General features: G+C 35.6%; 3 pseudogenes; 1 reads left to right on the forward strand and 2 right to left on the reverse strand.

Moving 5' to 3' along the window:
- Window positions 1-3,268: 3,268 nt before the first annotated feature.
- Window positions 3,269-110,551, reverse strand: LOC150020730 (BRISC and BRCA1-A complex member 1-like; annotated as a pseudogene).
- Window positions 110,550-113,265, forward strand: LOC150020731 (solute carrier family 38 member 8 pseudogene; annotated as a pseudogene).
- An 8,807-nt stretch (window positions 113,266-122,072) lies between these two features.
- LOC150020732 (small ribosomal subunit protein eS6 pseudogene) lies at window positions 122,073-122,852 on the reverse strand (annotated as a pseudogene).
- Window positions 122,853-144,179: the final 21,327 nt, after the last annotated feature.

The raw sequence follows: 144,179 nt of genomic DNA on the forward strand, positions 1-144,179 counted from the left end.
TATTTGCAAATATTTCCATCCTTTTGATAATACAACTTCCTGTTTTAATTAGATATCACTATAGTGCATGAGGATGAGATCTTTTGATCTCTAAACTTTTAAGAATACTTCCAAAAGAAATGACATTTGGTGAATGGAAGTAGAATTACAGCCCTTGGATTGTACAAAGCTACACCCGTTCCTCCTGGCAAGAAAACTGTTTTTAGCAACAAGCAAAAACATACAGAAAAGTGACAGCATTAGACAACTTAAGATAGATTGATTATAGGAAGGGAGAGAAAGGTAAGAACTTAAAATAATTTCCATGTTCTCGACTTTAGCAACATAGAGGAAAGATTTGCTTTTACTTATGGGAAGGAAAAATAAAGAAGAAAACGATGTAAGGGAAGAAGAAAAAGAAGAGTCAGTTTTGGACTTGTACATTTTAAATAGTTGGTACATCCAAATAGAGACATCAAGTAGGGAGATGGATATATGAGTTTGGATCTCAGAAGAAAGTTCAGGGTTAGATCTATAAATTTAGAAGACTTAATAAAGCTAATGGAATGAATGAGATCACTCATGGAAAGAGTTTAGGGAGAGACCGTAATGAGACTTTAAGCTGAGCCTTAAGAAATAATTTGACATAAACTCACAGAAGGCCAAGTATTTGTAGTTAAGACACTGACATACTCAAAGGAATTCTATAAGAGATGAGAAATATGTACTAGGATCAGCCAAGAATGATTATATGTATTACACAACAACAACAACAACAACAAAAAACAAAACAAAACCAGAAACAATTTACCTCTCCAAGTTGGAAAATAATTGAGTAAATTATGAAATCATTATGATATGTTTTGATAGAGTGTAAAAATCTTATTTTAGTAAAATTTCTTGGCATGGAAAATTGTTAATAACATCAATAAGAGGGATAGGCAGGCTACAAAATCTTTATGTATAATAAAATACTATATAAAAATAAATAAAAACATAAAACAAGAAAGTGGAGGTACACATCAAAGTAAAAAAAATTGTTGTTCTTTAGAAGTTTGAATATAGATATTTCTGTGCTATTTTTTCCTTGCTTGTGGTAAAGGTTTAATTGGTGAACATAATCATACTTGGAAAAAGTTATATGATGATTTAAAACAGAAAATAATAATAACATTGATAACAATACACCAAGCAAATCCAACACAGCAGATGTAAGAGGAAATTTCTGAGCAAATGGCAATTTAATTGTTGAATGCTTAATTGTTTTCTAAGTACTATGCTATGCTAAGTGCTTTATGTGGATTACCTCATGAAATTCTTATGATAATTATATGAGATTAGAGTTTAAAATTTTTTTCTTTTAAATTGAAAAAATTTAGTTAAGGTTTTATTTTTAGAGCAATTTTAGGTTCATAGAACAATTAAAGGGAAGGTACAGAGATTTCCTATATACACCCTGCCTGCACACCTGCAGGGCCACCCCCATTATCAACATCCCCAACCAGAGTGATATATTTGCTACAATTGATGAGCCTACTTAGTCTTCATAACCACCCATAATCTGCTGTTTACATTATAGTTCGCTCTTCATGTTGTATATTCTATGGGCTGGATAAATGTATAATGATGTTTATCTACCATTATGGTATCACGGAGAGTATTTTCACTGCCCTCCAAATCCTGTGTGCTTCACCTATTCATCCCTTGTTGCTCCCAACCCCCAGCTACCTCTGATTTTTCTACAGTCTCAAGAGTTTTGCCTTTTCCAGAGTGTCATATAGTTGGAATCATATGGTATGTAGCCTTTTTTTCCATTTCACTTAGTAATATGCATTTATAGTTCTTCTGTGTCTTTTCAAGTCTTCATAGATTATTTATTTTTAGCACTGAATACTCTTTCATTGTCTGAATGTAGCAGTTTGTTTATCCATTTATCTACTGAAAAACATCTTGGTTGCTCTCAAGTTTTGGCAATTATGACTAAAACTGCTATAAACATTTGTGTGCAGGTTTTTGTGTGGACCTAGATTTTCAACTGCCAAGGAATGTAATTATTAGATCATACGGTAAGAGTACATTCAGTTTCATAAGATACTGCCTGCAAAACTGGCTTCCAAAGTGGCTGTACCCTTTTGCATTCCCACCAGCTATACTTAACCTTTAAACAGTTGAAGAACACATAGATCAAAGAGCTTATGTTACTTGACCAATATCACACAACTACTAAATAGGAGAACAGGACACAAGTATAGGGGAATGAGTCATCCACTTCCTGAGGGCTTGGAGGAGGTAGGGATTAGCCATTTGTCTTCACTTTCCCAACAAAAAACTGTACCTACATTAGAGTCCAAAGAAGCATCTACATAGTGATAACGACTGGTATCATATCGGTATTTACTTATAAACTTCACTTTCACCTTAATCATAATTATAATCTCATATACTAAATATATATTTGTAGGTATGGATTAACATGATGATAAAAACAGTTTTTGAGGACACCGAGAGCATAGAAGTAACCTCAGAAATGATCTGATCTAATACTTTCATTTTGCAAGCAAGGATGTTCATCCCTGAGTGAAAAATATAGTCGACGATAGCACCAGAAAGAAACAAGGTTTGCAACATCCTAGTCTGGGCTCTGTTCTTTAGCTGTTTTCAAAATATGAGCTGGAGGTCCGTGAGACCTTTGCAAGGACGCACAAGGTCAAAGTTCTTTTCATGCTATTTGCCTTTTCCTCTCTCATCCTCTCACAAATTTACAGTAGTTTTCCAGAGTTTACATTGTATATAACTTCATAAAATATTGACTGCAAAAGCAGATATGCAAATATTGCCAATGAATTCAACCAATAAAGTTATTTATAAAAATGTAAACCAATGCCAGTCTTCTCAAAAATATATTTAGAAAATAGCCCATTTTTTCATTAAAATGCATTATTTACGTTGACATTGTTTATTATATTTATTTTAATAAATTAATAAACATTTCAAAATTTTCTCAGTTTTAATTTTCTTTTAGAGACGTCTCAGATTTTTATCAATGACAAAAAACACAGGGAAGAACAAATTACAACTGACAAACTGGGGAGGAAGGTGTGAGCTCGGAAACTTGGGGAATGGGTACCCAGGGTCCCTGAGATGCTTCCTGGAATCCTGGGTTTCCTTCCAGGGCTCCCAAGTACCTTCAGTGCTTCCCTGAAGCCCCATAGGTCCTATGAAGCGAGGTTTAAGAACCAGCATCCTAGGCCAAGGGTTTCATTGTAGAGGCTGGAAACCCAAGGATGGTTCAGACAGCGGCCTTAACCTCAGTGGCTCCATCCTCCTTCTCCAGGGGGGTACAGGACCATCGGCTCTGGCACGGCTGCTGCAGGGGGCCAGCCAGCCACTTGGCCATACAGTTGTGCAGCTCAAGGGCTGGCCGGGCCGGGGCTGGTGCCCGTGGTATCCAGGCTGCCCACGAAAGCAAGCATGTCTTTTCAGCTCATCTCCTCCTCCTTCTCCTTGGCGCTGTCGTGGATATAAACAACATCAGAGGAGAAATACGGGCCCTGGGACCTTTCCTTCACGGGCTCTGTCACAGAGGTTGGGGCTGGCCCCGTGAGCGTCTGTAGACAAGGATGGCACGGACCACATGCAGGGTTGGGGGTGGAGAGTGGGACCGCCTGCACGTCCTTCGGCACGGGCAGCTCAGTCTGCTGTTGGATGAGGCTGAAGAAGACCTTCCAGACAGAGGTGGCGCGGGAGGCCGTCTCCAGGTCGCTGAGACAGCCGCAGAGCTGCTGGGGTCAGTGGTCAGGCCAGACAATCAGGCAGTGTCGTCGCTCACCACCACCCACGCAAACTCGTGGCTTTTGTCACTTGTGTTTTGTCCGTATGAACATCTCCACCATCTTCCGGAAGACGTGGAAAGCAGCGGTTTTGGAACCGCTGAAGGACTCATTTTGGCAGTGACATTTCGTCCTACAGGTCCGGGCAGATGATCACCTTCTATGGACAGTTGGCCCTTGGCGTTCACAACTGGACCTCAGGGGCTGACGGGGGCACCTGCCAAGGGTTGGGGCCAGCTCCCAGAGAATTGGGGGCCCATAATCAGTACAGGAACCTCACCCTTTCCCTCACTGCAGCTACCCACACTGGCCTGGGCACCCAGTGCCTGGCCGTCAGCCCACTTAGGGTTGGAGCGCATTCTGGGCCTTAGCTCCACTGAGTGCTCCTTCTTCCCTCCATCCTTGGTGGGGCTGCTGGGCTCTGCCACTTCCACGACTCCTGAGTGGCTGAATGAGGCAAGGGTGGGGGAAGCCAGAATCTTGTCAGTAGTCTAAGCCTCCCTCTGACGCTGCTGCCAACTCATTAGGAAACTGCTGTCTTTGCAGCCAGAGGTGATGCAGTACTTACCTTTTAATTTCTAATATAGTAAATATCAATACATATCCATATAATGTTACTTTGGGGTCTTCAATAATTTTTAGTAATTTAAAGGGCTCTTAAGGTCAAAAGTTTGCATTAAAATATTTACTTAAAATATTTTAAAACTATGTGCCTATTAGGAAAACTATTAATTTAATAAATATTATTTCCCAATGTTCAAATTCTTTATATATTTTAAGATTTCTTTCTTAGTGTTTTTATATCTGACCAAGAAAAGATCCCATATTGTAGTGAAATTTATCTACAAATCCCGTATTTCAATGTTCAATTATACACCCCAATAATTAAATTAAACCTTACGTAAATGTATTCTTTTCTTATTTTCCACAGAATACATCAGCACAGAAAGGAATTTTTAAAAGTTAGATTGTTTCTCATCTTTATTACTAATTTAAGTCATATTTCTTGAAGTTAAAGAAGTGTATTATTTCAGGAAAATGAGATGCTTTCCCATTGGTATAATGGCATGCTTAAAATATATGCTAATATTGCAGTGAGAATCATTATTGGGTTTTTCTGTGTAGTGCTGAAAGGAAAAACAATTAAAACTGCTTTAGAGTATCCATAATTCATAAGGGAAAAGTCTACCCCTAGTATACTACGCCTTAAAAAAATCCTAGTGAGACAAGAGGGAGCCTTCTGAATCTTTCCCAGGAGAGAGGCCCTTCCCTCCACTTAATGAGGGAGTTCATTTCAAGCTGCCCTTGGGCTTCTAAAATAGCTATCTATATATCTTTCTATTATTAATCTGCCTTCTCCAGCAACTTAAAAGTAGAAATGTAGTTTTCACAAGAAGCCACTTGTAAAAGTAAGTAAATAAATAAATAAATGTCTAGGGACTATCTTTGGCATCTTTTTGATTAACCAGCACAGCACCTACCATGATGCCCTCCAAGTTGAAATAGCCAGGAGACAGTGGTTTAGACATTCCATCCCCACCTCCATTGTAGATATTCCACCCCTCCAGCTCTGCTTCTTAAATCTCCCACTTGCTCGAAACCTGGGGTCTCCTAAATGATTTCCAGGCCTGCTGCCATATCCGATTTTAATAGGAATCTCTAAAGTGAACTATAATTCGAAACTACGTAATCAAGGACACTGTGGGATTCTCAGCTTTAGGCAATATGTTCTGTCGGGGAAAAGAAAGCTCTGGCAAACAGCAGAGCCAGATCCTTTCACCAGCTGTGCGCCCGACTCGTTCTATAATTTCAATCAAGTCCCTCTAGCAGCCATTGTCTGTCTGTTTCACTAGTGGAATCTACGGAAGTCCTAGCCTGCCTGACTCCCTAACAATGATCATGTGAGGATTAAGGAGATAAAGGCTGTAGAAATATTTTATCCCCTTGGGGAAAGACACTCTGAAAATAAAGGTATTAGAGAAAATCTCTGGATATGACTTTCAAGAACTCTCCAAGTCTCATGAGGTATGAATGTTTTCTGGCAATTAGCTCATTATTGCTTCTTCTCCTACAATGAAAGCAATACAAAAAACAAAACAAAACAAAACAAAAACAAACAAAAAAAACAAACCACCAAACAAACCCCAAACTCCTTTGAAACAGAACAAAGAAAGCGCACTTTTCTTTAATTTCTGTTATGTACAATGTATTTACTGAGTATAAGCATATTGCATTATAGCACGAGTTGGCAGCTTTCCCCTCAAATACACTCACATCTGTTGACTGGACCTCAGTTTTACACACCCAATTGCACATTGTTTAATTGCCCGTCTCTACAGTAGCATAAATATATTACATTTTTATATTATTAAGCCCCTATATATGTTTGTATGTACACATAAGCATGTATCGACACTGCTTTTATTGAGCGCCTATGTGAAAATTTCAAAAACACAGGATTCTGTCTGTGCATTTTAACAGAAATAAGCCCTCTCAGGTTTCTGTTTAAAATCATGCCCACAGGCATAGACTGAGGGGGCATGCCTGCTATGATTTCACCTTCACATACTTCAAAAGGATGTGTGCACGTTTCTGTTTGGGGAATGTATAATGTAGGGGAAGGAAGGTTAGAAAGAAAATCCTTTGTGAATGTAAAATATTCCCTGTGTATGCTTCAGCATCTGAATATCAGAATTCAATGCTTTCATATGATTTTTCTACTTAAAATGCTGGCCTTCGACTCTATTTTATCATGGCCTAATTTGATATTATCCAAACACCAAAGCCCACAAACACTTTCTCTCATGCATGAAGCTATCGAAAATGGATAAATTGATCTTAACTCTACATTACAGCTAACGAAAGCTTTTGAAAAAGTTGCAAAGTATTGAAAAATGGGATTTAGCATGAAAATGGCTTCCAAATAAGCCACAAAAATGCCTTCTGTGATGGTCTGCGATTAGGGGATCTTGCTGGCTGTGTGGTACTGATGTGTGGAATTTCAAGACCTCCTTCTGAATTGGGGAAATAATTGCTTCAGTAGAGTTCATAAACTTGCAAGCTCAATCCATCCAGTAAAAAAATTTAAGTGAACGATACTGGAAACTAAAATCTCTATACATGGATCTGCTGCTTTGCAACATGGAAAACTTCTTCTCTGAAAACTGTCAGTTTTGAAATCTAAAGTAATATGTTACCCTGCAGGGCCCCGTCTATGCCAGCTAAAACAGCTGTAGCATATTTGTTTTGGGAGTGTGCTCTGCTGGGGAAAAATACCTGTTTTCTTGCCCCTTTCTCATTTAAAGATTGAAGGTTAAGAGAAATAAAAAAAACTTGCTTTTGGGTTGAGATTTATGTTACATTTTAATATTGAATAAATGTGTCCAGAAACAAGGTAGAGTATTAACACAGAAACATTGTCATGATTCATACCATACTCTTAGCATGTTCTACTATAACAAAGTTGCATTATTTTAACATGTGAGGATATTATGAAAGTGTAATAGGGAAGGATTAACTATATAGGGCTAATATTCAACTTAGCACTAATGGCCTAGCTGGAAAACAAACCCTAAATGTCAAAGTAACTATAAAATTCACATTTGTTCATCACCTATGAAGTGAAATCCATTGCTAATATTCTAAAGCTTTTAGAATTTTAAATACACTTCAAAACTGAGTAATGGTAACATCCTTTATGTAAATTCATATCACCCCCCCCCCACAAAAGAAAAACCTAGAGAAATCTAGGAATGCATCAATTAAATAACTTGTCTATCCCTCAAACCAAATAAAGACTAACACATGTATATTTTGTTAGAATTTCAATTCTCTAGAAATTTGCTATTTTATTAATAGGAAATATTAGATCTAAAAGATTACATAAGTTTGAAACTAATTTTTTATTCTTGTTAGAAATACTTTCTTTCAATAACTCATTTTACATGTAAAACAACTTTGTGATCTATCCTTTCTTGCCATGGTGATGGAAATAAAAATCAGCACTGAGAGGGAGGCCTTCTGGTGGAAACAATGTAAGAGGATCCAAAAATAATGTGATTTAACTCAAAGGAAATGAAAACCAGGGAAATTCTATTCTAGAAGCTTAAAAGGAAAATGATTCATATTCTCCCAGGGTTTACACTGGGCCATGGTGGTTAGACAGGCAACCTTGGAAGTGAGCAGCACTATAACACCACATAATCTCTTACTAGATAATGTGTTACAGTAAAATGAAGGGTAATCTTAGAATCAAAAAGGCTCTTTTTCCCCAAAGATGGATATCTATTTCTCCACTCTTCTTATTTTAAAAGAAAAACTTGAAGTTGCTCTCGGGGTTTCCCATTTTTTTTTCTGAAAGGCACTTTCTTAGCACAATATATACCCCTGATGAAATTGACTCTTGCTGAAGAAAAAGAAAACAATGTTTCAGAATTTATATATAATTGCATTTCAGGAAGAAAAAGGGAAGCACTCAACAGTTGGTACGTAAAGCTCTTTGTACCTTCTTTTGATTTTAATGCATATATTTTTATAAGGCAAGAGCACATCCTAAGACCACCCCCCAGATTGCCTTGTGATCAGCAGGAGGCGTAAGGGCTCATGACCCTGAGAAAATAGAGGGAAAGGTGAACTTTGTAATCATAAATTAGTAAAGATCAAGCAGACAATTTGTCCAGTCACATGAAGTGACAGACGGAGTTGTGTACAGTAATATTCTGTTATGAAGAGGCTAATTTATGGAAAGCTAGTTCTTAAGTTCAAGTGCTTTAAATATTCAGTGCATCAAAACACAATGTACTGTTGGGCCTCTTCTGGGTCTCTAGGAATCTCCTCTACGAGTTGCTTCACATGCTGCTGCTTTGGTCGTGGGTTATCAGGGTCACCTTGCCTCCCATCTTGGACATACAGGTGACTGTTGCAGTGTTACAAAAACTCTCCTCTATTACCTAAAAGGTGGGATACATCTGTGGTGCAGGTTATGTTCCTGAGCCTCCACAAGATCAGACTGTGGCGGGACCTCACCTCACCCACGTCACTATTAGTTTTTCCCCTTCCATTATCCTGCTTTCTTTATTGCCTTCCAACTGTCTCCTGGAAACAGTTTTCTTATTTTTAAAAAAGATTTTATTTATTTATTTCAGAGAGAGGGGACCACAGGGAGACATAGAGGGACAGAAACATCCATGTGAGAGAAGTATCTATCAGTTGCCTCTCCTGGGGGCCAGGCCTGCAACTCAGGCATGTGTCCTGTCTGGGAATCAAACTGATGACCGTTGGCTTTGCAGGACGATGCTCAACCTGCTGAGCCACCCAGGCCAGGGCCCCCCTGGAAACAGTCTAGTATGAAATCATGTGCACAAAAATTCTCATTATAGGTATTGCTTCCAGGGCACGCTCTCTAAGCCACAGAACTGCAACACTGGCAAAGTTCTCCTTGTACCAAATGAAAGGCAGAGTTTTCCAGCTTCAGTGTCCTGCACAGCCCAAACACGTGGTGTTAGAGCTGGCCATGACCATGTCATCTGTTTACTGATCAGGAGACTTAGGAAGCTAAGGCCCCCAAATCACTTGTACAAGGTTACTTACTTAGCAGTTTAGTGAAAGGGTCAGGATTAGCACCTCTAAACCCCCATTTCCAGTCTGGTGCTCACTGGAATATCGTGTGTATTTTTCAAATGTATGCTCTTTTCTTGACTTCCAATTCACAAAAGTATTTGCAGAATCATCACTATTTTCTCCTCTAGCTGTGAAAATTTTTGTCTAATGAAAGATTCTAGTATGTAATCTTAATAATCTCAAAATATTCCAACTGATGATAGAGACTACCTGGACCACTTTTGGAATAATAAAAATACTAAAAACAAAATAAAATATAATATTTGTTGAGGTCTTACTATGAACTTAGCCCTCTGGTAATTGGGTTACATGGATTACATGCAATGTTTAGACTAGGCGAACGTTGCAGGTGCTATGATAATCTCCACTTGAGCGGTGAGAAAATCAAGGCTCAGAGGTGAAAACAGATATGCAACTATTTTGTATTAAAGCTGGAGTCAAGGCCAGATCTGACATACTCATACTTGACTTTATAACTTCCAGATTGTACTGCTTCTCTGCATGCTCCTGGAAGCATGTTCTTGAAACAGAGGAGTCTTCGTGACCCACTAGATCACTTTCTTTGTTCCTGTCATCATAATGGGAACTCTGTGAAGAGATTAACCAAGGAAAGCGTGGCAGACAAATATGAGAGAAAAGGGTCTTTATTTGGATGTAAAGATTCAAGAGAACAATTTGAAGCATTTTAAAGATAAAACCAATGTCCATTATTTTTTCACCCATCTAGACGTAACTTATTCTTATTCCGTTATTCTTTTCTTTATCAGGGAAATAATCAGTTGATAACTATTTCAGAACTATATTATATTACACTGTGATGGGTAAATGTCAGCCTTATAATCCTTCCTGACTGACAGTGCAAACGTAATTCCCTATTATACAATATGACGTTATCTGAGTGATGGGTAAGGAGGATTGTGGGTTGCAAAGGCAGTCATTTACCATGGTTCCACCACAAGGAACTCATCTCAAAGTGACACTATCTTGGACAGTGAAAAAGTTTGATTAGTGGATTGGATTTGCTTTAATTAGGATATTAATACATGTTTTGTGACCCTTTCGTAAGAGGGATTCATTCTATGGGCAGCATGGCAATGTACAGATTGATTCTTTCTTTATTTTAAATGGACAATTAATAATTGCCATGAAACTGGTGTTTATACATTATGTAAAAACAAACCATGGATTTTAAAACTCTGATGGAAAATTCAAAACAAAAGGTTTATACTCCAGCGATTACATTTTTTGGTCCCAGTTTTAACTCAATAGGTTATGGTCTACTTCAATCTATTAGTATTTGCATTTATTTTTCTGCAAGTGGGTCTTAATAGTATATATTTTTTGACCATTCAATCATTTTTACATTTTTTTTCCCAGAGGAAAAGAACCAAAAATATCTTCTGCTATTATTTTTACAAACTAGCCACAGAAACTCCATCCTGCTACAAGTTGTTGCAGTTGACTGACATTTTGGCCTGTTTTTACAGTGTGGCCTCATATAGTCTGTAGGTGACCTCCACACTCACCCCAACAACCCAGTATGATTGCACTCACTTCTGTGCAGCTGGCCTCATACAAGAGAGAGGGATGTGTGGATGCCCAGTGGAGAACCCCTCGGATGATAATCTAGCAGAAATAAATAGATCAAAGGCCTTCGCTCATTTCTTGAGCATTAGAAAAATGACAAAATAAACAAAAGTAACATTATCATTCCCTATGGTCACCAAAAGTTAATTCATGGCAGCTAGTGTAGAAAGAAAAATTGGGAGAGTGAATTCTGAGGGAAAATATATCTAATATCTAACTCACGGCCTATCTACCAATCCCTGTCTGAGAATCAGTTGCCTCTAGAGAAACTATTATGTGATGGATCAAGACCACTTTTACGGCAATTATATTCCATGCTAAATTCACCTATGCTGGATGCCAATGCTAACCAGCCACCCAGGATAAACATTTACTACTAGAATATCAACATTCTGTCATATGTACCACCATATGTACTATTCAAGTTTGTCTTAGTCAAGTCTCTAATTTATCCACATCATTTGTTATAGAACTGGTTCACATTGTGCCAAATCTCCTACTTCAGTCTATCTAATTGTAGACCTTTTAAGAAATCTTCATTCTGGAAGGTTTAATTGGAGTATGCTAGAAAATATACTCATAATTAGGAGACCTGAATTTCATTCTTCATTCTTACACAGCTGGCAATCACTTTGTGGGAGGGTTGGGGGGAAGGGCGCAAATCACTTAAACTCTTTATGTTCTGCATCTGTTAAATGGGTGAACTGAAACACTTTAAAATTGACCATTCTGTGATGATGGGTATCTATTGGAGAGTTTTTGTTTCTATAGCAATTGGATCACAGTAGTCCTGGCCCTGTAAAGTCAAGAAAGAATGAAAGGAGCCTTAGTAAAAATTAGTGAGCTGAAATCTCATGAGATGTCTACCTTAAACAAAACATTAGCTTCTTTGGTGCCCTGGGCATATTCCTACTGATTTTTTTCATATCAGTTTATGACCATTTAGTTAGCAGTTTCTGAGCATTTTCCTAATTTACTGATACTTTAACTTCTTAGTCTTCTTTAAACATTATTCCCTACACCTTAAAAGATACAGACATTATAATGCTAAAGAAGATGTCCTTGAATGAAAATTAAGAAAAGCTAATTCATTAGATACTGTTATTCATTGAATGTTATTGAAATTAGGTCAGCATTCCTAATTTCAAATTAAATGAGCACCAAGAGAAAAAAAATTCTAGAAATACTGTGCTCTTATTTGATTTATATTTAATTGTTTTATCTTGTGAAGCAATATTTCTTATGTTTGTGTCAGGGTTGCCCTCATTATGTCCAATCACTTTTCAGCTGAGGATTATGCTAGAATAATGTAGTTCTGTTATCTGTTTGCATGTGATTCCTTCAGGAGGGATTCAAGGATACATTTATTGCATTTATATCAAAGACAATGCTATTTTTCCCCACAAACCTAAATATGTTTTTTTTTCTAAATACACCTTCAAAATTGATGCTTGCTTTTATACAAATAAACTATGGTTCTGTCTTTTTCAACCTAATATTATATTGGAAGAGAAGGCATTGTTTAGACACATGCTCATGCTACTACTGACTGTTGCTGTAAAAATGAAGGTTAATCTTTGCACTATTTCCATTGCTTTTCCTTTGAAATCTGGTGTTTATTGCAACAGAATTTCAGATTTTGCAACATGAGAGTCTGAAAGCCAGGCCAACACAGGCGGCTCTTTGGAAACAAGGGACCTGGAACTTCTAGCAACCCAAAATATGGCCAAACACCAAAAAGAGAGGAAAGACAGCTCAGGTAGGTTGTGTTGATTCCTTAGACGTCTTCTGATTCTTTTCTAGAGGACTTCTTTTGACAATGCATGGACACTTTTTTTGTAGGTCTGTGTTTCTGTTAACCATACCCTCCTGGAAGAGATCTTGACCATCTGGATGTGGTTTTTGTTTTTGTGAGAAGGAACTTGTGTGTCCTTGACATGCCACTAGTATAAATAAATGCTCCATGAGAAGAACATGGGTCAAGATGTTATACATTTCCAGATCAGATTAGGAAACTACTACAAGTTATTTGGTGTGTAACAATTAAACATGTGAGCTTAATGTACATATGTGCATGAAAAAATGCATTAATTTCAAATGTGTTTATGGGAGATTTCAGATAACATGTCAGCTAGTTTGGAATAGCCACAGGAAACATGGCCTTCTGCATACAACATGGTCCTCTGTAGGATAAAAGGTACTGAACATGAGTCTATGTATTATATGAACTGGTGAGAATTTTGGAACTTTATTTCAAGAGATCTTGATATACTTGTTTCATTATAAAAACAATTATGGATTTAAGGTATGTATTTAAAATTTGTAGCAAACTGTAGCAAAAAACAAACAAACAAAAAACACAAGCTAAAAGGATAAGTCAAACCAAAGATTAGTGTTTGTGGAGCATATAGCTCTTCTATTCTTCACTCTTGACTCCACTAGCAAGTCCCTTTGCCATAACTCATCCCCAAGGAGTGCTAGGTGCCATAACTAGGCAGTGAGAGATTTTGTTGTTGTTGTTCTTGAATTTGAAAATTGAACAACCAGTGAAGGAGATCTCTCAATTAAATCAAATTATCCATATTACCATGGACACCAAAAGAGTATAATTTTGCTTATTTTATACTTTGAATAAAGTAAAATATTTTACTTCAAAATTAGACGTTATTTTTATACCTTTATTCTAAGGAGCTAAGTAAAGCCCAACAGGGTAGCACAAAGTTCTGTTTTCTAAGTCTGTGCATAAAATGATCAAGTTTTCTGAAGCTATGAGTTTGGAGACAATGACCACCAGTCATCCCTGTCATTAAAGTTTGCATTTTCCTATGTGGAGTGGTAAGATATTGTGGCCCTTAACTCTGTTCTTGAGTTACATTGTTCCTTTCTTCTCTATTGGGTGTCAGGAGGCACGGAGATGGTATTAAAGCGACCTGTATCTTTGTCACGTTCTGTGAATCAGAGCCTCTTTTTCAAGGATTGTCACCAAAAGTCATAAGAACCTTTTCTAAATTTCACCAATTTAACTGGTAATTGTTAGTTAATTGGTGTAGTCCACATAGAGTATTATTTAAGTGATTTTTATTGTAAGGTGGAAATATTTTGGACCAAATAAAGTTATATAAAAACTGACAAGTGTGTACTAACAAATTTCTATAAAGGCGTTATTATAGTTCAGGATTCTGCTTATTTAGAGTTTGTTTATAATTCTGCAGCTCTTAATCACAGACACCTTCATTAGTTTTGTCCCCAAATACTAGATCTTTGTAAACATAGCAACAGACCCCTGAAATTAGCATGTAAACAGGGTGCACTGCACCTGAAGCAAATTCTGGCTAGCCAATGTGTTTGATCACCTGGTTTGGATAAACATTCAGGGTATATCTCATGCTAGAAAGGCTTTGGAAATGAGAACAAAGTTATAATTAGGTTTTACTTAAACGTCATACACTGTACAATTATAAAACAATGACTTAGATAAATGGGTTTATATGCCTAGTTTTATTATAAATATCAATATTAGGCATTTACCATCAGACCCCATGAAAGCTGCTTCTTTTAAAACAGACATGATGATGGATGACTTAAATCCAGACAATAGGAGATCCTAAAAGCAAAATAAACCACAAGGAATTACTACTTCCTTTCAGTTTAAAAAAGCTTGGCCCTCTTAACAAATCAGTAGATGATATAATATAATGATCTTTACATTTATATACTCCTTCTACTGTTTGATTTGGTTGCATTATCCATAAACTAAACAAATAAATAGATTTATCTAAAGACAGATTGTTCAATATCATCTTGCTAATGGAGAGTGAGCGAATCTTATGGTTATTTGGAATGTCAATGTGTAGCCCTGACCAGCTATGTGACACATAAATAGAATCATTTATGGAAAGACAATAAAATTAGGCTTAGTCTAAATTTAGGTCTTCATTACTCATAACCTATAACTTTGAATGTTTTCCTCTGCTTTAGTAAGCTTTGCTACAAATTAAGGGATTATTATATAACAGAAAGTTCTCTGATATTCTCATATTTTCCCTTCCACACAAGAGCTTAGGAATCGTACATGGTGGAAACTAACAAAGAAAATAAAAACCCAGAGTTGACAAATAAACAATATAAAACTCTGAGTATAGGGGTGCTTAACATTTAAGAACAGATTATTACAGTTAACATGGATATATTATATGGGTACGTCAATACTGATGTAGGCAGAGAAGCTGAACCCTACTTACCAGGTGATTTTTTTTCAGGTATTTCTATGTCAAAGGAGTTTTCCTGCCTGGACTTTGGGCTGCATCAGGACAGGAGTGATTGTGGTAGCAGACGGTTGTGCTAAGAGTAGCTACATGAAAGTGGGGTCGGGGCTAGCAAGTAGTTGAAGTCAAAAGGTAAGGAAAGGCAAAGGATAACTCCCATGAGCTGAGCCAAGAAGAGAAAGAGTTTTCCTGTTTTAAAGGTCTGAGCATGTAGGAAATTAACTCTATAAAATTTGAACCTTGAATCAGTAGTTGATGTATTATAAAGATTATATGTTAATATACTGTTTCTATCACATTAATCAAGAAACTAGACTAAGGAACTTATAAACAGAAGGGATGGAATTCAAGGCAAACTGACTGAGTATTAAAAAAAGAATACTTTAGTTTAGAGGCCCTAAGTAATAGGTGCATAATATCAACTGTGAAAGAAAACCTTTGAGATAATGGTACTCTTTATATTTCTTGTTTGGTATCAGACCTGTGCAAGGGGTAGACCATGCATTGTCCTCAATTTTTTTAATTGGTTTTCTAATTTGTTAATTTAGTTATCTACTGTTAGAAATTTTCTTCAGAGCACTGCTTTAAATCTATTTGTAGACTTTGATATATGATGTCTTCATTACTTTAATGGGGTAATAAATAGTAGATAACAAGTATGTCGACAAAATATTTGATAAATTTAATTTCCATTTCAGATAGAAACACTTAATAGAGTCTAATAAATGAATACTGTAAAGTGGCAAAATTTATTTACCTCAACCTGGAATTATTCCCAAATAAGTCAAAGAAAAGAAAATTTCAATATTATGCCTATCACTAAAACTTCACTAGCAATATGTGAAAGCATTTGTTTTTCTACATCCGTATTACAACTTTTGATCTTTGCCAAACTTCTTGGTTAAGGTAGTTTGAATTTGTAATTATGATGTGAAAGTGGTATTGAGTGTCTTTCTATGTTTAGAATCACTTTATTTTATTTTCTGTAACCATATCCTCATAACCTTTGCCCTTTTTTCTACATGGTTATTGGGATTCTTGGTTTGTAGGAGGAGCACTTTAATGAGTTGAAATATAAGTATATATATCTCCAATTTTTAACTTGTGATTTTCTTTATAATTTGTTTGCTATCTTGAATTTTTTTAGAAATAGACATTTATTAATTATATTTTTATGACTTCTGGGATCTTTTGTTTTCTTGTTAGCTTCTATATATTTTTTTCTCTTTTAATGGCTATCCATACCTCAGAACTACTAGTCAATGCAAGTAGAAATCATGAACATATTATAAATATAACATTTTTGAAGGGAATGTCAAATTATTCTATTTGCTGATTTTAATATTTTATACATGAAGAACATTGAAGAATTAACTGAAAAATCACAAGTGAGAGAATTCAGAAAAGTACTTGCATGTAAAATTAATATACAGAAATCAACAGCCATCATACATATGAACAATAAACTAGTTAGAAGCTATAACTGAAGAAAATTTCACACAGAAATTGACTACTAAATAAAATAAAACACTTAGGTATAATAAAAATATGCAAGACATATTTAAAGAAAAGTTGAAAATGGTATTCTGAGAATTCAAAATGTGTCTTGAACAAATCAAATGGTAGTGCATGTCATTGTAGAGAAAACCTCAACATTATAAAAAAATTATTGTGTTCCTAAATTAATCAATTTATAAAAATCTAAAGGAATCTCAATAAAATATTATACACTTAAAAATCTGATTATAAAGTTTACATGCCAAACACAAAAGAGAAATATATGTTGGAAATTTGAGAGAAAGAAGGCCGATGCGCTACAAACATTTCCGTCATACACTTGTGATTTAATATAAAGCTGTGATCATTGAAGTTGGCATTGACATAGAAACTGATAGAAAGGCATTTGAAGTTTAATAATAGGCCTGAATACATTTGGGAATTTAATCTATGACAAGTTGCCAATACTAGTAAGTGGAAAAAAGATTGGATTTTCAAAAATTGTGTTGGAATAACGAGGTAACAATCTTGAAAAAAAATAAAGTTGAGGCTAAGCCATAGTATCGTGCACCAAATAAACTACAAAAGGGTGAAATATTTAAATTTATTTAAGAAAACCATAGAATAATAGGAAAAATAGAAAAATAATTTTAAAAACATTGGAGTGTATATGGTGTCTGAAGGAAATAAATAAATAAATAAACACATATCTGTCACTTCCTATAAAAAATTTTACTTGGCAACAACTACTCAAAAAGAAAGTCAAGGAGAAATTAAAAACTGAGAAAGAATATTTTGAACTCATTAATGTGCTCTTGCAAATAAAGAAAAATGCCAACAACCAAGGAAAAACTGGGCAGAAAAGGGTGAGCAGATAAGAAATTATAAATGACTTGTAAGCATGAAAAAATGTTCAGTAACATTTATCATACAGTAATTATAAATTAGAACTCTTTTGTCTTGCCTCTAAAAGTTTGGCAAAGACCCAAAGTTTAATTATCCACTATGTTGGCAAAGAGGTGGAAAAACAAACACTTTTATATAATATTCGTGGAGGGTTAAATTGGTTTAATTCTTTAGAAGGGTAACTTGTTAACATCTACCATAGTTAACAATGTGTACACCTGTTGACCCAGCAATTCTATTTCTAGGTCTTTAGGATGTATCTAAGTGTATTTATAGTCAAAATTACATATATACCTAGCAATTCAGTGAGTAACTATTTTGCAAGGGTCAAAAGACTTAAAACACGTGAAGTTCACACACAGAAGATGAAGTAAATACATAACATATTCAAAAAGCCATTTAAATGCATAAGGGAAATTTTGTCACACTAATGCATATGAAGAACTCCAACATTTACTATTAAATACTAATCAGTCCAGTATAAGTAGAAATAGTAATGTATCATTTGTGTTAAGAGGCAAAGCTAAGACAGTCATCTTTTTTGAATTTTGAAACATGTGAATGTATTACCTATTCAAACAAATAATAAAATACAATTTTCAGAAAAATGTGAATATTAGATCTTACAGCCTTTTAAATTACTTCAGTTTTGCTTTTGAGACCCAATCTCCATTCCCTTCCTCTTCCAAACCCAGTTTTTACTGGCCAAGGGGGAGTGAGGTTAAAGATATGACAGAACACAACATTTACTTTCTTATGATAAGAGTTTGACTCTAAATCCCCATTACAGACTGGCCTGTGTCTCTAACTTTACGTAAACAAAACATTTACTAAGGTAATGTATTAAATTATATATAAACATTACTCCTTTTATCTCCCTTGGTAATATTTTTATAAAGAAAAGTTTTAAAAATTATAGTGCTTAAATTGGGGAGAATAAATACTTTTAAAGCATTTTTTATCCCATTTCACAGAAGGCCATTTAAAAAAATGTTTGTGTTATAATTCTTTTATTCCTGGATTCTACAACATTTCTCTGTAATCATAGAATACCATTAGGCTGATTTTAGGACATATTTTCTCCAACTGTACCCAACCTGTTTATTCTTTTCTTCATCAAATGCCTGGTCTTAGGAAAGCTGACCATCAGTGCTGTATTTAGGTGACCACTGTGGAGACCGAAGAAACTGTGTTGATTTTATCTTCTCTATTGACTCTTCTGCTTACTATCTGATGCCCAGGAGAAGTAAAAGAGAAGAAAGTTGAGGGTTTACAGCATAGCTCCAGTTCAGGCTTTCAAACACTGAAATCTTTAATTAGAGTCACCCAAGGATGGAAGAAAAGACACTCAAATTAGAAAACAGATTAAGAGTAGAGAGTATACATATTAGGCATATTTTAAGCAGAGAACAATGGGATCACTGAGCAACCTTTCAAATGATAAATTATCAGTTTGAAATGTTATGAATTGTGAGTATCTTCAAACATAAGTGTAAAAAGAAACCCACACTTCAAAGCTAAATACAAATCATTGTTATTATACACTTTAATTATCAATAGATAAACTACAGCAAACTATATATTATAAAATAATAGGCATATGAGTAGGTGTTTCTGAAAGCTTTTGTTAAGCTCTAATGTGATCTACAGGTGGTAATTATGTTTTTATCCTAATAATTAAAATATTGTTACAGCAGTCAGTTGTTCAGCAACATTGATGGAGCTTTTCTTCATATTGGAGCCCTGTTAGAGGGGATGTGGGTGATAAGGTATAAATAGTTTTCTGGTAAGTTCTCTGAGTAACCCGGATGTGAAGACATGAGTGTGTACATACACACACATGGAGAAACTTATTGACAATCACCTGTATAAGGCATGCATTGCAGAGTGGGAGGCAAAGTGAAAGGGTGTTCAATATCAGAAGACAGTAAGAAGAATATTCTCTGAGGTGCTAGGTTGTGAGCCATGTTTTGAGGAAGTAATATATGAGTCTGGTTCTGATGCTTGCTCATTCTTTGAAAATTGTAATGTTTGCCTTTTTTAGTATGTCTCGTAAATTTTTTTGGAAGTTGGACATAATGTACTCGGTAAAAGAAGCTCTGGTAAAAAGGCCTTCAGTGACGTGGTGACAAGGTGTGGGGAAGGGGGAGTATTTTATAGTCGTACGAGTGGGTCTCAGTCTTTTGGTAAGCATGTGTCTCTGGGCTGTGAACTTGTGTTTCTCGGTTTACCCCCACCCCCCATATCCCATTTTTTGGGACAGTTTGGCGCTGATAAAACTCCAACAGGTGTGGCTCTGGTAAAATAGTCTTTCTTGAGAGCAGTCCTTATTGAAAAGAACAGAAAGATTTTGTTTATTTCAAAATTGTTTCCTGTTTCCTGCCCCTGCCTGAAATATGAGGGATTTTTTTTCTCTGATATTTCATGTGAGAACCTGGTAGATCTTCTGGATGTAAAACTCACAAAAATGTGCTGGCTGCCCAGACTGAGCTCCCCTGGAGTTTTTAACTTTCAGACTTGTCCACATTGAGTCTCCGGCAATTCAATCACAGTTCAGGATTTTCTGCCCCAGTACTAGCTTCCATAAAAGTTTCTGCTGGTTAGTCCATTCTGGTAAGTCTTGATTCTCTGAGTCTGTATAGCTTTTCAATTTTGGGGACAGCAGTTTTCCCTGTGACCTCATGTCTCTGGTGGATCTGAGAAGAGTTGTTGATGTTTCTGTTTGTTCAGCTTATTTTTTTATTGGGCTGGAATACTGACTTCCAAGCTTCTTACATGCTAGACTGGAAACCAAAATTTATTTTATTCCTTAGATCTAATCACGATTCAATTTCCATTTTAGATCCATATTTAAAATGATCTAAACAAATTCTTTCATTGTTAAGTGAATAAGTTTGCACCCAGTTCTGTTGTTAATTAAAATGTCTACCCCATAGGAGAAAAATCAGGCCTAATCCTAAATGGGCAATATACTTATTTAATCAAAAAAGCATAAATGTCACATTTTATCTTTGCCTGACTGCTTACTTTAAAATATTTAGGAGGAGGTCAGAAAAGGAAAGAGGGACCCTTAAGTGTTTTATTAAAAGAAGTTTTATTATTTATTTACTTAAAAAAATGTTATTGTCTCTACTTGGAAGACGAACATTTTGAGGCTAAAGCTATGAACTCTCTCTAGAAACCAAGGTATGTAAACATAAATTTTTGTATAAAATTTTAGTGTCATTGCAATTGTAACAAAGTTGATGGAAATCCAGTTAAATGATTTATAACTTCTTTCTTTCTGGAGCTTACAGATAATCACAATTTCTAGTATTTATAACAGGTATTTTCTTCATAACATTTATTCAATTAAATGTTGCAAAGTGCTTATTAGAACTTTCTCATATATGATTTTAAAAGTTACTATTTTGTTTTAAGTATAACTCTTCTAATACTAAAAAAATTTCAATTGGATTATATCTAAATTCTTATTTTTAATAGTGAATGTGCAATTAATAAAATTTGGTTTATATCCACATATTTCAATCTAGATAAATTTTATTTAACAGCATTTGCACATAGGCTCAAATATTTCCTTTCTTCTTTACTATCTTTACAAACTTTGGGCAAATTATTTCTTCTTTCCTAGCCTTGATTAACCTTTAGTAATATAGAGATTAGAATGCCTACATCATAAAGTGGTTGTAAGAACTAAGTACTTAGCTTAAGGACTTCTTTTAGGGATTGTTTCAAAGAATGTTCACAGCGACTTCAAGCTTTTTATTCCATGTTCTTTACTTACAATTGGCTCATAACTCCAGGTTATGTTATCTGATATAAATATCTGGTGCCAGCATGTAGTAGTGGGTAGGGTTACAATCTTGTAGGATTTAATTGCAATTGATCCCACAGTGCCAAATAATGTTAAATTTTCCTCATAGCTGGCCTGTCTAAAATGCTTCTTAAATTGACATTGACATTTGTGAATAGTCCCAGGCTTAGAGCCATAAAGAGGTTGAGCTCTGTAACCTCCCTAAAGATCTTTAGAATATCTAAAACTGTTTCATGAAGTAGCAGAAAAACTCCACAGAATAGGTGAATAGGGAGCAATAGCTACCTTATAAATAAAGGATTTTTCCAACTCAAGTATGAGGAAGATGGTAAGACAGGAAAAAGACCAGAGAATTTCAGTGCTCTACTTTGTATTTAACAGAGGAAGAGGTGACGGTGCAGAAAAGAATTAGAAAATAATAGCACAAATTTCAAGTACTTTCACACATTATTTCATTTGAACCTCATAGACACATAGTAAAACAGTAGATATCCGTATCTCCTTCTACAGATGAAGAAAGAATTTCAGAGTGGCTAGTGACTCACTGAATATATATGACTCACTGATGGAACATTCTGTTACTCTGTTCTTCCTTGTACAATTTATGAGTTTCTATTATAACAACATAATTTCTCTATCCAATTTGTTTCTTGCCTTTACCAGTCACTTCTTAACTCTCAGTTGCTTCTTATTGGTGCTTTCCTGAGAGATAAAAAAAATGTTCTAGGTAACTTCTCTGTTTCCTTACTGAAAAATTTTCATCCTCCAAAAGAAGGTGACAATCAAAGAGGTCACACAGCTAATAGTGGCCAGATATAACCTAGAGTCCAGATTTTTCTGATCATTTCTGAATTTTAATCAAATAGTTATCTTACCTCGAAGTCCCAGTGTAGAATTTTGACATTTTAATGGTAATAGCTAAAATGTCTTCCCTTCCTTTCCTTTCCCTTCCCTCCATTCCTTTTCTTCCTTCCTTCAATCTCTAAGGAATAAGCTGAGCATTTCTCATTGCCTAATTTGTATTTGTACTTTAGAGTCCACAATTTGTACTACAAATTTATTCTTCACCAACCTCAGCCTGCCACACTACTTTTGATAAATGTCTACACCTTTACATAGGGTTGGCCTCGTCCTTCACTTGGTTCTACAGTGGGGACGGTGATGGAATTAGAAGATGAGTACCACTTGGAAAGAAACGTAACTGACTTTTGTCCTCATGCTTAGGCTTATTAGTAATGTAACACAAAGCGCAAAACAGGAGAATTTAAACTTGGAGTAGGGTTTGAGAACTGATGTCAGGGTCACTCTAGCAATTTATGTAGCTATGTACAAAGAGAAAGGAAATATGCAAGCCGAAAGAGTAGAAGGTATCTCTTTACATTATAGAATTTTTAAAATTCTATAGTTTGGTCAGGCATTCGGTCTGCTGTTTTACATGGGTTGGAGGGATATGTAGCCATACTTCAGAAGGCACCTTTCATGATTTTTAAGGTTCAATATTCTTCCTCATGTTTTAGAAAAGTGATTGCATTTTGCTCATATGCTACCTTGGTTTGACTTTAGATTCCAGTGTATATGAGTCAGTGTATTTATATGTTCATTTTCATGGTTGTTTATTTCAGGGCACTTTCCAGCTGGTTGTTCTAACAAAAATAATCTGAAGAAATTTTAGTAGGATATTATATTTTTAGAGCAAGTGGTCCTCTAAACTTATGCCAGGTACTAATCCTGGTATTATTCTTGTAAGGGTGAATGAAACTGAGCCCTGGCTATTGTTGAGAAGTTTGAGTGTTCACTAAGAATGCAGTGAAACTCAGACAATTCTAAGACTCATGTATTTTCCCTATATTTTACTTCTGCTGTTATTCCCATTTGCTTTGGAAAGTGATCTATATTTCATTGCACATTTTTAAGAGTTTTTATTAAAAGGGAAATATATACTCAATGTAAAATAAATCAAGCTATACAAACACACCCACCCACACACACAGAAATGGAAAGCCTCCAACTTATATCCTAATTTAAGTTTGGGTATCATCTTATTCATTTTAATTCCAACCAACATGGGTTTATCCTTTTCTTCCATTTACCATTTCTTCTGTGCTGAAGAAGGCTAGTCTACAAATCTCATAATGTTAAACCTTGGGTCTGTATTCTCTACCAGAAATATACAGAGAAACTAAATTACTTTGAGCTAATATACTCACAGTATTCTTTGTATTGCTCTTTAAATGTCTTTGTTGAGACTAGAGCTCACTTTCAATCTTTACAAATGATCTCCAGGTTCTCAATTTTTAAGACATTATCCCTTGGGAAAAATTGTTTCTCCCAATATGGATCTGTATTTTCTTGCCATTCATAGGTTTGCCATGATTCATATCTCCTAAGCAAATGAACAGGGCCTATGAAATTAATCCTTCCCAAGACAGATTCTTCAAGCTCACCTCACTATTCCAAGCTCAATTCATTTGATCCATTGCAATTGATCCCCTCTTAAGAATAGTGCACAATGGCCTCAATTCTTCCTTTTTTTAACTTGGTAGAGCTATAAGAGAATAGGGAGGAAAATAAAAGACACTACAACTTCTCCAATGAGTTTTTACTGTGTCCTGATGTTCCTGATTCTCTCAAAAGAAAGCATGCAACACTGGGAAACATCAACCCCGAGTTTTCAGTGGCTGAGTCCCTTATAAATATATCATATATAGTATGTCTACATACAATATATTTTATAAATATTTATAAACATGGTATAAGGCCTTGAAAATGGGTATAGGAAATTCATGGTCATAAGCTCCCCACCTTCACTCATCTTATGCTCCTTGATCTAGGGTTGCACTGGTAGGTGTGTACAGGTAGAGCAAATATATTCAAGACTTTTATTCTTACATTTTTTCCCCTAAAGGTGGATGTTGGGGGTGCCATCAGGCAAATTTAGGCTAAGGCTTTAGTCCTTATTATGAGGGATCCAGTCATAATATTGGTGTTGGGTTTTGGACTAAGATCTTTTAAATCATTTTTCCCTCTGCTTGCTATTACCGGGCACTATTTTTAACAAATTTAATACAGTGGCACACTGAGGCAGGTATTAGCATTATATCCATTTTATACATGATGAAACTTACGCATGCACAGAAAGGTTAAATAATTTGCTCAAGGTCACAAACCTATTAAGGAGAAGTTGGGCTCTTAAACATTACATTTACCTCCTTCAGATATAGATATTAATGTACTATGTTTTCAGTATATGACCTTTTTATACTTTGGAGGGTCTAATTCGTCGTCGGCAGCCGTCCGTCTCGAGAGACGATGGTGTAGCTTCTTAAGAGTCTATCTGCACCGCCGAGAATGGCTGTGCAGTCCGACTCGGGAGTGACACGGTATCTGTCTCCTCCCGTGTTGAATCGACATCTTGCGATGACGCTGGAGTGTCCTCTCCAGTGAAGCTGAAGCTACAGAGCCTGGGCAGGGTGATATGGAGGGTCTGCTGTTGCCCATGCAGCAGACCCCCCCTCTCTTCGCAGCTGAAGGGTCCAAGGGAAAGACGGAGTCAATACAGCTTGGCTTCAGGTGCGCCGCAGGAGTTGCCGGTGTTGACTACAACGTCAAACCGCCTTAGGGACTCCGGCTCCGGATTTTCTGTCGGGGTTTACTCCCTTAGCCTTTCCCCTGAAGAGGTATGCCGCAAGGCAGCGGAGGTTTTTTGGAGTCAGAGTTTTCCTTCTCTGATGTGCCCTGACTGGAAGATCGAACCAGCGACACTTAGCTCGCAGGCCGACGCTCAATCCACTGAGCCAAACCAGCCAGGGTCAGGAGGGTCTAATTAGCCTTAGGAAAATCTATGAGTGAAAGTTGTGCTATTATGTTTTTAAAGTTGACAGATTCATAACATTATAGGGGCTCTATAGAAAACAGAACAAATTGTGATTGATAATGCAAATATCAGCAAGGGGAGAAATAATAAAGAGAAGAGCTTGGGGGCCTCTGACACATTGCACAGATAAGGAACAAGAAAGAGGAGGATGTTACATTCTGATAATATGGAGAATAATTTTGTTTTATACCAAAGTCCAATTAAGGATCTGTTTTTTTCCCTTTTTTTCGTAGCATATCTTGGACTGAGCAGTGTCTTGATTCACCAATCTGCTGTTTTTAAGCATGTTCAGTTTGCGTCTTCTCTCTGTTACCTGTGTAGGAGCTCTGAGCCCAGCTGCAGAGGAAGAGTATCCACTCACTAGCACAGGTATAATGCTGTATGTGGCGAGTCTGCAATGGACTCACAACTGGAGCATCAAGCGCTGGACGTTTCCTTGACCTCACTGTGTTGAGGGCACGAGGTAAAACGTAGACCAGAAATATTTGTGGGACTCCAGTCTTGCATTTTTCTGTCAGACACATTTCTACCAAAAGGACAAGACACACTTGAAAACAAGTCGCAGAGACTAACATAGAATGCAATCTCTGTCCCGACCACATTCTACCCCTCCCCCTTCTAACACTTGGCATTGCCATATGTTTTCATCAATGTATTTTCTTTTCGAATGAAGATTCTTTATCTTCTTACATTTCACATACAGCAAAGAGAATGAAACAGAAAAGGAAGCAAGAGACAAACTTTATCTACGTTTTTTTTTTTTTTTTAATTTCTTTTTTTATTGTGTTTCTGTTTTGGTTGTCCTCCATTTTCCCCCTGTTGCTCTCCCCTGCCCTGCCCCCACCACATTCAATCCCCACCCTGTTGTCCACGTCCATGGGTCCTTTATACTAGTTCTTGGACTAGCCCGTTCCCCATCTTTCCCCTCTTTTCCCTCTCCCCACTTCTTCCCTCTGGTAACTGTTACTCTGTTCCTTATTTCCATGCCTCACTCTATTTTGCTCATTTGTTTGTGTTGTTCATTAGTTTCCTGTAGTAGGTGAGATCCTATGGTATTTGTCTTTGAAATTCTACTCTGGACGCCTACTCTCTGACAGTGAAACATTTATGGTTCTATTGTGGTGCTGCCCGATTCATTTCGGCAGTTGTTGAATATTGCGCTGGCTGTATAAAACAACGTCATCCTTTTAAATCCTTAACCCCAGCAATAAATCAAAGCAATGAGAGCTAGGGAGTCTGATGGACAAGTGAATAAGTGATAGCTTGAAGGGGAAATTTAAGAACATCAGAAGGTCAATTTTGGCAAAGATAACCTGTTTCTTGCAGTTATTAGAGTAGTTGACTATCCAACATATTTCTACCTTCACTTGGAAATATGTCTAGGTGGAAAAAAAAAACACATTAATTCCATTACAGCACACTAGGAATAGTGGCCAGGGACCATGAGCATATTCGTACCTGAAAGAAGTAAAGATAATTGGATGAAAGAGGTTGCATTATTGAAATTCTAAAGCTCCTAGAAGAAAACTAAGGGGAAAGCTTATGATATTGGTCTTGGCAATGATTTCTTGGCTATGAAATCAAAACCACAGGCAACAAGAACAACAATAACAAAACAGACAAGTGGGACTACATCAAACTAGAAATATTCTACACAGCAAAAAAAAAAAAAAAAAAGAAAGAAAGAAAAAAGGCAACCTATGAATGGGGGAAATATTTGTAAACCATATAGCTAATAATGAGGTTAATATCCAAAATATATAAAGAACTCCTACAACTCAATAACAAGAAGGAAATCCTGCCATATGTGACAATGTGGATAAACTTAGTATCATGCTTAGTAAAATAAGCAAGTCACAAAAGGAAAAATACTGCATGATTGTATGAAGTATATAAAAGAGCCAAACTCAGAGAAACAGAGTAGTTCCCAGGAGGAGGGGGTAGGGAGAAATGGGAAGTTGCTGGTGCATATGTATAAAGTTTTAGTTATGCAAGATGAATAAATTCTAGAAGTCTGCTGTACAACATTGTACTTGTAGTTAATAATACTGTATTGTGTACTTAAAAATTTGTCAAGAGGACAGATGTCATGTTGCATTCTTATCATAATTTTAAAATAAAAGAAAAGAGAGGGGAGGTCTCAGCACCCAGAGTTAGAAGTTGAAGTCAGCATCCTGAATTGAAACAGACTTCCTCTGATAGAGTTCTGGAGGCTTTTTCTTGAGCAGTGTGAAAGGAACCACCAATAGCTGTTGAAATACCCAGGAAGTAACCTTGCTGCCTTTAGGCCTGCAAAGGCAAGCTGAGGAAGCAGTATCATTGAAGTGGTGTGACGGTTAAAGAAAGGGAGGGGCACTACCCAGCAAGCCTGCAAGGACATGACCGATGGCCAAACCCTGGAGACCAAGCATGGAAGGTGTGGGGAAGAAATACCCTGGCTGCTCTCTGCTGGTGTCCCATTTTTTCACCTCGTGGCCTATTCAGAAACCAGAGAGCAATGAGGCAGGGTTACACAGTGTATGATGTCAGTCTCTAGGGCAAAGCATAGTGAAGAGAGGGGCAAACAATGACTCTGGAGGGGGAATGGAGAAAAGTCAGTACAGACAGTGAAGATAGAACTGGTGGTATATTAAAGAATATTTCTTACATTTACATGTTAGAGTGGGTGGATTCCCAGACTTCATAAGGAACATAGGCCTAAGAAAGATTTTCTTTCATTTTTCTTTCCTATTTTATACTAGTATTTTAACTACACTTTATTTTTAGTTCATGCAATTATTTTAAGGAAGTCTATGTTGTCGTGACACATTTCCAGTGTTCTTCATTATTCTTGGATGAAAATAAAAATGTAGATGGATCTTTGAAAAAGATTTAATCTGTGATACCCTCAGTATTGAGTCTCTGAGAAAGTTTTCAAGGGATGTAAGTTCTCAAAAGTACTTTCCTAAATGTATGTCCTTAACCAAATAACTATGCAGGGTATTTAATGCCAAGAATACTACCATTTTTACAGCTGAAGTGTGCAGAGAATTCTTTGGAAACCTGATTCTGTTAAGGCATTTTCCCTTTAAAGTTTGAGAGCAACTTTGTAGAGCCATTAATATAATGAATGATAAAGAGAATAAGTCATTCTTCTCTCTTGAGAAAGAATATTTTGTGTTTCATTCTTATGAACAAACAGGTGGAATGCAGATGAGATATTTTTGAGAGAGCAAAATTTTGATATCAAATGTTATTCTACTCTTAGTTTGAAAGTTACTAATAAATGCTTCAGCAACTTTATAGCAATTATGAAATGCTTTATTGCTTTCACATACTTTATGTATGTGGGGGAATTTTAAACAGCTTCTCTGGAAAAAAAGTGTAACACTTGATTATTTAAGTGATTGAAAATGTAGTTATGAAAATTTCAGCTTAGATTTTTAAGCATTAAAGACCATTCTACTTTTTGCAGGGAGGATCGATCTATACTAGTTTATTAGACTGAATTAAGAGAACACCATCAACAGATTCTTAGTAGAGTCTCAGAAGAAGGAAATGATAGTTACAGGTCTTGTGACTTAGATTGGGAAATTAAAAAAAATTGCAGTTATTCTTACTATTTTTAATTTTTTAGGATACTAATTAGCTTCATAAATATTCAATTGTTAAACTAGGCCTCTGAGATAGAAAATAGGGTATGTTAAGAAAAAGAAACAAGTATTGGTTAATGTTCCAGAAAGAAGCAGATAGGATATTCAAAATGGAGTAATAGAAATGAACAGATTTTTTTTTTACAATGGTGTAAAGAAAGACGTCAAGGGTAACTGATGAGGTATGCTGAAGTACCTAACAACTAGCAAATGTGAAGACTTTATCATCACTCCTGGGACTAAGAGGATGAGGAGCGGGAGTAGAGATTATAGGAAAGGCACATCTGCCAAGATATGTCTTTTTTATTTTTCAGTTAACAGTTGACATACAACATTATATTAGTTTCAGGTGTACAACATAGTGATTAGGCATTTATATAACTTCCCTTCCTCCTTTTCACCCATCTTCCCAACCCACCTCCCATCTGGTAACCACTAAAATGTTCTCTGTATCTATGTGCCCATCAACAGATGAATGGATAAAGATGTGGTACACATATAAAATGGAATATTATGCAGCCATAAAAAAGAATAAGATCTTGTCATTTACAACAACATGGATAGATGTAGAGGGTATTGTGCTAAGTGGAATAAATCAGAAAGAGAAAGACAAAATACCATATAATTTCACTTGTATGTGAAATCCAAAAAAATTTTCTTTTCATTAGAGGACCACGGTCTCTTTAACCCTCAAACAAGCAAGGAGGGAGCTTGAAGAATAAGTACTCCTACTTCTCTCTTTTCACTTCCTTTGTCTCCTATAGCTGAGCCAACTGGAAGTACAGAGTAAGGGATTTAGGATGATGTCATTCATAGAGACCATTCTGGATGCAGAATAAAACAGAAAAAGCTGGAAAAGCATAGAGAATTGCCCTGGTGGGGGGTCATGCAATCTAAACTACACAGCACAAGATGCATGTTTGGAAGAAAAAGGACTCTATGGGTCTAATAACTTCTGCTAAAGTTAAAGTTTCTGCATGAGAATATATCCCAGAATGGAGTTTACCACTGATATTGGTGGTAAGACAAAGCAATAAGAACCAAATTAATTTTTGAATTTAGTTCAGCATGAGTTTTGAGCTCTACATTAAAGAGAGCTATAATTTTTCATAGGTAATTGTTATTTTATAAAAAACAAATAGATGCAGAAATAAAGAGTAGTGGTCACCAGGGATTGATGCTATGTTAAGTAATAGCTGGACAGTGGCCACAAGTCAATCTCAAATATAACATTTTCAATGTAATTGCAAGCAGATTTAGACCAGGTAGTGTTTGGAGAGGGCTGCATTAAAAATAAATGATGGAAAAGGAACACCAAAGAAAAAAGATCTCAAGGAAAGAAATTAGTAAATTATTTTAAGAAATAAAGACCAAGGAGAAAGATACTGAAAGCAAAGATAACAATCCTTGATTAAAATCAAGTACAAGTACCAATATAAAGAATCAACCACTTCTATTATTGTTATTATTTCTATCTGTTTAAAAAATCCCTGCTATTTTGGGTTATATGTCTGTGTGTGTGTGCATGCACACTCATGTATAACTATCACCTAAAACACAGGATGGTTCCTGTCACCAAGTGAAAACTAGCCATTAGTTTGTGTCATTTAAGTAAAACTTTTCATCTTCATCCAAACCAATGTAATGTGAAGATACCAAGTTCAGTTCAAGCACATGGGAGAATTCCACACCCTCATTTTTTAATTCAAACACTCTGTATCTTACTTACAAGAAATAACAAGTGTGATAAATCAAAACTCTTTTAGTTTTAGTTGCTGGGGATATTAAAAAAGAAGAAGTCCATATCTATTTTGACGCTACAGAGGCCAATATGAAATAAGGCGTCCAAGTGGGTGGTACAGAAAATATAATGACTGCTTTAGGAATTCAGAAGAGGGAGAGAAGATGAGAGTAAACAGGAGAATCTTGAGAAGAAGTTAGAGAGTTAGAGATCGTGACCCAGATATTACATTGTGTAAAGGTTTGGAGTGCGATGGTGTGGGTATCTGGGAGTTCAAGGCATTCTGGGAGAATGCTCTAAATATCACAACCTTAAGGAAACTGAAGTTACTGAGGATTTCCAGTAGTGGAAGACTACACTAAAAGCACTTGCTTAAGAAGGGTAGTCTGCAGCAGGAAGGCGGAAGGTTATAGGGCTGTTGCTAGGCCTGTCCTTGAACTGAAGCGTTTACAGGATACTCCAACTCCCTTTTAGCTGGGTATAAGGAGGCCTGTTCTGGAACACTGGGAAAAGGAGTAAAGACATTAACACACATGCAAACAATTAGGATAGTGTTTAGCATCTCAACCAGCAAACATTAGTTATGAGACTTCCTTTCCTTGAGATTTAGATTACATGGGAAGAGCAGAGGATTAGAAAGGAAGGTAAAAGGGAAGTTCCAGATTGAGGTAAAGGATATTGGCAATAAAATTTTTTGTGAAGATGCTAATGGGCAAATTTATTCTTCTGCTAGGAGGCCCTAAACTCCATGGAGAGGAAAATGATGATTGGCTTCATTACTTGAAAAGGCTCCAAATTTAATGAAGGAACTCAATCTATGATTTAGAATTTGCCTAGTTTCTCCTGACTTCCATATACAGGGTGGGGCAAAAGTAGGCTTACAGCTTTTTTATATGGAAAATAATAAAATAATTAATGAATAATAAAACAAGAATAAACTGTGTGTTTCATGTACTCACAACTATAACTCTACTTTTGTCCATCTGTGTATATCCCTCAGAAGTCTAGCTTTCCTGGCTTATTCTCTGGGAAGTTTCCATAGAAGAATCCAGAAGCTGAGAAATTGAATTTTATTTCCCATTTGGCACATTATAGTCGCAAGCTGGGATTTCTTTCATCTCTTGTATCAATGGCTGTTGATAGTTTGATTTACATGTAAACCAGAAGGAACAGTGTGCTGTGACTGTTCCATCCCAATTGTTGACTATACCAGCTACAAGAAAGACGGATGAAGCACAGAGGCGTTGGCAGAAAAAATCATGTGGGACTAGACAAAACGAGGGGAGTGGATAAAATGGGAAAAGACTCAGATCAGGGCAAGGGTCTCCTGCTACTTATCACAAGGGAATAGCAATCATAAAGTGACTAGAGTCAGCGAATGGAATCATTTAACTGCGTACCTATTCTCAGAAATACATTTGTTGTTGCGTTTGCCACTGAAGGTTGCAACTGTGTAAGCGAACAGCTGGTGTAGTACTTGATGGTAAATTCTGTCAGATTATCAACCTTTATTTTTCCTTTTCTGCTCTCACAGGCTTTTCATTGCTCTTTCCTTTTCCTGCCTGTGCCTGAAGTTCGTCTCGGGTTGAAGAGCCTTTTATCACCGAGTCCAAGCATCTTACAGTCTGTTCTTTTCTGCTGTCCTTTACTCTCCTGTCCTTTCTTCCTTATTCTGTAACCACTATTATTTCTTCTGACTGGGAATAGATCATCTGCTAATCTGGAATATACCTATGCTCAATCGGTCATCCAGTATCCCTTAACCCTCAAGAATATATCTAAATGAACTCTCTCTTTTATTTACTTCTTCTAAAGATCATTTTGATCTTTTTGTTTTCATTCATGTTTCAGCCAGTCACTAAGACTATTTCTGAATATTATTATCTAGGTGTTCTCTGAAGGAAAAGATTGTTTGTTTCCAGTCATGTTAAATAAAGTTCATTGTTCTTTCCTTAAAATATTAATCTTAGGCAGATTATTTTTAATAGCCATATTTGCTGGCTTATTCTCATGCTGATATTAAATTATTATTACAACTCTCATACGTAAAATGAAAAAGATATATATGTCATGGTTAAAACATGAGATTTCCCTATATTTAAGCGCTACTTTATTTAAATGCCTTATCTTTTTTAAAAAAATAATTGTTGCTTAAAAATTATAATTTATTTTATGTAAAAGAAATAAGAGAAAATAGTCAAAGACATGTGCCCTTGGGAGGAACGGTAGATCTTAGGGAGATCAATGTGGAATCTTATTTTAGATTAATCATTGTCCAGATAATTTAACATGTATTTATTTCTGTAAAATGGGTATGATAATGCTGTCTTCTCTTGTGTAGCAATACTTAATTAATGATTATGAGCTTTTGCATAATGTTTGTTCATATACTAATAGGTTAATAATGTGCATTCTCAATGCACTTTATTAAAGTACATTGGGAGCTAATTAAAAGGAATGTAATTTGTGCTTTTGGGAGGAAAAGTGTTATCTAAGTGTAAATTAGGGAGGGAAGTGGCAGTTAAATCTATACAACGTATCTATTACCACACATTTGAGGCTTAACTCTAATTACAGATTGGACATGTGAGCAAACAGCATCTGGGAGACTTCCACTTGTTTGGAAGGCCCTTCTTCACATTTCTACAAGGAGGCTATTCATTTAATAACGAGGATTATTAATAAGCCACTTTCTGCTCCGAACAAAAGGTTACAGGGAAAAGACCTCTGTCGAAGTCATCATATTGACAGTATTTACTGTTCTCTTTTGTAGGCAAAGTCTCCCCAACAAGTGTCCTGAGAAAGGAGTGCATTATTCAGCCCTTTCGACGCGGGAAATCATTTTGGGGGATTGATAACTCTGCCCAGAAAGGGCATTTACACCTGATGGGAGTGGAAAATTCTGTATACAGATTTGTGCCTGTCTTCAAACCTTTTACTATCTGAATAACCCCTGAGGTTAAATAGCTGGTAGACATCTGTAGCAGAAGTAAGAGAAATGAGATCATCAAGGAGCAGTATCGTGCTTACAACATGTGGTGAAATGAGTGGCTCTTCACCATCTGTTATTTGTGTGTGTATTTTATTATGTAAATGTTCGTACACACTGCATTCTAAACAAAGGAACATTACTTCCACTTTGTTGGTGCTGCCAAGCTTGCGTATGTGTCCTGGAAAAAGAAAGTGGCAGACAGAAAATTCAGGGTTCATCTAGCCACTTGTGTCCCCACTCTTTTCACCAAGAGGGTGAGAGACTTTCAGTAGGTTTGATTCCTTTTCTACATCCTGTTAACAAATACAAAGCTTGACTGTGAATGGAAAACAATGTCTTAAATTCTACAGTTATGGTCTAAAGCTTTTTTTTGCTGGCATCCATGGAGAAAAGATACTGCAAGCTAGGATGCCCTGGGATGATTCCAATGTACACCAGTGATAAATCCAAGCTGGGAAATAAATTTGGACAGAGAAAACAGGCTCTGTTCAATTTTCTCTCATCTGCTTAATTCCTGGCACATCCCTCTGGGTCATGAGAAGGTTCTGGTGGACTGCTGGCATTGTCTCCCCCAAACAAGAGGGGTGTGTGTGTGTTTGTGTGTGTGTGTGTGCATGTTTGGTTGGAATGAAAGTGAGGAGATTTGGGTGACACATATTCTGGTTTAAATTTTCATAAAATTACCAATTTAAATTGAAATGTAATTATCCTAACTGGCATCTTTTTGGCAGCCACTTAAAAAAAAAATCCCTCGGCTTTACTGTACCAAGCAAAAGCCCAGAGGAGTCCTGACACTGGCCTTTAATCAAAAGCTGAAAAGACACAAAAGCTTTCAGATAATCTATGCCAAGCTATCTTGGACAGCACAGAATTGCCTGGAGCACCCTTCTGGTGGCATTTAAAACACCTGGTGCCCTTAGAAAAAAAGTACATCTGTGTCTGCAGTTTCTCCTTCTGTAATTCCCTTAAATCTCTCCATTTCAACCGGTTTCCCTATCTTTAAAAGTAGGGACACATCAGTGATAGTAAAATAAAGCAGTTTTATTTACCAAGAGAATGCTACTTGTCATTGGCTGTGCCTGGAGGTGACAGACTCAGGTGCCCATCTGCACAAACACTTCCTCACTGTTTATTTCATGTGGTTTAATATAATTAAACTATCATTGTGCTCATTGATTCAGCTCAAATTTTAATTTGATAATTGGGGGAAAGGTGTGCATTTGAAATGGAGGCAATTAATTGACACTTTAAATGCACTTGAACAGAAATAATTTAAGTTACACCATACTTAGTGGTGACTTATACTGTTGTGTTGATGCGGATTCTTTAATTTACCTCCTATCATTAATGGAGAGGGGGAAATAATGTTACTCAGCCTAAGCCCTTTCTGTACTGCTCCTCTAATTCTGCAATTAGGAAATATTTTCATGGCCACAAACAATCTTATTCATTTCATAGTCATAGGCTTTTCTAAAGTAAAGACATTTTAACTCTGAACTACAATCTAATCATTCAGAACTAGTGTCACATATATGCAGCATAATTATGCAGATTGTCACATAATTTTGTCACTAGACAGCCTGATTCTCATTCTAACAAACATCTTGCACAAAGAAGTAATGAGAATAACGAAGCCATAATTTCTCAACTTATAATACCAATCTTTCTCATGGTTTGAAAAAAAGGAAGAAAAATAACTAGGTCTTACTTATTTAATTTTTCTCCAAAACCAGTTTTACTTTAATTTGTTGCAAGAGAATTTATATATTTCAGTGAACTTACTGAAACTTAAGAAGGAACCATATTTATGAGTAAAGCAATTTTTCGGTGCTAATTATCTCCCATCTGGAAACAAATATGCTTTCATATTTTTTAAGAATTTAAGAACAAAGTTAGCTTGTTTCAGCAACATACAAAATCTTCATCATTTTTACCAGAGCTCTTCTATTCAGAGCCTGAAATAAATATTTTTCATCAAAACTGAAGCAAATTCAATTTTGAAATATGTTAATGATCACAAATTATACCTGTAATAAATCTTGTTACTTAAGAAGACTTATTAGTTGCTTCTATATATGCTCTGAGAGGACTTATTCTCAAAATAAAGAACTAGAGCAAACACTGCTTCTTAGATGAAAGCTCTGCTCTTGCTTCAATCTATTATTCAATAGTTTTAATATTCAGTGTACCCATGGATGAACCTAAAAAAGTTTTGGCAGGTCATTTTCAGTTAAGGAACCACACTCTTTTTATTAAAGCTGGAAACTTCATTAAAATAGGCTCTGTGAAGATTTTCTAAACTTCAGCTTCAAATTAAGGTTGGCAATAATGCTCAAAAAATCTTTTTATATAAATGTGGTTCTTTTGGCACTTTCAAGTTTTTGAAAGTAAAAAATGTTATAAAGCAGAAAAAAACAGAAACAAAGAAAACAAACAAAATGCACACCATAACACACATACTCATATATGCTAGTGTGGTTAAACCAAAACCCAGTCTATTTTCACATCTTTTATTTCCATTGTCTACTTCCAGACAAAATCCCCCCAGACATCTTTGCTAAATCAGCTTATATAATAGTTATAAGGAAAGAAAAACATAATCATAAACATAATCTTTAAACATAGCTAAAAAGAGCCTTTGGTTACCAAGCAGAATTGAAGTCTCCTGAGAGATCAGAGGAATTTTAAAGCTAGCAGGAAACTGATAGATCAACTGATCTGATAGCTCAGTAACTGAAAAAGAGATAATGTGCTGGAGATTAAAAACTATGCAAACCCAACAACTAGTGAGTGATGGGACCAGGATTATTAAACAAATCTTCAGACTCCCACATAAATGCTAATTCTCTGTGACATTGTTTGTAACTTCAGATTTCTGGTGGATACAGTTTGACATCTAGATTAATAAACCCATTCATGATTAGGACATTTTTATTGATTTCTCTCTCTCTTTTTGCTGAAAAGCCAAACCTCACAAATCCAAGTTCTTATTGTCTAAAATATCCTCATTTTCATCAACTCCATAAACATAACATTGATATGACACTGTTAATAGTATTTAAAATTTGAATTCATCAATAATCTTTTTTCTTAATCTATGTTGTGAATTAATTCACAGAAAGATCTTTCTCATTTTTCCAAATTTTCTTCATAATGTTAAGTACAGTTTTTGAAGGCTCATTAATCACATAGAAGTGTTATTGAGGTAGGTATTAAAAATGAATATCATGTCGAGTGATTGACATATTCTCTTGATACTTATTTAAATGGCAAAGGCCATCCCTCATGAAGAAACCTAAAATTCCTCAATTTGATTTCAGTTAAGCTCAACAGAATTAGTATCTAGCTCTGGCCTGGGTGTTTAAGGGGAATAAAATGAAAACATACATGATAGAGTTAGTAATCTCAAATTAGCCGAGCAATTCATATACTTAAATAAAACCCGCCATAACGTTCAAGAAAGATACAAGATAGAAATAAATGTTCTTCAATGTGTAGTACTAGCACCAACAGATATTAAATGAATTACACAGTATTTTCTTATTTGTAGAATAATGGAATATTTTAAAATTTTAGAGATATTTAAGCTAATTAAAATAAATTGTATGAGAAATGTGGTTTTTTGATTCTGTTAAATAAACGCTTTTTCTGTGACCAGAAAACAGTGACTTTATGCAAGGAACTACGACGTACAGTTGTAACTGTGATAGGAATGAAAAAAGCTAAGAGTTGGTCCAGCAATTGTATGGGGACAATTAAGTAGGATATTTTTGAGCTGTGAAAGAGTATATTTGAAAATGAACAAGGAGTAGTTAAAAATGATTTTCTCTAAATTCACTGCCTAGAACAAGACACAATGATATTGAATAAGCCACAAATTACTTGATAGAAGCGATAGTTGCATGCTATCTAATCCTTTACACGTATATACAGTATTTCTCAGTTTGGGGAGTATTTGGAATGAATTTTTTATACAAATGGAACACATGGCAGTTTGTCAAAAAATTTTAACCTTATTTACCAAATTATTTTTTCAACTTAGGAAAAAAAATATTAAAATTGATACATTTGGGACACTGCAATCTTAATTTTCAATGTTAAAAATAACACAAGGGTAAGTTGAGACAACTCATTGTGACCACTAAATTTAACTGGCATTTCCTTAATTTTCAACATCTTGCCATTTAAACAGCAGCTTCTACTTAGTTACACCCTCTACTCTTCTCTCTGCATATTAACGTTGGCCTGCTGTTTTACAGGCTTTCCAAGTGTGTAGGAAATTTGGCCGAGTTGGCAGTTTTGTTTTAATATATTCTTGGAAATTTTATCTTCAGCAATTCTGTGTACTTTCAGCAAGTGGTTCAAATGGATGCAGGTTTTCTAAGTCTGACGAGGTCACGCCTAATAACACCACTGGATGCAAGAAAAATCATGTAGCAGCACGTCATACGAGAAATGGCCCGGGTGTCAACCTGCCATCTTCCCCCCACTCTTATATATTAGCTTCATTGTAATGAAATCAGGGGGAAGATCTCTGGGCCCTGAAACTATTCATGCCACTTTGAAAGCCTTAATAATTGCACTGGCAGCTCAGGGGCCTTAGTAAACCAAGAGAGCCACGCATCCATGACTTCTATTCTAAAGCATCGCCAGTGGCAAAGTCAGAGACTCTGGGAAGCGTCACCCCAGTGAGTGGTGAAGCGCCTCTAATCAAGTGCTTCTCTGTTTATCAGCATTTCTCTTGTTATCAGAATACGTTCACACACAGTCTCAGGGATGGCTTATCAGAATGAATGCAAGGGTAGCATTCATTACCCTCTAGGTTCTCTGTAATTTCGGTGTTCAGTATCCAGTTCAGAGCTGATGTGTCTTTCCACAAGCAATGAGGATCATCTTTGCCTGTAGCCTTCCTAAGATACAGCTTGGACACTTTCAAGACTGGCGTGATCAGCTCATGCTGAGGAATCAGCCTTCCTTTAAGCTCATTTCCTAGCCCAGGCCCACCTCTTAAGGAGCATAGGGCAGCTTGAATATTCACTTTTGTTTTCCAGGTGGGAAACATACTGCTTTGGCCATTTCATCAGAGGAATGTGGGCACCCGAGGTTCCCACTTGAGTTAAAAGTGGGAAAACTGACCTGCTGAAAAGTTGAAATTGACCTGCTATTTAACTTTTATCCCCAGAAAGTTTAGATTTAGTATGTTGGAGATGGAGAGGCAGAGCACTTTGAGATGAAAGCTATTGTTTTATATGTTAATAAGGGTAAGAATGGGTTTTCTGTGGCTAATAGCTCGCCTCTGAATCACTGCCTTATTTACTGTGGAGGAATGTCATAGATATCATATTTCATAAGCAATGATGGCTTGAATATGTTCTGTGAATAATTACAATATCTTTTCATCTGTCTTTTGTTATAGGAAACCTTTATAGTAAAGGCTTTTAAATATGCACTGGGAGTGTGTAATTCAAGTATCAAGTCTAATGAGAAATTGTTTTGGCAAGTTCAGAACCCTCTCAAAATTCATGGGTTTGGAGTTACATACCTAATTGGAACCTTTTAATGTCGGAATACATTGCTCTTAGGAAAGTAGTGTAAAGCTTTTAACCAAGGGGGGAAAACTCTTTAAGAAATACTCAGCTGGATTCTGTGACATTAAAATTATGTTTATTTAAAAACAGAAACTCCCGTGTTCTGGTATCTTAACGTAAAGAGAGTGAAATGGGAATTATATGTACATCTACAAGAATTACAAGGCTTTGAAAAATTGCCTGTGCAGAAGCTTTGTGAGCTGTTATTGAGCCAAATAATGGAAAAACACCTTGATAGTGTTAGAGAGGTAAAGAGGGATTCTGTTAAACATGTTGCCATTTGCTAGAAATTTCCTCTCAAGAGTATGGGCCAGCTGTGTTAAGACATAATTTAAGTTTCCCCTCTCCTATTATTAACTTAGATCATCCTGAGGTTATTTACTGCTACATTTGGAGAACAGCCCTCTCCTCTTTTCTGAAAATGCTTTCTAGTTCTCACGCTTGAACTTTCATTGACACCACAAGGTAGGTGTGCTGGTCATGCTAAGTGGTCAACTAGAAGGAACTAGAAAATCTGCTTTTCCTTGTCTCCTAGTCTCTGTATGTTCAATGCAAGTAACTGCCATATGGTTTAGCCTTAGTGAGAATGTTGTGTGCGTTGAGTAGAAAGTGTCCTTCCTAACACGATGCTTAGAAAGAAGTTGTCAGTGTAAACCATCAAAATGCACGGGTGAGCCTGGCTCCGGGGACACTGCTTCTCATCAGTAGCGAGACAAAAGTGCTCTGGCAACATCTACCAAGTCGGGCATGTGCAAAACAACGTCTTAAAGATGGAGACAATTATGACGAAAGTCTGCGGTGAGCGGCTCCCCGGTTATATAAACATATGCCTGATTCCCATTTTGGAGCCTTGTGTTTTAATTTTAGTGAAGTTTAATTTGTCATCTGTAAGAAATGATTCAGGCATTTGTGTTCTTTTGAATGTGTTTACCTGTCTCAAGGACACAAAGACTTTATTCCCTTACTTTTGTGAGGAGTTTTTTAGTTTTTGATTCTTGGGTCTAGAAACACTTTTTTTTTTTTGTTAAGTGTTGTGTATAGTGTTAGGTAAGAATCAATGTTCACTTTTTTCCTCATATAAATATCCAGTTGTAGTAACATTGTTTTGGAAAAAGCATTTCTTTCCCTCATTGAAAGACCTTTTTATGTTTTTTTGAAAATAATTTGGCCAGTTATGTTGATATCTACTTCTGAACTCTATTTTTTCTATTTATTTTTACATATATTTTTTCTGTAATACTACATTCTCTCAATGACCATTTTTACATAGCAAGTCATTAATCAGAACACTTAAATTCTCTATTTTTCCCTCTTTAAAAAATGCTATGGTGTATTCTTGTTTATTTGCATTTCCATATAACTTTTAGATTTATCATGTCAACTTCTGCAAAAACATGCTGAAATTTTATTGGGATTGCATTGAAATGATAAATTTGGAGTAAACACATTTCTTATGAACACCTGACTAAATCCTATTAGTATAATGTTAACATTAGTACAATACTATTAACATTGGTACAGTACAGACTTCATTCAAGTTTTATCAATTGCTCTACTAATGTCCTCTTTCTGGACCACAATGTCACCAAGGGTCACACAATGCAGTTAGTTCTAATGTCTCCTTAGTCTCTTTTATTCTGGAAGAACTCTGTCTTTCTATGTCATTCATGGCCTTGACACATCTGAAGAGTACCGGCCAGTGATTTTATAGGTATCTCCCAATTTTGGTTTGTCTGATGTTTCCTGATGTTTAAATTCAGGCTATTCTATTCATCTTTAGAAGGAAAACGCGAGGAGAGATGCTATACTCTTCTCAGTGTATTAGTTGTCATTGTGTTCCATTAATTACTGGTGAATCTAATTCTATCAGTTGGTTAAGGTGGTGTCTGCCATTTTATCCAAAGAAGTTACTCTTTTTTCTTTTTTAGAAATTAAGAAGTCTGTTGTGGGGGGATATATTCCTTCAGATTTGATGTAAACTATTAATATGTTTTTAAATTTTCTGGTCCTTTAATCTTTTTTTTTTTTCACTTCGGGTATTGAAATTTTTAGTTCTAAAATTTCAAGTTTTCAATATTTGCAGAGATACAGTATGTTTTCATTTATTACAAGTATAATTTTCTTTATGTCACTGAGCAGAATTATCATATAACTGCTTTTTAAAAGCACTGTCTAAAAATTCTAACATCTGGTAATCTTGGGGTGGGCATTTGTTTATAGCCTTTTTCCCTTGAAACTGGGTCACATTTCCCTGGCTATTTATATGTGAATAATATTGGACTGCATCCTAAAGAATCTGAATGTTAGGTTGTGGGGAATCTGGATTCTGTTATATTGCTCCAAAAAGTGTGGACACTTTTGTTTTAGCTGGCAGTTGAATTGGTTAGAATCAGAGAGCAGAGAAGCATGTCTGCAGTGGGTGGCAGCTTAGATCTCAGTATCAGTTCTTCAACACACAGCTGTAGGCTGCTTTGCATTTGTCCCATTCAATATGTGGTTTTGTGGTGAGCCAGAGACGTGGGCTGAGTTTAACCACAGAATTTGGTATCTTCCTCTGGCTTTCTCCTTTCTATTCTCCTCTCATTTCTCTGGTAACCTCAGTGGCCCTGTGCTTTTTGCCTTATGTCCTTTAGCTGGTAAGTCAGTGGGTTTTTCGTCAGCTTTTGAATCATCTCTACACCACTGCCACTGAGACCGAGGCTGCTCTCAGTGAAAAGCTGCAAAAGAAATGAGGAATTCAGTCTGTTTGATTACTTTCCCCAAGTTAGGCTCTCCTCCAAAATCTGCCTGTTGTACATCACTCTGTAGAAGCCTCAGGTAGTTATGTTTATAAATTTATCAGTTTATAGGTGTTATTTCTAGGAGGATTGCTTTGTTTGATGATCATTTTTCAATTAAGACAAAAACTTAAGAGATGAGTTATAAACTGGATTTTGAATGGTGACAAGGCATTGCCCTAAAAATTGTAGTGAACACAAAGAGTAAAGTACTTGAGAAAGATTTTTGACAAAACTGTACTTATATAATACAGCACATTCTTTTGGGGACCTCCTGACTCATAATGAACCACTTAAGTACTCACACTTCAGACTGGACCATGTCCATAACATAAGAACATAGCAGCCATATTTACACAATAGCACGTTGAGTCCCTGGCCAGGGACAACTGAGAAATGATTGGCTTCCCCACATGATCTGGGATCACATCACTCTTAGAGAATTAAGAATTAGGATCAAGGGAGTCGATCTCTCCAATATTGCTTGCATTCTTCTATGCACAGTATACTTGTGTTTCTGTTTTTCTGCTATCATGTGAATTGAATTAGAAGAAAAGAAAAACAAAAACAGTATACTGGGAAACAGAGAGACAAAGTTATTGCACAGAAATAAACAGAATCAAAAAGTGGTGAGAGGGTGTCCCAGAGTCCAACAATCTTCTAATGCTCCTTCTGTCCTCCTTGACATCTGACTGCAGTGTTTTCCTTAACTACTATTAGCATTCCCTGTATCCTAAAGAAAAATCTTTAGGCTAGTTTTTGCAATTTGCAACTTAAAGAAATCTAGTTCAAACACTTTCCATATTACAAGCATCACAAAAAGGTTTATGTAACTCTAGTGATGGGTATACACAGAACAAACGTGTCAAGGGATGTTAAAGTGGCAGGACACGGGCTAAAATTTTTGGTATTTATAGTGAGATAATATTTAAATTATTATGTTAAAATCACCACATAGGTTTTAGGCACAAATCCTGTTAATTTGAGTGTAATCACAAGAAAATAGAAGCACAATACTTTTATAAGTTGTGGATTTTCCCCCGTATTTAAGTAAGTGTTAAAAAAATGATGATGTTCTTAGTTATAAACTGCAAACGCAGAGTGTCTTGTCCTGGTGTTCATTCCCCACCTCTGTGTCAATCCCATTATCATAATTAAGTTTGGGCTTAATCAATTTTATTTCTGTACTTAATAAAAAGAAGCAATTTTTCTAGATGTTCTGTTTTTCCAATTACATAACCACTAAGAAGTCAATTGCTTAACAAAAGTTAAAGTAATATGATTTGGACATAAATTACTCTGGAACAGAAGGGCATAATGAGCCAGATGAAAAATCAGATCCTGTCTCCCAGCCCCCCAAATAAATAAATAAATCTCAGCAAAAGCAAACCTTGGGATTCTTTGGATTTGTCAAACATTTCACGGATCTTCCAAAACATTTTGGCAGGATAATTCCCTAAAGTGATTCATTATCCATCAATTCATATTTCAATGTCACTTAATATTTGTTGAATATTCACAACATGCTAGCATTGCACAGCTGCTGAGAACATGCTTCTCTGTCTCTCAGCCTCACACCGCATGTTTTTTTAAAAAGATGCAAAAACTTACATGTATTTTAAAATTTGTTGAGAGGCTAGGAGAAAACCAGTCTAAAAACAAATCAATATACACACACTCTTGAATAATTAATCCTTTTTGAAAGCACCGAAAATGTGTTCCTTATTTCTCTTTCTTTATATTATATATATATTCCTATATTTTATTTATACAAAAACATATGTATATATTTATATATATTAAAAAAAATTTTAATTCTTAATGTTATTGTTGTTCAGTTACAGTTGTCCCAATTTTTTACTCCATTGCTCTCCCCTGCCCCGTCCCACACCCCCACCCCCACTCCCACAGTCAGTCCCCACCCTGTGGTCCATGTCCATGAGTTCTTATTACTTATTCCTTGACTAGACCCTTCCCCTTCTATCCCCTGTTATCCCTTTCCCTCTTCCCCTTCGGTCGCTGTCAGTTTGTTCCTTATTTACGTGTCTCTGGTTCTATTTTGCTCATTTGTTTTGTTCATTAGGTTCTACTTATAGATGAGATCATGTGGTATTTGTCTTTGACTGCCTGGCTTATTTCACTTAGCATAATACTCTTTATTTCCATCCATGCTGTTGCGAAAGGTAGGAGTTCTTTCTATATATTTTTAGAAATATAATTTTTATTTAATTTGATATTACTTTTATGTTTCTATGTATACTTTAATTCTGCTATTCTAGTAAAATTTGTTTTACTACAATCTAATTTTTATCCACAACCTAATTTTTAAATCTATTTTTAGAAACATGGGTATTTCCATTTGTTAACAAATACGGAAATTTCCTCTTACCTGCTTCTTATTTGTACTTGTTTTCTAATTGAAAAATCTTGCATAGAGATGTCTATATACATTTTGGGTTTTCATAAGAAGAATCTCTTAATCTCCATTTGCCCCATAAATCAATAAGCTTTACTCCCTCACTTCATTCAAGTATTTGCTTAAGAGAAGACGTCTCAGATCACACTATCAAGAGTAGCATATTCAAAGCTCCTTGCCACACTCTCGATTCTTGGATTTTGCTTTATTTTTCTTCCCTGGTACATAGATTCTTTTGAACTTGTTTATTGTCTCTTTCTATCCACTATAATATCAAACCTGTAAAGCAAGTGTTTTATTTTTATTCTTTCCTATACTTCTATACCCCAACAAATTAGAATCTTGCAGAGCACCTGTAGGTGCTTCACAAATGTTAATAAATGACTTCTCTAAGAAAAAGTATCATTTTCTTCTTTATTCAAATCTTAATTTCAAAGCAAAATTCAGTTTGCAAGTCAGCCTACTGCTGTCTCCATCTTCTCATTTTTTCTTCCTGTTTGAATTTGAGATTTATTCCTTTTGCCTAATCTTCCCTTTACCTTAATTTTACAAGGGCTAGCCTAGCACCATCCATTTTTGTGAAAATATCTCTTTAATCAACTTTTTTGTGAAAATTCTCTTTAATCAATTTTTTTCTTTATACTTATTTCCTTCACCAAGGTATTTTATAAAAAAAAAAATGCATGTTGAGTCTTGAGAATATGAGAAGTACAACAAATTTTCTTGCAAAAATATTTAGATATATGCTGATTTTGGTGTAGTTTCTCTAATATTTTGATGGATTTTAAAAGACTTCAACATGATAAATTCTAGAGAACCAAAAGTTTAAAAAATGCTCACATAAATTATCTTTTCATTTAAATGAATGTTAATGTTCTCATTTATTTATTGACCTAAAAGATAATAAAGGGACATAATATCATTAGTTATTAAAAGATGTCATTAACTATCATTTTTTCCATAATAAAAGTAGAGACTTTTATTATTAGGATGAAACACTACAAAAAAGCTAAGATGTTGGCTTAGGAAAAACAATTAAATGTGTTTATTGTAGTGATTTTATGAGATATAACTGATTTAGGATGGCTCCGGAACATCCCATTCACTCTTTTTTTCCCTATTCAAAACAAGAGGAAAGTATGCTGTGGCATCTGGTTGTTTTCCTTTAGTTTTTTTCAAATAAAATAGGTATTTCAGTCCAAAGTTTCCTTAAAATGCTGTGTTTACCACTGTGCTTTACAGTGCCTAGCATATTTTTAAATTAACATGAAAAGAAAACGATAGCGATGAGCATCATAATTATTCGGTAATAGTCCAAACAGTTGCCTGATTTTCTCTTTTGTCTTTGCTTAGAACTTGTTCTCATATTTTGAAAAAGAGAAAGTAATGAAATTAACATTTTGATTAAAGTTAGGTGTGTTTTCTGAAGGTAAATTGCATTTATTTATTTATGGGTGTCCTCCTTAGACCACATATTCTTAGTCAGCAAGGTTCACGATCACATATTCTTAGTCAGCAAGGTTCATGATCACATAGCTTTTCACACCAACTACCGAAACAGAGTCTATGTTATGGAGGCACAATGTTCACTGACACAACATGTTGCATGAGGCATATAGGTTTCCTCCCAGCTACCTAACTAACTGGGTGCAGTTAAATGAAGTGTTTTTTCCCCCCAAATTTAACTACCATATAAGTTTCTCCAAGATGTTTGCCAGCATAGCCAACTGTTTATATCTCTGAGATGATGTTTCCAAAATAATCTAGACATTTACTATCCAAAGTACTCTGAATGTAGAATAAGAAAGTAACTTGGGAATTAATTTTCTCTTCATTTACATGATACAGTATTAGAAAGAGCATTGGGCTGGCAGTTTACAGTCTCTTTTCTACTTTCGCTTCAGCCAGTCTGTTCTGTGTGAAATCAGTAAACTTCTCAAGGCTCAGTCCTTAAAGACTGGAAAATAAGCAGGATGGTTTATGTTGTCTGTATGGTTCTGTTCAGTTTTAACATCTCAGATGCACATTTCACTTATATGCCATAAACGGTTGCATTTGAACTTTCACTACTTCATTGCAATAGATTAGAATTCATGTCCCACAATCTCTCTCTGATAAAATAACCTATAATAACCTTAGAAACCACTGTCTTCTATAAATAATAATAGTAACAATATAATTACCTCATTTTGTATCTCATTTTGTTCCTATAAATGATACTTAGTTGGCTTTGCAAAATTTAATAGGGTAATTTTACCTGTGATTATAATCAAAGTCTAAAAAACAAATACTTAGCATTAATGACATTAAGAGTTACCATTTATTGAGTGCCTAAGTAATAAGGACTGCAAGGTGACTTTTATATTTTTACCCTCACAATAACCAGTTTGAGGTAGGTATTAGCATTTCTATTGTTCCAACTATACTTATATAGTTGGAAGCCAAGGTTCAAAAAAGTACATTATCTAGATTTTCAAGTTTGTATATCCAAAAAATACTGAAGCAGGGATTATATCTAGCTTTCATTTTTCTTTTGTCAAATTAAAAAGAAAAAATATCTGAGGCTTAATTCTAAAAACACATGTATCATCTGGGCAGGTAGGTGGAAAGTCTAGAATAAGTAACATATTTACCAAAGCATCACATAAATCACCACTGAAAAAGTCATTTAAATTTTATTTATTTATTTAATTTGTTTTATTTTTTTAAAATAGAGTCATTCAAATTTAAAACTATGAAAACAGAAAGCCTTTAAAAAAGTGTATTTTAACAGAGTTAAAATATTTTACAGACCTTTTTCTCATTATTACAGACACCAAAATGTCATCACATAATGCCACACATATTTTCACCTTCCATTTTGGGTTCTTCAGAGATGATTGTGGCTGTGATTTCATGTTCATCTTTGACCAAATTCTTTTCACGAGGTATTCATTTTATAGCCCATTGTGCCAGAAATATACTTGAGGTAGCTTCAGTTGCCTATATAACAATAGTTTTATATTTATATAAGTATAAAAAAATTTTTAAAGATAAAAAGATCAAAGGTCAGTCTTCAATTATTTTTACTTTTTCTCTAATCAGCTTCTAAGCTGTAATTCAAATAAACAATTTCAAATAGCAATTACATGTCATATTTCAAATACTTTGTTTTCACTCCAAAATGAGTGGTTGTCCCAAATTATTTTGCACTATATTTCCTGAGAAGTTTGAAAAGTGCTTGTGTTTAATTTTATTATACACCAATTCATTAATGCTACTGCAGTGAGTATCAACACACTAATATTTTGCTGACTTTGCATAAAGGGCAGTATGGGGGAGAGACGGCCTTTGTTCCAGAGAGACGAGAATATATAATTTAAAGATTTTTGAAGGATTAGATAGAGAAGGTGAGAAAAAGAGAAAATTCAAAGATGAAATGTTGGTTTTCTCAACTGCGTAGGACAGTGCATGGTGTTGTCATTTCAGAGATTAAAGATATGGAAGAGGACTAGATTGAGGACAAGGAGGAGAGAAATCATGAATATAAAATATTGTTATATTTTTTCTTGCATTTAATTTTTTCCAATTTTCTTATTCTGATAAAATATGTAACACAAAATTTTCTATCTTAATCATTTTTAGGTGCCTGCTTCAGTGGTATTAAATATATTCATAATGTTGCACAATCATCACCACTCTTCATATCTATAACTCTTCTCATTTTGCAAAAATGAAACTTCATACCCATTAAACAATAACTTCACATTTCTTCCTCCCCTTATTCACTGGCAACCACCATTTATATTCTGTCTGATGATTTTGACTACTTTCAAGTACCTTATGTAAGTGGAATCATACAATATTTGTCTTTTTGTGACTGGCTTATTTCAGTTAGCATAATGTCCTTAAGTTTCATCAATGTTGTAGCATTTGTCAAAATCTGTTTCCATTTTTAAGCTGAATAATATTTCATTGTATATGTGTAGTATATTTTGTTTATCCATTCATCCAGTGATGAACACTTGGGTTGTTGCCACTTCAGCTATTATGAATAATGTTACTATGAGCATGGCTGTATGAATATTTTATTGAGAGCTTGATTTTAATTCTCTTGGGTATATACCAAGAATTGGGATTTCTGAATTGTATTGTAATTCTTTAACTTTTTGATGAATCACCATACTGTTTTTTTCTATATTGGCTACACCATTATACATTCTCATCAACAATGCACAAGGGTTTCAATTTCTCTATATCCTCACCAACACTAACTTTCTGTTTTTTTAAATAGTAGTCATCAATTGGGTGTGATGTGGTATCTCATTGTAATTTTGAGCCAAATTTCTTTAATGATTAGTGATGTTGAGCATCTTTTTATGTGCTTATAACCATTTGTATATCTTCTTTGGAGAGATGTCTATTTGCTCATTTTTGAATTGGGTTGTTTATATTTTTATTGTTGTTGTTGACTTCCAGAAGTTCTCCATATTTTCTGGGTATTAATACCTGATCAGATATATGATGTGTAAAGATCTTGCTATATTGTGCTACCTAAATAGAGATGTTGAAGAGACGATTGTGTAGGTGATTCTTGATGAGAGATGAAAGTTATGTCTTCAGTATATAGATAGTAATGGAAACTTTGAGTATGGCTAAAAGGGCATTGAAAAGTTTTGAGCAGCAGTAAAGATCTCCACTGTCTCTCTAATATTGTACTTTTAATTAAAACATAGATATCACTGAACTTTCCGGAGTGGGAAAATAACTGAAGAGTAGATTTTAAGTAAAAGCTACAAATAAAAATCTTTGCTGTTTACAAACTGCATTTTAAAATACTTAACTCAGTTCTTTAAAGTGACTTTAGCATCTTATATTTTCTCAAGAGCACAAGTTCTGCTGTGCTCTTACTCATCCATTCACTCACGTACACTTACCATCAACTGTCAATCAACGCAATAAAGTAGCATCAAAGAAATACATTACTACACAGGATCAATGATTTTCCCATGAAATCCTGTCAGCAAAATATAAAGCCCACTTCTTTTTAGAGTCAGTTATGCTAAGAAAACCATATGCATTGTGAATGACTATAAATCATCTTAAATGATTAACAGAGAGAGACTCAACTTTTGGCTCACTGGTTGCTGTTATGATGTCATCATGAGGCCTAGTCTGGTTTGCTTTAAGAATTACCTAACTCACTGGTTAAGTAAATTATGCTATTATAAAATATCAATACAATAGAAAAACATGCAGGCATTTTAATGGGACAGATATTTACCTCCTGGCATAAAAAGATACTTATAATGTGATGTCTTAAATTAGATTCCGAGGTAACATTCTGGGAAGAGGCAAGTCCAGAATATTCCCTGGGGTGTGAGGAAGTGCAAAAGGCAGGATTAAGGAGAGAGAAAACATGACCTTCAATGTTATTCTAACTGAAGCCTTAACTGATATTATAGGAAACTTTGTCTTGGGATGTTCTTGTAAGTTATACCAAAATGTGGCAGAGTGGGCAGGAGGTGTTATGAGGTCACTGGTCATGGTTATTCTTGAGAGGAAACATAACTTCAGGTGAGGGAACTTCCTGTGACTAAGGGCAATTCCCAGGTAAAAGTAGGGCTAAAAGTGTCAGCAGCTGAAATTCCCAGCCTCTATATGCCTGTTCTTTGGCCCTGAGGATGGATCTAGGCCATGTACTGTACACTGCTGTCCTCCCTTGGCATTGCTCAGATCTGCTTCATTTTTTGTGGTAAGTACATCCCATTTGGAACTTCTTAGAGATTATAGTTTTTCAAGTTTCCTAAGAAAAGTTAAAAAATAAGGGTTAGTAGGATGGATTGCAGCCCGCAATAGAGCAGGTGATGTAGAGTCCATAACTGATAATCATTATGCACACTTCCAGATTCCAGTCTATGTTGCCTGCACTACATACAATGCCCTTATATGTCTGCTGGTCAAGGTGTCTTACTGTAAGCATAGCCAAGACCTGTAATTATGAGACAACTGATGGTTCTGTATTTGTGCCTTTACCATTAAAACTGGACATGGGATCACCCAGAAGACCTACCTTCTTGTGATTATCAGCATCAATTATTCTGCTGGGATGGTGGCTCCACTTCTTTTCTGCTGGCCTATTAGAATGAAGAGACCAAAGTAACTGGGTGGCGGTCTTAGCATAAGGTTGCATGAGGGTCCTTTAGTGTCCCATTTATGAAAACCTCAAGATGAGCAAAGTGTACCTCTGCAAAGATGTTAAGAAAATTTCCCAAATGAGTTATTGGGAATGATGTTAAGCAGTGCCACTCCTGCTTCTAGGTGACCTTTTTAGAGACTTAAGTATTTTAATAACCAAGACACAGCACAATAGGTGGTCACTGATTTACATTGCATACCACAACCTGAAAGATGGCATTTTGTCTTCTCAGGGTATCCCCTCTGAGCTGGAGCCTCAGCTGTGTGTCTGTGTCTGGGTACTTTCCAGTTTTACTGAGCTATAACTGATACATAACATTGTGTAAATCTGAGGTATATGATGTGATGATTGATACATGTATATATAGTGAAATGCTTACCACAATAAGGTTAGTGAATAGTACATCCTTCACCCCATATAATTGTCATTTTGCTTTTGTTGTTATAGTGATAACATTAATGCTCTACACTCATAGAAACTTTATAAAGTATACAAGCATATGGTTAACCAGAGTTACTGTACTATACATTAGACCCCTGAAACTCAATTATCTTCTAACTGGAAGTTTGTATCCTTCGACCAGCAGCTCCCCATTTTACCTACCTCTTAAACTCCTGGCAGCCAACATTCTCTTTCTGTTTCTGTGAGTTTGGTGTTCTTAGATTCCACATATAAATGATATCTTGCATATGTATTTGTCTTTCTCTGTTGGGCTGTTTTAGATTGGGAGTCTCTGGAAACAAACTGAGATAGGAAATTGTATGCAGCACATTGATTGGTGAGTGGTCTCAGGATTTGCACCTGCAAGTGTAAAATGAGTGGGGAGTATAGGAGTGAGCAGAGGGAGAAACTGGCTCATAAGGCTACAGAGAGCTCTGGATACGGCATGTCCTTTCAGAATTGTCCAAAGTGAGGCTAGAGAGGCTGGGCATTTATGTCTCCACATCAGCGAGTCATTGGCTGTGGATGCCACCCTGGAATGTGAGCATAACTGTGTGCCTGGAAGTCCCTGGTAACAAAGGGCAACTACCAGTAAGAGACATGGTTATGAATTATCAGAAGTGCCTTGAATAAGAGATCATGAGAGTACCACACCGTCCACTATGTGTGAAGAAGAAGATGACTGTGATGATTTTGGTGATGATTATCAAAATAAGAGCTAACACACAACACATTGCTGTGCCAATGCTATTCTAAGACTTTATAATACAGTTTCTCATTCAATCCCATTAACAACCTTATGAGGTAGACACCACTGTCATCTCTGCTTCTTGATGGAGAAACTGAGGCACAGAGAACACGAATAGCAGTTAAGCGGTGGATTTGGCATCTAACTCCACAACATGGGATTACGCTGAATGAAAACAGAAGAGAAATTCACATAAAGGTGTAAAATATGAACGTGTTTGTGTCAAAAGCACATGTATATATATAGATAAAAATACATTTATATTAGAAACTATTTATATGTGAAATATAAATACTTAAAAATATATATGTATATGAAATACCACTTGGTAAGAATGGTTGCTATTAAAGGTTAGGACTTGGGGCAGCTAAAATTAGGGTTTATTTTTTGCTTATTCATCTTTGAAATTTTAAAAAGAATTACCCTATTTTATCTTTGTAAAGAGTCAGTCAAAACAAAATTATTCAGCGCCCCCAAACTTAGGTTCTATCTGTCACTTGGCTACTGGTGCAACCCCCCTCACTTAGTTAACCTACAGCAAACAGAGATTTTAGATATTGAAAAAAAAATGTTTACATCAGTTTCCCCAAAGTTTTATATTTTGATTTTAACCTTTCTTTTTTTTCATTTCATCAGATGCTCTTATTTCAATTCTGAGTTTTCTACCCACAGGGATCTTATTTATTTATGAGCTCCTGTATTTACTGCAGAATTCACTGTCATTGGTTTTCATTTTTCCATCTGAGCTAATCTGTACAGGAAGATAGGTCATGTAGATTTAACTTCTTTAGCAGTGAGGAGATCCATTGCAATGCTGTCATAATATCTTTTTCTCTGTGGAATTTGTGTGTATTTTGAATGGCTGCACCTGCCCACAGTGGGAGTGAGGGGCGTCTTTGCAGGGGCTTTGGGGTTATTACTCATGATTCTGCAGGGGGAGAGAGGCTAAGGGGAGTTGTCAAAGGAACGGAAGCACATGTAGCATCTTCTTGTGGTTGGGGGCTGGCAGAGAGTGTGCAATCCATTTACAGACTCCAACGCCCGTGTAACCAAAAAACTAAGTTTAGTACTTGTTTATTTGACCTTGCTGACACCTCATTAGTGCAGGTTTCCATCTTTAAAAATTATGGGTATTTGTTGTCTATGACCTCACTTCCTCCTCTCTCATCTTTTGTTACTTAAGTTGTTATTCCCTATTCTCTGTGCTTCACACTAAGCCCATTAATTTCCTGAGAAAACAATCGATTGTTCTAACTATCTCGGAAAAGGAAGTGGCAACACAAAACAGAGCTGGGAATAAAGGAGGGGATGTGAGGATCCATGATTGACTTTGAAGACAGAGAAATATCTAAAACCTTTTAATTTAACTTAATCTATAACATTGGTGCTTCAAGGGTTGTAACAATTATCAATCACTTCTTGAGAAAAAGAGGTAAATTATTGGTGCAAGAATCTATTTGAGTAATTGTCTAGTCTATTTATTTTATAGATAAAAAAGGATTTAGAAATATTAACCCAGTATCTTATGACCATATACTCCTACAAGGAAGGAGCATAACATACATGAAATGTGACTGAAGGCTGGCAGAGCAGATGGGTTGGTCCAGCTCTTGGTGTGACCTTCGGTGTCTAGGATACTTAGGTCACTGAGGCAGAAAGAACCCTGGGAAATCTATGGCTCAGAAAACTCTAAATTTATCCATAGGGCCACTGGCTTGTTTGTTTATCCACAATCTTTTTGGAAATTTCTGGTTGATGATGATGCTAGACTTCATTTTTCCAGGGTTAGTCCTAATGTTAAGAAAAGCATGCTATTGCACACAAAGTCTTTCCAATTCTCTAATGGAAAATACCCTTTTATATCAGGGATCCACCTTTGGGAATGGGAGAGAGGGAAATAGACCAACCCTTGGTTTGGTTTATGGACAGTTCATTCTCAGGCTGTACCCTTTGAAAAAGCTACATGAAAATCATCCAAGGGGCTTTTCAAACTACACGAAGTTTGCTCATACGTGTGCTCTAGCTGCTTCAGGCAGTGTTTCTCAATCCTGGCTGTGTATTAGATTCACTCAGAGTCCTAAAATAATACCTCTGGCCAGGCCCCTTCCCAGACAAAATGAAATCAAATCCTTTAAGGATGAGACCTGGACATCAGTATTTAATATTAAAGAAATTCTTATGTACAGCTGAAGTTGAGAGTTTGAGAAACTTTTCCTGGAGGAACACGTGTCTAATCCCTTCTTTGTCTCCCCCATGGAAAATCCTAGCCATTGAGAGCCATCATTACTAATTGAAGACCATTGTACAAAAACCTGAGAATCGTCACTTTCACTGTTACTTAGCGTTAACACAGTGATAACAAGGAGCTGGGATTAAAAACATAATTTGCCTCTTCATCATGATTACTGCAAAAGTAATATTAATGAATAATTATTTCTCTCACATTTTTCTGAAATAGATAAGTACTTCTCAATTTTATTTTAATATTCAGAGTCATTTTTGTGATAAAGTGGTATCTACAAGTAATTGATAATTTTAGTTTCTTGAGGTTATGTATGATATTACTATTGAAATTTTAAAATTGCAATGATGCTAAAGCATAAACAGAAACATAGAAGCTCTGACATTTTAAAATTTAAAGAAAATGGGATATCCAAACAGTTCAAATTTATAGTGTTATATGAAAATAAGGTTATAAAATTTACCTCTTCATATTATGCTGAAAGATCTCATGTTGTACAGAAACTAATCTGTACAAATAGGTGCTAATAACTGTTAAAGTAGCTTGCTTAAATGAGTTTCATCCTTATTTTAAATGTTTTCTAAAAACCTAAAATTGGAAAATATATTTTAAAATATAACAATAGAAAATATCATCAAGTAAAAATTATGTATTCTGGAGGTTATTCTTTGTTTTTATTTTTTAAAAGTAGGATTTGGACTTCTCCCTCTTATGTGATCCTATCTATAACAGTAATTCAAAATTGAGGGCAACTTTGTGTTCCCCAAGGGAATATTTTGGGAATGTCTGGAGACAGTTTTTTGATTGTCGTAGCTTAGAAAAGGGGGTGCTACTGGCATTTAGTAGAAGCCAAATTTGGTAAATACCCTACAAAATGGGCAACCTCCCTCCACAAAAACTGATCTGGCCCAAGGTGTCAGTAGTTCTGAGGCTTGATTGTTTTAAACTAATTTGTTAGAAATTTCATATTCTTTTTAAAGCCAACAAATTATTGATATTTTGATCAATAATGTAATTCAGTAACTATAAAAAATGTCAGAAAGGATCAAAGTGAGTCTCTGAAATAGTAGCTATATGAGATTTGTCTGGAAAAATTATAACTATTGTTAATATAACGAGAATGGTTTGCATGACACCAATGTAATTTGCAGTCAAGGAGAGTGGACTGGAATGCACATGTGTGAACAATGATAACTTCCCTGTACTAGTCAGTGGGGGCGGTAGACGCCATTGAGTGAGCATGTGTACTTTGTGGCCGTCACGTTCAAAATGACTGATTGAGTAAAGTGATGAATCTGCATCAAATTTTGTTAAACTCGGACATTCCATGATTTAGAAATCTGCAGCTATAGGCAACTGCTGATTGGGAGCTTCATCACAATGCACCCGCTCATGCATCATGTCTGGTGCCGTTGTGAAATGTCAAATCACCCAGGTGATTCAGCCCCCCTACAGCCCAGATTTGACACCCTGTGACTTCTGGCTTTTCCCCAGACTAAAATCAACTTTGAAAGGGAAGAGATTTCGGAATATCTATGAGTTTCAGAAAAATACAATGGGGCAGCTGATGGCAATTGGGAGAACTGTGTGAGATCCCAAGGAGCCTGCTTTGAAGGAGACTGAGGTGTCACTGTCCTATGCACACTATTTCTTGTACCTTTTGTCTTGTTCAATAAATGTCTCTATTTTTCATATTACATGGTGAGGAACCTTCTGGACAGACCTTATACTTTGTTATATATAGAGAAATATACCAAATATCTTCTGGAATTTTTTATCTTGTTTGTTGTCATAAGTCACTTACATAGTCTCTTCACTGGTATAAAAGAGCAGGTGCACATACTATGTGACAGCTACTATGAATGACTTGTTCAATAGGCATTCCAACCCACTATGAAACAAACAAAAATAATCAGAAAACTACATATCCCAGATGTGATTTATAGTCCTATGTTTCTAAATGTGGCTTATAGCTTTATAACAATATATAAATAACATCTAGAACTTAGGTATAGAGTTGCTTTTTATATTATGGTTCTAGATGTGTTTATACATAGTTTCAGGTATATATAATTATATATATATGTATGTAGCAGTAGATGTTATTCCTAGTCTTTTGGTAAAATGAACTAACACAAAATTTGATTTCAAACTAAGTCACATGGCTAGTTAGTCAGCGTATCAGAAGTCCATTTTATTGGTGCAGGTATTGGCCGGTGGACGTGGTACTGGAGCTGGTGGATGTAGAAACATCTTCCTGGTTTCACAGTAGTTTCTTGCTTTTACAGCCTCTAGATTTATAGTAGGGACTGTATATCCCTTGATGGCCCAATTCTACAGTATAGCTTCATGAATGATTCCTGAAAACTCATTCAAAGGTTGGATCTTCAGTGCTCCTAATGATACTGTGTAAAATTTAATGAGCTTAAGTAAATCCCTTATGATTACATTAAGTGAAGTAGAGTCTTTTCTCTGCAACTGAACACGGACTGATACAGGTAGGATATAAAGACAGGGTGGAGAAGAAAAACTCACTTTGTGTGCCCACCAAGTACCACTATTTGACTCTTCAACCTTGTAACTCCATTTGTAGACCCAAAATGTTGCCTGTGTGAACTCCATGGAACATTACTGTTATTTGTATCATCCCATAAATAATTACAAACACTGATTGTTACTTTCTTCTCTCTTTTTAGTCTCCTTTATTTATTCATTTTTAAATCCACCCAGAAACCAAGAGAAGTGAAGTTCTTTCACAGCTCAAGAAAAGTTCATGGAGAATATAAAATCCCAATTATTATACCGTGAGAAAGTATAATACAAAGAAACCCATTTTTTTAATATTTGAATGTTAAGTTGTATTGATATATGCTATCGTAGTGATAGTTATGCTTTAGTACAAATATTCTAGATTGATATTCTGTCTTCATAATTTTGAAAAAAAGGTAGTTATGGAATGATGAATTAGCATGTTTACCTACAAAATCTTCACCTTGCTTTTTATTAAAATGAGCATTCTAAATTTTCCAAATTAAATTTATTTTTATTTTAAAAATTTAATACAATCTCTCCTTTCTTCCTTCTATCATTATTTTCTCCTTCCTTCATACTCATTTTGCTCTCATTTTAGCTTTTAGATCTTTTCTTATCCTCTATCCCTCTTTTGCTCAGTTGTTTAATAAATAAATTAATTAATCCTATTACAGTTGTCCCAATTTCCACCTCCTCTTGATTTCCTCCAACCAGCCCACCCCCCACTTTCACAGTCAATTCTTGCACTGCTGTCCATTTCCATGGGTCATTCCTACATGTTCTTTGACTAATCTCTTCTCCTTCTTTCCACCACACCTCTCCCTTTCCTCTGGTAGCTGTCAGTCTGTTCCCTGTTTCCACATCTCTGGTTCTGTTTTGCTTGTTATTTTATTTTGCTCATTAGATTCCTCTTATAAGTGAGATCAGAACTGGAGTCTATTATGCTAAGTGAAATAAGCCAGTAGGTGAAGGACAAATACATATTTGTTGAGCACCCCGTTGCCTGCTGAGCACTGTACTAGGTTCTGGGAATCTAGTAACTATCTAGTAACTAAAGAAGTAATTCTATACTTTTCTGTAGCTCTCAGTGTAGAGTGTATGGGAGATTAAAAAAAAAGTATTTACAAAGACAAGTGTGAAATTGTGTGTTGTGATTATTTGTAATGAGCACTTTGAGAGAAAATAACTATGTTTTATAAAAAAGAATAGAAAGCTGAAGAGATATTTCTATTTTAGATTGATTGAGTCCATGGAGGAGCACAATCTGAGGAAGTGACACACGTGGGACTCAAGCATGAGAAAGAATTAGCCAGGTTAAAATGTGAGAAACAAGATTTTGGAATAACACTAAGAAGTCAGTGTGGCTGAAGAATAGCAAATGAAGGCAAGAATGACTTAAAGATGGTGTTAAAGAGGCAGGCAGAGGCAAGAACATGCATGAAGTTGTAGATCCAGGAAAAAAAAATTGGATTTTAGTATAAGTGTAAAAGGAAACCAATGTGGGTTTTTGAGGGTCTGTGAGACATCATATTGACCTGTTGAAAGATGACTCCAGCTAATGTGTAGAGAACGGACTAGATGATAGAAAAGTGGACTGAAGGAGGCCTGTTAGGTCCAGCTGCTCAAGTAAACCATGAGAATGAAGTGGAGTTGAAGACAGAGACAGAAATTTTCAGTGTCAGAATCAACAAGACTAGGAGATAGACTAAATGTAATGGGGTGAGTGTTATGGGTTGAATTGTGTGTCTCCCCCCCTTGCCCCAAAAAGGGTGTGGTGAAGTCCTAACTCCCAGTATCTCAGAATGTAACCTTATTTGGAAATAGATTCTTTGCAGATGTAATCTAGTTAACATGAGATCCAATATGGCTGGTGTCTTTGTATGAAGAAGGAAATTTGGTCAGAGACACAAACAAGGGAGCAGATCATGTGAAGATGGAAGCAGGGATTGAAATTATGCTGGCACAAGCCAGGGAGCACCGAGGATTGCTAGCGAACACCAGGAATGAGAGGAAACAAGGAAGGAGGCTCTCCTACATGTTTTAGATGGAACTAAGCCTGCTGATACTGTGATTTGAGACTTCCCATTATGAATCTGTCAGGGGTCTCTGGGTGGTGGCCATACCTGAATAAATTTCTACAAGTGCCTCAGTAAGTTGGTCTCATTCCAAAATTATTTCTTTAGGCATTCCTTACTTCTTTCCTTTAGTATTTATTATATCATTTATATTTATTTTTATTACATTTTTATTCAAATTACTTGCACATTGGTTAGCAATTTAATATTATGCTTATCCTATACTATCATCTATATTTTTTGTTTATGACATTATCTGAATTACTTTTCTCTTGTTAATATATATATTTTTATTTCTTCCACTTAAAACAATTTCAAATAATCTATACTGCCTATTTATACATTAACTAATTTCCTTGTTCTATGATAAATACTACAGTATTCACTCAATAAATTTATCTCAGCTAATTTGTTTTGTTATTTTTTCTACATCTATCATTTTATTTTTCACTCCTATAACACTCTGTCAATACATTTTAACTGTTAAAATAACATATTTCATGATAATCAGTTTTGCTACCTAAAAACAGCTATGGGATATTTATAAAGAAATCCCCTAAAGAACTCATGTGATTAAAAATCAGAACAGAGATGATGAATATGTTAATTAACTTGATTGTGGTAATCATTTCACAATGTGTACATATTTCAAAACATTACTTTGCACATTGTAAATATATACAACTTTTATTTGTCAATTATACCTCACATAAAGCTAGAAAAAAAAGAAATATTGGTTTGGTTGCTTTGAAATTTTACTAACTTGGCATTTGCAATCATCCTGAAATGCAGTTATGTTCTTCCTTTTAAACAGTAATACATTGCTTGTTTCAGAAAAATCTATCTCTTTTACCTATGAAATCCTTCTACAACTATGATACATTAAATGGGTACTCAGTCTCCCAAAAAGCATGAAACAGATTTTGTGCACTTTTCAATACACCCATTCAAAAGATTTAGTGCAATTTTTTGCATGTCACTTTATCATTTAATTAGAAATTTATGTCTCTAATATTCTATGTGATCAGGTGCTCATGTACATTCTATTAAAGACAGACAAACCATCAGCGAGTATCAGCATGAGCTCAACAGATGAAAATCCTGGTTTGCTACCTCTCTGAAGAACCCTTCTTGGGTCAAGGAGGAACAGTGAACTGAACTAACAAAATTATTTAAAACATTATTATGTTTCCTTTTAAAACAGTGGTTTTCATGTATTGAGTATTTGTGGGTTTTTTTTTGTGTGTGTGTGTGACTTCCATGTTAATACACTTGATTCATTATTGTGTTTGGCCTTTTGCCATGTTCATACTGATCTGTAGGACATTTTAAGATCTGTTCAGTTTAAAACGAGATCTCTGGACCTGTGCTGCTCTACTGATGGTTTATTTCTGGTCCACAAACAAGTATGTAGAGAAGCTGAAAGTGAATGAACTGAGTAATTTTATGGCTATTCTATCTTACTTAGAAAAATATATTTTATATGTCATTTTAATTTTATTTTCTTGGTAATTTATTTTTATTGTACTGTATTCTAAATTTTGGCTTTTTTTTTTCACTTGTAAGATTATTGCATTTTATCTTAATTTGCTTTAATAGGAAATATAACTTTATGCATGGATTAATTCTGTTAATTTTTACTTTTTGAGCCTTCGTTTGTGACTTGATATGTCATCTTTTTTTGGTAAATATTTTGTGCGTGTTTCAACTGAATGTGTATTACCTTTTGAATAAAATATTGTTCACTTTTTGTGTTATTCATTGTCTTATGATTGTAAAAATGTTTATTTTACCTTTTATTAGGTTCAAAAATTTTCACAATTGTTAAATCTTTTCTGTGGGTGGCTCATTTATTTTTCAACATTAAATATCCCACTTTGTATTTTCAAACGATGCTAACCTTAAGTTCTGATTTTCTAGTATAAATGATGCGATAACATTACTATCTAGGCTTACAAAGCAACCATCAGCCCAATAAATCAATTTTATGAGAGGCATTACCAGAGTAGTTCTCAGACCTCAGAAAACGTAAGTTTTGGTGACTGATCGTACATAAAAAGATGTAAGAAAGAGATAAAAATATGACAGTGTTGATTACCAGGGACAAAGAAGAGGGCTAATGAGCTTAGCTTTGTTGATATTAAGCTTTGGCAAAGATATTTCTAATAGGCCTTTGCAATGGAGTATTAGAGCTCAAGTTCACCCAGTGGGGGGCAGAGGGGAACTCAGGGAAAAAAAATACTCACACTACAATTTTTTATTTCTTCTTAAAAATTCACCAATCACCCCAAAATTAAATAATCCATATTTTTCTCCCACTTCTATTTCTCCAGCACTTATAAAAATGTCTGGGATATAGCAGGACTATGTTAACTTGAACCAGGAGAGAGACAGCTTTTTAATTTATACCTAGCCTTCCTTATTAGTACTGCTTGCTTGGAGCAACACAAGCAGGGAAGTCTACTAAAAGTTTTCGTGGGCTTTAGTAAAGCAGCCTTCACAGTTTTTAATGCAGCAAAGAGGTTTAAGAGAGAATATAGATGGAGGTAAAGCAGGAACAGAAACCAGATGGCTGTATGCATGAAACTGGAAAAAGAAAACATATGCTTTGGATATAAAGTCTTTCAAATAAATTTGTCAGCAAATAATTCTATCAGCAAGAGGAAGGTAGCTAGTGGAAGCTGCAGGTCTAGTGATGTTTGCAAGAAAAATAGTAAGTGGGAAAAATAGTGTTGAGCATACATGACAGAGTTAGATATCCAAAGCTTAGAGGCAAAACTGGAAGATGTGTAAATGGAAGAATGATTTAAATAGAGCAGAGAGAGAAGACCAGAAAGCCAAGGAGTAGATCTTGGGAATAAGGAAAACTTCATTCAAGGCAAGAGAGGAAAAGCACAGAGGAGTGTGAGGAGCCAAAATAACTTAAATATCCCCTGAGGTCAGAAATGTCTGGCATTCACTTCATCAGAAAAAAAAAAAAAAAAGATATGTGAGGTGGGCAGATGCACTTCCCAGGATCTGACAAAATTCTAATAGTCTCCCACTTTCCTTTCTTTATTCCTTTTCAACTTAGCATCCCCAGACACAGCCCTTACTCACTTATTCACTTACTTAGTGCCATGATAGTGTTTCTGCTCATCCAGATCTGAATTTCCTCTGCTCATGCGTCTGAGTCAACTTCCAGACGAGGACGGGACGAGCCCCTTAGCACTGACTGAGCTGTAGTGCAGTGTTTTGGGACTCTAGGCCGAGGTTAGGGAGGAGGCCAACTGGGGAGCTTGGAGCCAATCAAAGAAGAGGAACCGTGCAGGGGACATTTACAGTGGGCTCACAGACTGGCCAAGTCAGCCACTGTTCAGAAGAAGCCATGCAAAGAGAATTTTAAAAAGCCCGGAGAAGAGAGAGGGGATCTCTAAATGGGGGGAACTAAAGAAGGACTAGTTGTTTTGTAAGGGGCTCCTGGGGTCTGCAGCGTGGGCATGTAAGGAGTTGTGAAAAGCTTGGACTTGGATCAGTTTTGCTGCTGTGTTTCTTGCTCCAAAATTGTTCATTCCATCCTGCTCCTCCTCAATTATCTCGTTTTTGTATTGGGGAAACAAAGAAGGAAAAAAAAATTAATTTGACTAAAATTTATGATAAACTTAACCTCCCTATAGAGCAACTTGTACATTTAAGAGGGGTGTTATTTTTTTTTCAAACCTAAATGACTCTCTCATCAGTAGAATGTGTGGGAGGAAGAGAGCAAAACCCTGGCCTGAATCTTGGTCAATGAAACCAGTTAACTTGTGGCTTCATTTAACCATATGTGGATCAGAAATCTGTATTTTATTAGGCAAATCCTTTCTAAATTTGCATTTTCTTTATTTTCCTTTACTTTCTTCTTAGTTTTTAGTACAGTTATTTTTAAATTTTAGTTTTCCTTTGCTAAGCGTGGAGCTAGATGGGAAAGGAATTTTTTTCTATTTTTGGGTCTTTCATCAAGGAGACAATTTAGTGTCCCTGGAGGCAGAAGTGAAGACAAAAGAGAACCCAGAGGGAGGCAGAAACCCTGTGGAGAAAGAAATAATTTAGACAGCCATGCTTTTTGCCTATGATGATCTCTGTATTAATCTATTTGGGTGTCTTAGAAACAACAAAAAATTATTTCTCACAGTTCGGGAGGCTGAGAAGTCCAAGCTCAAGGCGCCTGGTGAGACGCATCAATTGCTGTCCTTCACCCTGTCCTCACATGATGGAAAGGGGCTAGGTGTCTCCCTGAGGTCTCTTTTTTAAGGACACAAATCTTTATAAAAGAGGGCCCTGCCCTCATGACCTAATCAGTTCCTCCAAATACCATTGATTTGAGGATTAAATGTCAACATATGAAGTTTATGGTGGACGTACTCAGTGGTAGCAGTCTTCCATAGAGATTTTTCCTTTTTCTTCACAAAGTTTTCCTGTATGCTTATTTCTAAAACCCCAATCTCTGTAATGCTATGTAAGAACCTGGCTGCATAGCCTTGCTAAAACAGAATCTTCAAGATTAGATTCAAAATCTGCATATTCATGTAGCTCTTCCCACGATGCTTAAACTGCCAGCAAGGCAGGCTCTCCATGATACAGTGAAGTAAAACTACTCTCATTGAGTCTTGCTTTTTGTTTTTTGAGTTGAAATAAATTCTATATAATGATTTAAGAGTTCGGTTATTTCAGGAGGGTTGGGAATTTCTCAAACAAAAAATATTTCTCCAACTGTTTTATCATTGACAGTAACATTTCCAAACAGTTGATTATATTCTTTTTTATTAACTTTTCTAATGTTATTATATATGAGAAAGAAAAGAAAACATACTAAGTTCAAACAACTTGTAATTTAATTGACTAGCTAGCTATCTGCCATAACATGTTAGACATAGGAAACAAAATTGAGTTATGACATCACTACACATAATGATTCTGACCTTCCCAGAAATATTGCAATATGCTGCCCCTGAGTAGCTTCCTAAAATAATTCTACCACCTATTTTTAATTTTTGGAGGTGTAGCCATTATATAGGGACTTACAGTGATCCTAAGTGTAGAATATGTGACAGGTATATACACCTGTGTTACCCACACCCCTTTTGAGTTAGAATATTTTCATCACCCCAGGAACTTTCTTCCTTTCCCTTCTCAGTCCATTAATCCCTCAGAGGCAACTGTTGTCTGATTTCTGTCATGAATCTATAAGTTATATCTGTTGTAGAAATTCATATAAATTGATTTTTTGGAATCATCCAAGTTTTTGTGTGTATCAGTTCTTTCTTTTTATTATTGAGTAGTAATCCATTGTATGAGTACACTATTCTTTGTTTATCATTTTACTGTTGATTTATAGCTGTATTGTTTCCAGCTTTGAGCTATTATCAATAAAGTTTCTATGAATATTCTTCTAGAAATCTTTTGCTTGTCATATTTTTATTTACTTAGACAAATAAGAGAGTGGAATTGCTAAATTAAAGGGTCGATATGTGTCTAACTTTATAAGAAATATAATATTGCCGCTTCTCACCAACAATATATGAGAATTTTGGTTGTTCCAAAAAGCCAATATTTTTATTGTAACCATTCTAGTTTGTGAAAGTGATATGTCATTGTAGCTTGAATTTGCATTTTCTTGTTGACTAATGATGGAGAGCGCTTTTTGTTAACATACTTATTTGCCTTTTGTAGATTATCCTTATCTTCCTTTGTGAAGTGTTTATTCAAATCTTATGACCATTTAAAAAAGTTTATTCTTTTACTGTTCTTACTGAATTGTAAGAGGTCTTTGTATATCCTATATATAATTCTTGTGCCAGATACAAGTATTCTGCATATTTTCCCCAGTATGTGACTTGCTTTTTTCACCTTTTTAACAGGTGTTTTGAGATGACCAACTGTTTTAATTTTGATGGAGTCCAATTTACCTGTAGTACAAAAGCATGTTTTATGTTTAACCATGTATTAATCATTTCTACATTCATTCTTTCAAATAAATTTGAGTTTCTATATGCTATATGTTCCTTCAAAAGAATGTCCTTTAACATTGATTAAATTTTAAGTCTATGGGTGGCAAATTCTCTCAACATTTGTTTAACAAATGTTTTTATTTCCTTTTTACTTTTGAAGGATTTTTGTGCAATGTTTTGAATTCTAGATTGACTTTTTTTTGGCATTTAAAAATGTTGTTCTACTGTCTTTTGGAAGGTATAGTGTCCTATTTAAAAAGTGAGTGGTTTCTATTATATTTTTCCTGTATATAATGTGTCCTTTTTGTTTGGTTGCTTTTAGAATTTTCTATTTGATAATGAAGTGCCTAAGTGCGCTTTTCTTTGTGTTTCTCTCCACAGTGGTCCATGGATGTTGTTGGATATGTGAGCTGATATTTTTTAAAACATTTTTACACGTATTCATCTGTGCTTGATGTTGACCTATAAATATATCACCGAGGCCTTTTTTTTTTTTAAGTTTGTGTTTTAATTTGCATAGTTTTAAAAACCCATCTTCAATTCACTGATATTTTTTTCAGCAAAGCTGCCCAATTAGTGATTCTTTTTTCATGTGAGATGTTGTATTTTTAGAACATCTTTTTTCTGTAGTTGTCATTTATCTACTAAGATTTTTTTTACATCATTTTATTTGTTATATCCATTTTGTCCTTTCATATATGCATAACCCATAGAAACAGGCAACACTGTGGTGGTGGCCAGAGCGAAGGGAGGTGGGGGGCTGGGTGGAGGTGGGAAAAGGCAGGGGCAAAATGGAGACATCTGTAATAGTGACAGCAATAAAAATAAAGTTAAAAAATCTCGACTATATTTATTATTGCTGTGTCTAAGCCTTGTCTCACAATTCTACTATCTGGGACATCTCTGTCATCGTGTTTATTGACTGTCTATTCTTTATTTCTCTCTGTTCATTCATACGGCTAGAATTTTTGTTTGTATACTGAAAGTAGATGTTACATTGCTGAAATGGAAACTATGTAGTCTCTTTCAAACAGCATTAAGTTTTGTTCTCAAGTGATAACTTGACCCACAGATCAGCTTGATCCTGTCAAGGCTTGGGAATATCTACAATAGCCTTCTTTCTAAAAGTTGGTCTTTCTGAAGTTCTAAATGGAAGTCCCTGGTTTTTCTGTGAGGTTTATCTACTCTGACTGGTTAGAACTCTAGTACTGTCAGCATTGAGAAACCTCTAGAATGTTCATTCAGCTTCCGTTCAGATCTCTTTCAGAACCCTGCTGCCACACTTTGTGCAAACCCATCCTAGTGTTTCGTAAGGGAATCAAGAGAGACCCCATGTTGATTTCTAGATTTCCTTCTCTGTGTCCGTCTCTCCTTTTCAATATGCTGGCTCATAAATTTCAACCATCTCAGCAGCTCCAAATCCTGCTCATCTCCGTTTGTTTGCCCGGCAGTGCTATTGCTCTGCGTTTGTCTCTGCTTCTCTTTGGCTCAGTTTGGAAAGCGTCCCCAATAGAAAGCTGATGTAAATATAGAGTCCACATAGCATGTGTTTCCTTTTTAAGGAGCACAGCTCTGCACTCTCTGTTCACGACAACGCCATTTTATAGCTGTTTAAGGTGGGAAAGTCAATCAATACCTATTATTCAGTATTCACTGTCATCACAATCTCTCTTTTCTCTGTAAAAGCAAATAATTACCTTTGCAGTGTGGCTTATTCCTTTCAAAGTATGTTCATACATTATTTCATATTATTCTCAAAATGTTATCAGATGAATTAGCACTCATGATGGTAACCAGGGAAGAAGGGAATTTAAATTCCATATTTCTTTTTTTAAAAAGTATATTGTATTGATTATGTTGTTACAGTAGTCCCAATTTATTTTCTCTTTGCTCTCCTCTTCCCAGTACCCACCTTCCGTCCAGCAATCCCACCCCCCTTAGTTCATGTCCATGGGTTGTGCATATAAGTTCTTTGGCTTCACCCTTTCCTATATTATTCTTAACACATTGCGTACCAGGGAATTTAAATGCCTTTTAGAAATGATGAGAATTCTTGCCACCTGTACTCAATGTATTAACTTCCTTCTGTCTATTTTGTACTAACCAATTATGCTTCTTAGTCTCTGCACCATTTCCTCATTTCTCGCCTTTCCCCTTTCAGCTGATAACCCTGCAAATGATCCCCACTCCTGTGATTCTGTCCCTGTTCTGGTTGTTTGCTTAGTTTCTTTTTGTTTTTATTTTTTAGATTCAGTTGTTGATAGTTGTGAGTTTGTTGTCATTTTAATGTTCATAGTGTTGATCTTTTTCTTAAATAAGTCCCTTTTACGTTTTTATAGTTACAATTTATCAGAAATCTAGAGATGTTTAATAATTGGTAATGATGAACTCCTTTAGCTTTACTTTGTCTGGGAAACACTTTATCTACCCTTCCATTCTAAATTATAGCTTTGCTGGATAGAATAGTCTTAGTTGTAGGTCCTTGCTTTTCATCATATTGAATACTTGTTGCCAGTCCCTTCTTGCCTGCAAAGTTTCCTTTGAGAAATCAGCTGATAGTCTTATAGGCAACCCTTTGTAGGTAACTCTCTGCTTTACTCTTGCTGCTTTTAAGATTCTCTCTTTATCTTGAACCTTTGGCATTTTAATGATGATGTGTCTTGGTGTAGTCCTTTTTGGGTCTAGCTTCTTTGGGACTCTCCGTGCTTCCTGGACTTGTATGTCTATTTCCTTTACCAAATTTGGGAAGTTTTTCTTTATTATTTTTTCACATAAACTTTCAATTTCTTGCTCTTCCTCTTCTCCTTCTGGCACCCCTATGATTCAAATGTTGGCCTGTTTAAAGTTGTCCCAGAGGTTCCTAAGTCTATCCTCACTTTTTTTCAATTCTTGTTTCCTCATTTTGTACTGGTTGACTGTTTTTCTCCTTCCTTATATTCTAAATCACTGATTTGAACCCCGGTTTCCTTCTCTTCACCATTGGTTTTGTGTGGATTTTCCTTTGTTTTCATTTAGCATAGCCTTTACTTCTTCCCTTATGCATTTGCCATACTTAAGCATATCTGTCAAGTCTGTGAGCATCTTTATCACCAGTGTTTTGAACTCTACATCTCTTAGGTTTGCTATCTCCTTGTCTGTTAGGTTGGCTATCTCCTCGTTTGTTAGGTTGGATATCTTCTCATCCTTAGTTCTCCCACTGGAACTTTGACCTGTTCCCTCTTTGGGGCCACACTTCATTGTTTCCTTATCTTGACAGGCTCTTGTGTTTTTTGTTTTTTTTTTTGCCTCTGTGTCTTAGGTAGAGCTATCATACCTGTCTGGATGGGTATTTTTTCTTTATATCTTTGTTTGCTGGACTCATGCAGCTTGATTTTCTGGAACTTGTGGTTGCCTCTAGTTTTCAGGTAGTTGTATTTCTTCTTAGTTGTGGAAGAAGATGCAGCATATCTGTCTAGGCCTCCATCTTGGCTGGAAGTCCTCCTAAATTCCATATTTCTGATAAGTATTTAGCCTCAAGGAAGGTAAGTGATTTTAGCCTAAGCCATTTAAATTGGTATCCAGTTTTGTAATTTTTGTTGTATTACTTTGCCCACTGTGCAATGCTGTCTCAAGTGTAAACAAAATCATTGATTCTTAGAGCATATATTTTTAAATTTTTTGTTTTGACTTGTTTGAACATATTCTTTTTTTTTATAGTTACAATTTGTCAAAAATCTAGAGATGTTTAATAATTTTTTTCTACAGAATGTTCCTATTCTGGTTTTGCTTTTTTCACAAAGTCTGATAAGTTCAATATTATTTATAACTGACCTTTTTAGTAAATTATGACCATTAATTTTATTTTAATTAACTTTTTGATGTGGATGTTACAAATACCAAAATCATTTAAGATTTTTTATTTTGGTTATAATGTCGAGAGGTAGACATTTTACTCACCCTGTTCTTATTGTAAACTTACCACAGTTGTAACTTAGTATTAATATGGTTATCTCTACCAGAGTCCCAGCACCACCTTTGATTCCAAACATTCTAAGACAAGTAAAGAGTTTATGTCATGTTTAACTAATAGTACTTACTGTAACATCTGGTTTACCAAAGATACTTATTAAATGTTTATTAAAAAAGTAACCCATGAATACTGATTATTTCATATCTGGAATGAAATCAATTCTAAGGATCACAGGTTAAGCATGTCATGACAAACTGGATAAAATAAAGGGAAGAGTATCATTGATCGTGAAGGGTATAGAAAACTGGTTGAAATTAGAGACATTAAACTGAAAAAAAGACCCCTAATAGGGCATATAATGACTACTTTAAAATATTTGCAGTTATCTTGTGTAGGTTGAATGGTAGACTTTCTCTGTGATGCTTCATAGAAAAGTACTATCCATATGGGTGATGTTTCAGAGATGCAAATTTTTAGCTCACAATAAGTAGGAATTCTCCAGATACAGCTATACAATTGGACGCAAGGGACTTAAGGCTATAGAGCAATTCATGCCTTTTTGTTGTTGTTGTTCTAGAGATTGAATTTGCCTGTTGAGGCATAAAATCCATCTTTGCATATTCTTGGAAAACAGATCATGTGAACTTTATATTTAATCTTTAATTAAATTTATAAAACTGTGATTTCACCATTTAACAAATGTCTACTGCACTCCCAGTGAATGCAAACCGCCCCCCAACCTCAGGAAATTATTTTATACTGTAGAGAGGGCTTATTTTCAAACTCTCACTTCAAAAGAGATTCAGAAATTCTTTCTCCACCCCATTATTTAGAATCATGTCTTTTTTTTTGAGAAATGTTACTACTAGAAGTGTTTGATGCATGCACAACACACACACACACACACACACACACACACACACACACACAGAATTCAAGAATAATTGTTGACCTGGAATGTTCTTAGCAGAAAATGAAAGTAATCATATTTTCAAAGGATTGTCAAGATTCCAGAAAATAAATTATAAGGACAATAGATAATTAAAAAGAGACCAGGAGAAACACTAAACGGTTAGGTAAGGAAAGATTGCTCCTTGTGACTCAAGCTAAGAACAATCAACAAAGCATGTTTAGGATAAGATTTCAAAACAGAAACTTCCTCAAAGTTCTCCATCCTCTAAATTGGTATACAAACAATTTATGGGGGAACCAAATTACCCCTTCAGGTGCCATTAACAAATATGCAGCATAATTTAATCCAAATTACTTATAAGGTTGAAAATGGCAACACTAAGAAATTTGAACTTTCTCAGCCTCACCAGCTGTTGAGTACATATGAGGTCATACATTTGTCTAGGTTATTACCTTCTTCTACTAATAATGCATGTATGATTCTTGCAAAGACTCTGGACTCATTTGTCAATCTTTAAGGATCTGTCAGTTGTTCAAAAACACACATGTACCTGGACATTGTCAAAAACTGTCACATAATTGTTCTTTGCTGCTATGGTCGCTGCCCAAAGCTAGTGGTCTGAAGATCTGAAATACTGTGCCACTTGAATAAGGTTTTATAACTAGGTCAAGCTCATGGTCCATAATTCCTGTCACCCCAAGAACAGATTTTTCCTAGGAGGATGATTATCATTTTTGTCCCATTTATAATCCCCTAAATGCTCAGTTATATCTGAAGATCCAGAGTAAACACAATGTAGATATACATTCTAAGGCAGGATACAGAATTTGTAATGCCTTTGGAGGAATCTCTGATGCTTGGAAATCATTACTAGAGTACTTGACTTTTCTGGTACACATTTTGGAAATAATTTGTAAAGCACATGTGAACCTTAGAAAAAGAGAAATTTCATCTTATGGAAAAAAAATCAAGGAACTGTTATTGACACGTGGAAGTAACCATAAGCTGAGCTTACACTTTTCTTCTTTCCAGACTATCTGCCTTGTTTTCTCTTTACTTTCTAAAGTTAGTACTGATTGAGTGAAGGAGTCATCTTCTACCTTTGTGACTCTTGTATTATGTTCACTCTTGGGAAGATAATGTTGAAATCATGCTTCTCTGTCATGTGTGTGAATCATGGCATTAAGTAGTAATCTGATCTTTGGTTAAGTGATTTTTTCCTACTGTAAAATCTAAACACACTGCACCTTGATCACATCTTTTAAAAAATAAGTAAAATTTGTGTTCATACCTGGGAAATTTTGTGAGTGTAATTATAGTTTGGATTTATCCAATGCATTCTCTCTCTCTCTCACTGGTTTCTTCTTTCTGATACTCTGATATTTATATATGATCATTATTTTTCAGATATCCATTTATTTGCCTTTTGGACACAAACACATAAAGAGATTATAGGATAGGCACACAGAAAACATATGACCTCATAAAATTTACAAATGTAAGTATCAGAGAAGAAATGAATGCAGATAATATCATATTTTTGCTTCCTTCAGAGACATAATGTGTAGGGCACACTGCTTTCTGATACATTGATAATCTCCATGTCTTATGCTATGAAGTATGACCAATAACCATGTATAATGGACTGAATGTTTGTGCCCCTCCTCCCTGCCAGTTTATATGTTGAAAACTAATCCCCAATGTAATAGCATTAGGAGAAGGATATTTGGATAGGTGAATAGGCCATGTGCTTAGAACCCTCATGAGCAGTATTATTGGCCTTCATAAAAGAGACCTCCAAGGGCAGTCTAGCTTCCTTTCTACCATGTAGACACAATAAGAAGGTGGCTGTCTATGAACCAGGAATGGAGTCCTTATCAGACATCAAATCTGCCAATGTCTTGATCTTGAACTTCCCGGCCTTCAGAATGGTGAGAGATAAATACTTGCTGTTTAAGCCACCCAGGCTATAGTATTTTTGTTATAACAGCCTGAAGAAAGACCAAGTCTCTCTAAAACTCTTGCTGCAGAGACTCAGTTCTTGCTCCTGAATAAAACTTGTTCATGATGACTAATTTTTTTGCAGTCTTCTCTCCTCACTTTCTTTTTTTGTGACTCTACCACCCAGTGTGAACTTGATATCCTTTAAACCTGCACCTCCTATTTTGCCTTTTTTTCCTCCCCAATACTTGCCACAGAATTAAACTAACCACATTTGCTCTAATGTAAGGGGCTGCTCTGGAAAGAGTCATAAAGAGCATGTCCCCTGTCATAGTTTTTAGGACCATTTACAAATTCTTAGTTCATCTCTTCTTTCTTGTCAACAGGAAAGCTGAGTTTCCCTACACTTTTGAAAATTAGTGGTGGCCATATTGTTTTATTTTGCTTAATAATATATGAGTGGATATAATGTATGTCATTTCTAGGCAGGAATTTAAAGAAGCTATATATATAAGAGTCGTCTCTTACCCACATAAGATCATATGTTGAGATGAAGGCTATGATGAGCAGAGTCCCCATGCTAACCTGCAAAGTATGGACTAGGTGAGTGAAAAATAAACTTTTGTTATGAAAAGCTACTGAAATTTGGGTATGCTTGTTAGTGCACACTCTAGCTTATCCTGGTTAGTTTACTCATTAATGCAAATTAAAAAGCTAGTTACCTGGAATATTATCCCATTTAATTTACAATCACTTATTGAAATCTTCTGTTCCTAACAAAAAGCAGTAGGTGTTTATTTGAAATGCAGATATAGAAATTAGCAAAACTTAGTCATTACTCTCTCAGAATGTATTCCCATGAGAGTTTTATCCTTAACAGCTGGGTATAGGTCATGTTACGCAGGTCAGTTATTTTATGTCTGATGAAGAAAGAAGTATAAGAATTATCAAGAGGTAAAATATTTGCTTTTTGTGTGTATGTGGTGTGTGTTGGGGAAGGAGGTGTTTTTCTATAAACAAACTCCTTAAGGACAAAGTATAGGAAATACAAATGGAAGTGGTCCAATATGTAAGGCATTTAAACCAAAGAAACAAGGCAGAAATTGGTAGAAGATATTACCAAAAGTTAGATACTTACTTAAGAAAAATAATGTCAATAGAGAACCCACAGGGGAAGAGAAAGACTGAGGATACATACATGAGAAAGACTGAGGATACATACATGAGCTTCTCACTTGCTTCGACCCACCATATTGGGGTTCAGTGCCAATGTAAGCACTGGATGGGAACCAGAGATCAGAAAGGAGGACAACCTAAAATATCTGCCATAAAAATGTGGCAGAAATGCTCCAGCTGAAAAGAGATCACAGACCTTTGTGGAGAGCGAATCCAACCAAATTCCTACAGTATATGATACTAATATGTAAAAACCAAAGGTACTATCTGGTACTGTCATTTCCTTGTTATGCATACTGGAGCTTGGTACCCAGATTCTTTGTGCTTTAGTTCCTTAATTTATACAATAAAAATAATTTAATTCTGTGTCTTCCTCATAGTTATAATATGAGCATTAAATGAGTTGATGTTTATAAAGTTTATGTCATAGTATCTGGCAGATAATACACGCTTAGCAAAAATAAACTATCATTTTTATTATGCTACCATTATGTAATTATTTTTTCCCTGAAGTTTCAAGCAGTGACTGTATTGGTTCACAAAATTTGGGTGAGTCCATTAAAAATAAACATGTAAAATAATATTGAAGCCTATCTGATTTGGTCGAATTAACATGCAATGTAAAGTATACTAATTAAAAAAAATCATTTTTTCTTTATTTGTTTTGGTATCTAGTTTCATTACTTGAGTTATAGGAAAGTATATATTTGGCTTTCAAAAGAGTACTTTATCAATTCTCTCTAAAGGGAAAACAAAAGCTTTGGGTGAAGCCCGAACAGTTGCTTTTGAAAAATTTTTATTCCTCATTAATTTATTATGCTTCTAAAAAATCATTCAGTGCAATTTGGTTAAAATTCTTTCTTCTACTTTTCACTTGCTTCCAAAAATGCATCTGCTATTAAACTCATTTTGTAAATGTGATTCATTGATGTGAGTTTTCTTCACATTTTTATGATGCTGAAACCAGCAAATGCTGAGAAGGTTGAAACAGTTGGGGTTTTATGTGACGTTTATGACAGATATTTTTAAGGTTTCTTTTCTGATTTATGATTTGAGCAGTAGTACTTTTCCTCCCATAATGTATAAAATAACTTTTCTTTAATGTTCAGAAGAAGAAACAGTGATTAGAAAGAGTAAGTATACATCCTGAAGACATAAGAGAAAAGAGATGAGCAAGCCAAGGCTATTTCAGAGCTCGTGGATGTTTCTGTTAATGATTATTTGGGTAATAAATACTTTATCTTCTCTTATAACAATGCCAGTTCTACTTCTGAGTCAGACATTCTCATAGACAATGAAAAAGTATTTGTAAATATTCTTTGTTACCTTACAGATTGTGAAAAAGAAAATGATATCTAAATCTTTGCATATATTTAGTTTTAAGTCATATTATGGAAGACTAATATTTGGAGGAAGAAGGGATTCTTATAAAAGGAGGCAGATGGGTAGACAGTTATTGGGAATGAGTAGGGTCTAACAATAAGAAAAACACTAATGTTTTGCTGTGACACTCATATTTTCAAAAGTGTGTTATCTCTATGCTTATTCTTTCTTCTCTTTCTATTAGGCATACATTTTTGTTTATGTGCTATTTAAAACACTCATTTATTTACATAATTCCTCATCCCCTACTCCAATTTTTATTTTCAATCCACTCAGATGTGTTGCACGCCTGTGAATTATAGCCCAAGTGTGACAGACGATGACTATTTGGAGGATGCCAAGTAGCAGTTGCCCTAGCAACAATAACCAGGGGATGCTTCTCAGAACTTCTACCTCATCTTTTCCCCATCATTTTCTCTGTTTTGAGAGTTAGATAACATGGTTATCAGAATTAGTCAAAGTGGTTTCCCCTCCTTGCCCATAATGAAAGAGAAAACTTAGAAATGTCTGCCTTTTCCTTACTACAAGGAAAAATTCAGCATATCTGTGCAGTTAAGATGGAAAGGAGGGGCACTCTTGGAAAAGAGCTGTGTGCTCCCACACTAATGAATGCTCGATAGTGGGAGAGTTAATTGTCAGAACTGCTACTGCAAATCACTTGTAATGAATGAAAAAAAAATCACTGTTGAATTTCCACACGTGGGCTAAAAGAACAATATGTAAATTGGATTTTAAGATGCTGTGCTCTATGAGTGGAAATTTCTGGTCTGTTCTGAATCTGATATGGCAGATTTAACTTTATATTCTTAAATGAAAAAAAAATAGGAGTGTGATCTAGACAGCAAGATGAAAAACTTCTTTTAATTACCTGTGACTTTATTGAGATGTACTTACCCATCCCAAAATAAATGTTCAGATTAAACCACAGAATGAAATTTCTATTTGCTAAGAAAAGCATTTGTGTCCTTGGTTATCATTCTTGTCTCTTCTATTACTGTACAAGCTCCTTGAAGGTCACTACTTGGCTTTCTTGTGCTCACTCACTCACCGTCTCGGAGCACAGCACCTGCCCAAGTAAGCGTGCAGGGAGTACCTACTGTACAAACGACTTAGTAACGTGAGTCTTTCTGGAGATCTCTAATGTGCTGTCCAGAACTCTGTCTTTGAGTCTGTGCCCTATTACCTCTGAACCTCCTAAAACAATTGGTTGTCCTTTAGAATTTTTTGAAGGCTTGCTCAGATATCTGAAATGAAATTGAGAAGCACAGTACTTAAATTAATATTTTGGAATAAGTCTTCTTATGGCTTCTCCAAAATATCTAAGTTGCAATCACAGTTTAATTTCCCGTAAGGGAGAGGATTCTCTAATGAGAATTCTGGTTTCACCTATTTTTTTTTTTTCAGTACTATCATGAAAAGGAAAATGAAGATAAATCTAAGAAATAAAGAAAGAATAAGTATGTTTATTTACATAACTTAATATCACATATTGGGAAGGTACACAAAATTTGCTACACTAAACTTTGTTATTGCATGAAATGTAGAGTTTTCAGAAATTTAATTCTTTAAAAAATTATCAATTACAAATTGGGCTTCAAGTATAAAATGGACAATAATTTAACACTTCTTCTTTCCACAGGAAGTATCATACCTGTACTATATAATTCTTTTAGCAGTTATGAATATATAGCAATTGTTGAAATTTAAGGTAAACTTTTAGTGTATTAGAATGACTAATATAAAAAAATGAATAAGCATTACTGTATTTTTAAGCAGAATTCAACAAAGCATATGGGTATTTTTCTTCTTTGAATATTAATGACTCTAGTGTAAAGACCAAGTGATTTCGTGATCTTCCTAGTCTTGCTAATCATGTTAGATTAATAGAAGCCCAGAAATAAGTCATTGTTTTCTTCTGCAGTGCATCAGATTTACAAATCTTAATAAGACCCAAAGCTTACTCTGTAAGAAGTGTTTGAGATGAGAGGCTTTAAAAGGCTTTGTCATTTATATCTGAGTCTGGCTTTATTCTGAGCAGGGCTTCACCTCTAAGGTGTTCCCATGTTAACTGATTTTGGGATTTGCAATGATGAAACCAGAGAAAGAAGGTTGGAGTTATAGGTAGTTGGGAGAGAAAGGTCTCTGATTGCTGGGGGTAGATAGAGGAGCAGGCATAGATGATACACTCCAGGACACATGCTACTTCATAACCAATGTTAACTTTCTTTTTTCTGCATTGTAATTCTTCGATGCAGTCCTAAAAGCTTCAGTTGAATTTGTTCAACCAATAAATCTCAGGTACACTGCTGTAGGAAAGCCAAAGTGTAGGTATATATCCATGTCTTACAGTGAAATTGACTAGACAGAACAGGATCAGCAAATGTAGGCAATGATAAATGGATGGAAGCAAAGCAGAAGAATTCCAGCTCTACTGTCAAAGTCGAGAGGTGACAAGTGACAATCTAAATATTTTAGTGAAGCCCAAATTATGGGGACTTTATAAACAGAAGAGATGGAGTCTGGACTTCCTGTATTCATGAGGATGAGACTTGGATTATAGTTAAATGGCAACAGGAAATGGGGGGGCATTCAAATATGGGCTAAAGAAATTGCTTATGGATATGTTACAAATCCTCAGTGTAGTTCAAGAGTGTTTCTTGTCTCCTATTTTATTGCTTATGTTATGCACTTTCAAAAAGTTATGGCTCTACATTCATGTGCATTAGAATCAGTTTTTACATTTATTTTTTATTGTATTTTTTATTACCATTTGTTCCCTTTATACCCGTGCCTGCCACCCATCCTCCTGCAATCACCATACTGTTCTCCATGTCCCTGTGTCCTTGTTCCTTTATGTTCAATCCCTCCACTCCCCCAATCCCACCCCCAGAGCTGTCATCTGCTCTTTATTTATGGGTCTGTCTTTGTCTCACTAGTTAGTTAAGTTTGTTCATTAGATTCCACATATGAGTGAAATTCTATGGTATCTGTCTTTCTTTGACTGGCTTATTTCACTTAGCATAATGTTCACCAGGTTCATCCATGCTGTGTTAAAGGGTAAAATTTTCTTCTTTTTTATGACTGAGTAGAATGTCATTGTGTAAATGTCCCACAGTTGTTTTATCCACTCATCTACTGAAGACACTTGGGCTGCTTCCATATCTTGATGGTTGTAAATAATGCTGAAATGAACACAGGGGTGCTTATGTTCTTTTGAATTAGTGTTTCAGGTTTCTTAAGATAAATTCCCAGAAGCGGAATGCTGGGTCATAAGGTGGTTCCATTTTTAATTTTTTGAGGTATCTTCATACTGTTTTCCGCAGTGGCTGTACCAGTCTGCATTCCCACCAACAGTGCACTAGGGTTCCCTTTTCTCCACATCCTCACCAGCCCTTGTTGTTAGTAGATTTATTGATGATGGCCATCCTGACAAATGTGAGGTGGTATCTCATTGTGGTTTTAATTTACATTTCTCTGATGGTTAGTGACATCAAGCATCTTTTTCTATGTCTATTCACCATCTATATATTGTTTTTGGAGAATTGTCTATTCAGGACCTTTGTCCATTTAAAAAAGATTGGATTACTTGTGTTTTTTTGGTGTTGAAATTTGTAAGTTTTTAATAAAATTTAGATATTGACCTTTTATCAGTTGTACTGAGAATATGCTCTACTCAGCAGGTCATCTTTTTATTTTGTTGATGGTTTCCTTTGCTGAACAAAAATATTTTAGTTTGATGTAGTCCTATTTGTTTCTTTTCCTTTTTATCCTTAACCAGATTATAAAGTCCTTGAAACCATAAGGCCTAATTCTTATACATCATGCTTACATGTCATAATCTCTACCATGTACTGAGCCAATGTGAGGGTGCTCAGCATATATTTATTAGATAGTCACTTTATTGTACAATACTTTTTAGGACTCTACATCCCATAGTCTCAAATGATTGTAACAACATTAATGTGGACTTTTCACTTATAATATAATACATTTGCTTTTTTCTTTTCATTACCATCTTCAAGTAACTTTGAATGTCCCTCAGCAGAACCTGATTTTCAAGGTTTCTTGTAAAGAAAATAAAAATAACTGAAGTAAATCCATCTCTTATGTTAAAACAAGATCAACAATTAATTCACATCTCAAATAATGCTCATGATACGGCATAAGTCATGAAGGCTTAAAACCACATGTCATGTGGTTGGCCAGCTATTTGTACAAACATGAAGTACAAACAGAGTTTGAAGCTCTGAACAGACCTGTGACCGGTTGACACCTCTAAGAAAATGTCCCTCCTCCTAAGAATCTTGTTCTCAATGTTTTATAAACCTAATTTCTATAACCATTCTCAAAGATATATACATGTGACTTGTTCTTATGCCCGTGAAAGCCTGAAGATTGTCAAGGGTCAGGAACAGCAGTGAATAAATAACACACATCTCACCTCTTCTAGGGGTTAGGAAGGACTGAGGAGGGAGGAGACGAAAAGAAAGCAATTGGTGGCTCAATCCCACATGCACGCAATCCTCTCACTGAGAGAAGTACTGAGTTTGATCAGAAATCCTGCCTATTCCAGCCCATGAGTTAAGAGACCAGGTCATCCCAAGGATAGATATGCTATTTGTTTTTCCAGTCATTTCCCAGAACAATACAACTGGTACTTTCAATCAGGCTGGACATTTTTAGTGACTACATCACGTATTTGAATAGCGAGTTCCAGGACTGGTAACTGAGAAAGGGTCTTCTCCATAAAACGTGAACAATGGAGGGGCTAGGGTGAAGATTAGGGCTTGTTGTTCCCTCTGCTGCTGCTGCTGCTTATGCACAGCACGTTCCTAGAGACTGTGCAGCTGACGTGAAGCAGACTTTTAGTTTTTGTTCAGGTCTGGTTTTGATCTGCAGTGTTCAGGGATGAGCAATTCCTTTCACGTTATTTGCAAACCTTGTCAAAGCCTGATTGCAGCATGACATTGATGACAGACTGATTATTACTTGTCTCAAAAAGCAGTGTAAGAACATATTGGCTTTCATGCAAACATCCAGCTTGTCATTAGCGTACAGTGCAAATGGCAGCGGTTTTATACCGGAATCCTGCAAGCATAGGCAACAGGAGGCATCTCTCTTTCTATTCATCCTGGAAAGATTTCAGTAAAATTTTAGGGACAGTGTCTGTTTTAAGTGAAATTCCTACAGCACTGAGACAGTCTAATTTTGGAATTTCATTGGTTATCTTGAGATGTATTTATTCCAGTAGACTAGACAGAAAAAATAAAGAAGGAATATAAAATAACATTAAAATACATACAACTTTTTCCCCCCAGTAAAGCAGAGCTACCAAAGCTTAGAAGTGAGTTCATTTGCAAAGTTCTGCTTACTTGGAAGCCCTAAGTAATAAGTTTTGATAATTTCTCAAAAGCTCGAGCCAGACCCACTCAAATGAATAAATTTAGCTACTTGTGATGTGAATTAGACCTTACAGTAGGTATTTATTTTTTTTCAAACCACAGGAACTCAATTGTGTTAAAGAAGCATATGCATTCTGAAATCCTTTCTAGGAAAAGCAAAGTCTATGATTTCAAATTTATGTAAGAGTCATCACGCATGCCTAAACATCTATTTGATACTTAGAAAAAGTTCCTGGCTGGAAACTAGTGGTTTCTTCAAAGAGGATATTACACTATCTCCCCACACGCATGCCTTTTGCTATTTCTTTCTTCTCTTGGTGGAAAAGTAGGGTTCATCTCCTTAGGCCTGAACTACTCATTCACACAAGGAATAATTTCTGAAAAAATAAATATTTTATTTTTCCTGAAAAATATAAATATTAACTCTACAAAAAGATGACTTGTTTTAAGTTAATTTTAACTTTTAATTGAATAAGTAATACATGTGCATGGAAACATTTAAATCAAATGTGTTAATGGATATTTAATGAAGATCTTCCTTCTCAATACCTGTCCTAAGAGGCAATCACTTACATGCATATATATGTTTGTTGTCTCCCAATTTTTACATAAACCGAAGTGGGATCTAGCATAGTAAAGTTTTAACTGCTTTTTTTTTTTTTTTTGTCTTAACAATATTGGAAAGCTAGGAGATAGAACTTCAGGCAGTCCTGAACTTATATCATATTTGAGGTGGTGAAATCCCAGAGATGACTGAAATTGACATTTTATTTATGTAACTGTGATATGTTTTCTCATGAATATGCTTGAACTGATCTATGTTAGCTCACGAATTGCCAAAAGAGGTAGAGGTAATTATTTCAAGACTAAGATACACTAGCACTCTGACATATTTATATAATGAAATATTTAGCAACAATGAATAATAAAAATTGCTTACAGTAAACAGACAATGTAGAAGAAAAATTGCTTGAAAAAAGTAAAAAAACCCGCAGGAAGATTTAGAAATTTTGGAATTTGAAGTTTTCATTTACATAGTAAGTAGCAAATAAATATTTTGTAATATTGATAAATCAATAAATAGAGGTGAGGCATAAATACTAAAAAGATGAAAACCAACTGATTAAGTAGAAAATTTCAAGTAATATGTATGTATTGCTTCACAATGACTGCTAAATTATAAAATTTATTTCATATTTGATATTACTAAATATGAATTAAAAGCTACAGGACTCCCATTCTGCTAATGTCAATGTATATACAACAGAACAGCCATTAGAAATCTGGCAGAAGCTTACCTCTGTCCAAGTAAAGACTGCATACAGGCCTCTGTTGACAGTGTTCTCACCTACCAGCCTTAATAAAGACCGTTCCCTGGAATCTCGCACAAACAAGCATATGCATTAGTCAGTGCGTGAGATTCAGTGGAGACAACTTGGCAGAAAGACAAAAAAGAGTCTCCAAACTTCTTTGGAAAGTGTTCTGCCGCTTATCCTAAAGCTATAACTCTGCCAACTGGAGTCAGTGGGCTATTATAAATTTATATATGCATTTAATCTGCCTGGAGAATTTTTTTACTTATATGGTACATCAACATTTCAAAACAACCTTTTAAGATACAGCATCTTCCAAGAGGAAGGCTCTTTATATGTGAGAGGCAGCTTTCTTTCTGAGGGACAGCAATGCCTCGTTTGTTTGAGTACAAAAGTGACAGTTGAGAAAGTCTGAAATATAATTCTGGCTTTTCTACTTCTGTAGGTTGGCCATACAGAATAAACACGAACCTGTTAAGCAAGCAGAATTTTGGAGGAAGTACATACACATTTGAGACGAGAGTTAGAAACTGTACTGGGTTAGCAAAATATGTTGACCATCATTTGGGTGACCATTTACTTAAAAGAAAAAAAAATATTGCTTTCTTTATCATTGAGAATCCTAGCAAGGACTCAAGTCTTCATCTCAGATGGTTCAACTGAAAAGTTTTTAAGAAAAGAGCATCATATAGAGTTGTGAGCAGGCATAATTGAGCAAACAAGAGTTGGCGAAGGACCCAAATACTATCAATGTTTGAGAGCCATGGCCACTGCAGGGGCCTAATGACACAGAAAGGACTCAGAGCTACATGAACCACTGATGTGAGGACCGTGGAAGGAGGGCTCTGCGAAGAAAACAGTTGAGGAGGGATATAGCCACTGCCACACATGTGACACCACAGCAGAATATGCTTATTGGAATCACTGATGTGAGAGAAACAGATTGGTTGCCTCCTGTATGTGCCCTGACTGGGAATCGACCCTGCAACCAAGGCATGTGCCCTGACTGGGAATTGAATCCATGACCTATTGGGGTATGAGACAACACTCTAGCCAACTGAGCAACCCGGCCAGGGTGCAATGTGTATTTTTATCTCCTCCCTCCTGCTGGGCCTGATGATGATGTCATTGGCCAAACTTAACTGAAGGTCAACCTGCTGGTGAGCCAAGGATTTGCAAGTGTTTGTATAAACACTGTAAACACTGTATTTATTAGTCATAGTTCTCCAACCAAACAGATCCAATAGAATCTTCTCTCTCTCTCTCTCTCTCTCTCTCTCTCTCTCTCTCTCTCTCTCTCTCTCTCTCTCCAGAAAAGCTGGTACTGTAATTAAGTCTGAGTCCAAAGATGGAATGGGAAGAGAGGCCTGATGACATAACTCCAAGTCTGAGTCCAAAAGAACCAGGAGCGCAGATGTCCATGGGCAGGAGGTGATGGATATCTCAGCTCAGGCAGAGAGAACAAATCTACCCTCCCTCCATTGTTTTGTCTACCTGGGCCCTCAATGTAATGGATGATGTCCACCTGCATTGGATAAGGCCACCTATCTGCTCTACTCAGTCTAGTGATTCAAGTCTAAATCTCTTCCAAAAACAACCTAATAAGCACATCCAGAAATAATGTTTGACCAGTTCTCTGAGCATCCCTTAGTCTAGTCAAGTTGACACATAAAATTAACGATTACAAGCACAGACAAGCCAGAGAAAGGAGGGAAATAGGTTCTGTAGACAAAGGAAGAAGATCCAATGCATATTCTCCGACATGGTCTTCCTCACCCTCACTGGGGAACTTGATGCAATTTATTCTTTAGTAAGGTTGTAAATGCTGAGTTCCCTATTCTTAATGTCTCAAAAATGCACTTTTAATTTGGTTCAAAAGATTCTGCCATACACAAGTGGTATCATATTTACTTTATTAGAAGGAACTTGTAACTCTCTCCTGCTCTCAAAAAAATCGAATTTGTTGTTCCACTGAGAGGAAGTATGTCAGGTGCATATGTGGATAAGACAGTCATAAATAAGTCTCCATTCAGCTCACACAATCTAACCCTGTTGGAAGCTATCACTTAGGGTATTTTCAGGGGGGACTGAAGTTGATTATGGGAGAACAAAGAAGCAAAAGTCATGCTATATAATAAAAATGGAAATTAGTTGAAAGTCTCAGCTCCATTTGCTGAGCCAATGAACATAAAGTTCATGTTCTGCACATCTGTTTGCTGAGATGAATCTATAGTTTTATTCGCGTAAACTAAAGTAAACCTCAAATAGGTTTACAAGGTCATCTTCAACACAGAAAACGTATCTTGGTCTCTCTGTGGGCAGATTTAGGACATCTTACTTGGGGTTTTTGTGAGGGTTGTGATTTCCTCATTTTTACAAGAACTATAAAATTACAGTATTTTCCCATTATATTTTCCTTTTTAAGCTTGGCAAGCAAGCTGTACTGATCTGGTGCCAATATGATACTTAAGGCCAAATGTCTGCATTTTAGAAAATTTAATTATAAAGAAATGAAGAAATTATAAAAAGCCTGCTACCAATAGAAATATTTTCATTAAACATATTTTTATCCAATTATGAACCCAAGCAGCTCTCTTTTTTTTTCCTTTTCTTTTCCAGAACCATTTTGCTGCTGTGTTTACAGCCTGGTGCTGCATTACCGTGCTAGCAAGGGAGACCAGGAAGCAGACGTGACCAGACACAGAGGTGACAAAGGCTTGTCTCATTTCAATGTTCAACCAGAGTGGAATGCAAACAGCAAGCAGTGCGTGACAAAAAGTAAATTAGATCTTTAAAATACTTCTTTTAATAATCTTAGATGGTATTGGCAGCTCAGGTAAAGCTTTTCTATGAATATGGGATTTTTAGCTCAGCAAAATCCTCTTAAAAACCAGATAAGAGGTAATATATTTCATCCCTTCAATATAAATGGTGTTTCTTTTCTTTTCCACACTAGCTTTTAAACACACAGACATATACACGTCTATATATTTTTTCTAATGGCTTCTCATTCTTACATCACTTAATTATATATTTACATAGCAAATGATTTTGAATGCCTATTAGATGGGACACTGACCTGGATACTGGAAGCTCAAAGGTCAACAAGTTACAAAATGTGTCCTCTGGGAGATCACAAGTTGCCTGGAGGAGCCACGCACAGAAAAGGAACAATCCAGGGCAACGTGGCAAAATGCTCTGATACTGCTTGTTGGAGCACCAGCAAGGGAGAAAGTAGTTCTGACCTTGGCATTAAAGAGTGTGTCCAAAAATACATACATAGAACTAGACCGTGAAAGATCAAAGGGAAGGGATTTGTCAGATGTAGTAAACAGCAAAGCATTCTTTGGCAGAGGGAACAAAATATTCAAATACATGGAGACCTTTGATGATAAAGTCCATTAAAATTTGTATCAATTTTGTTAATTTCAAAATGACATAATACCTTCAAGAAGATGAACTTTCTTGAGTTCAGGTCAGTAGAGTTTTCAGGTGAACATTGAGATATACATTAAGGTTGACCCATGTTTGAATTCGATCTAGCCTTGGGCTCTCTGGCTATTAAGAGCTTTAGTGTTCTAATATCTGAATAGTGGGAATAATATTCCATTAGATGATGCATTTTGTGTTGATTAAATAACACAGCTTATAGAAGTTCTTGGGCACCTGTGAAACCCTGGCAAAGTGACTTGTTTATGAATGAAGTTGATTAGCACAGCTTTTGGAGTCAAATAACCTTGATTCTAACTCTCTCTTGTACTAATTGGCTGCATAAGCCTGGACAATTTAACTAACTCCTCTGAATGTCCATGTTTTTATCCATAACATGCACACAATGGGGCTTTGTAGCACTGCTGGGAAGATTGTAAATACTAAACTTAAGGTATGCCCACTGGCTGGCCCATAGCATCGGCTCTGTAAATGAGCGACTGGGAGAATGACTCAGAGAAACATTCTACTTATCCTAAAACATGATGTAGGAAATGAAGGAAATACTGCATTTATATGAGAAATTATGCATTCCACTTTTTCAGGAACCCACGCCATCCTACCTCCTTTCTAAAATCATATTTTATAGCACCAACACCTCTGAGGTGGCATTTGTACCTGCCCACTCCGCTCTGCCATTCGTAGGGAAGATGGTGGTGAGCAGTTTAAGTACCAAGTGGAAGGCAGAGGTAAGCAGGAAAAAGGTGGACAGGGCATTTTTGTTTTTGCCATTCTAGAACCTTCTTCCTGCCTCCTTACCCTCAACAGAACAGGTTTCTGACATAAGAACTCACTGGTTATGGTGTAATAGATTCCTAAAACACGCATATGAGATTGATTAAAGTTAGTGTGAGGTTCTCTCTTATTTTCTTCTCGGAGCAGATTTCTTTGTCTCCTGCAGCCACACTCAAGCTGAGCATGTCAGCAGCAGCTCAGGAAGATTTGTGATCTGAATCTTGGGCTTGAAGTTGTTTACTGTTCATTGCATCATTGCATTTTCTTCTCTCTTTAACATGTTACTGGCAGTTGGACGGCTTAAAGGATCTCAGTCCAAATGGAAGCTTTTTCTGCTTTGTTCTCCCCTCCCTCTGCCTCAGACAAATGGCCACCTGCCATATGCTGTGTGCTCTCTGTTCAGAGAGTGCCGGCATGCAAACAAAGCCTGGGTGGACACGCACCGCCACGGCAGCCACGGTGGCTGTGCATTCAGTCACATTGCTGGCCAGTCGGTCAAACGCTCAGATCAAACGTTTTCTTTGACTGAATTAACCACATGAGCAGTAGATCCTGTCGTGGATGGACACACAAAAAATACAGCAGCAGTTTACAAATTTCTTTTCAATGACCCACTTTACTGAAAGACAATTCCCTGAAAACTTTGATAGTTAAAAAATTCAAAATAAATCCTTATTTACAAGTGCATTTTAATTACTTTAGCATTTGCCAGAAGAGAGGAAGAAAACCCAAACTCTTTGGTTTAAAAGACAATCCCCATATCTTCCTAAAAATTACAAGGATTTTAAGAAAGCTTTGTAATAGCTATTCCAGATATAACGAGCTTGTTCCAGGTGGTAGTTATAATAAAAAACAATTTGGAAAGAAAAGGGAACAAACTTGCAAAAAGTAACTAATAGGATTTTTTAAGTGGTAGCCATGGCAAACATATTTGCCATTTCCTTTTTCTTTCAAGGTGATACTTTATATAGCGCAGCTTGTTTTTCATAAAGAGAAACAAAGAGGGTATAAAAGATTCAGTGTCTTAATTCCCTTGGTTTTCTAAATTTACATTATTGAAAGCTAAATATAGCATTTTTGGAACTTTAGATGGAGGCACACTGTTGTTATTTTTTGCTAAGAATAATTTGTTGGCAAACATGGTAGGTCTCACTAAGTTTAGCATAAAACAGTGTATTTACTGTTACTATGAGACAGTGCTTCCCCAAGCTGGCACATTTTTTTTCTTCATATACAGTAAGATTAACCAGCAGAGACCATTGAGCTATATAAGAATATTGAAGCTAAGTGCTATAGTCTCAGGTCTTTGAAAGGCATTGTGTATGGATTTGACTTGTGTCCAGCATTCATAAGATAAACCACAGACAGTCAAGTTAACATAGATATGCCCTTGTCATGACCCAGGGGATCCAAACTTCAGAGCCAAATGCCATAGATGGCAGCAGCTGTAGACAGAAGTCACATTAGCTATCCAGCTGTGGTCAGATCAATTCAATTTTGCTGATTGCCTTCTGTTGAGTGGTAGAGTTTCAAAATAGATAATGAAGGGTCCTTCCTTCAGTAACCTTGTCTGGCTTATGGAAAGAAAGCAAAATAATAATACAAGATAATAGATACAAGATGCCAAATCAATGGGTTCTTTGACTCATCTCTCTCTGCCCTGTCTTCTCCCTTTCCCCTACTTCCATTTCCACTAATCAGATACCAAATTATGTAGATTGTCTCTTCTAGAATCTTAAATATTCTTTATTGAAATTATCTAAGTGCAGGTTGCCAAAAACCCTTCTTCCACACTATGTCAGGATCCTATCTTTTCATTTCTTGGACTTCAGTTTGCCAGAATATCTATGTCCATTTCCATATCTTATCTTATCTGTATCTGTATCTACAGCATGACTTGTAGCTGTATCATTTATTTATCCTTTAACATGTTCATATTTTCTAGAGGAAAACATTGTATATGACCTTTCATAATACCTTTCCTAAGCTAACTTTGCTACTTAATGTATTATAATTCCATTTTCTGACAGAATTATATGTGTTTGTATGAGTGTAAAGACAACAATCCTTCAGTGTATCCATATTTTATTCCCTAGGGGAAAAACCCATAAATTTATGCTATTTAGTCAGATATTTGTGGCTAAAAGATTCTAATCTTTTTTGCAAGCTGACTTTTCTATCTTTCATTATGGTTCTTATTATGGTTCTTTATCTTGCAGTCATTCTCTATTCAGACCAGTTCCCACATACAGGAAATATTTTTCCATTAATAATGATGCCATTTCTCAAGCCAAGTGTTTTCTCCCTTTCATGTTTGTAAATTCTATGCATAATTATGTTTGCCTTAAGTATAAATTATACCATGAAGCTTTTCCCGATTTTCTCAACTCAACTCTCATGTATTATAGTTACACAATTTTTCACATGGTGTTTTGTGTTATTATTATAACTTTATTTTTATTCAATATTTATTGAGAATTTATTATGTGTCCAGTGTTGCAGCAGGAGGTCAAAAAATCATACTGTCACCACCCTTTGGATATTTACTATCTAGTGGTGAGATAGACATGAAAACAAATATGATATCTTGTTGAAAAAGCACTGGAAATATACAGCAGAAGATGCTATTATATGAATAAATAGCTATCTTATTATCTAGGACATTATAAAGTACATCCGAGAAAGAAAAATGCTTGGACTGAGAATGAGGATTCACATGAACGAGATAGGGTACACAGCGAGTGCAGGAGGGCAGTCCAGACAGCTGAACACATGCAAAGGCCATATTTAATCACATTTGAGGACCACTGAATAATTCAGAATGCCTGGAACTTGAGCTGTATAGAGGGAGATGGCAGGAAGTAAGACGGGGGGAGCAGTGAGACGGCATAAACCTGAGTTTGCGGCTCAGCTTGTAGGTAAAGAAGGACTACGATAAAATGTACCTATTAGAAATGTCATTTTAAAAAAAGATATGGGATGAGGAGAAGCAGTCGGATAACTTTTAGGGGCAATAATTCAGATTAGCTTTTGACATAAAACAGGGTAGCAGGGATAGAGAGGTAAAGACAGAAAGAGTTAGAAAGGTTGCTATGTATCTGTCTTGGGAAGTACCATCACTAACACAAGAGATGCATAAGAAAGCCAGGTTTAGTCCAAGTAGAATTAATATGGCTACAAATGGGGTGAGTTCAGTTTTCACCATTCATCCAGATGTTTTGTTACAATTATTACCTCTACTTTTAAGCTAGTAGGTCCTTCATGACAGGATCTTACCTTTTCCTTCTATATATTTCCACTGCACATAATCCAAGGTCTTGCCTATAGCAATTGCGCTGAGAGTGGGTAGACCTGGAAGAATTTATGCAGGTCTCAGAAACTGTTCCAGTCTGGCTGCTCAGCTCTACAGTAGACTACCTCTGCAACTTCAGAGGCAAAGAAAGTTCAAGAATTTATTCCCTCTGTCCTAGTGGTGTTAAAGGAACTCAGTGATTAGCATGAAGATTTTCTAGATAAGCTGCGTTCTCACTCAGACAATGTTGGATCCCCATTTGCTAATTCATGTTTCCTGGGAAGTAAAAATGGTTGGTGAGCAGTTATAATTTTGCTAAGCTAGCTCATAATTTCTGGATTCAAGATCTCAAGAAGACTGAATGGTTTTAAGTGATAAAAAATATTAACATCCCAATGTCTCAAAGGTTATATAACTTCTGGAAGCACCAAGATACCCAAGTTTAAATCCAAAAATCTGTGAAATAAACATAAAAGTTTTTCGAGACACTTTTATTTGAGAAACAAACCAGGACCATTTTCTATTGAGGTGGAAAATAAGGAAGCATTAGGGGTACATCCAGGGCCATGTTTTTCATTTGGGATTTATGCCATAATTTATTTGGGCATCTAATATAATATGTACTATGTTTTTTAGCTCAGTTCAACTTTTCTGTAATTGACCCTGGTCTGCTTTGGAAAATGACTAATTTTGCTTCTTCTCTCAACTTCTGTACAGTTTTAATAACACTGTGAAATACCATTTTAACCTCAGATATTTCTCAGGAATATACACAATACTTTCTTAATTGGTGAGATTTCAATTTCCCAAAAACAACTAACCAATTTATAATTTTTATTTTCTACAAGGCTACTTATCCAAATAAAGATATTTTCTAGTTCCATTTTCTGATATGTCTGAAGGCTGGGAGCAAGAAAAGAAATATAATTGAACAATTTTTTAAATTTTGTAATACTTGAAAAAAAAAAGACACATAATTTGCCAGATCATTACACAGGGGAACAATTTTTAACATAATTCCTGTTGAGTTCAATTTTTCAGTTATTTTAGACTTAAATAGGCATGCTGATTTCAAAACTGCAGTTAGTTTTCTTCTATCACTTCGAGTGTTTTTCTAAAGTTTATCTTAATGTGACCACTTTAAGCTGGATCGAGCCTGGATCAAGGGAAGCACTAGTGCTCTCCTACTGGCTGAGAGCAAACCTCCTTTGAGCGGGGAGGGATGGGGGATGACCTTGGAGATCAGTGACAGTTTTGTACTTGCCTTGGCTATTCAGTTACACATGAGACAGTGTGGTGAGAGGTTGTGTGCCGCTCATATAGTGAATCATATTTTGAAGTGTAGTCCGAGTTCTTGTCTGTATACAAGGAGTTAGCAGAATTTATTTTTTATTTACATATGTACTTAATTCCTTTCCTTTAGATCATGTCTGTCTCTGCTATTTCTCATCATAAGTGCCTAAACAACCCTGATTTGTTTTGTTATATTTGTGGCAGTTTCACCATTCCCAGTCAAAGAACAAACATCAGTGATTTTGTCAGGCAAGCCTATTTTGCATATTTTAAAGTAAAACTTGATGATCAAGATAAGTCTTGGGCCCCTCACAAAGTGTGCAAGCTGTGTGTGGAGAGTTTACAGATGTGGATGAAGGGAACACATGATAAATTGCCATTTGTTGTATCTATGGTTTGGCGAGAGCCCAGAGATCACTCAAGTGACTTATTTTTGTATCATGAAAACATCAGGATATAACAAGAAAAATAAATGTAATATAGAGTGTCCTAGTCTACCATCAATTATATGCCCAGTGCCTCATTCAGCTGAAATCCCAGTGCCAGTTTTCATTGTACAACCCTCTTTCAAAAACAGGAGTATGGTGAAGAACTAAGTGACAGCAATGATGAAGATTTTGAAACTGAAGATGACTCAGTTTGTAAGGGATTTGATCAGCATGAGTTGAATGATTTGGCACAATATTTGGGATTATCCAAAAAGGCTTCAGAATTCCTAGCATCAAGACTGCATGAGAAAAACTTGCTTGAAAAAGGAGCAAAGGTATTCTACTTTCTATCAAGAGAAAGTGCATTTCTGAAGTACTTTCAAAGTGATGATGGCTTTGTGTATTGCCATAACATACGTGGTTTGATGGAGGAATTGGAAATTTCAATCTGTAACACAACTGAATGACGACTGTTCAGTAATAGCACTAAGCAGAGCTTAAAGTGTGTCCTCCTCCACGATGGCAATTTATTTGGTGCATTCCTAATGGGCTATTCAGTTTGTTTTCATGAAGAATATGAAGACATAAAGAGAGTCACTGATCTGTTGCAATATCACAAGCACAATTGGATCACCTGTGTTGACCTTCAAATGGTCTGCTTCCTTCTTGGTCAGCAATGCGGATACAACAAGTATCCCTGTTTTCTGTGTATGTGGGACAGCAGAGCTGGTGAGAAGCACTGGGTGGAGTCAAATTGGCCTCCAAGATCTGACCTCAAACCTGGTGATCCAAACATGCTACATGAGCCACTTGTTGACAGAAAGAACATTCTATTCCCACCTCTGCACTTAAAACTGGGTCTCATGAAGCAACTTGTTAAAGCTTTGCCAACTGAAGGAGACTGTTTCAAGTATCTCATTTTGGCATTTCCTAGCCTGTCATTTGAAAAGATAAAATACCTTAATATGTATGTTTGGTAGCAGAACTTTACTACTTGTACACAGTTTTACTTACAGTAACAATATATAGTCTTTATATGAATAAAATCACTCTAAATAAACTGTATATTTAGGTAATTTTTCTTTATTTTCCTTTGTATGTACATTTTGTATGATTTTTGGGACAAAAGGAAAGTATTCTATACCTTAAAAAGTTGACATGATAGAGAAAAACTGCATCATTTTTGGATTCAGATGCCAAAGGTTAGTCTAAAGCAAGTGTCAGATCTAACTCAACATAAATTGTGTTTCCCAGTGTTATTGCATTACATTTTTTTGAATTGTTTATAATAACATTGTACAACATTATTCTAGTTTGGATATGCTACAGTTTTACACATGGTAATTTAACACAATAAAAATAATAAAGAAGAGAAGTATAAAAACAATATTTAGATATCTTTTACATATTATTGGTGTGCTACATGTAAACACAAATAAATGCTATAATGGAAAGTTAGTCAACAAACAAGAGTAAGAAATTCAAAACAGGTGATATCCATGATAATTGAGGATAATTAGAACAGAAATTTTGAGTAGAGTTGGCCCAGCCTTCTGTTGGCTCACATGCTAAAGCAGTTGTTTCAGACCTATAAAAAAGTGAGACCATGTTTATTGCCCTGACTTAAATGTGTTTTTATTAACATGATTCCTTTCTGGATAAAAAATGTTCAATTCTGCCATTCTGACTTTAGGAAATTATACAGTTTTATGATGAAAAACAAACCACAAATTATATACTTTCATGTATAGGGAATAAGGATAGTGAGAATATGTGGGACCGTTTATTTTAGCAATGCCGATTCCAGTGACAGTGAGTGCAAGAGTTGGAATAGTTTTATCATTTTCTAAAGACAAAGACCACAGTTTCAGGAAAGTCTCCATAGAAAACAAAGAGTATACTTAGAGTAAGGTAAAAAAGAAATGTCATAAGATAACCAAAATGGCACACCAGCCATAGTCCATATTTCCAGAGGATACATGGACATTATACCGAATGTTTCAGTCTTGCTCTCAAGGAAGTTCATTCAATCCACATTTTGAGACAGTCTACTTATAGAAGTCAGAATCCTCCTTCACTTGCTATTAAGGGAAATACTTGGGTATCAAATTCCCCTCGGAATGGAGAGCAAGCATACCATTATTTAATTTTGTGACCATGCAAATATTTTCATTGAATAAATGGAAGGATCTCATACTTGGGCACTTAATCTCCCTGGAAAGAACTGTTGGCCTAGAGGACAGAAGAGACTTTCCATACCTTGCCTAGTTTTCTTATTTGCTCATTTGCATCAATGCAGAATATTTTAACAGTCATTATCCTCTAAGAAGGTTGTCTGTGACTTTCTACCTCATATATTTCCTCATATCATGAAGTCAGTCAGACAGAACCATATCTGAGACATATTTGTACAGAGCTCTGCAGTATGTGTTGTGAAAATTACCAGGGAAGTAAGATCTTATTCTGAGGAGTTAATTCCAAAAAATGCAGACATGATTCATAATGTAGGTGCATAACTATAAAACTAACATTAATCACACTATATCACAAATTACCAAATTACAGGGAAAGAAAATTTTACCCATTGTTTTAATTGAACTTAATCTTCTGAGGAACATAACTTTTGTGGGGCTTGCCAAAGGGCCATGTCACAATCCACAAAAGAATAAAAAGGTAATTTTTGTAGATTTACATTAAATATATATTGAAATATATTCATTATTTTATTGTGATACTAATGAGTCTTGAAAGAATAATTTGGTATTATTTTTATAGAGAATTTTCCTATCATCTGTCTTTGAATCCCTTTGAAAGGGGGCTATTTTGTGAATTTTTCAATATTCATTCTTTACATGACTTGAATTATGTAATTTTAAAATTGGAAGAAAAACAGTTGGTATGTTGCAGGGAAGCAGAGGACAGAAGGGCTGATAAAAGGGATCAAATACTGGCTAGACTCCAAAACTATCTTCCTAGGCCACAGTTTGGTAAACACTGAATTAAATCACACATCAAGGAAATATCAAAGAAAGAAAGGACTATGACTGATTGCCTAATCCAGCTTCGTCATTTGTATAGATCCAGAAACTAAAACAAGGGAACTAAGTAGCTCATCTAAACAGTCACAGGCAAGTTAGTAACTGGACCTGAACCCAGACTCCAATATTCTGTCTTATGGTTCAGTTTGTTTTTCCAAATTCTCCTAGTTTTCTAAATAATATAATTTAATTTTTAAAAAATTTTTGTAAAGATAGTAGAACCACATGGTTCAAAATTTATAAAGGGTATACACGAAAAGTACATTTTTAACCTCTTATCTCTTTTATTTACTTCTCATCACCCCCTCCTGGACACACCCTTAATTGAGGTAACCTCCTTCAAAACATTACTCAGAATCACCATCTCAGTGAGGTCTCCCCTGCACCTTCTATTTGAAAAGAAACCCAAACCCCCAGTGCTCTGGAACCCATTTCTCTACTTCAATTTCTCCATAGATCCAATCACCCTTTACCATACTGTGTATTTTACTTTTTTCACTTGTCTCTCCACACAAGAATGCAAGATACACAGAGGAAGGAGTCTGTCTATTTCTTTAACTAATATATCCCCAGTGAGTAGTGGGGGCTCGATAAATATTTACTGGATTGAGTTAAATTGAACAATTGTGTGTCTAATTACTGGTGTGTTTAGTATATGTCTTCTTGAATATTCTGCAATTTCTGCTATTTGAATAATGGTGCTATATTATTTAGTACATGGATATTCATAACTATTATTGTACCTTATAGGCTTGTACCACTTCATGTTTTCACCATGAGTTACATCTTAGTTGATAATGAAATTATGCCTCTGCTTTTTAAATTTGCATTTGCATGGTTTTCTTATGTCCATCCTTTTCATATTATCTTATTACACTTTCTGTTTTTTTCCCCAATGTCTTTTGTACACTTTCGTTATGTGGTCTTTTTCATTTCAGTGTATGTATTTACGGTGTGTATGTGTGTGCATGTGCACACATGCATTTAATATTTAGGAATATTTTTTTCTATTGTTATAATTTTAACACCCTTGTTTTTTACTGCTTTTTACAGTGTCTGTTAGTTCCCAATAATAGTAAATTTGGTACATTTTTCTCTTTCTTCCTTCCTCTCTTTACCTTTGTATTGTTAAATATGCATAAACTTATATTAATGTCAACTTGCTCAGTTTAAGTGAGGTATTTAGTTTTCAGGTATTTTAGATGAAACAATCAGTAAGACTTGCTGTACAGGCAATTCTTTTTTCCACCCCCCCCCAGTGAATTTTTGTGTCATATTTATTATAAGACATTGGGAAATTGGTGAGAAAATAAATTATTATACAAATTTGGGAAATGGAAAATCCATGTGTGTTGATTTCCTATTGCTGCTGTAACAAATACCACAAAATCAGTGACTTAAATCAACACAGATTTATTATCTTACAGTTCTGGATGTCAAAAGTCCAAAATCAGCCTCACTAGTCTAAAGCCAAGATGTGGTAGGGGTGGTCCCTCAGAGTGGCTCTATGGGAGAATCTGTTTCCTTGCTTTTTCCAGCGTCCAGAGTCAGCCTGCATTTCTTGAGCCCACGGCTCCTTCCTCCATTTTCAAAGTCAGCAGATTAGTATCTTCAAATCTCTCTCTGCTTCAGTCAATTACACCACCTTCTCTAAGCCAGATCCTTCTGTTTCTGTTTTATAAAGACCTTTATGATTACTTTGGACACACTTAGATGACCCAGAATAATCTTTCTGTCTCGGGAGTCTTAATTTAATTATATTTGCAAAGACTCTTTTGCTATATAAGGTAAAATACTTACAGGTCCCGGGATTAGGAGGTGGCAGTATTGGGGTATTATTCAACCTGACATATTGATGCTATGTTAGACAAAATATTTGATAAACCATTCACTTACTGTAAATTGAAACATTATAAATATACCCAATGATCCTATGATCCCAGGCAGAATGGAAGGTTGGGCAAAATAGTTCTGGGAAGAATGTCAGAAGCATAATTTTGTTGCATTTTGCTACCTGTGATAAAGGTACTACAAGAAAAAGATGAGTTCAGAAAAGTGAGGGTTTTCAAAAAAGTTAACCTTTTTTAAATTGAGGTAAATTGACATGCAACACTCTGTTATTGGGTTGGCCAAAAAGTTAATTTAGTTTTTTTCATATGATGGCTCTAGTAGTGCTTCATTGTCTTTAACTTCCCTGGAAACCATTTTCATAGATTGTATTGTGACAACTGTCATATCAGCATGCATTTAAAAAACTTACCAAAATTGGTGAATTTTTGTGCAGCCATTTTAATATTGAAGATGGAAGAAAATAGGCAATATTTCTGGTGTATTATACTTCATTATTTCATGAAAGGTAAAAATACAAATGAAATGCAAAAAGAGACTTGTACAATGTATGGAGAAGGTGCTATGACTGATCAAATATGTCAAAAGTGGTTTGTAACGTTTCTTGGTACTCTTGATATTTTGGCCAAGTAATTCTTTGCTGTGGGGCTGTCTTATGCAATGGAAGGTGTTTAACAGCATACCTGGCCTCTAGCCACTAGAAGCCAATAGCAGGAGATTGCCAACATACTCAGAATATCCAAATCAGAAGTCATTGTTGAAAATAAAAATGTCTTTTATTTTATGGAAAAAAACTAAACAAACTTTTTAGCCAACCCAATAGTTTTAGGGGTACAAAATAATGATTTAATATTTGTAGATGTTACAAAACAACCATGGTAATTAATCTAGTCAACATATGTCATGGTACATAGTTATGAATTTTTCCTTATGATGAGAACTTTTGAAATTTACTCTTTATCAACTTCTGAATAACAATACAGTATTATTAACTGTAGTCAACATGCTATAGATTATATCCTTATGAATTATTTATTTTATAACTGGAAATTTGTAATTTTGACCCCCTTTATTCATTGTGGGAGGGCTTTATTCAATAATATACTCAAAAGGACTTGTATGTTTCTTAAGCCATAAGATCACTCTTGTCTAGATAGTTCACTGTCCCCAAAAGGATGACAACCATGTGGCGAAAACTTGGGCCCCAGACTTGCTTTCTGAAACGGAGCCTTACCAGCCAAACTGCACATTTTTGAGTATTAATGATTATTGTCTTAACCACTAAGTTCTTGCATGAATGTGGTATAGGTGAATTTTAAAATTTACATAGGTATATTTCCTTTGTCATTGTAAATTATATTCTTTGGCTTCTAGATATTTCAAAAGAGATGATCAAGAAATGTTTCCATTCATTTTCAACTTAGTCTTTCCTATTTTTTTTATTACTTCTTTATCATCAGGGATTATACCTTTGCCTATTCTTACATAACCCTAATCATTGCTTTTGTTTTGCAGTGAAATATGTTCTATGATTTCTTCCAGTTTTCTTGTCATGTTTTTATCAATCTTTCTCAATTAGCTGAAATCTCTTCTTCTGGTGGCTTTCTTAAAAAGGCCTCTTGGGAATAAAATCCAAGTTTCTTGCATGTGGAAAACAATTATCTGTGAGTTTTATACTTGAGTATGGCTTGTCTTAAGATAAAATCCATGGTTCATGCTTTCTCTTCTTAAGTATCATTTAGATAACCGCTCCACTGACTGCTGGTATTGAAAGTTTCTGTGGAGAAAAAGGAGACCAGCATCGTTTGTTTTCTCTTATAAGTAGCATGACATTTTTGCTTGTCTCTGTATCTTTAATGTCAAATGGTTTTAATGGACTACGTTTTGGCCTATTCTAGTGCAGGTTTATTTACTTATTGTTTTATGACACGAAGTGTTCTTTTTTTGTCATAAAAAGAGAAGTCCTCTTTTATAATTTTTTCACTGTGGTAAAATATAGTTAACATAAAGTTTACTATTTTCACCACTTTTAAGTGGACTGTTTAGTAACATTAAGTACATACACACCATTGCACGACCATTACCACCATCCACCTCCAGATTTGCTTTCATTTCCCCAAACTGAACCTCTGTACCCATTAAATCCATTAAACCCATTAAAGCCATTCCCTTCTCTCTCCAGCCCCCAACAAACACTCTTTCCATTCAAGTTTCTGTCTTTGTGAATTGACTTTTTTAGATACATCACGTGAATGGAATAATACAGTATTTGTTCTTTTATAATTAAAAAAAATTATATCTTTAAGAATATTTTTCTGTTCCTTGTTTTATTTTGCTCTTCTCATCAGGGACTCGAATTATGCATATATTGGGTATACTTTCACCTAAATTAAATAGCAAATAGTTAAAAATTTTTTTTTAAGTCTTCATCTTCCATTTTTCACTTTTCACTTCTCTGTGTTACTACTTTTTTAAAAAAGTGACCATTCTTTGTGGCCTTCACGTTTATTTCTGCAATTATGTTTTCTTCGTTTCTTCTGAGGTATGACAGTTCATGTGTCAGCTCAGAAATTTTTCCTGACAGCTTTCACCTGAGTTCTTTACTTGTGTTTCCAGTCTACTGTGACAGAGGCTCTTATTCCGTGAGGTTATTTTTTTCAATTTACGCTGAAATATTTCTGATTTTCATGTGCCCCACAGCAAATGTGTTTACTCTGTAGTGTGCTTTATGCTTCATTTTGTATATTATCTTTGTATAGATGCTGTCCTATTTCCTTTTGTGTTACTCATCACTGAATAAATTGGAATTTTCTTGGACAAATTATGTGTAGGAAGTTTCTGTAGAGTTAAATACTCCAAATTATCTTTCCTCTGCTGACAAATAACTCCCTAGACTGATTTGTGCTAAAATTTCTGGGAAATTTTATTTAGCTCCCCCTCCTCTGCTTCTTTCATTCAAACCACTTCAGGGTGGGGTAGGGGGTAGGATTGCCATCAATGCTGCCCAGACCTGTTCCTGCTCCCATTACTGCCAAAATGGGGAGTAGTTTCCCAATTCCCAATTCACCTTCAGGAAATACACTTTTGCTAGTGTTTACTGAAAGATGCTGCCGCTGAACCGTTCTATAACTCCTATATCATTCTCTGCTATTTCTTCTAGGTAGCTTCTCTTCAATACATACATTTCAATTCTGCTTCCTAGTGTCTTTGTAAATGTGGTTAGAGAGGCTCCTTTTATCACTGTACCTTTTGCATGTTTTCTAGGAGAAAGGGAAGCTATGTGCTAACTTATGCAGGAAAATTCCCTTAATCATTTCTTATCTGAGCTCCAAAAAGTATTATAAGTTCCAAATGGTGATATAAATGACCTTCATATTGTATTATACAGTACTTGGGGTTAGGTTCCATGACGATATTACCTGTAGACTCCTTCATGGGTCACTTCTAGTATTTTCTTTGTATTTATCACCTTATTTATTCCTGTATTACAGTAAGTGCTTATTATAATATTGGTTGCCTATCACGTGCTTAACCACTGTTTGTTGAATCTAATAGATGAATGAGTTGTGGATTTCTATATCAAAATAATGGTCAAATTTTATGTGTATCTTACAAAAAACATGAGAAATTCTCTCCCTATTCAAAAGCCTTTTTCATACTCAATTAACTCTGCCTAACCAGTGAGCATTTTATCTACCCATTTCTTAACTGATTTTGTTTAAATTGTAAAGCAATAATTTTAAAAATGACCATTGGTAGGCTACAAATTTAGACAAGAGTAGTGCTGATATATAAAAATAGCTCCTATGTACTATGAGAAATGCACTTTACCAACTATATAGATTTAATTTGACATGCAAAATAAAACAATGGTATAACAAATGTCTTATATTTGTCTTTGGATCTGAGATCATTTACTTATAATCTTTGAACTTATGTGTTTCTTTTCACCTAGTTCAATAGTTAAAAGGGTTTTACACTGTGGAAATGAGCTAATCAATAACAAATTGAAACTCTTTGCTATTTTCTTAATAGAGGACACAATATGCCATTTATATGGACTTTTCTCCAGGAGTTAAATGATTGTTTATTTTAACTTTTTAGTTTTCTTGATCTATCTTTATGTAACATTTAAATTGACATGATATTAAAGCAGCAATTTGTGTAATTACAAAGAGTTTTCTAATCTCTGGATTTATGCTGATATGTAATCTTCTCAATACGAAATAAAAACTCTTGGTTAGTATACTGGGTAAGAAATGTCAATTTTCAATTATAATCCAGTGTAAAGTAAGCCTAGTGAGCATGAATACTGTATTTTGTGTTAATTATATTAATGTAATATTTTTTTAATTAATTTTAATGCTTAACAAATGAGATCATATCTGGAATGGAATTTTTAAGAAAGTTTGCAGGCATTTATCATAACCCCTCTTGAATTTTATTATAACACATATGAAATATAAAATCATTTTACATTCTTCACCTCTGCATATTAAAAAATTCAATTCCTATTTCTTAAGAATAAAAATGAAGAAGGAACTCCTACCATTTGTGACAACATGGATGGAACTAGAGAGAATTATGCTTAGTGAAATAAGCCAGGCAGTGAAAGACAAATACCATATGATATCACCTAATACAGGAGACTAAGGAACAACACAAACAAATGAGCAGAACTGAACCAGAGGCAAGTAAACAAGGAGCAGACTGACAGCGACCAAGGGGAAGGGGAGCAGGGAGAAAGGGGGAAAGAAGGAGAAGGCTTTAGTCAAGGAACTAGTATAAATGACCCATGGACATGGACAACGGGGTGGGGACTGACTGTGGGAAAATGGGTGGGTGAAATGGGGGGGGAGCAATGCGGGAAAAAGTGGGACAACTCTAACAGAAAAACAATAAATAAATCAAAAATAAAAAAAACTTATCTATTATGATTTGGAAAGTGGCTTCTATATCTAATAAATTTTATAAGCAAAAAAAAAGGGTTTTGTTGAGCTGATTAAACATTAACTCTTAAATATTTTAATGATGCTTATTGCTCCTAGAATACTTACAATGTCAAATAAAAAAGCATTATTTGATTTATTTCCATGTAAGAAAAAAGATTGTATTTCCTCATACTTCATTTTGCTATATGAGGAATATATATATATATATATATTTAGCTGAACTCCAAAATTAATAAGTTTCCAATTGAGGAGTAAAAAGCCCACATGAATAAATTTTGGCAATCTAGTGCATAACAATGTGACTTATTTTTAAATACTGCATGACATTCTTGAGATTTATTATAAGGGTTGATCTTAAGTGTTCTCATCACACATACAAGCACAGGAGGTAATTATGAGATGATGTATATATTAATTGGTTTCATATTGGACATTATTTCACAATGCATACATATATCAAAACATTAAGTTATATACCTTAAATATATAGATTTTTATTTGTCAGTTATACCTCAATAAATATGGAAAAAAGATAGGAATTTTTAAAAAGTGAGTCAGTTAACCCACCCCACTTGAAGGAAGGGGATTACACCAGACCGTGAATATTAGAAGGCAGGACTTTTCAGGGGCTGTTTTAGAGCCTGTTTACCACAGTAATCAAGAGTGATCCTAAAGACATTAATGTAGACTTTATGAGGGTACTTAAATTCTTCCAGTTCTAAATTTAACTTATATTAAATTTGAATATTCAAATTAATAACATGCATACGTGATTATAGTAAGCACTCTGTAAAATAGCGGTACATATTAGAAACTATAAGAATTCCCATTCTATACTTATTTTTCCTCCAGAATTTATTCATCTTGCACGAGTGAAACTTTTTTACCCCTTAATCACCAAATGTCTATTTCCCCCTACCCTGAGTCCTGTCCTAACCATCATTCTACTCTCTATTTCTAAGACTTTGACCATTTTAGAAGTAATGAAATGGAACTTCCAAGGTTACGTTTTAAAAAGTCTATGCCTTCCATTTGGAATGTTCTCTCCTGGCCAGTTCCTATCGCTCTCTCGCTCTCTGCCTCTCTCCTTACTGGTGCTGGGGAAACCGGTTGCCAGCTGGTAAGTAGCTCTGCAGAGAGGCCCCTACAGCTATAACAGGGTAAAGAAGAGGCCCTCAATGCCATAGCTTACAAGGTATTGAAACTTTCTCTCCTTTTTAAAGATCTTATTTATTTTCAGAGAGAGGGGAAGGGAGGGAGAAAGATGGAGAGAAACATCGATGTGTGAGAGAAACATCACATATCCCAATGGGGGACTGGCTTGCAACCCAGGCATATGCCTGGACCACGAATTGAACTGGTGACCTCTTGGTTCACAGGCCAGCCCTCAATCCACTGAGCTGTCGCTCAAGCCAGTTAGAAACAGTTGTTTGAGCCCCAGCTGAGTTCTGAGATGTGGTCCTGACCTACAGGTTGACAGTAACCTCATGAGAGGCCTTGAGCCAGAGGCACCCAGTCAAGTTGTGCCCTGATTCCTGATCCACAGAAACTGTGACATAATAAATGCTTGCTGTTTTAAGCTGCTAAGTTATAGGGTAATTTCCTATGTAGCAGTAAGTGTGGAAACATGGAAAGTGTGCATAATCTCATCTACTTCATAGAATAATATTTATAAAGTACTTAGAATAAAGTCTGGTACACGTAACTGTTTTTTAGTTAAAATGACTGTTATTAAGCAGGAAATATTGGATATCGGTGGATAGAAAGCACTTACATTTCAGTCATTTTTATTCACTCTTCACATTTATCACTAAATTTTGTTGATTTTTCTTCTTAAATTGTCTCCATGTCAACAGTAACCTCCTTGAATCTGCTTTTCCTTCCCTCTATCCTAAAATCTGCTTTCCACACTGTAAGGAAGTTCTTTTCAAACTGAAAGCATGATCATTTTATTCTCCATCCATCATTCTCCTTGTTTACTCCAAGCTTCTCATGGCTTTTGGAAGGAAGGAAGGAAAGGAGGGAGCAAGAAAGGAAGAAATGCCTTACAAGGCTCTCTGTTCCTGGCCCCTGCCTATGCTTTTGGCATCTTCTTTCTAAGTCTCTCAACACTCTACCTGAAAATGTCTTGTTTTGGTTGACTTTGTGTTTCTAATGTGACTTCTCTCCTCACAATTTTCTTCTGCAGAAAACATATATACTCTTTTAGTTGACTCCTTTCTTTCAGCTTCATATTAATTATCACTTTCTCTGTTGTCTTAGTAACTACCAGTTTTGAAGCCTGTTACTCTCAAAAGTAATGTAATTATATTTACAAAGCACATCATAGTTTGTGAAAAGGCAAATTAATTTTTAAAAAAGTATTTGTTTCTCTCACTATATGGTAAACTTTTTAAAGATGGTGGTTAGGTCTGTTTTATTGTTCTAAATTTGATTTCTGGCTTCCAGCTTATGCCTGGCACATAGTAGGCATTCAAGAAATACTTGTGATGGAAAAATGAGTACCTGTGAAGAAAATTGTATTAATGATGAACATTTATACAAGTAAGATGCTGAGAACAAACTCAGGAGTGCCTGTTAGTAGGCAATATCCAGAATTACATGCTGAGACAGACTGTGCCTAAGAAAATTAAAATGACTCAATAAGAACTTCATTTTTAAAAATATACTATGACTGAAGAAATTTCTCCACAGGCAATGAATCAGTGATAGTTATAAAATATACTTATCAAAACAAAGCATTTTCACTCTTTATTATTAGAATATTTATAAACAGACATAAAGTATAGTGAACCTTGATATACTCATGAGCAGCATCACTGATATTTTCCATATCTATTTTATCCACTTTCTCTTTGTTTCCAAGTTCAATATAGTTATATTTTAAATACACATCTTATAATGATTATCCATCTAGATGAGGATTAGAGACAGTGAAGGAAAAGAAGCAAAAGCTAGAGAGACATTAAACATCTAGCAGTTAACTTCTAGACTGCTTTAGGTCCCTATATGGGTTTCAGTTTGTTTCAACTTGCAAAGATTAACTAATTTAATTTTGTGAACAATTTTTTAATTTGTGAGGAAATTAAATTATTCTAAAAGTTCAATGTTTTCTAATATGTTTTCCCAGGAAAGTCTAAGTTTTACTTGCAGGATACCAAAGGTTAGAGGTTGAAAAACTAGTCAATTCAGAGATTTTTTTTCATAATGCTTTATCCAGGAAATAAGATTTCAAAGAGATTCTTCACAATATCTAAATCTCTGTACTGTACTCTATTGATGAGATGCTCTGGTGTCCTTAAGATGCTATTTCAAACAGATTATTTACTTCTGGATCATTGGAAATACAAGTATATATAAAACTTTCCTTCCTAATTGTCCCGCATAAGTTCAATTTTTTTTTTTTTTTTTTTTTTTTTGCATAGGCACCAAAGTTATCCCCTAAACAATTTTGTGGCCAATTTTCTTCCTTAGTAGTTTAAGAAAATCTACCATTTAATAGTTTAAGACACACTTAAAAAAAAATCAAGTATGTGAGTTCTTGTCTTATGATAGCCATCCATAAAATGCTCTTTAAAAAAATCTCTTTTTAGGTACTATTTCTGGAATTTTTAACAGCTTCTTTTTTCCCCATAATTTTTGTGCATTTTAAACAACTCCACTTATAAATCTAGTGAGTAAGCATAGAACCTATAATGAGCCCTGGCTTGTGTGGCTCAGTTGTTTGGAGCATTGTCCGGTAACTGAAAGGTCTCTGGTTCAATTCCCAGTCAGGGCATTTGCAAAAGGCAAACCAACCCATGCTTCTCTCTTGCATTGATGTTTCTCTTTTTCCCTTCTTCTCTCCCATCCTTTCTCTTTAAAAAGCATTGAAAAATATTTTTCTCGGGTAAGGGGAAAAAAGAAAACCCTGTAACCAAAGTACAAAGTACATGGTATTTGATTCTCTTTTAAATAGACAAGAACATATTTCTCTTTGGAGGGTTCAAAGGGACAGGGAAGTTGGCAAATATCAAGTCATGATTATGGGTTAAATATTATCCTGTTCCCTCTAAGGCCAAATGCTGAAATAATTCATTGGATAAGAAACAATCTCAGTTACTCAGTAACTTTTTTTTTGGATGGAGTTTATGTTTTAATTTTATTTATCTGGACAGTTATAAAATGCAATTCTTTCTTGTGGCTCACAACTAATAAATTTCCAATATATATATGTCAATGGCAGAATGAAAACATTAAAAATTATAGTACATTTTCCAGAAACCAAATAGCTGGCATCCTGCTGAGGTATCCATACTTAGAAACCACAACTAAGAGGTCTGTGGTGATTCTCAACCAAAAGCAAGTGCTAGCAGGTCTTCTCTGCAAATATCCCTCATAAAAGACAGATATAAGGCACTCCACACTTGTAGACCCCTGCTCCCTTCTAACGATAGTATCTGGAAAACACTAGAATAGCACCTATGACAAAAATAGTCACCCATATAATTTATGTAATTAAAAATAAATAAATAAACCTTCTGCTGAGCTTCCAAATGAGTCGGCTACATTCCAGCCTCATAGGCAGGCAGCTGACTTCCTTCTTTTAGTCTTCTGGTAACATTTTACCTGCTTTCACAAGTCAGAGACACATTTATGAACTAAGAGAAAGTAAAAGTTCCCTGAGTTTAATTCTAATTTAGCTGTTTTTGGTGGGAGAAAGAAAGAAAGAAAGAAGAAAGGAAGGAAGGAAGGAAGGAAGGAAGGAAGGAAGGAGAGAGAGAGAGAGAGAGAAAGAGAGAGAGAGAGAGAGAGAGAGAGAGAGAGAGAGAGAGAGAGAGAGAGAGAGAGAGAGAGAGAGAGAGAGAGAGGGAGAGAGAAAGGAAGAAAGAAAGAAAAACAGAGAGAGTAAAAGTAGGTGGGAAGCCTGGCTACTGAAATTCATTTACAATGGCTAGATAGTATTTAATTCAGTTTACATCTGCTAAGAAAAATTAGTATTAGTTGCGTAAGAAGGCATTTTCATCAAGTAGCAAAACATACCTTGTTCCCACTGTGTACAAAGGCTAGACTTTAAAGCTATGGAAGCAACAAAAAAATACCCTAAAATAATCTATGCTTTGCTATATTTTAGAAGAGAGAAATCTCTACAGTACATAGGAGAGGTTTTGTGTGGTTGACCAGTTCTCTCAAAGGCAGAAAAGAGTAAAAGAAAGCAGAAATATCAATTGCATTTAACCTGGATTTATGTCTTTGGACTTGGAATAGCCTAAGATCAAATCCTGGGTAAGCCACATAGCAGCTGGCGTTGCTTTGGGACTGGACCTGTTATTAACTTCTCTAAGCCTCACTTTTTTTACCTCTATAATGGGGATTAAAGAACACATTTCTCAGGGTGACTGTGAATATTGTATTACAGGAGTAAAACAAATTTTGAGCAATGTGTTTTACATTACTAATGTTGAGTTTACATTATATAAACTTTTGCTTAAAATGAAGTTATTTTACTGAACTGGAACTGACAAGGTCTTAGAAAAATTTAATAGCTAACATCAGAGTGGGAGTTGCCTTAAATGGTAACAATTCCCCAGACAGAACTTCTGCTAAGCTTAAATTGTCAAGTTATTATAAAAGATACAGTTGGCTAACTTATACTAAAATTTAAAACCAAAACGTGAAAAATGTTTCAAGATGATTGATTTTTATCTGGTTGTTTACAGAGGCAATTTACAGCTACCATGGAGTGCTAAATTAGAGAGTAGGTAAGCAGTCCCTGGCCTGCCAACCACAGATGTTTGTGATCAAACTAAGCTAACTGCAACTTTCTGAATTTCCTGGATTTACTTTATTTGACAAAAAAAAAAAAAAGAAAAAAAGTGAGACCTTGTTAACTGTGTGAGGATTATTCGAAATGATATGAGAGGACTAACAAAATATAATGTAACGATCACATTGTAATTTGAATGTTATAGCTCAACTGTGCTTGGATCTTTTGTATACTGGCACTTAAAATTGCAAGCAATATTGTAAACTTTTTATTGAATGTATAAAACATTGTTCTACATGATCTTTGGGGTGGGTCTTCAATCTTATGATATGTTTCTTCTTGATTGTTCTTAGTCCTAAACCTGTTGCACCTCGCCTTTAGTTATGAGATTATTCAAAGCAGACATACTAAATGTCTATGTGCATTTATTCAATCTCCTTTACAGGATTAGGTACAATACTGGAATTTTATCTTAGAAAAATGTAAATAACAACAACAACAACTGGAAAAGCAAAATATAAAAGGAAAAGGGTGCTTAATTTATAGAAATAAATTTCCTTATATTTATTGTGCAACATTGCAATGGAAAGTGTTCAGAAGCATTGTTTCAGGGAGCTTGTTCCTATTAAATAGTCATAACTAGCAGATTCATCTGGTCCTTTACCTAAGAATGACTTTGTGCTGCTTTAGCCACAGTCAAGAGGAAATAATATATAAGCACCATTCAGTAACAGCATATTCTACCCATGTATCCTTATCTGATTATAATTCTTATTAGCCTACTATTTCCCCCCAAATCCAGGATGGGATAAGAAACAGAGAAAGAGAAAGGGGATGACTAATGAATCATCAAAGTTCCTTTATGGTTTATTTAAAAAATACAATCAAATCTTATAACAAAAACTGATGTCTCTAGATCTTTGGGGAACACCGTCATTTAAACATATGGCTTAGAGTGACGGTATGAAGCACAGGGGATAGAAAGGGAAAATCACTGAGCTCAAAAAGAAGTGGAGAAGGAAGTTTTAAATCTCATTAGAAAAATGAAAGCAAATGACATAGAGAAACAGCAGTTCATGGCTCTAAAAACTGTCATCAAATAACTCCCTCTGCTTCTAGAATTACCTACCAAATGAAGCATCAAGATATTGGTCTGAAAAGAAGAATATATGAAAGGGTGAGCCATGGGCATGGACTTGGGGAGGGGATTGTCGGGGAAGGGGGGTGCTGGGCGGAGGGGAGCAAAGGGGAAAAAATTGGAACTATTGTAACAATATAATCAATAAAATATGCTTAAAAAAAAAAAAGATATTGGTCTCTTGCCCAATAGTCACCTAAAAAGAGCAGAGGGTTTTTTTAAAAACAATATATGCTAAAAACAGAAAAAAGAGACCGACCTGAAGGACCAAACATAGTAGAGATCTAATGGTGACAAATTGAATGAATATAAAAAGTTTGATTTTAGCCAAAAGGAAATGAATAAGTGGTTGGACTCACATTAGGCCTATAAAATGTAGTTGTAATATAAGGAAAAAAATGACTATAATAAGATGCATTTATATTTAATTACTTTCAAAATAAGTGGGAATATTGAATTATAAAGGTATTTTCTTGTAAAATTATATTTGTGTATGTCTATAAAATATTCATATATTAAAATTGATCTGTAGCTGTATAAGTAAATGAGGATAAATACTGAGAAAAGTGAATAAGCAAACCAGTTCCATAAAATGCAGGCAAACAAGTCAGGAAAGAGCGATCACTCCTGGTGGTTACATACACTAATCAGGTGGGGAAAGTTTCAACCATGTGGAAACACAGTGATTATTAGGAAGATGTCCATAGAGTTAAGTAAGTAATAAACTTAAGTGGGCATCATGTGAGCAGCTGTTGATAATGGCCGTGACAAAAGGAAACAGTGGAGAAGGGGCCAGGGATGGAGATGGAGAGAAAAAGGAGAGGCCACTGGACCTCTGGAATGGATGCAGATGGAATTCTTCACTAGCTCTGTGTCCTCAGAAAAGTTTTAGATTCTCTGGTGAGTCATGAAAAGAAGTAAATGTAGTTGCTGCTTCCACGCTTTTGTCTGGTTAGTCAGGTTGATAGCTGAGTGAGTTATGAATAGGAGACAGTCTTTACAGATGAACCGATTTTGTAACAACGGCTTGGAATGATGTGAGGTTTATAGTGCTTGGGAAAAGATACCTAGTGGAGAAGGATCAATATGTGGTGTCATTTATGACACATTTACCTATTTGCAGCAATAAGTACTAAGTTTATGTTTACTTTTCTTCCATTTTAGGTAGATAAATAGATAATATATCTATATCTTTATCTAGATATATACATATAAACCTACATATATATTTAGTTTGAAGCAAGTCATCTAATCCAATGAACACTAAATTTCCTCAACTTTAAAATGACAGGGAGGGATATGATTGGGGGAGAAGGGGTGGGCTAGGTGGGGGGGAGCAATGGGGGAAAATGGGACAACTGTAATTGAAAAACCAAAAAATAAAAGAAAAAAAATGATTATAACAAAGTTTGTTTATATTGCCTTTCCTAGGGTTCAAACATTTGGTGATTTTTGAGGCACCTATCATGAATGAAAATGCTTTGTGTTCTTTCCAGGAAAGATTCAATTTAAAGTTATCATTGCCCCTATTGTATTTTTAAAAAGTCTTCTTGCATCTGCAGAATTTTATATAATCCAAAGTGCAATAAGAAGAGGAAAAATTGTGACCTAAACAGCAAAGTAGAATTTAAGCTGAGCTACATTACTTTATTTAAGCATTCTCTAAGAATAATAGGCACCAAAATAGTACAAAACTACCTCAACATGAAGGGATCATTGCAATATTCATTATTCTAGCTAGAATATTGCATAATAGAAGCATTTAGCACTTTTCATGCTAGTCCACCTTAGTTTGGCTTTGAGCAATTATTTAAGGAAGTGTACCAACTCTGAAGGAGATAATACAAAATTTTAAACTATTATCTATGTATCCACATAAACCATCCACTTTTGGCGGTCTAGTAGTGACAGGCCTAGACATTTCAATTAAATTAACAATTTTGACTCCTATTCTATATAGTAATTACTAAAAATATATAAACCTTAAACAAAATTTTATTTTTAATTACTATTTTACTTTAAAAACAAAGAAACCAATCAGGGCTATTTCTATGTTATCAATATACTGTAGATCACTAGTTAAATGACTGGGACCCAGCGCTATTAAAATACAGTGTCATCTGATAACAACAAAAAGAGGTAGGGGAAAGCTCCACTTATTTGATCCTTGCTTTTTGTTCTAAAATACCAAAAGAAAGAAAACCATAATAAAAGAAACAAGAATAGTTAAATGCATAACAAGATGTTGCTATCTTGCACAAACTGTATTATAATAGAAAGTACATAATGGCTCTTTCTTAAAAGTAGAAAACTGCAGAATGGACTTCCATAGCTTCTATATTTGTCACTTATAGAACAAATACCTTCAGTGGATACACAAATTATGAAGCTTTAAATTACGTTTTGAATGCATTCTAAATTATTAAATACTCTTAAGTCGAAGTCCTATTTCTCAGCTGGAGAGAATAGAGAGAGTGATGATATGGTTTTTGGTTTTTTTTTAACTTGATGTAGCCTACAGATTCTCTGGGCATTGTATGACAAAATCAAGGGAGGGAGTTAAGATGAAAGAGAATGGTCTCCTTGGTCAAACAGGTAGGATAAGTGAAAATGTAATTGGAGATGTTGGTGATATTGACAACAGATAGCACTTAGGAAACAGATCTAGAAATAGGGTGCAAAGCAGTTGAGAACAGGCATTTCAGGATCCGGGTCTATGACTCTGGGCCTTCTTTCTATGCTTGAGCCAGTGTATCTTGCCAACGTTAGCATAGTTCTCCTTTTGAGTATAATTAAATCTGACCAAAGATAAGAAAATCAGGATAGAATATATATAAAATGTTCAGTGGCAACTTATCTTAGGAGGGAGTTTTGTGGTCAGTTTATAAAAATAAGTAAAATATAGGAGATATGAAACAATGAAGAAAAAAAAGTTAGGTAGAAATTGATAACATAACATTAGGTTTAGTCAGCATTCCTCTGTAAGAATGTGTTTGACACCGGATGTGGCAAGATATTGCAGCCCATTTGAAATTTATGTACGAATAGAGTCACATAAATAAGTTTCCGAGGAAAGGATAGTAAAAGAATGTGGTGTGTATGTTTAAATAAAACACCAAAAGCTCTGGTAAGATTATACTCTGTGATTCTAAATTTTTACTTCTTTTGTTACAAAATTAATACAGGTCCTGGACTTCCACAAGAGTTGTTTGTATTTGTTCAAGAAACCTCAAATTCACGACTGCTAATATGGCATATAATTGAAACATAAATGGAATAAAGCACCACTGAAATGTTTAAGTGATCCTTCATGTACTTACTGAAAAATACTGCTTAGCTCATAATGTGAAAGGATAGAAGTTCAAAAACTCTTAGCTGAATTCAGTGGAATCTCAGCAAATGTATTTGTTGGACAACCTCATTCATCTGCTTAAGTGCCTCATCTTTGTATACTGACCTTTATATTCATGACTTGGCAAAATTGCACATCACAAAATGGTATCAGCTTTAGAGTTTATTTCGAAGGTCTCAAACCTCAAATATTAAATTGATGAGAAGCTGCAAGTTCTTGGGACAGATGGCCCTGACTTCATGTCTCTGTCTTCCTAGGCTTTGGGACATGACCAAACACATGCCCTTTAGGGCTCCCTGAGTTGCTGACTCATTACCCACCCCAGCAGAGCTAGAATCTTCCTTTTTCCACTCATCTAGGTCCGAGAAATGCAGCTGAATCACCTGGAACGAGCCTGAGTTCCTATTCATCTGTGGTGGCCGAGGACTGTCTCCCACCTTGAAGTTGGCATTTGGTGCCATGGAGGGACGGACCCCTGCAAGCAGAGGCCTTCCGGCCAAGCCCATGACTGCCAGCCCCAGCCCGTCCTCGCTGGGCGCTATCTTCATCCTCCTGAAATTGGCTCTGGGCGCTGGCCTGCTCAACTTCCCCTGGGCCTTCCACAAGGCCAGTGGGTTGGTCCCCGCCATCCTGGTGGAGCTGGGCTCTTTGGTCTTCCTGATGAGTGAGCTGGTCATCCTGGGCTGTGCCGCCTCTCTCAGTGGCCAGGACACTTACCAGGGCGTGGTTGGAGAGCTGTGTGGACCTGCCATTGGGAGGCTGTGTGAGGCCTATTTCATCGTCAACCTGCTCATGATCTCCGTGGCCTTCCTCAGGGTGATCAGGGACCAGCTGCAGAAGCTGGCTGCACCAGTCTGCATTCCCACCAACAGTGCAAAAGGGTTCCCCTTTCTTCATATCCTCGCCAGCACTTGTTGTTTGTTGATTTATTGGTGATATCCATTCTGACAGATGTGAGATGGTATCTCATTGTTTTAATTTGCATTTCTCTTATGATTAGTGACATTGAGCATCTTTTCATATGTTTATTGACCAGCTGTATGTCCTCCTTGAAGAAGTGTCTATTCAGGTCATTTGCTCATTTTTAAATTGGGTTGTTTGTTTTTGGGTGTTGAGTTTTGTAAGTTCTTCATAAATTTTGGATATTAACCCCTTATCAGATGTATCAGCAAATGGGATCTCCCACTCTGTGGGTTGTCTTTTTATTTTGTTGATGATTTCCTTTGCTGTGCAAACTCTTTTTAATTTGATGTAGTCCCATTTGTTTAGTTTTTTGTTTCCCTTGCCTAGGGAGATATATCCAATAAAATATTGCTGTGAGCAATGTCAAAAAAAAATTAAATTGATGAATGCTGTGGTTCACTGCAAAGTACTACATTTCAGAGACATTTTATAAAAGTCCATTTTGCATTTCACTAATTAGTAAGTTTCCAATCCAATTAAACATTCTTTGGAAATTTTTATGTTATATAGGAAAAAAATGTGTTAAATTAATTCCTTAAAGAGAGATGGGAAGCACCGTATTAACACAGTGTTTATTTAGATAATTTAATAAAATTATCTGGAAAACATTGTATCTATATAAATATGCATGCACATATATATACATATGCATATACATATCTACATACATCTAATACATATATATACACACACATATATATATATTCATAGCTATAGACTAATTTTTGTTGGTTGTACCATAAATAATTTTTAATGTAATTTAAAAATAATGCTTCTGTTTGTATATAATTAAGAAGATTATCTAGTATATTGTCACCTACCATGATTATACTGTTTATCCCAAGTAGTTAGCTACAATATAATAGATTATTTGAATTAAAAATAATATTTGACCCTTTTTTACCTATCTAAATATTGAATTATCACTGCAACATTCTAAGTAGGTTTTAATCCACTCTCTGTGTGAACTTAATCAGTTTGTTTTTGAGGAAAATGCTCTGTCCTATGAATCTGAATTTCAAGAGTTTGAGACCTAGTCTTTCAGCTCCCAGCCCTCTGATCTTTCCTTCCTTTGCATAAAGTGTGCTACAGAGACTACTAATATCTCGTCTGACTTTTGGATTGTATAAACATTCACTCTCGGAGACTCAGAGAATCTGTTCAAATCCAGCACTTGCTTATTCCTTGGGGCCAAATGAGATCGATCCATCTGTACTTTTTAGCAATCATTCTCTGAGTTTTCTCTCTCAGTCTTCAGAGTCTCCTCCGTTTAGAGTCTAAGTCCTGACACTGCTCAGGAACAGGTTCTAATTCTAATACTCTTTAAAGGCCAAGGCATTCTTATTTATGGGTAACAATATTCTTTTGATGAAAGTGAAGTCAAGCTTTGGCTCTGTTCTTAAAGAAGCTAAAACAAAAGGAGCCATCAAATTCACTCTCTGCTGGATTACACAAACTATTATGTATGATGGAGGACACCCCCATCAGTAGGCATGGAGATCACCTGGAATGTCCAGATGGTTCCTCAGAATGGGGGTTTTCAAAAGACCATTGCTAGACATATGTGTCTGCTTAGAATGTTTAACCTTCATGGTCTTTAATCATGTAGCATTATGTGAAATGCCACTGGTTGACTGGCTTGATGGAGTGTTTTGAGGCTGTAGATTTTCCAATCTCCTGGCCACCACCAGTGACCCTGCAGCAACTGGGGATGTGGTTCCTACAGTATGAATGGCTCGCTGTCGCTCTGTGAGAAAAGCGGGCAGATGGGAACCGGCCTTCACACTGGCAGCATGGGCATAAGGAGTGTTGCGATTAAACAAATGGATTTGAGATTTGAAGAGAGGGAGGGAGCAAGAGAGAGAGAAAGAGAGAGAGCAAGAAGAAAGGAGAGATAGAGATGGAGGAGAGAAACGGGGGGATGGAGAGAGAGAGAGAGGGAGAGAGAGACAGACAGAAAGATCCATCACTAGGGTGGCAAGGAAATACCTGAAGTGCTGTGATTTTATTCCAGTCCTTTCCTAATTGTTGATAATCTTAAAAGTATCTTCCCCTCAAAATTAAATTCATGTCCTAAAGATCCTCTTTGGAATTTTTAATCCTCAGAGGGCAAAGAGATCATGTCAGGGAAGTTCATTACTCTGCATTCCGTAGTACTGATGATGGCGGGGATGATGAAAAGCCCGGAACTGTTCATCGGAAGGGCAGCTGAAGTCCCTGGGGAGCAGCCTCACAGGGGAAACCCTCTGCATCTGACTGTGCTGCCACTGAGTCCTGGTTCGGCCACAATTAGCTGGAGCCAGTGTCTGAACTTTTCTGAACTTCAGAGCTCTCATTCACAAAGCTGGAATCATTTCAGGGCTCTGGTGAGAATTAGGTAAGGTAAGCCATGTATAGAGATCACTGCAATGCTCCCAACTTAGCCAAATCGTAAAGGGTGGGTATCATCATTTATTAGGATTATAGTGATCCTATTGCGCTTGCGAGGAATGTTGATAATGATTTAGCAGCAGAACTTGACCTTGGACCTTTCTCTGTAAATGCTTTGTCCCGGGTGTGGTGATAATTTGGACCATTTCAGTATTCATTTATTTGACACGAAGTTTTTCTGTTTCAAATTTTATTAAAAAAAAACAAACCCCAATACTGTTGATTACTGGACACTGCTGTGAAGCTTCCGAAGAGCCCCGAAGCTTGATAGCAACCTCTCTTGCCTGCTTTTCAGAGTCCTCATTCCATCCAAATAGAAGCACATACACTCTCTCATTTACTGGGGGTCAGCATCTTTGCTGTTGTTGCTGGAACTCTGGGAAGAGGGTGATACGGGGAGCTATGCTAGCCAATTTGGCAGCGTGCTTTTTCAGCCCCTTTGGCCATGCACAGTATTCTGTCTGAGTTTGGGAAGATCTGCCTGCTTTACTCCTTTGTAGAGAGGCTATGAGGAATGAGGCAATGAATTTGTCTTATACAACAGCCTGGAAAAATAGGCCGTGGCCTAACAAATAATGAGAATTACATGGCCTTCTTCCAGAATGTTCCTGGCTACAGACAAGAGGATAGGTTGAGACGCCTTCTGGTAGATTTTGTACTAATTGCTCTTTTTCCTTAAAGAAGTCCTGTTTAAAATAAAAAAGGGGTGGGTGGGGTGGTCAGGGGGATGTACGATTCTTACATAGTATGAGATCCTTTAAGAAGAATCAATATTGTGCAGATTTAGAGGTCACAGGTCAAATCAAGTTACCTCAGCAGTAAACCCTATAATCCTCATATGTGACAGTGAAGTGTGATAAGGGACAGGTTTGACCTAGTCCCAGATAATTCGCACTTGAGACTGACCTAAACCATTTCCTTGTCACAGAACCTCGAACAACTGTGCACTATCCCTTCTTGTTACGTTTATCATGCAACCCCCATTGTCTCGGTAGAGTCTGCCTCATCTCGATGACTTGTTATATTTTTCTCCTGTTGTTTTCCTTTTCAATTGGTGAGGAAGCCTCAGACATAAAGTGCAACTCCTGTTTATTGGTCTGTATTCTTTCCCCTCTACACACACCCTACCCTTTTAATTGCATTTTCCAATAATAGCGATATCTTTCCCATCAGGCCATCTTCATCATTTGGGTTTAGAATTCAAGGAACAGGAGAGACTGGGATACCATCAGTCTCCAGAGGCAGCTGCCCTGACTCAGCGTCGCCATCAAACATATTGCTCTGGAAAGGACGCAGTCCCTCCATCTCAGCTAACACCTAGAGTTTCCGCCTTCCCTGTGGGTTGTCCACTTAACTCCTTGACTGCCTGCATTGGTTATGATGGTGAGGGCCCCATCTCCATTTCTTCCTCTCACAATAATGCTCTCCAGAGCTGCCTGATGGAGCTATTCATAGATAAGAGCAATAACCAGCCCAATAGCACGGCTCCTTTTCTGTATTCTGTGACATCCTCATCTCTGCCGACTGTGTCTGGCAGCCGCACAATGAGGCTCTGCATGTGTCAGGGAGATGGATGATATCTGCAGTGCCCGCATCTCAACGCCGACTCCATAGCCCCTGCTGAACCCCACCTCGGGGATGCTGGATTCGGTGCCATTGAATTAGGAAGGTGACCCTCCCCCTTCCAGGCGATGTCTTATTTTCTCCCAAGACAAAATGCTTTAATGGAAATAATGACACGCATTATGTACTTTGATGGATAACATATTGTACTTTCATCCTCAATATTCCTGATTATAGGACTGCTTGTTTTTGTCTTGTTGCTCTGTTATTATTTTTTCAAAGTGAAAACAAAGAGGCTACCAGTATAGGTAATAATGCTTTATATGCTTTTCACACATCTTTGCTTTCTTCAGCTCAATGATATCAGGAAAAATAAATGAGAAAAGATAGTAATAACCACTATTTCCTTACCAGGGAAGCAGCTAGTTAATTTGAGGAAAGTCTGCTCTGATCTAAATTGACTGATTTTTGTTTCAGCATAAAAATCAGTTTTGAGCCTTGTACAAATATACTGCATGGGGTCTTTGGTAATGCATTATGGGTATGACCACAGGGCTGCTAGAACCATCCAGGCACATCTGAGCAAAGTAGGCTTATGTGGAATATGACCCAAAGGATGACCAATAAAGACCATTTGTATTATCTTTTGTCTAGGGCTGACCTAATGGGCATGTAACTTGCACTGTCACACAGCCACACCTCCCTTAAATGGGCAGTTTAGTGTTCTGCTAGCATCATCTTGAAATTCTTAATAATTTGTGAGCAAAAGGATCAAAATATTCATCGTTCTTCGGCCCAGAAAATTAGGTAGCCAGTAATGGTGCTGGACACTTCTCTGTGCTTTATAAATAGCTATAGGATTCTTGCTCAGTTTTCCTTCCTTCTGCGTTTTGACTGTGCTACAACAGGGCAGATAGTAGGATAGATGTTAGGATACCAACCTGCATTCCCTACAGCAAGGGTTACATTGGGAGGGCCATAAGAACCTGCTCCATATATCTTGGACACTTCAATGAGATCAAGAGTCCAAAAAGGGGGAAAGAGAAAAGGATTTGGGAAGATACCTCTGCAGAGAGAGCAATTCCCTTCCTATGAAATCCCTCTGCCTTCCATGGTAGCAAAGATAAGGACTTAGGAGAGAGAAGAATAATGGATATTTGACTCATGCCTGAGAAAATTTCAGTGGGCAATGTCTTAGCTCCAGCTCATACTTGGAAATCTCTAATCTAAGACAGAGGCTAAAGAGAGGATCAAAGGGAGGTGATATCGTTTGTTGGAACGAGGGATGATGTGTGAGAGTAGGCTGTGGCCCACCTGGAAGAGAACCCTGGTGTAGCACTATCATAGCTTTTCCAAGATCTATTTTGGGATTTCTGGAGGTGTGAGAAGACACCAGGGGAAGGATGTTCAGCTGGTGAGGACTAGCTGAAGCCTTAGAATAGAAATGTACCTGATGATACCAAGAAAATCATGAGAGAGAATGACCGAAGAAACCATTGAGTAAGTCCTCTAAAGCACAACCATGAGGACAAAAGTGAGCTATAATCATTTACACGGCTTTCTACTAAGATCTGCCCCCTTAAAAAGCAGAAAAGCACCCAGGTATCACTTTTTTTCTCTCTCCAGTTTTGATCCTGAAATGCAGCTGAGGATAGGGAGAGATGGTTAGCAGGAAGGAAGAGGTACCAGAGACCTTGCACCACTGTAAATCTCAGAATTAAACAGACACTAGATGGTTGAGGAAGTAAGTTACATGTTAAATCAGACTTGGAGTTTTCACTATTACATCAGATTAAACATTCCAGTAACTGAATTGACCCTGTGCTTTCAATGTAAAGTAATATTTGGATCTCATTTTAGTGAATAATGAGAGAAAAAGCAAGAGAAGCTATATGGGTGTTCAGTCCAGGGACAGCAGAAGGTTATACCTTCTCCCACTATCTGATTAAACTTTATTGAGTGATCACAGTGCATACACAGCATGCTTGTTGACATACTGGTCAGATCTTTATTATGCATTCAATCATCCCAATGATTTTCAGAAAGTACTATCCAAATGTTGAAAGGGAGAAAACTAAAGAACACAGAGGATAAGAAACCTTAGCAAATTAATAAATGATAGAGCTAGAATTTGAAGTCAGGTTTATGTTTTTTAAGACTTATTTTTATAATCATTAGACTTATTATCTCTCCTGGATTAGAAAAAGCACAATTTATTAAGTATTTACTATATTCAAGGACTAGTGCTAATGGCCTCACATACATTATTTACTCCTCACATAAACAGTGAGTAGGATGCTATTCTTGTTATATCTCTAGGAGACAAAAGAGAATTAGAGGTTTTCAGTAACTGGTCAATAACTAATATTAAATTATATAGTCATGAAGTGACATAGCTCTAGTCTGCCTGGCCCCAGATTTGTGTAGTTTATTCAGAGAGAGAAACAGAAAGGTGGGGTGAGGAAGGAGGCAGAGGTTGAGGGGAGTGTGAGAGATATTTCTCCTCTACTTCTCTTCTCAAATAAATCATACCTTTGCTAAAATAAAATAGATGTAGAGGTCCTCCTAATTATATATTCAGTAGTAGGCAACAAAAACAAAGCATAATTATTAGCTAGATATTGTCACAGGCAGAGGTTATCATAACTACAGAAAAACAAGACCAACAGTCATGACTACTTTAGCCAATAGGAAGTGACCAACTATGCCTTACTCACTCTAAGCAAAATTGCAACATTAGAGAGAGAGTTGCTCTCTCCTGTTTCCGGGAATATTCAGAGAAGTCTTCATGGAAAAAGTAAGTCATTAATAACAGTTTTATTTAAATCATTCTAGAAGAACAAGAAAAATAGCTAGGTTGGAGGTGACATCAAAAGCAAAATCACCATACTGGGAACAAATATAACCAATAAAGGGAAAAGTCAGGGAAACAGTTTTTCTTTTAGAAAGATTTCTGTTTGTTCTAGAAAAGTGGGACATATGTTTGACTACATAATTGATGCAGAGTGTTGAAGCCAGGCTGATGTATGTGAACACGGTGTGGTAAGAAATGAGAGTCCATGACAGGTGCTTCATCAGGTAATTAAACAAAGAAAGTTAAACTTTTGAAATATTTCTCTGAGAGTAGTATGCTGGCTAGACTGGAGTCAAAAAAGAAAACCAAGCCAGTGACAGTGACAACAAATTTGTTAGAGTTGCCCAATATGGTACATTTTCAGAATGGACTTTGGATTCTCTCAGCTGTCTTTCCTGAGAGTGGAAAGGACTTGGGGTGGGAGTAGATAGAGCTATTTGGGATGTAGATAGGTAGATTCCCAGTCAGTGTGTATCTGCAGACTTGAAGAGCAGAGCTGGAGCCCTGAAACAGTGTGGGGAGAGTTTATCATTGTATGTTAAATAAAGCATACAAAGCTCCTAGTTCAATGACCCAAAATCCCAATATCTACAAAAATGGAGAGAAAAATAATTATTGTGGTACCGGCAAGCATGATGTGGTAGAAATAGCTGTGAGTTCAGAATCAATTTCCCCTCTGATAATTACCATAATGGGAGTAGGGAGAGGCAGGAGAGGGAGAATATTTAGGGATGGAAAGAGACATGACTTGGGGTGGTGAACACACAATTCAATACACATGATATATTATAGAATCGAACACCTTAAACCTCTATAATTTTATTAACCAATGTAACCCCAATAAATTCAATAAAAATCAACATTAACATGTTTTCTTTAGAAGTCCAATATTGCTATATAGGGAAAAATTTGTCTTTGATTTTTTCTAAACATTTTAAAATCAGTGTACAATTCTAGTATGTTACCTATTGCACTTGAAGACAGTGGAATATTCAAAGAAAATCCTGAATATACTGAACACTATTTAAAGTTCGGCAACATCCTTTCTGGAGTTAGAATGCCAAATCAAAAGTTATCATCAAAAGTTTTGTTGAAAAATGCCAGGATGCCACTGAACAAAGTGACAACGAGGCAAGGAAGGGACTCTTCATTTGCCCTAAACTCCTCTTACAGTATCTTAATAATAATAAGCTCTGATGTACTCTTGGGAGCGGGGGCAGAAATGATGGAGGGCAAAGTAAGTAATTGATGTGGTGCCTTTTCCAAATTCCTCACTGGCAATATCCATATTATGGTTTCTATTTGACGTGTTGACAATGGAGAAAACATTACCAGCAATGGCTGTGATGGATCAGCCAATAAAGCTTGAATCGTCCTTTCCGTTCACATTCACTTGTCTGGTGCGTTTCTGACATGAAACAGAATCAACACAGAAGGGGTGAAGTAAGGTTACCTAGGATCCCAAACAAATTTCTTTTAAGTTTGGCTTATTCCTTTGAATGATTTCTTTAAAAATTGACCTTTCTATACAGGCATTTTCTAGAACAGTATGATGTCTTATTGAAGCATGCCCGTTGAGTCTTTGAAAGACTTTTTTTTTTCTCCCCACAGCTGCACACGTCTATTTCGGCTTTGGACCAGAAAAAAACAACGTGACATTCCCTTTCTTCTTTAGAATATTCAATTTTTATTGCCATGAATTATCATTTATTTGAATTAATACATAAATGTGTCTTTGAAATCGGTTGGTAATTTCTGTTTTTATTTTCAAAACTTTTTGTTTGTTTCTGTACAAACTATCAGTCAATTGAATTCCTGGGGGTATAATGCACACATGGCTGATGTCTCTAAGAATTTGTCTCTGGAACAAATATATGCTGATCTTACAGACCTGCTGCTGAATTGGTAATAGATATGATCAATGATTAGGTTCAAATCAAAAAGTTCTTAGGAACATCATGCACAGTTGTTGGTAAGCAGTTTTTCGTAGACTGAAATGATGATTCTCTATAAAACCCTGTAACTGGCGTAAACATCTTATTCAAAATATAGAGTCTTATAGGTCCTGATGTTTCATATATGTTTTCTTTTAAAAATTGAAACAAATTAAGATTATTGAAATAAATATTATTTGAGAAATCTAACAGAGCAAATAAATGTATAAATGCTCTCTAAGTAACTAGTAGAAGAGGAGAGAATAGAGTAGCAGTGGAGGAAGTAAGAAAAGCATTGTTCTAATGAAAAGTTAGAAGAAATCCAAGGTCTCATTGACACCCTTTTGACTCTCATCTTTGTGACTGACACTATCTCAATTCACTCTTAGTTCCTTAAAATAGTTATGTCACTGTGAGTAACCTGTAATGCCATGGAAATGTTCCACCTTGCTTCTTGTAATTATTCTTGAGCCAAACAGAAACATGTAAAATCTAAACAGGATCAAAACTAATAGTATTCTACAATATAGCTCTTTTCCTATCATTCACCTCCTACATTTTTTTAATATTCTACTACTGTTGTCTTTTCAAGATTATTGCTAATGCAATATTTGACACTAATAACAGTCATTAGGCACAGATAATTATATGACTCTTTATGCAAGAGGAAAAAAAAACCCTCGAGTCACCCAAAATTACAATGGTAGAAATAAAACTTTACCAATTATGTTTAACTTAAGTCATTCTAATATTATGGTACACTATTTTATACTTGTCAAATACTTTATAATGTTCTCATGTGTATATTATATATAAATATGCTGTTTTATTGAAATTTCCAATAAAAATCATTGAATAGTCACTATATTTCAGTGCTATGCTTGGGGATGGACATATAATGATGGATATTAACAGTCCTAACTATTTCAATTTTGTTGTTTCCTTACTCCTTTTCATGAAACAGGAAGGAAGAGTATTAACTGAAGCCCAGGGTCCAGAACTATTGAGTATTTATGACATTCTTATTCCCAGTTCAGAGTTATATTCAATATACTTACATTTCTCAAATTGTGTTCTGTCTTAGATATTTCACAAAAATAAATTTGTATTGCCAAATATTTTGGAGTCGTTTTAGACTTCATCTTCTTTGGGGAGCTTCAAAACACACATTAGCACATTCATTACTCTGAGAAGCAGTTCAGTAGGGAAGCATTGTTCAATTCAGTGAATCTCAAACTATTAATATCCCACTGTGTACAGTTTTGGGATGCAATGGATTATACTTTATTTTCAAGAGATGAGGTTGTGAATACATTTGCTTAGTCCATTAAGTGAGAGCTTTGTCAAGCACATTTGGCCTCTTTGTTTGGCAATCACTTTGCCAGGGTAGCACTCATTGCCATCACATGGTAACTCAGCATTGAATAAATCTTAGAACAGCAAAGTATATAAACTACTCTGTATATTGTCAGCCTTCTTTGTCTCTTTGGAAGATAAGGTCTTTAAAAATTAGACTTTTACTATATCTTTTTACTATTCATATTAAATATGTTACAAGGAGTTTAATCCTTTAAATATTATATGATACAATATTTTATAACCACACCATAAATACTCAACTTTCTAGAAGGAAATGCCTCAAAATAATTACATTTTGGTTTCTTCTCCTTGTGGGTGAATGAGAAGAACCCATCTCGTGGAATAATGCTATGCCTTACTTGACATAACTTTATTCCACAAACCCATCCTAATGTTTCTGTCATGCAATCTCCATAAACACTGCCAAGGTCATAAATATATCTCAGAAAGTTTCCTCCCATCTTTTTAAATAATTGTGTGTGTGTGATAAGAACACTTAACATAAGATCTCTCAGCAAATTTTAAGTATGCAATACAGTACTGTTAGCTACAAATACGAGTAGGTTTCCAGACTTATTTATTTTGCATAATTGAAACTTTGTACTCTTTGGTCATCAGCTCCTCATTTTCTCCTCCACCAACCCCTGGCAATTACCATTCTACTCCCCCCTTCTATGAGTTTGACTATTTTAGATTCCATATGTAAATAAGATCACCCAGTATTTACCTTTCAGTGTCTAGCTTATTTTACTCAGTATAATGATCTTCAGGTCAATTTATGTTGGTGCAAATGGCAAGATTATTTTAAAGGCTGGATAATACTGCATTGTATGTATATACCACATTTTCTTTCTTTTTTTTTTTTTTTGATGTTAGTTCTTATTTATTTGTTACTCTCAGAAAACCTAATTTTTGACTGGACTCAGACTTAGAAGTAGAAGCTCTCAGAGAGGACAGCCTGCGTCTCTTGGCAATCTGTTCCTGGCGTTTTTCTTTGGCCTCCTTCATCCTCTTAGCCAAAAGTTTAGCATATTCTGCAGCCTCTTCCTTATTTTCCTTAGTACGTTGTTTCTTCAGAGCAATGCACCGACGTTTGTGTTGCAGGACACATGGAGTAATGAGTCGCTGACTCGTTAGGTGCTTTAGTCCTAGGTTTCTTACCTTCTTTGTTTAGGGGCTTTCTCACAGCATATTGGTGGACATCATCTTCTTTAGAGAGGCTGAAAAGCTTGCGGATCCTGCTAGCTCTTTTGGGCCCCAGGCGCTGAGACACAGTAGTATCAGTGAGACCAGGAATATCTTTCCCCCCTTTTTTCACAATGACCAAGTTGAGAACGCTGAGGTTGGCGTCCACAATGCAATCCTGAACAGATCTGTGCTTTCGCTCTCCAGTCCTCCTGGGTCTGTAACAGGAATGGCCCTTGCTCAGCAGCAGGCAGACGCGGCTGTGGGTCAAGACCCCCTGCTTCACGGGGAAACCTTGTTTGTCGTTCCTGCCACTGATTTGAACCACATAACCCTCCGATTCTTCACCCAGAGCGTCAGCGGCAACTTCTGTGGCCATACGCTTCTCATAAAAGGTACGAAGTTTGCGTTCATCGTCCACTTCAATGAGTTTCTGGCAGCCAGTGGCTGGGAAAGAGATGTTCAGCTTCATCCTGAGGCCTATACCACATTTTCTATGTCTAGTCATCTGTTGAACATTTCACTTGCTTCCCTCACTTGGCTACTGTGAATAATGCTACAATGAACATGGAAGTGCTGGTATCCCTTTGAGATCCCAATTCCATTTTTTTTTGGATTAATACCTAGAAATGGTATTGCTGGATCACATTGTAGTTCTATTTTTAATTTTTTTTGAGGAATCTCTATATTGTTGTTCATAATAACTGCACCAATTTACATCCTTACCAAAAGTTTGCCAGAATTCTTCATTATCCACATCCTTGCCAACACTTATTTACTAATGTATTTTAGTAAGAGCCATTCTAAAAGTTGTGAGGTGATAGCTCATTGTAATTTTGATTTGCATTTCCCTGCTGATCAGTGATGTTGAGCATTTTTAAAATTTTACTTCTTGGGAACTTGTATGTTTTCTTCAGAGAAGTGTCTATTTCACTATTGAGTTGTAGGAGTTCCTTATATGTTTTGAATATTAACTCATTGTCAGATATATAATTTGCAAGTATTTTATTCCATTCTGTAGAGTGTCTTTTCATTTTGTTGATTTAATTTAAAATTTTTTTCTTTGCTCCAGAGAAGTATTTTAGTTTGACATAGTCCCATTTTTTTTTTTTTTTTTTTTTTTTTTTGCTTTTGTTGCCTCTGCTGTTGGTGTCATATCCAAAGCTATCATTACCAAACCCAACGTCAAGGAGCTTTTCCCCTATTTTTTATTCTAAGAGTTTTACAATTTCAGGTTTAACAGTTAATTTATTAATCCATTTTGAGTTGATTCTTAAGATAAGGTTTCGATTTTATTTTACTTTATTTGCAAGTGAATATACAGTTTTTCAGCAGCATTTATTGAAGAGGCTATTCTTTCACTATTTTGAATTCTTGGCCCCCTTGTTGATGATTAGCGGACCATATATGCGTGGGTCTACTTCTAGGCTTGCTATTCTGTTCTATTTTTCTGTGTATCTGTTTTTCTGCCAGTATCACGTGACTTTGATTATTGTAGTTTTGTAATATAGTTTGAAATCAGGAAGCTTGGTGCCTCCTGCTTTTTTTTTATGTCCAAGATTGCTTTTCATATCATGAATCTTTCATAGTTCCACATGTATTTTAGGATTTTTTTTTCTGTGAAAAATGCCTTTGGAATTTTGATAAGGATTATGTTGACTCAGTAAATTGCTTTGGGTAGTATGGACAGTTGGATAATATTAGTTCATTCAATCCATGAACATGAAATTTTAAAAATTTATTTGTGTCTTCTTTAGTTTCTTTTATCAATGTTTTATAGTTTTCAGATCTTTAACCTCCTTGGTTAAATTCCTAAGTATTTCATTGTTTTTGATGCTTTTGTAAATGAGATTGTTTTTATTTCTTTTGTAGGAGGGGAGGGGAGAGGAGAGGAGAAAGAACAAGGGCCAGAGAGAGAAGAAAGAAAAGGAGGAGAATGGGGAAGAAGAAAAAGAGAGAGGAAAGTTTCTAATAGCAGTCAAAATTACCTTGTAATTTGGTCATTCTTTGATTTCTACAACATCAACTGAGCGTCCAATAAATCAATTCAATTCTGACACATACTATTTGGAGTGAATACAGTCTCCACCAGTTACAGGCTTAGTACCATGAGATGGCCCCCATTTCAGACCCTAGTTGCAAGTTCTGGGGCCATTTGGACTTCTCACCAACCAGCTATAAATTTTAGGATTCCCACAATGCCCTCCTTAAGTTTGATTATTTGCTAGAACAAGGCACAGAACTCAGGAGAACACTTTACTTATATTTACTGATTTGTTATAATAAGTAAAATTCAACAGTCAAAAGGAAGAGACTAATAAGTCAATGCAGAGGGGAGTAGATAGGTGCACAAAACTTCTGTGTCCTCTCAAGACACATAACCTTTCAAAGCACATCGATGTGTTACCAACCCAGGAGCTCTCTGAACCCTATCACTTAGAGGTTTTTACGGAAGTTTAAAAACATAGGTATGGTTGAATAAGTTATTGACCATTTGTGATTGAACTTAATCCCCAGCCCCTTCTCCCTTCCTGGAGGAAGGGCTGAAATTTCTAACTCTTTAAGCATACCTAGGTCTTCATCAAGACCAGCCTCAATCTTGACTATCCAGTGGACCACAGTCATTATCATAGTATTAGTATACAAAAGAAACTCCTATCATTTAGAAGATTTCAAGACTTTTAGGGACTATGGAACTAGGGCAATGACCGAATATGTGTACATATTTTTATCATACCAAATATTTTAAAACAAGTAGATCTCACACCTTATGTAAAAATTAACTCCAAATGGATCAAAGACCTAAGAGTTGGAGTTAAAACTATAAATCTCTTAGAGAGAAAAACGTGGGCATAGATCTTTGTAACCTTGGATTGAACAATGGTTTCTTGAACACAATACCAAAAGCACAAGCAGCAACAAAAAAAATTGAATGTCATCAAAAATAAAAGTTTTGGGTGTCAAAGGACACTATCAAGGAAGTGAAATGACGTAAAATATCTACAGGATTGGAGAAGTTTTGCAAATCATATATTTGATAGAAGACAGATATTTATAACACATAGAGAACTCTTATACCTCAATAATAAAAAGAAAAAGATTTGAATTAAAAATATCTGAGCTGGTATTTCTCCAAAGATGATACACTAATGGGCAATTCACACATGAATAGATGCTTAACACCATTAACTATTAAAGAAGTACAAACTAAAAGTAAGATGATATATGACTTCACACCCACTAGGTGACTTGTAATCAAAAAGGAAATAAGTGTCAGTGAATATCTTAAGAAATCGGACCCTTTATACATTGCTGGTGGGAAAAATGTAAAAACGAAAGTAAAATGATACTGTCTAACAGTTCCTCCAAAGTTTTAACATAGTTGCCATATGACATAGTAGTTCTGCTTGCAGGTATATACCCAAGAGAAATAAAAACATGTCTGTACAAACACGTGACCATGAATAATCATAGCAGCATTATTTATAATAGCTAAAAAGGGTAAAGAACTCAAATGTCCATCAACTGAAGCATTATGTGGTCTATCCAAAATGGAATACTGTTAGGCTATAAAAAATAATGAAGATAGGCTCCAAACAATGTTTGAAAAAGAGAGGAAAGGGCACTATAACCAGAGGAGTTTACATTGTGCAAATTACAGAGGTATAGAAGAGGATATTTGGTGGATATTTTCAGATTAGCCAGAACACATGATATTTGATGGAATAGCTAAAGATTTTGGGATGTCCCACATATTCTGGATTAGAAAATACTTTGCATTTATCATACATTTAAAGCCACAACACTAATAATCTATCACCATTGAGCGAATTGTCCTATTTTACCAACTCCTTGTAAGTTGGTACCAACTGCCTTTCAAATCAAGAACATATCACTTCAAGTGCTTTGCACTTTATGTTGCCTATCTTTTTGCTTTTGATTATAGCTGGTTTCTTCTAAAGCACTTTTTATTTGAAAATTTCTAAATATCAACTTGCATTCTAAATATTTAACAGTCATTTAATTTTACCACTTAACTTTAAAAGCAGTTTAACCTTAGTAGGAGATAGCCAGCTCTCTGAAAGTGTGTTTTTGTAACAAATAATCTACTTCTTAGACATATAACCACAAGAGGTTTGTCTGCAGTCATTTTACCCACAGATAGTGGGGTCATTTTAGACACTGCAATAACAGCTGTTTAAAGTAAATATCATTAGTATTAGAAGTTGAACTATTTTATAAACTTAAAAATATATGGGATGTATAGAGCAGTTAGCAGCAGCAAAAACAATATACACATATAAACACACATTAGAGTTTCAGTCTTTAAACCTTTCCAAATAAATTATTTCATTTACTTTGAAAAATTTTTTTTGACCAAATATTCTGAATATTTATAACCTGAAGGTGTCAAGTGGGTGTCACAAATCATCATGATTATGAGCATCAGTATGTCTGGGAGCAGGAAATTTGTATAGGCCTCTGGCACCAAAGAGGATTTTGTAAGAAATATGTTGTCTGGATGTCATGACTTCTTATTCAACTTTCAAATAATTGCAGTGGAATGTACGAGTTACAGAACTAACTCAGCCAGAGGCTGAGAAAGTCTCTGCCCTCACCACTGTGCTTGTGCTCCCGGCTGTCCTGCAGATTCCATTTAGCTCAGGTCAAGCCCCTAAGAACATCTTCTGAGACATGAGTTGCTTGGCATCGAGAAATCTGTCATGCCTGACACCTGATTTCTCCTCCATGTCAGAATTTAACATACATTCATAACCCATGAAAAAGCAGAGCAGATATTTTAAATAAATATTTAATCACTATGCCAATCTTTTATCTTATTTGCATGCATACTTGAGAATGAATATTGGGATAATTTTGAAGTATCTTAGACTATGAGTGGTCTTGCTGTCTTAGATGAATAGATCTAAACTATACTAAATTTCTGTTAGAAAATTTCAGTGAATGTGTTAAAGACTATATTCTATATTTCTGAATTTTACTTAGAATCGAGTCAGAGTCAGTCAGAGTCAGCAGCCGTCCGTCTCGAGAGACGATGGTGTAGCTTCTTAAGAGTCTATCTGCACCGCCGAGAATGGTTGTGCAGTTCGACTCGGGAGTGACACGGTATCTGTCTCCTCCCGTGTTGAATCGACATCTTGCGATGACGCTGGAGTGTCCTCTCCAGTGAAGCTGAAGTTACAGAGCCTGGGCAGGGTGATATGGAGGGTCTGCTGTTGCCCATGCAGCAGACCCCCCCCGCCCCCCCTCTTCGCAGCTGAAGGGTCCAAGGGAAAGACGGAGTCAATACAGCTTGGCTTCAGGTGCGCCGCAGGAGTTGCCGGTGTTGACTACAACGTCAAACCGCCTTAGGGACTCCGGCTCCGGATTTTCTGTCCGGGTTTACTCCCTTAGCCTTTCCCCTGAAGAGGTATGCCGCAAGGCAGCGGAGGTTTTTTGGAGTCAGAGTTTCCTTCTCTGATGTGCCCTGACTGGAAGATCAAACCAGCGACACTTAGCTTGCAGGCCGACGCTCAATCCACTGAGCCAAACCAGACAGGGGTATACTTAGAATATGTTAGAATAAATTGATAACTTCTAAGTAAAAATAGTTTTTGAATAATTGAATTTTATTATGTAAGGACTAAGAATAAATGGAGAAGTCTTGTTTTAGTGTTTATATACAAAAGATTAAAAATAAAAGGATCTTTACTATATGGAAATATAAAATATCTAAATTTACATTATGGGAGATCCCTATGATAAAGTCAGAGTTGAAAATAGAATTGTTAGGGAAAAAATAAACATTAAATCACTTTGTGGTTGAAGATGGGCTAACTGCCATAAGAGTACTCTCTTAAGATGATTTTATAGCAGTCCTATCTTCTTCTTTGGCCTTCACAGGGAGATCAAGAATGAAATATTTTATAATCTTCCAATTTTTATTGAGCATAACAGGCCAAAATTATAATTATGGTGGAGAAACACAAAAACAACAGCTAAATATCAAATCAACAGTGTCTCTTTGAAAAGTACTGACCAGAATCTGTGACTTTAATAGGAAAAAACAAATATGAGACGGCATTTGAGGGAAAATGATATAATTTTTATTATCTCTGCCTTCCCAGAAGCTCCTTATTGGAAATCCATTCAAAAGAGAATATCTAAAAACCAGTAAGACTGCAATCCTATAGAAATATTTTTTAGCATTACCCAATAAAATTTCTGAAAGCCCAAAGACGGTTTTGTCTTATACAAAATCATGACAGTATGCAAATGCTTTATGAAATTTATAGCTTCAGACAATTTTCCTGAGTTAGTCAGGGAGGAGGAATAGCCATATTCCTTCTGGCATGAGGAACTAAGATGACTTAAATCAAATCCTGAAATCTGAGGAGATGGCTAATGTTTAAATCGAACTTTTCTCAAGAGCTAAAAGCATTGTGGTGTACCATACTATAGGGTGGAATATTTAGTCCTTGTAAACTATAATTGTTTTTATATTTGTACATATAAATAGATGTTTAAACATAATCTCTTCAAGCAAAACACCTATAGTTTAACTGAGCTAAAATGATTTCTTAGTTTTGTCAATTTAGTACCAACTGTATAAATGGAGTGAATTGCTCAATTGGACCTATCCTTGAAACAATAGGAAAGCAGTAGAGTGTAAGGGTAGAAGGGGCAGAGTATGTATTGTTGAGGAGTGGAGTGGAGTATGGTAGAACAGAATACAGGCATTTACTTAAACATTGGCAAAATCACCCCTAATATTTGTGGAGTCTAAGGCAAGAGTACAAATGGGGCCACACATACATTATATAAAAATATTTAAATGTTATATTTCTCACAACTGTCAAAATGTTCTATCATCTACAACTAATAAACTAAAAAAATGCTTAAATCTATGGTTTTTGCATGACTACATCAGCCAAATACCAGAAGTGGCTAAATTCAATTATTAATGTATATGGCTGAATATTCTGTTGATTGGCTGATGCTCTCTCAGTAGTAGTCCAGATGGCCACACAGAGAATAATCTTATACGTCACATAAAACTACTGCAAATATTATGCGCTCACATGAATGTTCCCCATACTATGAGTTGGAACCTGAGAAATTTTATTGGGTAAGAATTTGTTGTCATCATGCTATCTGAGAGAAGGGTTTGGCAAGTTCCTTTGTGTGTTTCTGCTGCTGAGGTATTTCTGCTGATCACGTCCTCCCCGGACTTTGAGTCAGTATCTGTCTTCTGGGCCAGTGGCCCCACAACCCTCAATCGTGGCTTTAGATAAAGCATGCAGAGAAAAGTATGTGGAGCAGCATTATCCTGGAGCCTAGGCAGTATAGTCAAGAGAGCGAACGTTCAGCTTGTCAGTGCTGTTGTGCCAAAACAGAGGAATCCATGTGTTCTTTAATAATTTTTTTTTGAGGCTCTGTGACATATGTATCAACAAAGTACTGGGCAAAGGTCACTGTTGCCCAGGCTGATTTCAGGGTGACACTGACTACAGGGCCTGAAGTCAGACTGCCAGCATTTGAATTAGGATTTCACCATGTATTAGAGGGACATATCACTTTTCTTATGTACCTCTGCAGATCCTTCAGCCATACATTCTCCGGGGCCTTTGGCTGCCATCCCAGCCATCCCATCCCAATGATCCATGCAATAATCCACGCACGGCTCCACGTGGCTTCAGAGGGAACCAGACCCACTCTGTCTGAGTCACTCCCCTGCAGTGACTCTGGTGCCTCCTTCTCTTGTATATGTCTGCTGATGAAAGGCCATAAAATGCCAGGGGATCATTTTGACAACTATGCTTGCCCAATCCAGAAGTAAATGTCAGAAAAGCATTTGACCAATGGAACACATAAGCCCATGGATAATTCTTCTTTTTTCTCTTCTTCAGTGGTTAGACAGTCCTGAGATGCATTCATTATAAGGCCTCCCAGAGATGATCCTGAGAGATCCAGAACACTGCAACTTGATACCAAGGTTTGATCAACTCAGTAATGCTCCTTACTCTCTCCTTCCTAGTCTCACTCTCTTTTCCCTAACTCCTGCTTCCTTGCTTTTGCATTCATTAATAAAATTGGACCACATGTCCCTTTGTTTCAGATTCTGCTTTTAGAGAAACCCAGGCTAAGAAAATATGTGTTCTTAGGTAACTAAGCTCCCCTGTCTCATTTTCCTGATATGAAAATAGACAATAATAGTATTAACCTCAGAATAATTGCAGTGACCAAATACATTTATACATGAAAAATATTTAAAACATTTTCTGACACACTTTTGAAGAAAGCAGAACCTGAGACAAAATTTTATGTACCAATTATTTTTACTTTTCCGTTTCCCAGTTGTGAATTTTTCAAATAGAAGATGATGTCCTTGGGTCTATGACTATTTTTCATTCATCTACTTGTGTTGAGCATAAACCTTTGGCCAATCACTATACTTTATACCGGAGATACAGATAAAGAACATAATTCTTCTCTAAAATAAGCTCAGAGTCTTGTGGGGAAGGCATAAAAATTGAAATAAAACAAAACAAAAACAAAATAAATACGCGGTAATAAATACTGACAGTGATATTCACTACCCTGTGGAAACAGGAAGCAGTTGACTGAAACAAGCATCTTGAAAACTCATTTTAGATGAAACTAGAGCTTAGCCAAAGGTTTAAGGGCACAGTGTAGTTAACTGGGATGGATTAAACATTGAGATCGTTTTAGAGAGAAAGGAATGAATGCACAAGCATTCGCATAGAAGAGTACATGTAGATATTATAAGAAGTTCTACATTTTTATATTTAAACCTCAAAGTGGGAAGAAAAAGATACCACTGAAAAGTAGCAAGGGCAACATCATAGTATCTTAAGTTGTTAGTTTTTATCCTGAAGGCATTCAGGAGCCATTGAAAGAGTTTGGGCAGAAACAACAGACTTACAGAAAAAACCACTCTGGTGTGGTGAAATAATGGATTGGTAGCAACACAGAAGATTGAATTCAGTGACCTTAAGTCAGGAAGTGGTAAAGATGGTGGGGATGGAGAAGAAGGAGTGAAATAGACATACCGGTAAACAGATAAATATATGTTTGAAGATAGGAAGATAGATAATTACAAAGAAATATTTATTTTTTATACACACACACACACAAATGTATGGTGACTTACAGAGTGGTGGACTAAGAGAGAGATTTCCTTATCATTCTCAGATATTGGCTCAGAATTGGTGGAAGACGGTACAAAAAACCAATATAAGGCACATCAGAGAAGGAGTCCTTAGGTATGGAGATTGAAGTGTATATGACAACTTCAGTTTTAAACATATTAAATGTGAGAGGTCTGTGTGACAATCAAAAGCACATATCTAGGATTCTGGAGCAGCAAAAGTGAGCAGTTGCACTGAATTCCTGGTGAGAGAAAGGAGAAAAGAAGAGAGTATTTAAAAATATCAAATGCTTTGAAGAAAATGTGTTCTTTTGAAAATCTTCTTATAAACTTTAATACTGATATATAACTAAGTAGAAACAAATACTAAATGTTTAGGTTCTTTGACTATATATTCAGCTAAGAAATTTATTTTTCTTTGGTTTCATTAATATTTTCTAACATTCACCAAAGTCAGAAGAGGAAAATAATTAGAAAATGTCAATAAACAATTATCTGAATTACACAGAGAAAAATATAACAGTTGACAGTTTCCAAATATTTGGGGTATTTAAAAATATGTTAATGCTAGATATAATATAGGATAAGTATGTTAAAATAAATTGAGTTAGATAATTTTCTGGTAGATGCTACTAAATAGATCCTTCAGAAAAGACCTCTTAGGAAGTGATATTTAGGCTGAAATCCAGAAATGAACCAGCCATGAAAGGGCAAGGGAATGTTGTATAGAGAGAATCATGTTGTATAGACTATTTAACTGAACTATCTCTAAAAAACATACTATTCTGTAAAAATTATTCTCTGCCATAAGTAAATGCTTAGAAACCAAATGATTTTAGTAGCATGGCTTCTAGAAACCAAAGCATGGTACTCAAAACTAAAATTCAGCTTCCTAATCACATTCAAGAATTGAATGCTTGGGCAAAGACCAACTTATACCTGAATCCCATACTTTGGTTAACTATGAGAATGTCAGAGTTCCATAGACTGTGACATGGAAGTTACCCATGGACTTCATAGACTAACTTATGGTATCTATTAGGCTATTGAACTGCTTCACCAGTGTGGGGAAATACAAATTAATATATTTAAGACATACAATTATATATCTTAGAGTATTTAGAGTATATGCCACAGATTCCATTTAATCTGTATCAAAACCAGAGGATTATTATCAACTGTTAATAGCATAAAATTCTATACCCTGTATAAATTCTAATTCATATATATGCAATATAAAAATTAAATAAATCTATTATAGTCACAAGTTTTTGGCAGCCAAATGAACTGCCTATTTGAAAATGTGAATTTTCAGCACTGCCATTTTCTTTGCAGGGGTGGGATTGTTTCTACAATGAACACCAGTGAACAGTCTTCTCCATTAATTACATGTGTAACCACCAGCTGTTGGTCCAAATTAAGGTCTATTTTCTATCAGTTTTCTGTGCCCCATAATCAACAAAATACCTGGATATAATTAAAGTAACAGTAGGAAGACTCATATACAAAACTTATCAACATAACTCCAAATAGCAGAATATTATAAGCTATACTCTTCTAACACTACTCAACCTTGGCAGCTAAGACATCAAAATGCACATAATACAATATCTAGTGCCTTGTGGGTTTTGGCAAGTGAACTATTAACATAAAAAACACACAATAGTAGACCTTAAAAAGCTTTTAACCTAGTAAACTTCATTTGAAATTATTGGGACCAATTCCTATAAACTTAATAAAAGTTGGTCTAGTCTTTTAATGACTCAGTAATCACAGACATGTTTAGAAGCAAAGTCAGTATATTTACTTAGATACTGACCATTGCAAATATAGAGACAGTGAAGATTAATTAATCTCTGTCTTATATTTATTTTAGTATGAGAATTAGTTGTGATATATATTGCTATGTCTACTATAAAAAAACCTTGATCCCCAAACAAATATCCACTCCATTCACAAAACTAGTTTTAAGTTTTTATACATATTGTTACTCTTTTTTTGCTTAAAAATGACTTGTATGACCTATAATAACTTTAGGTCAGATTCTCAGTCTTACCAATTCCTAGTTGTTTTTGGAATTCTCCTGGATTAAGCCTTTCCTGCCAAATCTTTCCCCAGCAACCTTCCATCTTTTTCTCAACCTAAGATTTTTTTATGGTTTTAGTTAACACATAATATCTAATGCACACCAGACATTGTTCTTTACATACCTTGATTTACATGTATGTAAATCATAATTCATATAACCCTCATTTAGGTTCTAAATGGCAAATGCATTATTATTAGCCCTATTTTATAGATGAGGAAACCAAGCAATAGTTAAGTAAGGATTACAAATTGGAAGAGGGTGGTAAAAAAAAAAAAAAAAAAAGGTTTGAACAGAGGCAAATGGCTCCTGAGCCCTGCTCTTGGCTTCTGCACTCTACTGTCTCTTTCTGACCCTAATATTTGCACATGGTACTGCAATATTATCTTTTACAGCATGACTTCCTCTTTTATGCTGGGGGTTCATGACAAAAATTACATTTTCTCAATCTTTGTCTTCAGAGCCAATTATGATGTCTAGAACTTTATAGGTGTGTAGAAATAGATGTTGAATAAATGAAGTCATAACTGACTGGAACAGGTACTCTTTTCAAAGATACCTAGTTATAAGATTTCCATAAAGAAATGAAATTTGTCTCTATGACCCTACTGTCAAGATAAAGAACTGATTCTTGAAAGTTTTCAAAATTTCTATCCTATAGTGACTTACTAATGGTCAATTTTCTATACAAGTAATAAAATGGAACTGAAAAAAAGCCTCTTTGCTGCATATGCACTATTTTTTATACTTTCAAATATTTGAAAATAATTTTTTGAGTTATATTTTCAATCTGGCATAAACTCGAATTCTTTTTTTTTTTTCTTAAGCTCCTCATTAGTCTAAACCCTGCTCAAGAAAAGTCACTCTATTTCCAAATACTAAAAGCCCGGTTAGTTTCTTCCTTTTCTGCCATTGTCATTTTCTCAGCAGGTTACAGCTGGCATTTTGTAGCTTTCAGCTGTGACATAGGTTGTCTGCTTCCCAAACCAGTTGTTGTCAGTCTCTTAACCATGGGCTATTTCCTTGGTTTTTCTCTATCTTTGATGCCTTAAATATAACCTGTTCAGATAAACTGAGCATGTCCTCAACCCTCCGTTCTTCATCATATGAATACATTTGAAAAAAGCAGAAACTGAACCAGAGAGGATATCATACCCTCCAGAGGGTATGGTCATGTGACTGACATCAGGTTCTGGGCCACATTAAGTGACTATGGAGTATCAGTAACCATGAAGTTTCTTTTACAGTTTTTCAGTACAGGATACCTGTTACTTCTTAGGACAGAAGTAATTCTGAAAGTTGTTTCCCATGCAAAAGGGATTGAATGACTGCTTAATTTTTTCAACTCACTTAAAAAAAATTCTGGCTCTTTAATTTCTGCTAACTGCATCAAGGAACTTCTGATGGTCTTGAAGCACACAGTGTTTCTTTGTAGGATCACGCAATAAAAGATGGGGAGGCTGGAGCTGAGGCTACATTACTGAGTCAAAGATAGTCAAATTTGTCATGGGCTTTTTAGACATATGTTAAATATTTGGTTGAGATAAAGATTTTACAGTGACTCCATAGTTTCTGAAACCTGAATAGACTTGTAGACAGTGGGAATATAGAATGGCTTTTATATAATGAAGCTTTTTTACATTGACTTTTTAGTTACTAAAATACTACGTGCTCTTTGTAAAACATTTAGGAAATGTGGAAAAGCACAGGAGAGAAAAATGAAGATAACCTGTAATCTTACAACCCATAAGTGACCGTTGTTAATATGTTAATATCTATTTAAAAATATTTTATTCATATATAAAAATGATTGATATCTGTAAAGATTTTTATTATCATTTTTGTTTACTTAATATGTGAATGATTGTCCAAAGCATTAAATATTCTTTTAAAACTTATTCGAGTGGCTGTAAAATATTTTATCATATAGGCTATTTATTTAAAATAACCAAACTGCACTTTGTGTATATTTGGTTTATTTGGTCATTTCCCAATTTTTAAATGTTATTTAAAATTAACCACTATAATTAGTGTCTTAATGCCTCTGACATCCTGCTACCATGCTCCAGACCTACTATTGATTCCAGCAACAACTGTAGTAAACAATCGTGTTTTAGTTTTAATTCACTCTAGGCTAACAGCATTTCTCCAAAAGCAGGTCTCTTTCTCTCACTCTGTAACCAAGAATGCCCAGGACTTGGCACTCATTCATGAAGACCGTAGGTAGATGGACAGGAGAGATAATGCCTGCAGAGTGGCCCTCACCAAATGGACCCTCATGGATGAATGCTTCTCCCAGTTGATCCTTGAGGGAAAAATTCTGAGAAGCATTCTACAGGCTCTTGAGGCGATCCCTGGTAGAATAAAGCCCTACTTGTTGACCTTGACAATAGACACTTTTTTATAGCTTTTTCTCCATCTGTAAGTCTCTCCCATCCTTAATTCCTCCATCCTGGTATTACCACACTAGCACAACTCTGTCTCTGGTTCTGCCTGGGGGCATGGGGAGAGCCAGGCAGTTCAATTAATGCCCTTTTTATAATTCCTTGTGCATATTTCTATTTTTTTTCCATTGGACTGATTGCTAGAGATAAATTTCTGAGACAAAACGTAGCAATTAAAACACAAATTTTGATACATATTACATGCTGATATATTTTAATTAAACAGAAAAAATACTCATTTCTTAATTACCATGTTTCTCCTAAATTGATTGTTTAAATATTTCAACTTAAGTAAATGTTTTTTTTTCTGTATTTTTTTCAGCAAAGAGTTATTGAATTATCTTTGCGTTTATCTTATTCTTGGAAAAACCATCCAAGGGAGAGATGTTTACAGTCCAAACTCCATGATAGTGCTTCTGAACTCTATGAAATTTTTTTCTTAACCAAGAGATTCATTGACCTTACATACATGAACATAACTAATCTCCTCAGAAAGATAAAAGTGTCACAAAAAGCTGGCAGCATTCCATTTCCAATCTTTTGGAAAATCAGTAGACTTCACCTTTATTTAGAGATACCTATTGGTAAAAATTTCCATTCACCAGTCTTGATCACCTACTGGTTGGTTTATAATCTCTCTGTAAAATGTATTCAAAACAAGATATTTATTTGAGCAACTATGTAAGCGCTGTGCTTCCTTTGCCTACAGAGGGCTAACCTAGTCATCCTCTAGAGAGTCAAGGTGCAATGTCATAATTTTAATCCACCTTCTCTGGTTCATAGCCAATGTGTCTGTGATTACATCACAGGCCCATAGTGATGAGCTGCACCATGTATTCATGTTAGGAATATTTGATAGCAGCTGCTACTGGATCTCAAGGTTAATGAGGACCTTTCCCTAAGAAAATGGGCTTTCTTTACATAAAAGAGAATTCAATGGTGTGTGGTCTCTAAGGCTTTTTTGAGCCTGAATGTTATTGTTTCCTCTTTTTCTCTAGTTTCTTACTTTATAAGAAATATGTGCATCTTTAAGTATTCTGTGTATAAATACAAATGCTCTTTATTTGACACTGCAGACAGCATATACCTTTTCAGATAACTTATTAGATAGACATGCAACTATATTTAACTAGGTCCATGGTTAGAGGTACTTTGTTTTTAATTATAATTGATGCACAATAGTATATTAGTTTCAGGTACATAACATAATGATTCTATCCTTACATACAATACAATGTGATAACTATTATAAGCATATTGTCTATCTGTCACTATACATAGTTATTTCATTATTGAATTCGCTGCAGGGTACATTGGCATTTTTTTAACCATAAGATAGCCAATATTGTTGATGACGTATTTAATATTTTATCTTTTTTTAAGTATATCTTATTGATTATGTTATTGGAGTAGTTCCAATTTTCCCCCCTTTGCTCCCCTCCACCCAGTATCCCCCTTCCCTCTAGCAATCCCACCCCACTTAGTTCATGTCCGGGGGTCATGCATATAAGTTCTTTGGCTTTACCCTTTCCTATATTATTCTTAACATCTCCCTTGTCTATTTTGTACCAACCGATTATGCTTCTTATTCATTGCACCATTTCCTCATTTCTCCTGCTCCCCAATCCCAGCTGATAACCCTCCAAATGATCCCCAAACATATGATTCTGTTCCTATTCTGATTTGCTTAGTTGGACTTTGTTTTTATTTTTTAGATTCTGTTGGTGATAGTTGTGAGTTTGTTTTCATTTTAGTGTTCATAGTTTTGACCTTCTTTTTCTTAAGTAAGTCCCTTGTCATTTCATATAATAATGGCTTGGCGATGATGGACTCCTTTAGCTTTACCTTGTCTGGAAAGCACTTCATCTGCCCTTCCATTCCAAATGATAACTTTGCTGGATAGAGTAATCCTGGTTGCAGGTTGCCTTTCATCACATTGAATATTGCTTGCCAGTCCCTTCCTGCCTGCAAAGTGTCCTCTGAGAAATCAGCTGATAGTCCTATAGGCACCTCCCTGTAGGCAACTCTCTGCATCTCTCTTGCTACCCCCAGGACTCTGTCTTTATCTTTTACGTTTGACATCTCAATCATGATGAGTCCTAGTGTGGTCCCCTCTGGGTCCAGCTCACCCGGGACCCTCCATGCTTCCTGGACTTGAATGTCCATCTATTTCACAAAATTTGGGAAGTTTTCCAAATTTTAAAAAATTCTTGCTTCCTCTTTATGCACCGGTTGACTTTTTTTAAAATTTATTTCTTATGTTCCAAATCATTGATTTGAACTCCAGTTTCCTTCCCTTCACTGTTGGTTTTGTGTGGATTTTCCTTCGTTTCACTTAACATAGCCTTCACTTCTTCTCTTATGCTAATATTTTATCTTAGCTATATACAGTACATTCTCTTTCCCCGAAGGACTTAAGGTATCTCATAAAAAAGGCATAGATATAAATGGAAATATAAAAAGAAAATTAGAACCATGGTAAAGAGAAATATATAAATCTATCATCCACCATGATTGATATGGGTGTTATGATCAGTGTGGTGTCAATAAAGCCAAGAAGAACAAGTGTTTCAGGAAGGAACAAATGGTAAACTTTGTCTAATGCTGCTAGGAGGGCTGGTCGGATGAGGGAAAATAGATGGATTTAGCAGCCTGGAGATTGTGACTGACCTTGGCTGGACTCGGTTAAATGACATGCTGTGGGTCATGCTCGGTGGTGAAGCCACATTGGTGTAGGTTGAAGAGGGAATCATTGCTGAGAAATGAGAGAGAGCAAATGTAGAGAACTCTTTTGAGGTTTTCTTCAAACATGTTTAAAAAGAGATGGGAATATAACTGAAATATAGTATGAAGTTTATAGACACCTAGAATTTATTTTTAATTCATGAGATATTAAAGTGTGTTTTTATGACTATGGCTATCATTAGATGGTTTCTCTTTGTGAACTTCCATAAAACTCAAACACATACCTTTCAAAAAATTATTTGAAGAAAACAAAAGTTATTATCTGATTCTTCTTTTAAGGAATTTAATATGCACAATTAAAGAAAATAAAACATTCTATTGAAGGTAATTTGAAGATACCCAGGAGAACATTTAGGACATACTGGGATAAGTGAAGGTTCCATTTAGGAGGTGTCTTGACCAGCATTGTACATAGTGGTGGAGGGCATCCCAAAAGGAAATAGCATTTGACTTTTTTCCAACCATAAACATACTGCTGATCCACAATATAACCTGTAGTTCTTTAAGGGGGAAGAAGCCATCAGCCCAGTGGCTTTCTAACTCTCAAAAGTCTTGCTTAAGTCCATTTTTCACTTTCTCATGGTCCGATGACTCAATGACATGCTAGCCATCCACCACACCTGTGTTTGGGTGATTTACCTGGGCAGCCCTATATAAAGACCCAAAGATTTCTGTGTTTAGAGGCTGAAACTTGAATGAAATTATCCACAGTCTAGCCTGTGGTTATCTCTCTACTGCTTTGCTCTCACATTCTATGTGTGAGATGTACTATTCAGCAATGGAGCACTTGCCTTGGTGCAGTCAGCATGATCTCAATTAAGGTGACATTCAAATATGTATAAATAGATGTATTTACCCCTGAATAATCTCCTCATAGTCTAAGGATATATAACTCTTCTACCAAACTTTTTTTGCATTCTCAGAATATTCATTATGATTTCTATCATGGACATGCAATAAAAGAGAGAAAAAAGCCTTATATAAACTATCTTTCATTCCAAGACTGTAATCTTCTTCTTGGCAAGAACCACATGCTATTTATCTCTGTTTTCTGAACTCACTCATAGTAACACACAAAATATTTTTGTTGAAGAAATAAAAAGAATCAATAAAAAACTATTTGAGGCACTTATACATTTTCATAAAATGATCATTTTCTTATCTTATTTCTTCATCCAATATCCTCATGTTTAATTTGTTAAATAGATTTAGCCATTCATTTAATTTCTCCCTAGGCTCTTCCTAAATCTTTTATCACTTATTTTTTCTTTCAAATACAAATCAGTTGACAATTTTTATCCTTTTTCTGTCACTGTTATATGCTCACTTTCTTTGATATTTTTCAAAACCTAGTTTAAAACTTTTTATTGAATTTATTGGGGTGACACTGATTATAACATTATGTAGGTTTCAGTGGTACAATTCTATAATGCATCATCTGTATATATTGTGTGTTCACCATCCCAAGTCAAGTCTCCTTCCATCACCATCTATCCTTCTTATTCTCCCTATATCCTCTTCTACCTGCCCCACTCCCTTCCCCTCTGGTTGTCTATGTCTATGAATTGTTCATTTTATTTTATTTTATCTTATCTTATTTTATTGCTTAATCCCTTTACCTTTTCACCCAGGCTCCCAACCCTTCTCTCTTCTGATAGCTGTCAATTGTTCTCTGTATCTCCGAGTCTGTATCTATTTTGTTAGTTCATTTTGTTCATTAGATTCCACATATCAGTGAAATTATATGGTACTCATTTTTCTCTGATTGGCTTATTTCACTCAGCATAATACTCTCCAGGTCCATCTTTGATGATTTTATTTTCATAAAATTGCTCACTGTGAAAAGTGACATTTCTATGCTTTGATGACTATTATATGATAGATTTACAATATCTCTATTATATTACCATATTCTTTGTAATAAATTTTTCATACAAATATGCCAGTATGCTCTGATGTGCCTTTTGAGTTAATCAAAGTATCTGCAGATCCCATCTATTAAAATAACTGACAGCTAGTAGAATGGCACTGGGAACTGGCTTAAGAAGAGAGAGTATTCCACAATTATTTATAAAATTAATTCCTTTATAAATCCAAATAAAGGTATAGTAATGGGATTATTTGTGAAGAATAATTGAATTAAAGTTAATATGATAAGAACACCTGATACAATACTTGAAATATAAAATAAATCATGTAAATAACTAAAACAGGGGAGGAAAGTTGATAAGGTTTTCTTTAGCTAATTTAAAGCAATTTTAAATAAAGATATCGGTTGACAGGCACCTATCAAAATGAAGATACTGATGACTGAGTAGTTTGGAAAGAATGAGTTCTCATAGCATATCTTCTGTGGTAAAAGCTATGATAACATTTCCTAGGGCAGATATCAGATCTGAAACTTGGTCATAGGAAAATTTAGATGGGCCTCTAACAGTACAAGGAAACCTGGGGGAAATAATTACAAATTGATGAAACTGAATTCATTTCCCTAAAGGAAGGAAATAAAAATGTTGGAATGATGATGGAAATAAACTTGAGAAAGCTAATTGTATCAAGCTTGAAAATTAGTACAATGAGTCCTTGGGCTTCTTTTAGAAAGTGAAGTTCAAGGAAGTTAGCAATCAAAAAGACTATAGCCCTGGCTGGTGTGGCTCAGTAAACTGAGGGCCTACCTGTGAACCAAAGGGTCACTGGTTTGATTCCCAGTCAGGGTACATGCCTGGGTTGCAGGCCAGGTACTCAATTGGGGGTGTGCAGAGGCAATCACACATTGATGTTTCTCTCACTTTCTTTCTCCCTTCCTCCCCCTCTCTCTAAAAACAAATAAATAAAATCTTTAAAAAAAGAATATAGTTCTGCCCATGCAAACAAATTATACCAGGATATTTGAAAGCCAAGAAGGGAAACATGCCAATATGACTAAACCCAGAACTTTGGATGAAGTTGAAGTTGATGGACAAATGAGAAGGTCACACATAGCTAAATTTAGAAAGACTATTACAAAAAGGAATAGTAGAACCAAAGCAAATTAAATACCTAATAATCAGTTGTAAAATAATTAGAGGGAATTCTTTTTTTCAGAGAGGGATAAAAATTACAACTAATATGACATAAAATTTTCCTTCTTTATTCATTTCACTGATATTTATTGAAAGGTTACCATGTGGAAGTTATTTTTTAGGCACAGGACATTCATCAGTAAACAAAACAAATAACCTTCCTCCCTTGTAAACTTACATTCTTAAAATATTATAAATATGACATAAAATTCATTAAAGCATCTTCCAACATATTTCATGATGTTGTGTTTAGTTCGGTTCTCTACACATTTTACATGGATATTTTTTTGTAATGATGATTATGCTAATCCAAAGTGATAACCCTGGAGACAGAAATCCTTTATAAACTTTACTCACTCAAGAAAAACTAATACATTTTAGAATAAAATGCAATTTTCAGGATTGAAATGAAACTTCTATTGCTATTATTATTATTTATTCACTTATCCAGATAATCATGATATAATGGACACTACGTTTTGTCTTCACAATATCTGCTCATCTTTTTTTCCAAGAGAATCCTGATTATATTTAAGTAACCACTGCTCCACTCTCCCTCCAGGCAGGGTATTATGATCCAAGGGGTAATCTCCTTCCTTTTACCAGTGATTGGTTCAGGAATGGACATGTGCCCCAATTTTGCTTTTTGAAGTATTTATTCATAGAGGCCCCAAATGTTCTTTTTAAATATTAAAATGAAACTATTGACTATGATGCAGTTGTCATAACTTTTAAAAATTAATACATAAAAGGGAAAAGAAAACTTCTGAAAATATAGCAGGGCATATTTTAAAAACCTTATTCTAACAAGTCTTTTGATGTTTCTGCTTCTCATCTATTATTTAGTTAAATTTAAAAAATGCATCTAGTATGACAAGGTCATAATTGTTCAGTGGAATTCCATTCTTAGGTGATTTAAAATTGATTGATATTCTATTTGACAGTCCCTTTTAATTAATTTTACTCACACTTCCCAAATAGTTCTCAAGAGACCCATGACTCAAACCCTGGTCCCTCTTAAGTTTTAGACTTACACCCCCAACTGTTTCTCTGACTGTAAAAGGCATATCTTGCTAGTACAGCAAACCTAAAATGTCTCCAGCTGAGTCGATTATCTCTCTTCCCACAGTCTGGCCCACTGCTTGTGTTTGCCACCATATTTTAAACAGTACCACTAGCCTCTAGGTTGATCAATAAGTACTACCCCCTCAATTTCCTCTCTCTCATTTACTCCTGAAAACAAACTGGCTATCATTAACTACTATTTCTAAATGTAAATTATTTCTCCAATTAATACAATCATTTCCCCTCAGTAGCCAATGCTTGATTCAGGAATTTATCCACTCTTCCCTGGAATTCACAGTAGTGATCTAACCCGTTTCTTTCCATCCTCTCTCTTACCCCTGCTATCACCAGTTATTTTTGTTACCAGGGATGTGTGTGTGTGTGTGTGTGTGTGTGTTTGCGTGTGTGTGTGTTTACGCACCAAAAGCTTGGCAGAACATCAAGGTCTTTTATGATCTGACCCTTATAACTTTTTCCAGACTTGATCCGCTTTATTCTTCTTTGTGAGCCTTGTATTACAGTCAACCCAGGACTGTCGTCATTTCTAGAACATATTTTTCTTCTGTTCTTCTGTTCACAGTGTTTTCTGGAATTCCATTGCCTTAGGTCTGTCCCTACCTGCGGAAATACCATTTCCAAAATCCCAGCCAAACTTTAACTCCACTTAGAAATATTTTTTCCAAAGAAAATCATTCTTTTCCTCCTTGGCATTGCCCTCAGGTTTTGTTAGGGCTCTATCAGGAACTTACTTACCTTCCTTCTTTGCAACTCATGTGACTAAATGTCATTAATGGATTATTACTAGGTAAAAATTCAGCTTGTTTCTGGGGCTATAATGTTCAAGAGCCAGATAATAATACTTGATCCATAGAGTACATTGTTGTAACAGTAATTTTAATCCCACCTTACCATTACATTTTATTGAGGTGACCAATAAATCAAAAAGGGCATAGAAACTAAAGGACAAAAACATTAACAGCATAACAAAGACAAGGAAAAGACAATTTTTTTTCTTTTTTTTTTATGTAGCCTTTATTAAAATTTTATATTTTCCAAAACACTGGCCTCGTCTTGGCATCCCCGGGGTGGGGGCAGGGCAGAGGCGCCTCTGTGTACGGGAACATCTGGGCTGCGTTTCCCACCTGCGAGAGCCCCGTTCCTCGTCGGGCCTTGAGCTCTTCTCCAACCTGGGCCGGCCCTGGGGTTTTGAAACCCTTTCTTCACCTG

The sequence above is a fragment of the Furipterus horrens genome, unplaced genomic scaffold (genome assembly GCF_987537825.1).
Source record: "Furipterus horrens unplaced genomic scaffold, mFurHor1.1.pri manual_scaffold_1, whole genome shotgun sequence".
Classification (NCBI taxonomy): Eukaryota; Metazoa; Chordata; class Mammalia; order Chiroptera; family Furipteridae; genus Furipterus; species Furipterus horrens.